The sequence below is a fragment of the Cynocephalus volans genome, chromosome 2 (assembly GCF_027409185.1).
Source record: "Cynocephalus volans isolate mCynVol1 chromosome 2, mCynVol1.pri, whole genome shotgun sequence".
In the NCBI taxonomy this organism is placed as follows: domain Eukaryota; kingdom Metazoa; phylum Chordata; class Mammalia; order Dermoptera; family Cynocephalidae; genus Cynocephalus; species Cynocephalus volans.
The window spans coordinates 191,225,203-191,369,381 of NC_084461.1; positions in this window are offsets into that span (position 1 = coordinate 191,225,203).

Consider the following 144,179-nt stretch of genomic DNA (forward strand, 5'->3'; position numbering starts at 1 on the left):
TCTATCAACCTAGGTGACTAGGCCAGCATGCACTGCAACACTGGAGGTTGCAGAGCAAAATTCTTGGCCAGATGGCCACCATGCACAATTGGAGCCTCTGATGCATACATTTGCAAATTCACAGGGCTGCTTGGGGTACAGTAGGCACCAGGAATACAGTCTTTGTCCCTGACTCTGGGCTTCATTCTGGGAATGCCACTGAGGGCCAAAGCCCTTCCGAGGATGACATAATGAGGGAAAGACCTGGCCCCTTCCTGCAGCTGGTGAAGGTCAGGCTCTGGCTTACACCCTGTCTTACTATTTGCTCTCAGTACAGAAGTGAGCCCACCTGGGTCTTGATGCTGTAGGTACAGTCCCTTGAAATGAAAAGGCAAAGATAGAAGAATGACTCCAAAACAATTTAAACCCAGCCATTCCCTCTAGATAGTTCATTTAATAAATGCATTTTGTATTTTGACTTTAGGAAGTTAAAATGATTTCAAGCTGATAGCTTGGTTTCTGAACTCTCAGGTTATTTTTTGCAGATGGCCATGGTATCATTTCTACATATATTTTTTTGAACAGTAGAAGATGGTCTCATGAACTTAACAGATTTAAATTTGGCAAAAAGTTACTGGTGGTGTTTGATTCAATAGGTCACAACTTGGCCTTCAGAGAAGTCAGTGTGTTGACTAACGGAGGACTTCTGAGAACCTAACAGTCCTACCAAAAACAGATGCTTTGATTATGCACTCTCACATGTACTCCACCATTTATGGTTTTAGAAAATTCCATGGAGGCCATGGAATCCAGAAGTGAGACAGGTTATTGTGTAAAATAGTCAATACAACCAGACCAGGACTGAAATTCTGAATGCTCTAGCCCCAAATAGACTCGCAGATATGCATTGAGGAAAACATGCCAAAAGCCCCCATAATAAAAGCAGACAGGGAGCCAACATGAATTTTGAGTAAATGGGAATTTGACCCTAGGTACTGTCTTTCGAACTCATCCTTAATGCCTAGCCCAGAGTAACTATAGATTTGATGTCACGTGGCTTCCCAGAAATCATAAAAACATTTTTTGGAGGGTTGCCACTTTGACCTAATTGGAAAATAAAGTAGGGATCATTTGAAGGTGTTTTTACTCATGTGCAATTCTAGAATCATCCTATGCACTTAAGTTAAATTGGTCTTTGTAGCCCAGATTTTGTGCAATTACAAATAAATAGACCTTGTAAGGCTGAGACCAGAACCACAAGATGATCATTTCCTCTTGCTACACCTCTGTTTTACATTAATCACAATTCTTTGATTAGGCGAGGCAGCACACCAGGTCATTTTAGGTACTTCCTGAGCCTGAAGTAGGAGGACAAATAACAGATATTGATCTCTTGTGAAGCTGGCTCTCAACTTCAGGGTACCAGGCCGGTCACAATATGGGCTGTCATGCTGAATGTTTTATAAGGGACTTATAAAACCTTAGATAACTCTTACATGAAATGTACTGTTTAGGGAGATGTTTGTCCTACAACAGTACTATATTATGTTCTGCTTAAAACCTGCTATTTGAGCTACATGCCCTATTGGATTAGGTTTACATTTGTCAACAACTAGAGTCCAGAGATCTATTCCCATGTGGTATGAGTACCTACATGTTATCTGGGCACCAAGGGATGTGAGTTGGGCTGGTTCATTACATTTTCTCCCAAGAACCCACTTGTAGAATTTGTGCTTTCCATCCCCACATACTTAAGTTCTACTAAATTAGAGGTCCTGGTTCCAGAATGAGGTAGGGAATATTTCCACCATGATATACAGTAAGGGTATTCAACTTCAGATTTAAAGTGACCAGGTAGTAACAATGAAGCTCCTTTTGCCAGCAGGCAGAAATAGGTGTTCTACCGGCAGAGGCAACAAGACCTGGTTATTGTTGGTCGTGAGTTACTGCTACATAATAGGGGCAAGAAAGAGGAAATGTGGAACTTGTGGGAGTCACTGGGGCACCCCTTGGTGCTTCCACACCTGGGGAGAACACTGGAGAATCTTAGCCCTTGATCACCTTACCTTTGTCAGGCTATGGTTGCTGCAATTACTGTCAGATGAGCATCTGGGCCACTCCCCCATGCAAATCCTGGCAGAGGGTGAGATTATGAGTAGGGAATTTTAGATGTGGATATAGATACCACACTTCCAGGATGGAAGTGATTGAAAGAAACTAGATTACTGGCATTACCATAACTCCACATAGGAAAATATTGGGGTTGTTTATTACTGACCCAGTTACTTATTCAGTAAGATCCTGCCTCCCAAAGCCAGCAAGAGGTCCAAAGTTATCAAGATGCCCAAGGCAGAGTTTCTCTCTGAAATCACACTATCCCTTGGACCACCACTTCTATATACACTTCACCTTTGAAGATACCAAAGAGATCTCTTGGAAAAGATAGTCTTGAATAGTTCAGAATATGGAGGATTCAGAGGTTGTTTGATATATTTATCCAAGACTGTGCAGCCCAACCACTTCAGAGGAATAGGATAGAAGGGGGATTGAGCAGCATGTCTGTGTCTACAACAAAAGAGGATACCTCATGCCAAGCTGCAGGTTGTGTCCAGTGACTGAGAGCACAGAGGCCATACCATCTTGGCCTGATAGAGGACACTGACAATTCTTGTGCCAGAGCGCCCTGCTGGGGTGGCCAGGGCTTTGTTAGGCCTGCATTGTGGCTTGACTTCTTACACCCAGTCCAGTCTCTTTTCCCTTCTTTTCACAGGTGTTGATTCCTAATAAACACTGTGTGATGGTTATGTCCATCAAAAATCTTGCCTTCTTCATTAAGGACCTGAACAGGAGCGAGTGGTCCAAGGGCATGGAGAAGAACCAGGTGCTGGCCTCTTTCTGAAAACAGGTGTTCCTAGACTCAAAACCTCCTTGTATACCTGAAGCTTGAGCTTGCTTTTCCCTGTAAGCTATCGGGTCCCTGCAAAGGCTGGGACTTTTCTGCACATGGAGACTCCACAGGGTTGTTGAAAATTCAGCCAAGACCCTGTTCCTCAACAGCCTCTCAAAAGCCACAACCAGGAAGAGAAAAACCTGGACCCCTTCCTGCCAGCTGGTGGAGCCTAGGCATTGTCCCACGTCCTGCTTGCTTGCCTGCTCTGGACACTGGTGAAAGCTCAAGTGGGCCTTAGGTTTTAAAGAGAGGGTCACTACTTTTCCATGAAACGTAGGAGCAAGAGTCAAGAGACTTTTTACCATCTAGACCGATATTTTTGAACGTTAATACTTGTTTCCAGGAGGAGAACTAAGATATACTGTGGACTTGAGATTACCTGAAGAATGACTTGACTTCAAGTGGAGGAAGTTACTTTAGCCCACGTTCTCTCTGCCACAGTAGTCTCAATTACTTCAATACTCATGAAGGCATTAATCGGCATAAATTCAAATCTATCCTAGGAAGCCAAAGAGACCAGAGTATATCATGCTGTGTGGCTTCAACATAAGCCCCAGAGACATTTTCATCTCCTGAACTTATTTGGTAGGATAGCACAAGGAAACAAGAATCTGCTTGAGGATTCAACTACGAAGACCTATTCATGGCTTAAAAGGTTGCAGCATCCACCGTTCTAAGTTTTGTGAAAACTCATGACTGTCTTTGGTTTGCTTCAACCCCCTGATAAAATTGCATGTGCACCTAAGCACAATCACATCTTGTTCATGTTCTCTTCAAACACTCAGAGGAAGAGAGGGGCACCTTTTCAGAAAGGAAAAGACTTTTTAACCCACCAGCTAACTATGGGCCGACTCCAATTCATGTTCTGGATAAATTCTAAAGAGTTGATGTGAGCAAGATTTCACTAACAAAGCCTGATGTCCTTGAAAGTCAAGCCAAATGAACTCAAGTTCAGCACTGTATTCTTGGTAAGATAGAACATCTTACATATACAACCAGTTACCACCAAAAAGAAGTTAATGCACAACCCAAGCAGTGTCAGGATTTGCTGTCAGAAGATGACTTGGACAAGGCTAACTGGACCTTCTGGGAGAAGAGTGACACCAAAAACTGCAGCTTGTAAAGACACAGAAGGCCCTTTAGATGGTTTGCCAACATATAACCACAATCCTGGCTGTTGTGATGGCTCTTGGTTGTTTTGCCACATATCTTTGTATGCTTCTACTTCTGTCTTATTTTGAGTTGAATTGATGGAGTCACTGTTGAAACCGAAAGGAATTGTGGAAAGCTTTGAATGAGACTCAAATTTGTGGACTCAATCACTATTTCTGCTCTCCCTCCACAAATACATGGGCTCGGTTTAGCTGAATTACTAGGACTCTCACCCATTTAGTCTTGCCCGTCATGTTCGACTCCACTAGTGCCACAAGAAGTTTTCACCAATAACTTGAACTTACAAGGACAGGTCTACCATTACTCAGAGTGTGACAAGGGTATTAACCCCTAGATTGCTGAGAGGTTACTAGAAGGGTCTTTCCAAACCATCAGTTTCAATGTTTTGGCAATATCAAACAACCCAGAATCATAAACAAGAATGTTCAAAATTCTATTCACTTTGGTGTCTGTAGATGCTGAAACAAATCTACAGCTACTAGAACACAATTTCAATACAAAGGCTTCCCTTGCTAGCTTAAAGATTTCCATTAAGCAAGGGAACCATCCTAGTCAAGAGTAAAGAGGACAGGCCTTGGAGGCCAAACTCAGGTGTAAATCTGTGTTCTTTCCACATTTATCATGTGATATTTGTACAAGTTTTAAGCCCTAAGCCTAAGCTTGCTGATAGGGAAAATGGAATTTCCATACCAGCCCTTACAACTTAGATGGTTCTCTTCTTCTGAAAACAGATCTATAGTAAATACCTGACATTGATTGAATAATGGAAGAAAAGTTCTTTCAAGATTCTACTGGATTATTTACAGTGAGAATATGAACAGATCCTAGTTCGGTGCCAGTGATGACATTAACTGAATTATATCTAGTCTTTCAGACCAGCTAACTCAGCCCAAGTTGGCATCTACCAAAATTGAGTTTTCCCCTTGGAAAGAAACAGTACCAGTGTGGATCCCAGGTTAATTTGAGCCAACTCTGGGGTATGTGGCCTTGTCAAATCACTGCCCCAGTTGGGAAAGTACATGTAGGGTCAGATCAGCTCTGCCTGTTAATATCCCACCACGAATTTTCTGGGCTCAGGTGCCAGAAAGTCAAAGGTAAAGGGATGCCCTGAAAGGACTTTCTTGCTATCTCAAAGTGTTTATTTTGGAGCCTAGTGATTTGACAAACCCTGCTCTGAAATCAGCCTGAAGTACCAATCCTTTGCCAGATCTCAGCTACTAGTGACCATTAAGGGCAAAAGTCTCTAGTATATGGTCTTTGTACAAACCTAAAAGTGTTCCCACCCTGACAGCTAAGCTGTTAGACTTGAAAATTAATGATATCTGAGGCTTCCAATACCAGACAAGTCCCTGATCCCCCAGTGGCTTCCAAAGGACCCTCAGACAACCTGGTGAGGGCTGGCTCAAAGCTTCACACAACAAACTCTCTGTTTGCTTGTAGAGAAATAAGTTCTTGGCCAAGTACTGTCATCCCTGATCCATGAACAGTTTCGAAGAGTAATTTACTTGAATGGCTAGTGGGTATATAGGTAAAATTATATTATTTGCTTTCTTTAGTATGAAATATTTATATACAAAAAAAGCATAAAAGGCAAGGATCTAAAGACAATGGCACAGAACAAGTTGAGTTGTTCTAGAATGGAGCCTACATCTCCACTGTGGTCAAGTTATTGATCACTTTGCTTTAAGAGGTCACAGTATGATCCTGACTGGTTGCCAGTGGGAAATTTCTGTTCTCATAGGAGTCCTCACAGACCCCTAATTTGGTATTGTCCATAGAACGTCCAAGAGGTTTGCAGGTTCACCAAGAAACTAGCCTCTGCTACTGTAAATTTGAGTTAACCTAAGATTTCAATAAAATTGATAATAGAGGTCTGCTCCTTAGCATGGGTTCAGGACGCTCCTCAGAGATCTCCTTTGGGGCACTGAATGCTCCATAGCCAACACTGAAGTAACAGATGCAGGGAGCCACACACATTTCCAGTGAGCAAATATTAGATTATCCTTCGGGTTTGGATTAAAACTAACTACACGAAGAATCAAATTCCTAGACTTAAGTTTAAGCAAAACCACATGTGGTCAAGTAAACTCAAAAGTAGAATGTGGGGAAGCATGGGTAGATGTGAAACTTTAAGATGAATTGACCCTCATCCTGAGCATGAAGACCCTCATTCTGGGCACCTCAAGGGATCTACAGCTGTATTTTGAGTGGAGAAATGCCATGTCTCGTTTACCCTATTCCATGGTAAAAACATTAGGGAAATTCTGATCACACTGGTCAGCAGATTCAGAGCCACCTATAAAGCATTCTGACTCATTCTCAGCCTGATCCTCCAACAACATAAATAGCTCATTTTAGGATAAACCCATGGAATTTGAGTTTGAGAAGGAAAGAGCTCTTTAGTTTGTTCCTGACCTGGGCCACAGAGGCCATGACATAAAGGGGTTTGGCCAGGAATAAACAATTGCAGTGTTTACAACTTCCAGATTTGTAGTTAGCAAATTTTGGCTTAGTGTGTTTTTCTCATCTAATTATTTTAGATGATATTTGAGGCTGGAATTAGAAGCCAAAACACTACAGATAGAGTCTTCTGTTAAGCCTTGCTTAACTTTGTGACAGTGAATTTAGGACCTGGAGAAAATGCCAGTTCTGAGATACCCTTCAGGTAACTGTGACAAGATGGGAGACTCCGGTAACATGGTCGGTTATTCCTCTTGAAGCCTCCTGCAGAGGTCCAGGGATGTGACCAGCATAGATCTCACCGAGTATGCCGACAGCCAGATCCCTTTCCATTAGCGAACAATATTTGATGTCATACTGGGAAGTAAGAATTAATTATTAAAGGCTAGAGAAATATTTCTTGATGCAAGCTTCCCTCATTCTGGCTAAGAATTAGTATTTTTTGTCTAAGTACCTATGGCTCTCTGCTATGCCCCCTTTTTAATAAGTAACACGTTATACAGAAACATGTCTATTTTAGCAAACATACTTAGAACTCAGATCCTTAATTCCAAAAGTTATTTCTCACTACCAGGAATCAGGACATCTTGGAAAAATGGAAGAAAAAGGTGAATAAAATCTTATATGAGAAAACAAATGCTTGGAGACTAAAGGGGAAATGTTTAGAGGACATAGCTTGGAAGTGTTCCTCCTGACAAAATTTGACATAATTTAAGGAAAACACACACTCACCAAAACACCAGACACAACCTGATACAGTATAGCCTTTAAATAAAGCTTTAAAAAAATAAACACTTTGGCAGAAATACAAGTTGAGCACCCATGATTTGAGGATCTGAAACATTGATCATTCACATTCTACAAGGGGAAGATTCCACACCTTACCTCACCTTGAAGGGTTGTAGTCACAACACAGGCACACAGTTTGTTCAGCATCCCCAGGAGAAAAAAGGTCCTTCCCAGCCCCCTTCAGCTGTGATATCTTTTTTGCACACTCAGATTCCCCCACACAAGCACACCCACAGAGGGTAATAAAACGGCACGTGTGTCGGTGGACACACCAACAACGGGTTCCCCACACAGGGCCAAGACCTACGAGCATTACTCCCTTTTGCTCATTCTCTGCTCTTTGGTGTAAAGATCGTTGGAAATGTCAAGAAGGGCTGCAGATAACCCCATGGGTAGCAATGATAAGAGGAAGCACTTATGTTTACCTACAGCACAGAATGCCAAGCTGTTGGAGAAACAGGACAGCGATGTAAGCACGAAACATCTCATGGAAAAGTATGGTGTTGGAATAACCATCATATATAACCTAAGGAAACAGGATAAACTGAATTCTATGCTGAAAGTGAATGGAAGTAAATTAAAAATAGACACTGCATAAAGCTAAAAATCAAGATCTTGATCATGTATTGAAAGAGTAGATCTATCAGCGCTGCAGTGAACATGTGATGCTTGATGGTATATTGATCATGAAACAAACTAAGGTCTATCACAATGAATTAAAAATTGAACAGCATATTTTGTATACAGTTACCTTTGGGCTTGTGTCTAAGGTGCATATGAAACAAATGAGTTTTGTGTTTAGACTTGGGTTCCACCACCAAGATATCTCACTTAAATGCAAATATTCCAAAATCCAAAAGAAGTCTGAAATCTGAAACAATTCTGGTCCCAAGCATTTTTGATAAGAGATATTCAACCTGAATTACACGGATGTTGTGTAAGCCCAGTCTAATGAAAAAACACAACTCCAATATGTTGTATGTTTTGATATGCAACTACTTTGGACTCCTCAAAAAAATTCGAAGCCTTGGGGAAAATCTCATAGAGTATTATCAGTCTCTTAAGATCCTACTATCCACGATACACATGTGGTCTTAAACCTTTAAAGGGACTGTGGAGGAGACAACCACCTTCAAGCAGATGCACTATTTGTCCCCAACACTCCCTCACAACACGGCAACTACCTTTGTCTACACCTCTGCTGCGTCTCCTTTAATACCATGAGAGTCCTCAATATGAGGGCTCCAAAGGGCAGCGAGGACAAGCTCAGCCAAGATTCTGTCCTCCACAGTCTCAGAACTGGTGATCATGAAGCAACAAAACCAGACCCTTCCTGCCAATTGGTAAAAAGGCAGGGCACTGCCCCAAGCTTCGCCTGAGTACTCTAGGCACAGGAGTAAGTCCAGACGGAACTCGCTTTGAGAAAGGCACTCATTGAAGATGAGGCAAAGCAGAACAAAGCTTCAGTAGGAGCAGCCCTTCAAGAGCTGGGGATGGGAGAGAAGTAGAACCCAGGAGCAGCACACCAGGCTTCGCCTAGCTCTCCTACCCAGAAACCTTTCACCATTGCCATCTCAGCACATTCCCCTTTGAAGAAAGGCATCGGGAGGTGCACATATTCCTGCCTCAGGGGGAGTGCTATGGTCTGAATGCATCCCCTCGAATTCAGGTGTTAAAATTTAATGGCCATTGTGATAGTATTAAGAGGTGGGGTGTTTAACAGCTGATTAGGCCGTGAGAACTCCTTCCTCCTGAATGAAATTAAGCCCCTGAAAGAGGCTTCACTTCATTGGGTTGGCTTGCCCTCTCTCTGCCATGTGAGGCCACAGCATCCCTCCCTTGTGGGGAGGAAGCAACAAGGCACTACCTTGAAAGCACAGAGCAGCTCTCCCCAGACAACTGAACCAGCTGGTGCCTTGTTCTTGGACTTCCCAGACTCCAGAACTACGAGATAAGTTTCTGTTTAAGTTGCTCAATCTCAGCCCATTTCATGCTGCTTTAACAAAATACCCAAGACAGTGAGACAGTCTGAGCCATACATACCTGAACTGATGACGCTGAAGAACTGTGCTGCATATTTGCTGTCATATATTAGTTCTCCATTTAAAACAAAGCATTTTTCTATGTAAAAACAAATGCATATATATACACAAGGGTACTTCAAAAAGTTCATGGAAAATGGAATTTAAAGATAATAGAAATCTTTCCATGAAATTTTTGAAGACCCCTCATATACATGCATGTGCAAATATGTGTATTTTTCTAAAGGAGAAAACCATTCTGTTCACCAGAAGCCAAACTTGAGGTGAGTAGTCAGGTAAGAAATAAGAATCTCTTTTTGAATGGGGATGGAGAGGTGGTGATTAAATTGGCTATTTGGGGCTGCTCTTTCCTCATTCCCACTTAAGGGTTTCCTGTGCCCTGGCTACCCTCTGGAAGGGGTAAACACCAGCTCACAGGTGAGTGATATAGCTAATAATGTACTTCCACCCGAGCCCCATGGCTTTGGTTAAAAGGTCACATGTACTTATATACATGCAGCAGTTAAAAATGAGTTGGCTGGTCCACTTGAGTATGTTACTGACAAGGGAGTATTGCGGCTGTTTTCTGGTGGCAGTAGCGTGTCACTAAAGCAGGCTTTTTGATATATTAACTTAATAAAGCAAAAAGTGATAGCAGCCCTTCTGCTATTGCCACACCTTAACTTCTTAAATGCTACTTGGTTTATTTAATTTAGAGAAACTACTGAATACTAGTTTACCATGGCTTTTGGTTTTGTTACAAGACTTCTAACCTCAAATCAGGGAGAGTATTCCCCATCACGTTCAACACATCAGCAGCATTCTCCTCATTGCGATTGGCAGGATAATCCCAGAGGCATCACAGTGACTAGAGATCACACAGTGTTCAGAAAACAGGAATAAAGTCAGTGCAGCTCACACGGTCTGGTTTTTGGAGGAGGGAGGTAGGGAAATGCTGGAATGTCCACTCTGCTCAGTGATAGAGGACGGCAAAGGAGAACATTGCATAGGCTAAACCCTAATCAGCCTCCAGGAATCCATATAGAAAATTTCAGGGCAATTAGGTCTGTAAGATATTCAAGCTAACAGAGCTGTACACGAAGGGAGACTGAGGACTATTCTAAGAGCATCAGAAGACAAAACTGCTCAAATGTCAAGTTTCTAATTCCATGTCACCATAGCCAACCAGCCTCCCATGGTGAGCCAATAAGGTGTTTTAAGAGCTGGTGCCAGCTCTTATGTGAGAACCATAAGATGTAGGGAGGACTCTGTAAACATTCATATTTCCCCAATGGGCAGAAACAGTTGTTCAGGGAGAGCCTTAATGGTGAGCAGTTCAGCAGTGCCTCTGGAAAAGGCTTAAGACAGCAAAGGCTCTTAGTTTAACCTTTCCCCTCCTCAGGCTCCTGGTGAGCTCTTCAGTCTGAAGGCCTTGCAGATATTTCCCTCAAGAAAAGACAAAGAAATCCTACAGTCGTGGCCCGAGTAGTGACAGGGTTTGAGCTGTTAACTCTACCTGGCTCAAGATGTATGTTAAATGATGGTGGCAGGGAGGAGGGGGTGGGGGGAATCTCTCTGGAGACACAGGTGATTGGGTCACCTTGAAAAATTGATCAGGTAGCTAGATCAATCCACCATTAAGGGAAGATTCCTCTAGAAGGAGTTACTCACACAATCCCCCTACCCCCAGACTAAGAACAGTATATTGTGCTTTCCATGTTTGGAAGCCAAATTTAGTGAGAAGACTAACACAGAGAGAAAAGAAGGAACTGGGTGCAAATAGCCAGAAAGGCACGCAGGTGAGGCTATGACCAGATTCAGTTCCCACTGCAGAGTCCCCACGAAGGTCAAATCCCTGCCTGTTCAGAGTTAGCCCCAGTGATTGATGATTACTGGGTCTTTATCCTAAGCCCAGTCATCACAGACATGGGAGCTGATGCATCACAGACATGGGAGCATCACAGACACAACCCACTTCACCTTCTCTGGATTTTGGCTTGAGATACTACCCCTCCTCCAACTCTTATTCCATGACGCAGAATAAAGAAGAAACTCTCAGGGAGGGAGAGAAGAATAGGGAGGGAAAAACCATAGATCAGAGATTTTAAGTAGAGACATATGTCAAGTGACAACATGGACAAGCAACTGGAAAAATACAGAATGTGGGACAGTCTGAAGGACAGTCACTTTCTTCCCAGAAGTATAGGGTGGGGAGAAAAAAGGGAGTCTACTGTTTGAAACACTTAAGACCTAGCAACCAACCACAACTTGATGACCTTATTTGGATCCTGACTCAAGTAGTGTTAAGACGCATATGACACTTGGAATTTGAAGTTTGAAAACTCATGGGTTATTTAATAAGAGATTGTGGTTAAAGCTTTTTTTGGGGGGGGTGTAATAAAAGTATTGTGGCAATTAAAAAGCCCTCTTTTTAGAGTTATGTATACATACTGCACTATTTACAGATTGAGCAAACTGAGGTCTGAAGTTGGCCTCAAATGACTCAAGGATGGTGACTAGGTAGGTGCATACATAATAGCTGTGAGTGGGAACTATTGGTAGCTCCAACCCTCGGATGTTTACATCCTTCCTGTCTGTTCGATATGTCTAAAGTTTTCTGTAAGTTTTTGAACAAGGACAAAACCTCCCAGGCCACCCAAGAGCCCAGAGCAGTTGTATCCCACAGCATTTTGCACAAGTCCTCCAAAATATTTTTACCTTTCCTATAGTCTCTAAATCTGTCATTTCTCAGTTCAGGGAAAGAATGATTTCTTGGGAATTATGGAATTTAAAAATTTCATTCTACCTGAAATTTCACCTTGGACAGATCTGAATGCTTTTGTTGTGTGTGCGTGTTTTTTTTTTTTTTTCCTTCTTCTTCTGGTAATAAGAAAGTGCCCATAAAGCCAATTGGAGGCTCCTGCACATGACAATGAACCTGTTTTTATATCAGGAAAGTTCAGACAAACTAAGGACAGTCACTTCAACATTTACTGTCAGGCTTGTCTGACACAAGTGACCATTAGCAATAAAGTGCCCCCTTATGCAACATGAGGGGGAACCTGCAACCCAGGATGGCACTGATGAAAGCAAGGGGTCTGCCTGACACAGCCAGGCCTCCCACCAAGTCTGCATGCACAGGTAGATTTCAGAATAAAGGTGAGAGAAATGACCACAGAACAATAGCACCCACAAGGACACCCAAGAAAACGCAGATGGGAGCCCTGTCCTCCCTTCAAGACAGACTTCCTTATTCATGCCCCTAATTGCCAAGTCACTTCTGCAGGTTCAAATTCACGATTTCTCAGAGGGAACTGGAAGAGGACCAGTCAGGTTAGTTTGTACTGGCCTTTCCTCCCTCTGCACTGTGGGGTCTGATGTCAGTTTCCAACGTTGGCATCACGGGTGGATGCTAACTCTGCCCTTCTGGCCCTCAGCCTCCCTGGGCTCAGATCCAAGTGCAGTTCCTCACCAGCCTCTACATTCAAGACAATTCTAACAAGATGGTCATGAATTAATAAGCAGGGAAGTGAATGAGGGAAACAAGGTAAATTTTTTAAAACAACTCAAATGACTTGAGTGAAAACCACAAATCATGACCCCCTTCCCCACTAATATGACAGAGCTTTGATAGGCCTGAGGAAGCTCATTGCTGGTTTTTCCCATGAGGTCTCTCAGCCTCCTCCGTATAGCCAGGAGAATGAGAGAAGGAGGGAGAAGCCAGAAAATAGTTTAAACAGCTTTTCCAAGTCAAAACTTAATAGATGCAATTCTTTTCACCTGAAATGAACCCTTTCATTGTCTAATTCTGTCTCAACGTATTATGTATCCTCCTTCTGCAGGGACAAAAATGGTACCTGAGTGTGTAGGGGTGGTGGCTGAGCTTTCCATCTTGCAGAACCAACATGTATGTGCCATAGAGGTCATTACCTGTCTTTTAGGAGCTCCAACTCCAAGCACAGAGGAAACCACAGGCTGCCTGTGACATTGGGAGTCTGACTGTGCAGACCCAGGGGAGAAGAGGGAGGCGGATTGTCTCTCAATGGAGTCACAAAACTACCTTTTGGTATGGGATGGGGGAAGACCTGGGAACATCTCTCAATTAGGAAATCTCTGTGGAAGGATAATTCTAGTGGTCCCCATGGACCACTGGTCACTTATCTAGAATTATATTCTTTTGGTTGTTTGGGTGTACTTAGCCTGTGTTGCAAAGATGAGCATCAAGGTGTCTATAATATATTCCTAGTCACAGGGATGTACACAAAGGTCTCCTTTCTGGCCCTGATGTTCATATGAGCTCACCGAGATGAATGAGGTCCTAAGGCCAGCAGGTGGGGAATGATGAAGGATGTATAAAAGTAACATGTTTTGTGACCAGTAAGTCCTGGACCTGAACCAGGCAAGGGACACCCAGCCTTACCCTACATGGCCTTGTACTCAAGGAGAGCCATGAATTCTTAGAAATCCCATGGATGTTACTGAGAGGTACAGGTGAGGTCAGTGAGGTGTGTTTTTGCCAATTCAAAGCCTGGTCCCGTGGACATGCATGCCAGGTTATAGAATCATGCAGGATTCAGACTGTGGAGAGAAGGCCATGGCCCTTTCAGATCCGTATCTGCAGAGTCAATTGCCAGAGAATTTGGCTGGAATTTGAGTCAGTTCCTCAGTGACCACACTTTGGCAGCGGTTGTCCATCCTCATTCTCTGGTGGGGTAACCACCTCACCTGATCATGTAGTGCAACAATGTATTGATTACAAAGTGGAGCAAAGAACCTTTGTGATGGAAGTATGTTCACCTGCAAGTAGCAATCTCAGCACCCCCGGGGTGGGACACCCTATCACGTGCCTCTAGAAAGGGCAACATAAGAAACACCAGTCACTTTCATGGGATTCTCACTGAGTAGTACTCAACCGCAATCTATCAGGAGGAACCAATGGCATTCTGAAGAGTCATCTGTCTTTCTTTCTTTCTTTCTTTTTTTTTTTTTTAACTTTTATTTTGTCGATATATATTGTGGTTGATTATTGTTGCCCCTTACCAAAACCTCCCTCCCTCCTCCCTCTCTTCCCTCCCCCCCAACAATGTCCTTTCTGTTTGCTTGTCGTATCAACTTCATGTCTTTCAAATTTTTATGATAGTCTAACCCAAAACGTGGGAAAATTTGTAAGACACATGGTGGGTGGGGCTGGTGTAGATCTTCTAAGGTCCTACCTTCTAGGCAGGTGGTCGTAGCATTTAGAGGTGACCAGGGTGAGGAAACTACTTGAAATCAAACACTGTTTCCTGTCCACACCACCGTTGTGTACCTGATATTATAAACATAAGGAGAAAGACAACTTCTTTAATAACAGAGGCTACACAAGGCAGTTGGGGTATGTCTACCAAATCTCTCATCTACGTACTCTCAGAGCTGGTGACCAAGAAGAGGCAAAACCAGACCTATGGCCACTTGGCTAGAACCTGGTACTGACCACAATCCTCCCCTGTCTTCTCTGGACTCTGAAGAGAAAGACCTTCCAAGGTGACACTGCATCAGGACCACAGCTGTTTTGCTGTTACCATGTTCTACCTTCTAGCCTTCTCCTTAGGTAGTTTGAGAAAAAACGAAATACTAGAGAAACCTGTCAAGTGCTTTTGATTTCACTGTGGGATTTCCAACCTCATATCAGGAAGTCAGTCCAGTTCATCCTCAACGTCAGCTACATTTTTCTCATGTTGTTTTGGCATGATAACCACAGAGGCATTAAATCATGACTGAGATCCCACACATTCCTCTCTCAGTTCCTGGAGGCAGTATCTTAAGCAGCATCTGTTCTTGGGGAGATTCTTCACCCTCTATTTCTGGCAAAAGGGGATATCTATACCTGTCTTTCCCAAAGACTAATTCCCTGATAGGTCTCCAGGAATCTAGAGTTGGTACATTAGGGCAATTAGGCTCCTAAGATTCAAGGTAACAGGACAGAAAGTCTTCAATTTCCCTCTACCATGTCTGAGAAGCCATGAATGATGGGTCCGTGGCAGACAGCAGAAAAAAGGATAGCCCTGCCTTATGTCTAGTATCCTAATCCCAAGAAATCCCTTGCTAACAGTCCTGATGAGCCACATGTGGGGGGTTTTATGAAGATGCTCCTAGATCTGTAATTTGATCACCCACAATGGAAAGATTTTTGTGACCATTATGTAAACACTCATCTTCCAAAAAACAATACCCACATCCACACAGACAGCCAAAAAGCAGTCTTTCCAGGAGAGGCTTGATGGCTAGCAGTTCAACAATACCTCTGGAAAGGCTTAAAACAGCAATGAGGTCTTATGTGCCCCCTTATGCATAGAGGGGACTTCACTCTGAAGGCCAGGCAGGCACACCTTCATGCAAAGGAGCAGAAATCAGAAACCCTACAGCAGCATCCTCAGTTGCTCTTACTATACCCTTCTGAGTTTGACTCAAATCTTTGGATCAAAATGGGCTGTGTTGTATGGTAAATGGTTCCCAGGTGTCACTGCTGGGAGAAGGGGCTCACCTGAAACTCGATCAAGTACCCCACCGGTTCATTATCAAGAAAGATTGATCCTTCCCTCCTGGTTTTCCACATGCAGTTTCCTCACCCTAAAACTAAGACCAGTACATTGGACTGTGTTGGAAAACCATATTTAATGGGAAGCCTACTGAATTTAGAGAGGAACTGAGAAAAATGAGACTAATAGCTGCATGTTCAGTAGTCACTGCAAACTTGACGTCTTCAGAGAGTGGCCTTTTGGCTAACTCAATGTCTCGTCTTGCCAAGTTGGTGCCCAGTGCCCTCCTATCCTAACCCCAGACCTCAGCACTACATACAGGTTGGAAGCCATTTATAGGTTCTAGACTTAGGATTCCCCACATTATTCCAGCTCCAAGATATAAATAGAGAAGAGAATCTCAAAATTAAAACCCACAAAGCAAGAATGCCTGTTTATTCCAGGAACTAGTGAAGAACTTTTAGAGAGACATGTGTATGGAGAAATATGGGGCCACTATAAAGATTTGGGACAGCTTTTATAGAGTGGAAAAAGGTATAGCTGGGAAAAAGATGGAAATACCTTGCAAGTTAAAGGGCACTTGTAATATGAGCAAAGCAAATGTGTAGACAATATTGGTCATGATTTAAATAGTATAAGTTATGTTTATGAGAATTTGAAGTTTGACTAAGTTATTTGATAAAGGAGTTTAGTTAACTTTAGTAAAGACTATGATTAGAATCTTAAGTTGTTTAAGAAATACATAAATATTGAGATGTGTATCTCACATATGTGAGATACGTATGTGTATTGAAGAAAGCTGAGGCTTGATGCTTCCATCAGAATGGAGTGGGGATGGGGGGAGGGTAGAGATAGATAAGAAGCAAAACTCACCCTGAATCACAGTGTTGAACACACATCATGCCTGCTTGAGTGGTAGTGCTACTGTTCTGTCCTGCTCTCCACGTTTCTGGAGTTTCCTAAAACAGTTTTTAGAAAGCTCGACCAGGGACCCTTTTTCAGGCTACCCAGAAGGTCAGTGCATGTTGTATCTCACAGTTTTGCAAGAGCCCCAGAAATATTTTTCTTTTCCCTATGGTCCTGTCTCATCCATTTTCTCAATTCAAGGAAAAGAATCTCTTTAGTGCTGCAAATTGGCATCCTACACAAATGTATTCCCTTTGAAAAGTCTGAAGGCTTTTTGCTGACAGGGAAGTGCCCCAAGGGTCAGCTGGAGATTCCCAATCAAGACAACAAGTCTGCATCTTTACTGACAAAGCAAAGGCAAACCAAAGATGGTCATTTCATGAATGTTCAGCATCAGGACTATCTGACATAAGTGACCCAGTGGCAACAAATTGTCTCCCTGTTCAGCAGGAGAGGGATCCTGGGACTCAGGACAGTGCTGACACCAGTCTTTCCTGACACAGTAAGGATCTCCCACCAAGTCTGCACAAAGGTGGATTTCAGAGTCAAGGTGAGCAAGAACTCACCAAGGAACAACAGTGCCCACAGTGATGCCCAAGTATATGTGGATGGGAGCCCTGACCTCCCTCCAAGACAGAAGTCCATATTCATGCCCCCACTTGCTAGATCACTCCTCATCTGAAGACCAAGTTTAGGATGTCTTAGAGAAGGAAGTGTATGTGGGACCAGTCAGGTGAGCTTGCACCAACTTTTCCTTCCTCTGCACTGTGGGGTCTGAGGTTAGTTTCTGATGTTGTCATCTTGGGCAGATACTAATTCTGCTCTTCAGAGCCTCAGCCTCCCTGTGCTCAGGTGCCAAGTGCAATTCCTCACTAGCTTCTACGTTCAAGACACAGCTGCAATTTTCTCTAACACAATGGTTGGGAGTTAACAAGGAAAGAGCAACGAATGCAGGGATTGAAGAGGTAAAACAAGAAATTCCATTGCTTACACTTCAAATAACTCAATTGAGAACAAATCATGACCTCTACCAATGTGAAACAGTTTTGATGGGCCTGGAAAAGCTTAGTGTTGGACCTTCCCATAACGTCTCCCAGGCTTTCCCATGAGCCCAGGAAGGCCAAGGAGGAGGAAGAAGCCAGAAAAGCACATAGTAGCAACTTAAATAGCTTTTCCAAGTCAAAACCTAGATAATGGATATAGTTCCTTCCACCTGAAATGAATTCTCATTGTATAAGAAGACTCTCTCAACCCAAATAATGTGCCTCCCAGAGCTCTGTCCTCTGAAACAAAGAAATACAGCCTGAGTGGTCAAAGGTGGTAGCTGAGCTTTGTCCGGGCTACATGAAGTCAAAAACCCATATGTGCCACTGGGTCATTACCTGTCTTTCAGGAGCTCCAACTCCAAACCTAGAAAAAACCACAAGGGTGTTTGTGACCTTGGAGGTCTGACGGCACAGACCAAGAGAAAAGGCAGATTCTCTCAGTGGGGACAGAAACTCCACTTTCGGGTACTGGAGATGTTCCCAGGCTTACTTTGCTCCCAATTAGAAAGTCTGTTTGGAAGGATAATTCCCAGAGACCTCCAGTCCAATCATGTGTCTGGAATGATCTTTTGGTCATTCAGGTGCATGCAGGACTTGATCCCACAAAGCAGCAGATACCTCCCAGGATGAACATCAAGTACTGTGAAGGGGACAATTCAAGCCCAATGAAGACCCATCTGTACCAGCTACACAGAAACAAAGCCCTAGAGGTGTTCTCGGTTCTATCCTAGGTCTCCCCTTGAAGAGCATGTTCTCCCAATTTTTTTTAAAGGGGAAAAAAGCCCAATGCACCAAGGAAACAGCAGGCCCAGAAAAAGTCATCATGCCAGACTGACTAACAAACAGGCACTTGTCTATTATGTATCTCTAGGGAGGGATTCAGATAGAGGTCCAACTTCTGGCCCTGATGTTGGTATGAGCTCACCTAGACAAATGAGATTTTAAGAGCAGAAGGTGGGGAATGATGAGGCATGTGCAAGTGATGTTAGTTGTGTCACCAATTGGTCCTGAGCCAGGCAAAGGACACCCAGCCTTACTCCACATGGCCTTACGGAGAACCATAAACTTAGGGAGAAAGTCCACAGATGTTTACTGAGAGGTAGAGGTGAGAGAGAGGTATATTTTTGCCAATTTAAAGCCTGGTACTGTGGGCACGTGTGCTAGACCATAGAATCATGCAGGTACAGACAGGGAGAAAAGGCCATGGCCCTTTCAGATCCATACCTGCAGAGTGAATAACCAGAGAGTCTTGCTGGAATTTGAAAGTCAGTCCTGCAGAGGCCAGTCTCAGGATGGACACATTTCATTCTAATGTGGTCACTCTTACCTGATTATATAGGACAACAGTAGGGCCTTGAAAGAAAGTGAGCCGAGATGCCACGTACTGTTCAAGCTTTATTAAAGGAAAAGAATCTGCTGGGCTGAGCTCAAAGTGGGGAACAGCCCTGGGGCTGCCCTGAAAATGGGGGACAGCATTAGGTGTGGGGGTGGTAGAGCTTATATAGTGCACCGAGGGCTGGCTCATACCATCAAGAAGGATCATTACGCTAATGTGGATGGGGTGGAGAACTGCATCCTTGCGGAAGCAAAAGGGGTTTCTGTTTAAGTCAGGAGGCTCCTCCGAAAGGGAAGCGGGGAGAGGAGGGGAGGAGGTGGGTGATGCCATTTTGTACTTGGGCTAGTCTAAAGTGGCGCTGGTTATGTTGCAGATCTATTAGGCTAGAATGGAGGATCAAACAATGCTGACAGAACCCAATTAAGGCTGGTACAACTTAGCCAGGGATTTGGCCAGTCTAGGTTTCCTATCCACAGAGTGGTTAGGGAGCATAACTGGTCACCTTACTAGATGTCATCTTTCTCTGATTTCCATGGACACATTTGACAGTGGCTGCCCACCGGTCAGGAACTCTGCAGTTTACAATTATGGAGGCCAGTGAGAGCCACATTCCCCCTTACCGGCCATCAGCATTGAAGCCACCTGGGTCTATAATGCTTGTCAGAAGTGGGAGAAGGAAAACTCTTGAGTTTCATTAATAAATGTAGACTGAATTACAGAATTAGGAAATTGATTAAAAGCCCTATCAACATGTGTTGAAAGATTTAAGTGAAATGAATAGAAAACCATTTAAGGATCTCAAATATTTATCCCACGTGGTAATCACAAAGCAAGGAGAGTAACCATTACAAAGGAGAGAGATTTAGCTTAACCAAGCAGCAATCTCAGCATCCCCAGGGTGCTGAGATGGGACACCCTGGCCTATGCCTCTAGACAGGACACCATAAGGATCACCCATCACCCTCTTGGGATTCTTTGTAAGGATTCAACCAGAGCCTAATCAGAAGGGAGAAATGAAGAGGCCAGGTTATTTGTCTTGCAGATTATACTGCATTCTGGATTAGCTAGTCATCAAAATTTGAAAAGACATGGTAGATGGGGCTGGTGTAGATCTTCTCTAAGATCCTACCTTCCTAGCAGGTGGCAGAAATGCTTGAAGGTGACCATGGTGAAGACTGTGCTTGAAATTAAACACCCTCTTCACACCAACTCCACATGAACTGACACTGCAAACATGTGGAGGAACACAAACCCTTTAGTGACCAGGAGTTTCAGATGTGGGGGCTGCATGGGGCAGTTGGAATAAGCCCACCCAGGCTCTCATCCACTGACTTTCAGAACAGATGACCGGGAAGTGACAAAACCAGACCTCTCTGTCCAATATGCTAACTCTGGCACTGCCACAGGCCCTCACCTGACTGCCTGCTTTGCGCTCAGAATCGTGTCTAGGTAGACCTCACTTTAAGAGAAAGGCCCTCCTTTCAGGTGAAGTTGAGATTAGAAAGTGGCCCTTTTGCTGTCACCATTTTGCCTTTCAGGCTCTTCCTTAGATCACTTTGAAAATCAACGATACTGAAAAATACGAAGTGCTATTTGACTGCAAGATTTCCAACCTTATATCAGGAGGTTAGTACAGTTCATCTTCAATATGTCAGCTACATTTTCACATTGTCTTGGCAGGATAACCACAGAGGCATTATGTAGTGACAGATCACACACTTTCCAGGAACTGGGAGTCAGTATGTGACACAGTAGCTGTTCTTTAAGACGTTCTGTCATCTTTCATGATTGGGAGGAATGGACATTCCAACATTTCTTTACCTGTCTCTTCCATGGAGTAAACCCCTAATGGGTCTCCAGGAATCTGCAGTTGGTACGTTACAGAAGTTAGGTGATGAGAGATGAAGATTTCTGTTAGCTTGAAAATTTTAGAAGCCTGAGCAGCTATGAATGAAAGGACTGTTTGAGACAAACAAAATAAAGTGGTTTCACTGTGTGTTTAGGATCCTAATCCCAAGAAAATCCATTCCTAACCAGTTGGATGAGCCTCATGGGTTTTTTAATGAAGATGCTCCCAGGTCTGTAACTTGATCACTCATAATGGAAAGATTTGGTGGCCATTATGTAAACACCCTTATCTTCTAAAAAGAAATACCCACATCCACAGAGATGAACAAGCAGTACTCATTCAGAAAGAGCCTTGATGTTTGCTTCAAAATGGAGCAGGGATGGGGGAGAGGGGAGAGGGGAGACTTGAGAGACAATACTCACCAGGAATCACAGTGGTGATCATGGGTCATGCCTGCTTGAGTGGTTGTGCTACTGTTCTGTCTAGCTCTGTATGTTTCTGAAGTTTCCTAAAACAGTTTTTAGAAAGCTAAACCAGGGACCCTTTTTCAGGTTACCCAGAAGATCAGTGCACGTTGTATCCCATGGTTTTTCAATAGCCCTAGACATATTTTTCCCTCTTCTGTGGCCCTGATCTTTTCATTATACCATTTAATTCAAGTAATGAAGAACCTTTTGGGTATCACGAGAATTTCATAGTGACATTCTATGTGAGAATATTACCTTAGATAGAACTCTGAAGGCTTTTTGCTTTGTTTTGGTTTTTGCTACTAGGGAAGTGTCCAGAGGTTAGTTGGAAACTGCTACTCACAAGGAGATCGCATTTATACTGACAAAGCAGAGGCAAATGAAGAACACTCACTTTGTGAACATTCAGCATCAGGACTGTCTTTGACATAAGTGACCCAATGGCAATGACTGGGTGTGCTATCCAACAGGAGACACCTGGAACTTGGGATGTTGCTGCCCCCAGCAGGGAAGCTGCTCAAACAGCCTGGACCTCCTACCAAGTCTGAACATACAGGTGGATTTCAGAGTCAAGGTGAAGGAGAACTCAAAGAACAAGGGTGCTCACAGGGATGCCCAAGGAAATGCAGATGAGAACCCTGCCCTCCCTCCAGGACAGAAGTCCAAATTCATGCCCCCACTCACCAAATTACTCCTTATCTGAAAACCAAGTTCAGGATTTCTCAAGTTAGGAAACGTATGAAGGACCTCTCAGGTGAGCGTGCACCAGCTTTTTCTCTGCACTGTGGAGTCTGAGGTTCAGTTTCCAACATTGGCATCTCAGTCAGATGCTAACTCTGTCCTTCCAAGCCCCAGCTGCCCCTTGCTCAGGTGTCAAGTGCAGTTCCTTACCAGCCTCTACATTCAAGACACAGCTACAACTCTGACAAGATTGTCAGGAATTAACAGGCAGGGAGCAACGAATGTACAGAATTAGAGAGGCAAAAGCAAGACCTTTCTTTGCAACTACTATTGAAGAGCCTTCAGCTAGGGCCGAGCCCATGGCGCACTCGGGAGAGTGCGGTTCTGGGAGCGCAGTGACGCTCCCGCCACGGGTTCGGATCCTATATAGGAATGGCCAGTGCACTCACTGGCTGAGTGCCGGTCATGAAAAAGACAAAAAAAAAAAAAAAAAAAAAAAAAAAGAGCCTTCAGCTAAAGTTGATGCCTTGTCTTGCAAAGTTGGTGCCCAGTGACTGATGCTGTCCCATCCTAACCCCAGTCTTCAGTGCTGTATATAGGCAGGAAGCATCTTCTGGGTTCTAGACTTCAAGTAACTAGACTGAGAATCAAGTCATGACCCCACTGAACATGGTACAGCTTAGAATGGCCTCAAAAAACTTGGTGTTGGCCCTTCCCATGGGGTCTCTGTCTTTCCCATGGATCCAAGAGGCCAAGGAAAGCGTGAGATGCCAGAACACTATACAACGGGAGCTTAATCAGCTTTTTGAGTCAAAGCCTAGAATGTAGTAGATGCAGTTCCTTCCACCTGATGAAGTTTTCATTGTCAAAGTCTGTCTCAGTCTAAATATTGTGTCTCTCAGAATCCCCTCCCAGATCAAGGAAATGCCACTTGAGTGGCTGAGGTGGTGGCTGAGCTTTGTCTTGCAATGAACTGAAACCCATGTGCCCAACTGTTAGTACCTGTTCTTGAGGAGCTCCAACTCCAAACAAAGGAGAAGCCACAAGGCTGCTTGTGTCCTTGGAGATGCTATAGAATCAGAAGAGAAAAGGGAGGCAGAGTTCTCTCTATTGAGAATTGGAGGTTCTCAAATTGCCAGGTTATCTCCCCTTTCAACTTCAAAGAATTCCATTACAAGGATAATTCTGTCCCATGGACCTCCTGTTCAATTGCTTTCTAGAATTTTTTTTTTTTTTTGGTTGTTTGCGTGCACACAAGTTTTGAGCTCACAAGAAGCTGACATCTGAGATGTAGAGGGTAGTTCAAGCCCAGTGAAAATATCACAGAAACAAAGCCCTGGAGGTTTTCTCAGTTCTCACTCCAGTCTCCCCTTGAAGAGAGTCTTTTCCCAATGTTCAGAAGAGCCAGTAATCCAACACACTTAGACAAAGTCTTCATACCTAGTAAATAGGCATTTGTCAAATCTTCTCCACAAATCTAGGGTCACATTCAAGGAAAGGTCTGTTCTAACCCTGGGGCTGATATGAGCTCAGATAGAACATGAGTCCAGAACATGAAGAATGAGGGAAGCATGACTAGACCAGCTACATGTCCACGTAGTCCTGAGCTTAAGTCAGTCAAGGGATGTTAAGATTTACATCTGGTTGCTGCAGAGTGTCAAGGCCATACTCTATCTGGCCTTGTTAGTAAAAAGAGCCATAATATGCTTTGAGAATTTAAGCACCTACCAAGGCGGAGATTAGATATCACCGCAAAATGTTCTTGCCCATTTGCAGCTTGGTCCTACCCACATGAGTGCCTGGTCCAAGAATAACACCATGGGTTCAGATGGGGGTCAGAGGAAGCAATGACTTTTAGATACAGCCATAGCTACAGAAGAAAAACTGGAATTTGAGGGTCAGTCCTGCAGGGTGCACATTTTCAGAATGAATACGCACTGCAACTCTTCAACTTGGTCAAACAACTCATGTAACCATACAGGTTAACACTAGAGCCTAGGATTGAAGGCCAGACAATGCCAAGAGACCTTGACTAAGTGTCTCAAGTTTGGGAAATCCAGCGGATCAAATCCCTGGCTTATGAAAGGAGGTGGCAGGGAGAGTAATTGATTTCATTACTTGACATCCTTCATATTGGTCTCCGTAAGACCATCTACTGGTTTCTGCTGCCATGGTAACTCAGTTCATGGCCAAGACTGGAGAAAAATAAGATTCCTCATTACTGACTAACAGTAACTAAGCCTCCCTAGGAAATAACAAGGAGTTGACTAGGGAAGTGGCAGAAAAAATTCTTCTGGGTTGAGTCCTCTCTCATTGAGTCATTTTTTAATTTAACCAGATAGGTGTTAATCATTATCACCACAGTTCCATACACTTTGTAGTTTATTCAAAGAGCACAGATCCTGGGGCAACAAACCCACATAGCACCCACAATGATTTCCAAATATTATTCCACACCAACAGGGACGAAAACCATTTAGACAAAAGGCCAATTGTGAGTTTGGAGCAGGGAAAGCCCAAGGTGAGCATGGATAATACTGTGCCATAAAGCACAGAAGTTCACAAACAATATTGGGTAATACAAGTGATACAGTAGCCAACTTGAAGTTGTTCCTGCTGGACAAAGATAACCTTAGAAACAGGTGATCTTAGAAGTGAACTGTAAAAGTGATCAAGTCTATGGTGATATTCAAAAGGGAGGGAATAATAAGTGTATGCTTTAAGTAACAAGTGTATACTGAATGACAGAATTAGAAATATTACTTTCCAATAATTGATTCAAGGAAGAGTCAATGTTAAAAGACATGGGTGAATTAGGTAAACCATTTAAGGGTATCAGATATTCATCCCACAGATTAATCACAAAGGAGAAGTACTTTCCCGATGGCTGTTCATTTCAACTAAGATCAAGCTCTGTCACACGAGTAGTGATATCCTCAACCCCTGCCAGCATGTACATCTAGACACTATGCCATAGGAAATACCCAGCTACATGGGATTCCTGTGAAGAAACCAATGACTTTGATAAATCTGGGTTAGTTGTCTTGCAGGTTAGCCTTCATTCTTGAATTAGCCTATCATGAAAATTTCAAAAAGTATGGGGACAGGGCTTGTACAGGTCTTCAAGGTTCTTCTTACCATGGCCTGGAAGGCTTGTTTGGAGGTGACTTTTGCAAGGACTCCACTAGAAATCAGACATTGCCTTCCTCCACATGTTCTAAGGGTCAGCTCCATGTGGAGGTGGTATGACAGGGACAAATTCACAGGTGGCATAAAGTTCCTTTTGCAACTTGGGCTCTATGACAGTTTGGGGTATGCAGCCTCCACAGAACAGACGGGGTATGCCTTTGCTGTTCAATTGCCTCTCAGATGAGAAAAACCAAGAAGTGGGGAACCCAGGGTTTTTCAGCCTGAGGAGACCAGGGGGCTCTCTATCCCCATCAACTCTGCTTTGCACAGAAATAGGCCCAGTTATGCCATGGATTGAGGAGAACAGAAGCATGAAATAGAATACAGGCCATTGCTGGAGGTCACATCCCTTCTCAATGCAACAACTTGATTTTCTACAAAATTTGCCTATAATATGGTATATGGACATTTTGTATGATCAATGATCTTAGCAGGAGTATTATACTTGCTCTTTTTTCAGGGCATCTTGCTATATTATTCCTATAAGTATAAGGCAATGGTCTTTTTGTGTGGAGCAGATTAAGAAACAAATGTATCTTAGCATGAGCCCCCCAGAGCATTTCCTCCAGGGTGGCCAGTTGGTAATTGCAAGGACAGAGGCAGAAGCAGTGGTGACCACAGCCAGTGTGGCTTAAGCTGTTTCTGAGACATAGCACCACATATATCATAATCCTCCAGTGCATTTCTGCAAGGACAGCTGTGACAAATGGCAGCAAGAAGCCCGTGGGAGGGGAACAGCATTGAGCAATATCTTACATCCAAGACAGGCTACAGAAACCACAAGGAGTCTGAAGACAGCTCCAAATATGCAGGAGCCACCATAGTGCTGAGAAACCCCATGGTGGAGGGGCTTTCTCACTTCTATCCAAAACAAGAACATATTATTTCAGGTGTATTTCTTGGCCACATGGTCTGGATTGAACAAAGTGATATGGATCCAAAAGAGGATAACCCTGAATGGGCATTAATCTATCCAAGAGAGTACTTCAAAGAAAATGGGTCCAACAGTAAGACACTATGAAAACATGGCCAGCTCAGACCAGACAGCATCCCAAGAAGGGAAGAAGAGCAGCTATATGGAAGAAATGGAAGAAAGGTCATTTCATCTCAGTCCTGATTCTTTTTCAAGGAATCTGGATAAAAGCTTTGGGATATCAGACCACCCTCACTGGGGATACCAGGCTTCTCAAACAACTCCATCTGCTCTAAAGAAGTGGGAGTTGTCATCAAGGAGGGCTCTTGGCCAATCTGGGCACCACAGTTGACCAGCAACCAACCTTTCAGAGTGTGGGAATGTGGATGTACAACTCTGAACACTGGGGGACGCTACAAGCACAGCTGGAAATGGACACAGAGGCATGGCTATTTCAGCACTATGACCGCAGCCATTCATGTACCTACCACGGCCTACCTCTCTCCTGCATGATGACCCAGGTAGATGCCCCATTCAGACTTTATCTCCCACGCAGAGCTGCCACAACTAGAACAATTACCATTTAAAGTGCAGACCAGATGGCCAGGGTGTGTCCCACCTGATGGCACCACTCCTGACTTTATTCTCTTCACTCTATTCCAACTCAGCAGCAAAGATGAAGGCAGCTTCTGGAGCAGTCAGTCAGCGATTCTAGGCAAGTATGAGGCTTTGTAGACCACACCTTTTCTCCTGCCATGGTCTTAGCCCCAGGAAGGGGCTGCTCTTAATGGCATTGCCCAAAACTGAGAGCAAACCTGTAACTGGCTAACTGCCCCATCTGTGTGTGGGTCCTTCTTGGCCATAATCCCTCATCTCCCAGGCTCTAACAACAACCCATGGGATGTTTAAAAAGTGACTTAAATCATTTAATGGGTAATACTCCCGATCACACTAGGAAGCAGAGTTGTCATTACAAGGACATTTTGCTATTCATAGTCTGGTTCCTGTCAGAACATGTGCCCCTGCTCAAGAAAACTTCATAAATTTAGAGCTCAAGAGACAAAGACCACTTTGGTTCCAGACCCATGCTAGAGAAATTAACCATCAAGTTAATGGAGCTGGGGATGGGTAGCATGCATACCTTTACGATTTATACTCTGCCTAATCTTACTTGGCTTTGCCCACAGCCTCACCTAATTTTAGGAAAACAAAAGCCCCAAACTAATGCAAAGCCTTTATGAGGCTGGGTCACGTTTCCAAAGCCCATCCTGGTCAAATCATTAGGCCATATGGACCACCAGGACAGATCCTATTTCTTTTCTTGGTTTAGGACCAGAAAGAGACACCCAAGATGACTTTCTTACAACTAATAGAAGGAGACGTTATCGGACATAAACCACCTGAGTGGTAAACTTCATCTTGGCAAGGTGTCCAGAAAGACATTTATTTAATGGGTGCTTTTTCCAAGAAACTGAACTGTATGAGGCAAAAATACCTCCTGAGAAGTGACCATATTAATTCTTTAAGGATGTTTAGGCAAAGACTAGCATCTACCTAAAACATGCATTGTTTTAAGATTCAGTTTAAGAATCAACCAACTATGCCACAACATGCTATAGATCCCCAGCTTTGTAGAAACTTTGCTTGCTAAAGAAAGGAGGGAAGTAGAAAAAGTGGTTTGATCCAATCACTTCGAGAGTCTGGGATAAAGCAAAGAAAACCCAACTCTGGGAAACCTGTGCTCTCCACTGTGGTGGATGCTGTGACGTGATACTCAGATCCCACTTACGTCCTTTGTTCTGATGACTTCACTGCTTGTAGTCAGCGTCTTTGGGAGACTGTTTTAGCTGGAGTGAGATGCTTCCATCTAGGTTACACCCACTTCCTGACATGGCCCCAGACAGTGACTAATCACAGGACATCGAGGTCCAATGCTCTTGCGCTCACCTTCTGTCTGCTCAATCCAGCTTCCTTCTCTTCATTTCCACAGGTATCAATCCTCAGAAAACTGGACAGCAGATAAATAGGTAGAAGGCATTAGGGCCTCCATTTGAGGGCTCTTCATGATGAGCAATGTGTGTAGAAGGCCAAGCAAGAGCCAGCATCTAGAGTACCAAAGCCAAAGTTCTTGGTACCTCTTCTGTGAGACTTTAATCTCAGGAATTGCCAGTTGAGCATCCTAGGACACCCTGGAAAGCCAGAGCTGCAATGTATCCATGAAGTGTGTCTATTTCTGTTTCATCCAAACCAGATCAGGCTGTACACACAGCTGTAGCAGAGGGGCAACCTGAGCAGCCTCAACATACAATATATCTGCATAGATTTACATGAATTCTTTTCCCACTTCAATAAGATGGACTTCTAGAAGCTTGTGTCAAAGACAGCTACCCAAGCTACTTGGCATCCTGCTGAGACTAGAGATACCAGCATTGCAAAGTTGTGCTAACATACATACATCACTGTCACCTGTTTGTCCCAGAGCACTTAAGCCACCCTCTGAAGGAACTGGGAGGGAATGGCAACAACCTTGTCAAATGGCTCCTGGGGCCTCACAAGTTCAGTTTGATGAGGTGCTGGTACACGGGGCATCTAAACCTGGGAATCTGCAAGTTAAAGGATACCCACCTCACTGTCCTCCTGCTTGGCCCTGCACTGCTGCACCCATCTCAGGCTCCTTGGTCTTTCTGAGGTCATTTCTACACTGGAAAAACATGCTGGGGCACCAGTGGGATTGAAAACACTGGACTGTATGAGCTGCCCCCATTCCTGTTCAATGTAGTGAGCATGTGGATGGATACCGTAGATTAATTTCAACTGGAATGTATCCACAGGCAAATCAAGTTGCAAGTGTTGTTGCAGGTAGATGTGCAGTTGAGCACATGTCTCTGCCCATCCTTGTGAAACAAGTGCAACAGCTTTGATGCAAAAAGGCATATTACGAACAGCAGAAGGTAGAACTTAGCCAATTAGGAAGTCTGATGCCAGAGAAAATTATTGCATTTTGATGGGGATTGCACTAAATCTATAGATTGCTTTGGGAGATATGGACATTTTCACAATGTTAATTCTTCCAACCCAAGAGCATGGAATGCCTTTTCATCTTTGTGTCTTCTTTCATTTCTTTCAGTAGGGGTTTGTAGTTTTCATTGTAGAGATCTTTCACCTCCTTGGTTAAATTCATTCCTAGGTATTCTGTTATTTTTTTTGTGACTGTTGTAAATGAGCTTACTTTCTTATTTCTTTGCATTAGCTCATTATTGGAGAGTATAAATGCAACTGATTTGGGGGTGTTTATTTTGTATCCTGCAGTTTTGCTGAAATCATAAACCAGCTTTAAGAGTTCTGATAATTTTTAGGTTTTTCTATATATTGTATGTCATCTGCAAATTGGGACAGTTTGACTTCATCTTTTGCAATCTGGATGCCCTTTATTTCTTTCTCTTGCCTGATTGCTCTGGCTAGTACCTCCAAAACTATGTTAAATAGAAGTGGTGAGAGTGGGCATCTTCATAGAAATGGAAAAAAATCTTAACATTCATATGGAACAACAAAAGACCCCGAATAGCCAAAGCAATCCTGAGCAAAAAAATAAAACCAGAGGCATAACACTACCTGACCTCAAATTATACTACAAAGCTATAGTAACCAAAACAGCATGGTACTGGCATTAAAATAGACACTCAGACCAGCAGAGAAGACTAGGGAACAGAGAAATCACCCCTCAGGCTTACAGCCATCTGATATTCGACAAAGGCAACAAAAATATACATTGGGGAAAAGACTGCCTCTTCAATAAGTGATGCTGGGAAAATTGGATATCCATCTGCAAAAGAATGAAACTAGACATGCACCTCTCACTATATACTAAAATCAACACAAAATGGATTAAAGACTTAAGTATAAGACCTGAAATTGTAAAACTACTAAGGGAAAATATAGGTGAAACACTTCAGGAACTAGGTCTGGGAACAGACTTTATGAACAAGAGCCTGAAAGCACAAGCAACAAAAGAAAAAAACAGATGGGACTATATCAAACTAAAAAGCTTCTGCACAGCAAAGGAAACAATCAGAGTGAAACAACCTGCAGAGTGGGAGAAAATTTTTGCAAACTATACATCTGACAAGGGATTAATATCCAGAGTCTACAAGGAACACAAGCAATTATACAATAAAAAACCAAGTAACCCAATTAAAAAATGGGCAAAGGAGCTGAATAGACATTTTCAAAGGAAAGCATACAAGTGGCCAACAGGTATGTGAAAAAATGCTCAGCATCATTAATCATCAGGACAGTGCAAGTTAAAACCACATTGAGATATCACCTCACCCCAGTTAAAATGGCTATAATCAAAAAGATGGAGAATAACAAATGCTGATGATGATGTGGAGAGAAGGGAACACTCCTACACTGTTGGTGGGACTGTAAATTAGTACAACCACTATGGAAAACAGTATGGAGGTTTCTCAAACAACTATAGATAGATCTGCCACATGATCCAGCAATCCTGCTTCTGGGTATATACCCAGAGGAATGGAAATCATCATGTTGAAGGGATTCCTGCAATCCCATGTTCATCACTGTTCTGTTTACAATAGCCAAGACATGGAACCAACCTAAATGTCCTTCGACGGATGAGTGGATAAGGAAAATGTGGTATGTACACACCATGGAATACCATTCTGACAAAAAAGAATGAAATTCTGCCATTCGCAACAAGATGGATGAGCTTGGAGAAACTAATGTTGACTGAAATAAGCCAGGCACAGAGGGAAAAATATGGCATAAAAATACTCATAAGTGGGAGCTAACAGAGAAAGAAGGAAGGAAAAAAGACCACAGTGGTGTGTTGGACTTGCATAGGGAGAGAACATACCTAGGGATACAAAGTGGAGTGGGGGAAGGAGGGATGAGGAAGGAGGTTCGTAGTTAATTGGGTAGGGGACACAGGGTACAATCACAATTTATGCTAATGGGCATGCTGCCAGTATTGATCTGGCCATCACATCTTGGGAACGAGTGGTGATGGTCAGCTTTGTACCCCATGAATATTCATAATCAATTAAAAAAACTTTAATAAAAAATTGATCTGAAATAATTGAAGAAAAATACACACATCAAGTCTACACTCAGTATTGCAGATATTCTGGCTTAACTCACTACTTGCAGGAATTGAAGCAAGAATTAACACACCAGAACTTAAACATTAAATAACATCCCAGTAAAGACAGAACACAGGGCCTCTCCCTTTCCATTCCCCACCCCTACTCAAGACCTCACTGGTGTTTGGACCATAATTATGGTCTTCTGATGCACAATTGGCTGACCTATGACAATTCTGTCTTGAGACAATTTGGACAAAGAGAACCAGTAGTGGGTACCGGAGGATGAGAAAAAAAAAAAAAAAAAAAAGAAAAGAAAATTATTGCAATCAAAGTACTACATAACACACTTTTTTTTAGTATCCTTCTTTCTTTCAACTCAAGATGCTAGGGCTCCATTTAGGTACTGTTAATTGAATGTATACACAGTGTGTCCATGATCTAGGTGCCAGAATCTAGAAGACGTAAGCGCTCAGCATAGCCATTTTCTGAGCTTCTGTTTACACAGTTTCCTTTTCATTTTGCATCAGTATTTCTTACTCCTGGGCAATATGAATTGGAAGAGTCACTTCATTTTTGGCTGTAGTGAAATGAAAAAGGATAGCAGATTTTGGTATCACCACGCCTGGATGGATATCCAGGGTCTTCCATTAAAAGTCTAAGAGAAAGGCATTTTGATCCATTTTCCATACAGGGAAAATGGAGATTCAAGGTCACCAATATTAACTACTTAACTGACTGGCAAGGGTACAATGAGGTACAGAGTAGCTAGGACAGGGCCTGGCTAGCTAGTAGAGAGAAGCTAATGTTTGCTGTGCACACTGGAACTTGTAGCATATTCTAGGTTGTGAGAACAGCAGCCTTACCTTTCGTTCTCTATTGGGAGTCGTAGAGATTGAGAGTGAGTTTATGGTAGCAGATATTGATTCTTAGCCCCACTGTTTAATTTAGGGGGAGGGAGACAGAGATCATCTGCATTCTGAATGTTTGTCCCTTGGCAGTTATGCTGAACGGATCAAGGCACCACTTCTTCAGTCCTTCCCATGGACCCAGCTCTTTTATGGTCCAAGAGTTTCCCTCAGAGAACCAGGCTGGATCTGTAGAGAAGCTTGGATTCCTCTTACCACCTAGTTCAGCCTCTTCCTTTGCAGCTTCCTCATTCCAGCTCTAAGCCTGTACCCAGAAGCTCCAATAGCTGGTTTCTCATGGTTCTTCAGACCTCAGCTTGAATTATTTCTTGTATTCATGGAGACCAGGAGCAAAGGCTTGAGGCAGAGCATGGAAAAGGTGGCCCTCACCAAGCAAAGGCCAGTGCTGAAGGAGAGCACGGACCACTCTTTTCAGTGTTGGAACTCAAGGTCTCAGGGCTGTTCTCAGAGGGAATAAGAAAGTCTCAGGATCTCACTTAGCCAACAATGATTTTATCCCAGGAGCGAAAGCAGAATATAAAGGCTGAGGAAGAAATATCTTTGATTACTCTCCCTTTTCTCGGCACATCCCCAAATAAGTAAGAAAATCAAGAGGGAGCTGCATGGCTATGTTTAGAAGATGAATAGAGATGCAACAACATAATCTAGCCAGAAGTGGAAAGAGTCCTAAGGTAGGCTTCTAGAGAAGCATCCAGTGACAACTTTGTGCAGAGAAAAACTGGGGTCACTGAAGGATTTCACCTAGTCACAGGTAGGGTTATTTAGCACATACATGCTATAGCCAATAGTCTTAGTCCATGTCCTTAAGCAGATATTCAACCCCTTCTGAGCCATGGGTGGTGGAGGGAGTGGTTACATCTCTATGTCCAAGCTCTGGATCTAAAAATTACACCTTTGAGTTGTGTATTCTTGCCTTTCATGTTTAGTTCACCACAACTTTCCTCAGCATGGTCTATATTCTTACCCAAATTACATAGTCAAGTCAGAAGGCATACTCCCCTAAGAGCTTCATTGCTAGTACATATTTCACGTGATATTAGCCCAGCTCCAGGCAACTCAGACTGGCTAAGTCAAGTGCATCCCATGATCATAACGCTCTATCAAATTGTCTCAGCTCATGGCATACTGGAAGGATTTAAAGTCACATCAATCTTCAACATGATTTATCAAACCATTCATTAGAAAATTGTGTTAGTTAAGAGAACAGCCATGTCTTACTGTGTTATAGCACAAAGGAGCAGTCATAATATTCTAAATAGCATCTTAAAAAAAAATAGCATCTGATCAACACATTTACATGAACTAAAGCAATGCTGGAAGTACCATCTGTTGCTGACTAGTAGGAACAAGCTGCCTGGCCGAACTGCCTTTCTAGAATAAGATAACTAATCCTGTTTCAGTGATCACTGGAGGGAAGAAACTCCTTAGCAGCGGACCTTGAAGCCATCGTGAGAAGCGTTTATAGTTTCATCTGAAGAGTCTTATCTGTACAGATGTTTCTTTAAAGACACACGAATAGATGGGTCCTATTGCTGAGGATAACCCACAAAAGCAGATGGATAACTAAGTTGCTTCAACTCTTGAGGTCCTTGTGAGTTGTTTCGTTTAGAAACAGATTTGATTGATGTGATTAAGAACCTCCCTTTTGATAGGATCATCTCCCTGAAAATAAGTTAAGGAAGCTTAGCCATCTAAAGGCCACATGGGAGAAAGGCAAGTGGTCTAACTCCCAATTGTGCTGTGGCATTACTATCAAGCTTCTGAGCCCCTTTGGGAAGGAAGTTCTCCCAGGAATTTCCATAAAAGCAAAAAACAAAAACAAAAAAAAAACACAAGACATACCCCAGAGAAGAATTAACCTGGACAGGGTACAGTTCAGTGGCAAGGAGAGCTCGAGTGGGGCTGGTGAGGCCAGCAGGTTCCTAGCTTTCATGTTCAGCTTTCCTTCAGGGAGTGAAGTGAAGAGAAGCAGAGGCAGCAGAGGGGGAGTCCCCCAGTCCAGAGGCTCCTTTTTCAATGCATTTCCTTGGACAAACTTCACACTGATCACATGCTATTTGCCGAGCATACCATGTCTTAGGTCCATAGGGCAGATACACATCCTGCTCCCTCCTCCTGGCCTCAGCGAGAATGACGTTTTCACCCACTTCTGTCAGCACCAGAATCGGTCAAGGATTCTCCATTAATACCGTACCCCCTTTACTAACGAGCAGCTCAGAGTATCGGTTGCCCAATAGGAGATTCTTCGGAGAAGGGAGTGAATTCTGACAGCAATGGCAGATGAAGTCCCGCTCATTTTGGAGGCTTTCTGCTCCAAATGGAGCCGTATGCTCCCAAATTGCTCAAGTAAACCTTCTCGGATAATAACTTATTCCTAGTTCAATGAAGTTGTTCTGCAGAACAAATGGAAGTTTCCCTAAGGATTCTCTTCGTTGCCAAACTGCCCCAAAGCCCGGGGCTCTTCTACTGATGTTTTAGTTTACTGGTGTTCTTGTTTGCAAAGACCTTAAAGTCCAATGTACAAAATTGACTCTCCACATTTGTGGCATAGATTTCTGGGTAAAGTAGGATTAAGGGAGGAAAGAAATCACTGCTGGCATCAGCCAAGATCAATACAAATAAATTGTTTGTCTAAAAAAGGAAAAAAAGTCTTTTCATAACTGTGCACAAAGACTGAAAGGCATCCATCCCATGCTAATAAATCTATTTGGGTTCTCACACCCGAGGGACTCTGTGTTCAAATCTCAAAGTGCCTGTGGGGTTAAACTTTGCTAACTTCCAAAGCAGCAAGTTTCAGCTGCCAATTGGCACTTTTAGGCCAATATGAGGAAGCAGCAGAATGTTGCCCCCATGCTCTTGCTCCTCCAGCTGAGGAAAGAACAAAGGACCTCAAGGGTCTGGGAGGCAAGAGAAAAAAGACAGGAGTGGATCCCCTGGGTGAAGAGGTCAACATGCTCACGTACAGTTCCTTGTGCTTGTTGATGGTTGGTAGGAGCCAAGAAATACATTTCTATCGTGTTAAGTCACAGGTTCGGAAGAGCTTGTGACATTTATTTATCTGGAAAAAAAATAAGTCCACAGATAGATCTGAAGTCAAGCTTCAGAAATAGAAATCTAGAGGTAAATGTGAACAGCAGGGATATAAAACTAGAAGGAAGATGGAAAAGAAGTTCCAGAAAGCGGGGAGAGAAACAGCTCTAGTCCTCCCTGCCCCCCACAGCCCCAAAGCCTATGTGAAGAGAATGGAGGAAAATAGGGAGAAGAAATGCCTGAAGACCAGCGCTGCTCATGGCTGGACACCAGGCATTCCAACAGCTCTGGGTCCCCACTCTGGGGAAGAGTTAAACATGAAGGACTGGGAGAGGATCTTATGAGCATCCACTCCTCAGGTATCCAGTCTCTAGAACAGAGAGCAAGTTTGAAATCTTTGAGACACAACCTGTCCTCTCAAATCAGCCTCAGGGGGGATGCTCTCTCGATCTTTGTACCTCCTATGTCTGATTGCTTTGGCATTTGAGTTTAATCCTTCCTTTCTAAGCTGGTGCAAAACAAACACTATGCTCCCTCTCTTCTTTAGAGATAGGGATCCCATCTGTGCCCCCCCCCACACCCCCCCAGCAGCAGGGAAACAGACTTTTGTTCTCCTGGGTCAGGGAGGAGTCACTCGAGGTGGCCTGCTCCCAAGCCCTTGCCCTCCTCTCGGTCCTGAATCCAGAGGCTGGAGCCACTGTCAGATTTCATTAGAGGAGCGGGGCATCTTTGCTTCCATTCTGAAAGTGGCAGACATTGGATAATCACCACCACAGGGAGTCAAGGTGGGGGTGGTCACCCTGGACCAAGCATTCAGGCTCATTAAAGCCAGATCCAGGGATCTTACTTATCCCCTTGCACTGAGCAGTCATGACTAGCTTTGTTCTGGTCCTTCATTGGGGCCCAGAAACTAATTGATTTTGGGCGTGAAGGGTCCATCTTGCTGAAGGCAGAGGCACCATAAGAAAAAAAAAAAGTGAAATAGGGAACAAAATAAATCAAAGTTTCCCCTCAAAGTTGTCTTTCCTAAGACTCATTGTTTTGGGCTTTACTCCTTTTCGGGTGTCAGCCTAATCACAACAAGCTTGAAGAAGTTTGAGTTTCTAGTTGGTTTGGTCATTTGGGTTATAAAGAGCCCATTCTAGGCCCAAAATATTAAGATTAGCAGACAATAAGCTCAAGTTTGGAGGGCATAGACTTCAGCTACACATGTTTGGGACATCTTGTGTTCCTAGCATTAGTAATCCAGTGTAGCACAGTGACCAGGACACGGTGACCAGAGAAGGCAGCCAAGAAACCAATACACTCATTTTCCAAGCACAGAAGATTCCAGAAAGGAGATTCACATTGAACCAAATGCACCAGTTCCACCAGCTGGGCAGCTACAGTTAAGTTTAAACAAGTTTATGACAAGCCTTAGCTTTTCTGGTGTCCAAGAAGAAAGTACCAGTGCCTCTTTCTATTCTGTCCCCAGGGCATGCTAGACATTCGTTTTTTTGGAAGGGAGTGGGAGGCACAAGTTTCGTAAGACATCCCAATAGGATTACATATGGCTCCCCTAATGAAGATTTGCAGGGATCTCTATAAATGAGTATTTTGTACTCAAATTCAGCCACAATAGAGTCTTAAGTGACCTTCAGAGAAAGGCATCATGCTGGCCAAGGTTGCAAAGCTTCCTCCAGAAAACAGAGGTAGGCAAGCTGAAGCAGTCACCACACTCCAAGTGGCCAGGATGGCTGGTATGATGACTGCAGCCCTGGAGGCAAGGTCAGCTGCAAGCAGGAAGATTTTTTGTTCCTGCCCTGAGTTCTTGACCCAGGGAGCATCTGGTTCCAGGTAGTGTGGGGCCTATGATAGCCTTTTCTCAGAAGAGGGATGGTCTGCATGCAGTGAAGATTCATCATGGACAACCTTGAATGACCAAACAATAGGAAGACAGTTGCCCTTACCTGTAGTGAGTTTTCCACCCCCACGCCTAGAGTTCACAGGGAGAGACTAGACTCATAGAGGGGCCAGAGGAAGGACTTCAGAGCCAAAGGCAGCCCCAAGTAGAATGGTGTCTCAACTCTCAAGTAACGGTTGAACTGTACCTGACCTTGTGGTACCTTTGAGTCAACTTGCCATTGGGTGGCACCAGTTCCTCCAGTACAATGACAGGTTCTGATTGCCTTAGACCAGTGAGAATAGTCACAGCCCCTCTGCCACAGGGGCTGGTTTAGGTAATCCAGGCCCACGATCATCAGCAGCAGCACTTAGCATTCTAACCAATGTGAGGTTCAGGACTGTTGCTGGAAATTCTGGGATACTGATACCCTTGCCGTCTGAATGATGCTTGAGAAGGGATGGGGGACAGAAAAGAGGTCTGATAAAACCCTAGAATCCCCCTTCCCCCATATGCACATACAGATCAGAGGTATAGATTTCTTCGTCTGGGTTCTTAGCTTCATATTTTTCCAGAAAAACCTACAGATCCTTCTCATTGTCTTTTCACTATCCCCATTATCTAAGCAACCTACAATTATTGATTCTCTGCTGTTCTAAGGTAAAAATGGATTCCACAGATTAAGTAGAAACTTCTGGAACTGAAGGTTCAAAAATCCAGAGAGGTGGAGGAATAGCCCCTCCTAAATTGTATGGCAAGCTCTAATTTTCAGGACAAAAAGAAATTACAACCAAGCAAAATACTTACGTATTCACTGTTCATATCTACACAAGTAGTTTCCAAATTACTCCTCATGACAATGGCTTATGGGGCCAGGCATGGCACCTTCCCCAGAGCACCCCCATGTTTCATACACAGACATTTCACTCTCAGCTTACTACATGCTATGCACAGTTTTAAGCCTGTTTTACTTGCTGTAAGACAGGTTCTTGCCTATTTTTTTCTGTTGAAGGTTAAATGACTTGTGCTATTTTTATCTCACATGCATCTGAAGAAACTAGGTAAGTGATTTAACATATTTGTGCCTCAAAAATCTCACACTAGGTCCGTGATCAGGCAGGATTCTCACTCAGGCTGTCTATTCCAGTCTTTAACACTAGGGTCATCCTACCTGTACCATTGACAAAGCCGTTCATAAGAGCTGATGTAAATAAAATGCAGAAGTGTTCATGTATGAAGGAAAGTGCTTTTTATTGCTGAACAATTAAATAAGCATTTTAACAATGTCTGGTTATTCCTTTTAGATTAAGATATGTCTAAACATTTCTTAAAACAAAGGTAACGCCCACTGTGACTATTCAAAGACAACCATTCACATTTTTTTGGTGATGGACCAGTATGGGGGATCCAAACCTTCAACCTTGGTATTATAGCACTGTGTGCTAACCAATTGAATAGCTGGTCTGCCCTCCTGCAATTCTTGATACACTAAGATACTTTCTCTTTTGCAGGGAGTAGTTTCTATGCTGCTTATTCAAAAGGGAAGGGAAAACTAATGCTCTATGCATAGCTCACTCGTGGGCTGGGCTGCCCATGGGGGATCCACAACAGCCCTGGGACGTAGTCTCAGTCACTCTTCTAAATTCTACGACAAGGCAACCCAGTATCTCTCTCCAGCCACCTGAGATGCAAGAAGCACTTCATTATTGGGGTCATAAATAGGGCAAGAACAGAATTAAATAAAGTGGGATCTTCTTCCACGAGATGGATAGATATTTGTCAGACTTCTAAAGTGCATCTTCCTGCCCAGACAAGGAAATAGATCAGGTGGTTTTATAGATTCTCCCTGCTCTAATGTTTTACGACAGTGATCTTTGTATCGATTCTTTGGGGTGGGGGGTTGCTTTCAAATACTCTGGGCAGCAATAATGAAGTAATAACACCACCCAATGGCAAAGTCAACTCAAAGGGACTGCAGGATCAGCTACAGTTCAGCCATCATTTGCAGGTTGGGGCACTATTCCACCTGGGGCTACCTGGGGCTCTACTTTATAAACTTAGAAGATTCTATGGAAGACAGCCCAGGTCTCACTTTACATAGCTCAAAAACCAAGTCTGAAAGCAGAACAGCCTCCCAGGGCTTCCTTGCTATCTGGAATCATCATTTGCACCTTGCAACCCTAGCGGTGCCCTTCAGTTTGTACACTGTATGAACTGAGCCATGCTGGACCCAAGTTCATTATCAGCAGTATCTACTGTATACAGTTGTTGAAAATGGATCCTGCACATGTGGGACAGCTGTTTATACTTAGCAGTTAAGTGTCCCTGCAACGCTGGCGGCCTCTGACAAAGGCATTGTTCTTTGCAAGGCATCCATCTTTTAAAGACTTTCTAAATCAGGCCCAGATGTCCATGTACAACTCACATTTCTCTGAAGATTCTTCTTTTTGGAGAAATAGGTTTCACTGAGGTATATGCAGTAGAATGTGCAAGCCAGAGTGAACACTGAAAGAATGAGTGGTAGCTGGGTGCTAGGAACTAGAGTAACACTTTCAGAGTTTAAGTCAGTCTTTCACAAGCCTACAAAGTTGGTAGCATGCCCATTTTACAGATATGAAAGTAGCCAAGATAAAAGATTCCCAAGGACATGCAACAAGCCACATACTGGTTTTGGAATTCCAAAGCCATTAACCAAAGGCTGCTTGTTAGCTCCAGATATCAGTTTTTGCCTTTTTCTAGTAATATAACTTCCCATTTTTAGTTGGATAGACATGATTGCCCAGAATAGGACCAGCTTCTCTTGCAGCTAAGTGTGGCCATGTCACTCATTCTAGCTAATGGGATGTAGGTAGAATTGATGAGTTCAGGCTTCAGACAGTATCCTTAAAGTAAGGAAGTACCTCAACTCATCTTTTTCACCTTCCCACTAGTTGGAAGCCAGACGATGGCTGGAATGCCAGCAGCCATCTTAAAACACAATGTGACCTTGAGAATGAATGCCTTGCACGGAGTAACAAGACTAAAAGGAGCCTGAGTTCCTGCATCATGGAATGTCATGCCAGCCCTAGACAGACTGCCTCCATATTTGATGAGAAAAATAAACTCTTTGGTTAAGCCACTACTCTTTAAAGTTTTGGTGATGATTACCCGGCAAACCTTATATGAAGTAACATACCACTTCATTATCAAATGCACTGGAGAAAATGAGAGTGCCTGGTTAGTAGAGGTGTTCATTCAGTGTTAGTGGAAGGTGGCTAGCAAGGGGCACAGAAGTGTCAGGCTACTGAGGATGGGATCTTAGCAGTTCTGAGTACATGGAAAGGATTGAAAGGAGAAATACGAGAGAGCTTAGCCACACTTTCAGATTTCATATGACTAATCTCACAAATCAGGTAGAAAGGGTAGACTAATGCCTGGATTTTTATATACTCATTTAGAAGCTAGATGAGGTCTTAGTCCTGGAAGAGCTAAAGAAAAAAAAGATTGTGTCAAATACTTACACATTTTCTCTAGACCCACAAGAGCCCTGGGAGGCAGATGTGCTGGCCGGATGAACCTGAGGTTCAGAGAGAACCATCACCCTGCCCAAGGCCACCTGGGTCATGGTAGAACCAGGTTTAACTGTACCCAACTTCTGAGCTAGGCTTTTAAACACACCACAGGCTTTACCAAGGATCTACCTCAGGCTCACCCACCAAGTTACTGACAAAGTCCTCTTCTCTATCACTGTTTCTGAAGACTTTAAGGGAGGCAAGTTTCTGGAAAAGAGGCTGTGGATGAGAGCGTCAGGCTTTTGGCTACAAGACATTGCTTGGGGCTGAAGTTAGGAGCTGGGGTACTAGAGGTTCTGGTTCTGAGTCTCTGTGGCCTGAACCCCTGAGGATAAACCAAAGTGTTTATAATAGCTGAGAAAGTCAAGGACATATCAGGCACCACACTGAAGGTTCTCAAGTATGTAGGCAAAAAATAAGCATTTGGGCCAGCCCTGTGGCTCATTCGGGAGAGTGTGGTGCTGGTAGTGCCAAGGCTGTGGGTTTGGATCCTATATTGGGATGGCCAGTGTGCTCACTGGCTGAGCGTGGTGCAGACAACATTGTGCCGAGGGTTGCGATCCCCTTACTGGTCAGATGAAAAAAAAAAAAACATTTCCCCAGGGTCACTGTGGGACCATCAGCCCTTCATGAGCTTAGGTGTACTTACATCTTACTCTTTAGTCCTTAACACCCAACATCACTCCCCTAAACAAGCACATGCCTGCATACCCTGCTCTATTATGTGTTAGGCATTTGAGCAACCAGCTTTCATGGACCTATTTCTCTCATCATCTCGAGGAATTCCCAGCACAAAAGGCCAGTGTGAACCCCAAGTGGTAAAGGTGAAATCATCTTTACTTTAGGTGACATGTGCCAGGCCTGGTTTGTCACCTACTTTGTGAAAATGCTTCAGTCTTTGTCTTCCATATGAATTCTCATTTCAGTCTTTGCAACAACCTTGTTTTATAGGAGACTGAAGTTTAAAGCAGTTAGTACCTTGTTCAAGGTCACAAAATCAGAACCCAGGTTTAAATTTACAGGGGAAAAAACGCTAGAATAATCGACCTTAAGAAGACATTAGTAGAAAGGCATTAATACACTTGGAAATGGAGCTATGATAGTGCTGGTGTGGGGAGTGGGATTGAACCCTGCCATTGCAAAAAGTCTCAGCTCCCAATATTCTTGCCTTGCAGCCCAAGTGCCTACTTAGATTAGCCCCCAACAGACCTCAGGGGGAAATTACAAGCAAGTGTTCAATTTCTCCTTCCGCAACAGCTTGGTGCTAGGAAATTGTTTCTCTTCTGAAGCCTTTCTACACCCACAGCTGTGACTCTCTGCACTGTCAGTGCCTTGCCAACAGGTTGGAAATGAATGTTTTCCTGCGGATGGTTGTCAGGGAGGACACACGTGTGCGCTCTCCTGTCTGCACTCCGGCACCGGCAAATCTGGGAGGATGCGGCCCCAGGGCTGACGCACTAGGTGCTGTTTGCCATCTGCCCATCTAGGGTTTCTGAGAAGATGAAAGGGGGGGATGCACAATGGAAGGGAAGTCTGGTTGAACTCTGCTGAACCCCTCATAAGCCATGGCAGGAAGTACTGGGACCCCATGTGCTTGCATTGGGGGAGGGAGAGTAAGACCACCTGACTTGTAACTCTCCTTTTGCCCCAAGGGTGTGCAGAGAGCTGGGATAATGACACACCTCTTGGCTGTGACTTCCTATGTCTGGTCTAGTTTGCTTCTGTTTGCTTTACTGCTTTACTACTTTCTACTCCTGCATTGGTTGGGCTTTACAGGGTGGGTGCGGGGGGAGGCAGTCTGTTCATCCTGCAGTTCACTCTTCTGTCCAGTAATACTTCCAAAGGCTCAAGCTGCAAAGACACAAGTCATTTGGAGCAAAGTGACCCAGTCAACCTCCAGTGGGCTCAAAGTATTTCCCTCCTCTCAAACACATTTCCATCTGCAGGTCCAAATCCTACCCTTTGCAAGTCTTGCTTAGACATCACTTATTCTAGGAAGCCTTTGCTGACAGCCCACCATCTAGTTTCAGGGACCAGGAAGCTCTTCTCAGAGCTCCTATAGCTTTCTGCTCTTGACCTCCAAAGCATTTCAGGCCACAGTACATTGATCTATCTCCCTAGCAGGGGCAGAAACATACTAGCGCTTGATCACTTAAGAGTACTGGTGCAGCAGAAACTGGGTAGAGGCCTTCATGTTATTCTTGCAGTTGAGAGGTGGCTTATTCCCATTTCACAGATGAGACAGGTTCAGAAGGTAGTATCTCACCCCAAGCATATAAATACTGAAAGGCACAATAGAATTAGATGTGGTCCTAGATCAGAAGATGAGAATCACACACTAGTGTTTGTTCACAGTGAACTTAGTCACAATTGCATGGTTTTTCATAGAGCCAACACCTAGAAGGTTGTTGCAAGGTAACTTCCTTTCAGTGTCAGGGATACTTCAAGAACTTCTTCAGGAGTGCTAACTCCAAGACTTACTTCTGCCTGCAATGGGAGTTTTTGTAGTAAAAGTTACCATACCTAAGTTCCTAAAGCAATAATCTGGATAAAGATTTCATGAGAGCATTAAGACTTAGCAAAAAGTGGCCTGTATTCCTGTTTTCAAGAATACACTTAGGGCTGAATCAAAAATACATCTATGCATCCATTTTAGTAGAGTTACCTACCCTCTAACCAGAGTTACGTTGGATGTTAAAGCACAAGGATTAGATAAAACTGGTCTGGAGCTGGCTGGTTAGCTCAGTTGATTAAAGTGGGGTGCTTTAACACCAAGGTCAAGGGATTGGATCCCTGTACTGGCCAGCTACACACACACACACCCACCCACACCCACACCCATACTCCCCCCCCAACACACACAGAACTGGTCTGGAAAACTCAATCATATTGATGGGCTTAAGACAGCTCCATATTTTTTGTTAGCAAACTTTTAGCTAGTGAGCCTTCTGCCTGAAGAAAGCAGATCTGAATCCCCAGGGCTCTACTAACACTGACCCTGGGAACTACACACTAGCATTCTATTTGGGGCTTATTTAGTTTGGGGCCAGATCACTGGATGCTAAAGTCTTTTTTTTTTTTTTTTTTTTAAAGCTGTGACCAATAAATCGGCAAGAATAAGAATTAACATGTCATCCTGTCTGGTTTACCTCCATTTTGACTCTCCAAATACAGTCTTCACCCTTCTGTGTCCTGTGCAGTGTCCAGGAGGCTCACTTGCTGGGCTGCCTCTCTGGTTTCTAGCCTCTCCTTGTTTTAGCAGTGATTGAAGGCATCATCAGGAGGGAGACAGAAGAACACGATCTGAGAACTTATTCTAATACTTTTTTCTAAGCCTCAGCTCTGGAAGGGCCCAAGGTCACTACCTGAGGTTCATCTCCGGTTGGGCAGCTTTTGCCTTAGTTACAGCAGCTGCTGTAGTCAGTTCCTGGGGGTGGCAGTGGCTCCCCACTGTTGCTAGCCTGTGAGTGCTTTGCCATTCCTTATCAGTCCCCGTAATTCTGCTCACACACCTGTACATAATCCATTTGTAAACTTGTCTTTGGTCAAACCCTTTGAATGTGCTGCTTGCTTCTCACCAGGACCCTGACAGATACATCCTCTCAGGACCAGCTATGCCACTTAGTGGCCTGGTGCAGGGTGAAAACATGAGCCCCTTGTTCAGGAATTAAGAATGTCGGGACTATCAACAGAACATTAAAGCAAGCACAAAGCCCTTCTAAGCACGAGGCCCTTTGCGACTGCACAGGTTGCACGTTCACAACACTGGCCATGCTTCCACTTATAAGAAGTCCCCCCCACCCCCAGGCCAAGGTGAATCACATGGGGCTACATGTGAGAGATGATTAAGGGCTTCACCATGGCCTTTTGGCAAGATCTAGTGGACATGCAGTTGGGATTCCTTGCCTAAGAGGAGACAACCAAAGGCTGCCAATTGCTTAGGTCAAGAGTAGATGTAGAGAAGACTAGTGGGGGCTCGCCTAACTCAAGAGGGTTTGGAAATGGGGACCCAGCTATGTACTTTTTCTACAGAAAGAAGACTTCTCAGATTCACTGTTAGCAGAGACATTGGTAATAATAGCTGACAATAATCCAAGATGTAAGTTCTTGCTCTATACTATGCCGAGCATTTTACATGCATTTCAAGTTGTCTTAAATGGGTACTACATTTTTTTCTGGTGAAAAAACTGGTACAGGGAGGGAGTGATGTGTCTAAGTTCATACAGGCAGTACAAATAAAATGCAACCTTTAGATAGCCTCCCTGGAATAAAAGCATTTAGGTAACAACTATGTGCCAATTTCTGAGCTAAGCATTTTGTGTGCTACTTATCCAGTCCTCACCCTTCAGATAATTGTATTGCAGCAACCTTGAGGTCATGACTCTCAAGTCTGCTGGGAAGAATTGAGTGACAGACCCAGCTGCTGTGGTCTGAAGTCATCACTGCATTTGCACTGAGGCCCTTCTACTGGCATTTCACTTAACAGATCCCCTGCATGTCTAACCCTGCATTAGCATCTTCTTAGAATGCCTAGATTAATGCAAGACTCTGTCCATTTTAGAGATGGAGAAAAAGGCTCAGAGGTTAGGCATTTTCCCAAAGCCACACAGCAATAGTTGAACTCAGGTTCAGAATCTAGAACTTGTGGTTTTAATTGCTTTAGTCAGAGCAATTCTGATTTGGCCCCAAACCATGTCTAGGCAAGATTTCTTACTGTAATTGACAAGATTTGATTTCCAATGCCCAGAAGATTGAGCAGAGTCAATCTCTAGAACTCATAGCTCTACATAAACAAAGAATGGGAGCCCCAACCCAGAAGAATCTCCTTCAAAGGTTAAGTTTCTCTACTTCTGGGTTCCCAGGTGTTTTGATAAAACTAAAGCAATTTATCCCTCATCGGGCAGGCCTACTAGTCTCTTTAGTGGCCTTTGTCAGCATACACTCACCCACCCTCACTGGATGAGATTATGAAGTTAGTTCATGAAGAAAATAACACCTAGCCCAGCCTTCTACGTAAGAGATTTTTTCATGGCCGCTGATGCAGCTTGGATAGTAACTGCATAGTAAGGTCCAAGGTCTTTCTAATTTAAACCTTTAGATCTCATTATCCAACCCCAACCCCTGCTGTGTTCAAGAATAAGATATGCAACAAATACAACATTTTGTCCATTAAGAAATCACAGCCCAGATGACCATTGCTCATGCAGTTCCCTAGTGAAAGGGAGCCCAATCAAGATTTGGCTTGGAAGGAAGGAAAGTACATTTACATGCACTGATGTGGGATGATCACCAAGGGATACTTAAATGAACAAACCAAGATGCAGCAGGAATTTGTGGCTTGCTACTATTTATATGTAAAAAAGTATATTTCTGATTACGATTTCAGGATATTTCTATCTCAGCAATCCAGGTTAGAAGTTTTGTAACATGCTTTTGAAATTTTATATTCATGTATACACATCACGACAGTTTGAGTCATACTTAATATTTCTACTCCTCTAGCAAATACTAGGAAAAATTTAGGCAGTTCAACCTCCAAATGTTTCCTGGTACACCATTACTGAGCATCTAATACCAGCCAGAGTCTACCAGAAACTATCTAGTTGTCCCCCTGAGCCCTGAGAGACCTTCATTCTTATGCTTTTTGGAAGCCCGTGTTTACCTGGGCCTAATGGGGATTTCCAATTGGCTGTTTGCTCCACTCTGGGTCTGAGAGTTCCGGGTTCATTTGCCATTTCACGATTACAGGCATTTCCAGGGGATTAGAACTCTCACCTTTGGACCTCCTCACACCCTGGTAGGTGTGCCCTAATCACCGTGGCAGGCCCCAGCTGTCATGCTTCATTACTTAAATATATTGTCATGGCCTGGACTCGGCCAGTGTGGTGGGATTAAAGCAATAAAACTATATGGACAAGTGGCCAGTGTTAGGACTGCTCTTAGCCAGGACTGGTGGGTAATGGTACACAGCTGCAGCAGCCCATAACCCCCACTTCCTCTCTGCACAAGCCCCTCCCCAGCTGCCAGGCAGGCAGCTGCTCTGCGCTTCAGCAGCAAGCCTGCCTTAGTTGACTGAGGGCTCAGCTGGACCAACCCAAGCCTGAGGGAGACCTATTGCCTAGCAGACAAACTTACTCTTTCTCAAACTCCCAGAGATCCTAACGAGAGGGTTCATATACTTAGTTACAGTAGCTATCACTTGCACAGGCAGCATGCTAGCTTCTCTGCATACTTGTATCTTCTTAACAGCTCTGGTAGGGATATATTAATCTTTTTTAAAGGGGGAGGGGTCATGGCAATGCTAACAAAAAGACAACTATTTTACAGAGAGTATAAAGCAAATGGAGCAAAAACATACACAGTTGGCGATTCAAGGTAGAGGGTACATGAGTGAGATATTCTAACTTTTCTGTAAGACAAATGTATTGAAATAGTTATTAAAAATAAACTATATGTAAATTATGTACTAGGATTTTATTGTATACTAATAGGAACATAGTAAAAAGCCATTATACATCTTTAAATGTTTTTTTTTTTTTTTTTTTAAAGATGACCGGTAAGGGGATCTTAGCCCTTGACTTGGTGTTGTCAGCACCACGCTCTCCCAAGTGAGCCATGGGCCAGCCCTTTAAAGTTTTTAATGATTGTCTCAAGAATGATTTTCTGAGCCTAACTTTCCATGTTACGAATTTCTGAACTGGCTCGAATTAATATGAATTTTGTAAAAGGAGAAAGAACTTTTGAAAAAGGAAATATATACCTAAGCCTGCTCTTAAAGAAACCAGCCACAAACTCAGGGCTCAGGCCTGGGATGACAGCCTCATTGGCCATGCCAAGGGCCTGTGCATGAGAAACTCTTCAAAGGCTGCCTGAATGAGGAGGATTCATCCATTTTCCTAGGTGTGTTGAACTTTGCTGCTTGCTCAGTCTAGACCAGTGGGATACATTCTCAAGCTATTGTTTCAGTTCCTGGGAAGAGTCCTTTCTAGAAGTTCTCTATCTTGGCTTGTACTGAGCAAATTGTTTTAACTATCATTTATAGGAATTCAACTCAGAACACAAAGGAGGCAGCATTGACTAAGGAGATGGGCTTTTGGAATCCAGCAGACCTGGAACTGAGTGGATTCTTCTACTTCCTTTCTGCAAGCTCTCAGGAGTACTTAAGCTTGAGCTGGTTTTCTCTACTGTACAACGGAAGTACGAACACCTGCTGCATGTCTTATGGATGAAGTAAAATAAGACAACACCAGCTTAATGCCCATTGCACAGTAATGGCAGTCATTACCAATGTTGGTGTGTTGTTAAGTGTCTCAGGTCTTAGCATCAAGTTGATCGTGCTGCTTCTGAGCAGGCTTGAATTTACAAGGAGTATTAGTCATTATAGACTATACTTTTAGGCTGATAGAAAGCCAAGAGCCAAGTTAGTAGCCCTTGAAGATCTCTATGGGTTCATCTGTGTGTGCTAAGCTTATCTAGGCTTTGTTTTACCTTTACTCCAGACACTATTTTGAATCCTCCCCTCCCAGAGTGGTAAGCACTTGTAATGAATCAATACAAAAGTTTGGAGCTGGCCATTTCTATTTCTCCATTTCCAAACTCCTGCAGGTTTGGCCAGTAGAATCAGAATTATGGAAGGATGTATACCAGGTAATGTAAGGCATAGAAAACATGTCCTCGGAGTTTATTTGGCAATATAAGGGAACGCACTGAATTTGATATTTGGAGATCCAATGCTAAAAGGGTTTCTAGGACAGTTAATGGTTACTAGAAAAACAACTCCAGCCCGTATGCCAAGTTGACACTACCAAATTGGTTAAGTTTAAGGATGTGTGCAGATGTAGAATCCAATTGAAATTGTAGAGATTTGAGATGCAGACCTGTCATATCTGACCCCGGATGAGTAGTTTAGCTTCTGAGCATATTTCCCATTTATAGAATCAGTAACGCACCTCACCCCAGCCTAAGATTATCATGAGCCTTGAAGGCGATGAGAACATTTAAAAAGCCAGAACAGAGTTTAATATGTACTAAGAGCTAAATCAGCAGATTCTTGGGTATGTCCTGGCAAATTCCCAGATGAGAACAAACAGAAAAAGGATGGGAAACACTGGTCTAACTCAACTAGACAGAAGTTCATCATGGGAAAATTTGAGCTAAAAACATTTCAGATACAGATGAGACTGCAGAAAGTAGTCCCTTTAGAGAGAAATAGAAACCATATTGTTTTAAAATGAGCAGCCTAGGGAACACTGGAGGTTTACACTGGACTCTGGGAGACAGGCCCCAAGTAACCCAATCAGCCTCTCCCAAGTCTTATTGGTTTCAACAAATCCATCTTAAATCAAAGCTCTGCCATGAGTTTTGTGTTGAAACCATTGATCTGATTGGCTGAGAAGTGAGGTCGCATTGGAGATGTCCCCACCTGTTATTGGGGTTCATAGCCATTTACCAGGAAAATAAAGTTTGTTCAAAGTTGGATCAAACCCTCAAGTGAGATTTGAGTTAGAGCTTGGGAGGTGAAGGTGAAAAGATCAAGGCTTTGGTATCCAGCCTCAAGTCTGCACATCACTGGAGATTTCCCCGTATGACTCCTATTTGAGGACCTGTCAATTTCAGAGAACTTCATTGACCCTCAGTTCTGGTGACTCACCCCCAGATGTCTACTGCCTATACCTCATCACCACCACCCACATCTTTTCCTGGTCTTGTGATGTTGGGCCTCTCTCTCTCCAGGTTAGTCAACACTGATCCTACTCAGGGCCTCTTTCCAGTCCTGCTTTGTCTAGAATGCTCCCTCTGCTCCAATAGCCAGTTTAGCCTTGCCTCATTTCCAGCTAAGTATTCATCCCCAGACTTGTTCTCTGAATTCCCAAATCAGTCAGGTCCTCTGCTCACCAGCCCCTCAGAACTGCATTTCCATCCTTCATAGGACTTTTCACAATTTGGAATTTATCTGAGGATGTTTCTCTTTAGTACCTTCATGTCATGACAATAGGTGTCTATGAGCCATTGAGCATGACACAGTGATGCTCAAGTTGACTCAAGTCCTGATTGTCATGGAAGAGGCAGAAGACTAGCTTTCTAATTCCAACTCTGTTGCTAAGTTTTTTTTTTTTTTTTTTAAACCTAGGAAAGTTACAATCGCAGTGTCTTCTGTATGGAGGTCATCCATATGGTATACAAGTCTTAATGTACCCAAATGAGAAGACAAATTCAGCAGATTATGATGTAGAAAGTTATATACTCTACTGGAGCTTTTACAGATGTACTGAGAAAAGCTTGGAGACAAAGTTGCAGGAAAACATGAAATCATTCACAAATACTTGTTTGGTTGTTTTATTAAAGACAACAAACACAGCCTGTGATGTACATAGGTCCAGAGTTGTTGACCATATTTATAGTCTCTATAAGCTTAACAGCTTGTAAACAAGATGAATACTGGAAGAATCCTATAAGCATTCCCTTTATTTTAGAAACACCTGTAAAGGACCTGAGCAGCTTCAAGATGTAAGCTAGATTGGGTTTTAAGAAATAACATGGGGAAAAAAGTCAGGAATCCCTTGCAAGTTATTCAAATGGTGATAGATAGGCTTGGCATTCCTGATTAGTAAATGTAAACATTTTAAGTGTGTACAGCATATAAAATTAAAGCTAATCATGAGTATGTGGTGCTTAGCTTTGTGTACAATTTTAAGTCTATAAAATTAAGAAAAAAATATAAAACATGATAAAGTCAAATCTTTGTACTGCTGTGGGGTTCCAGGCAGGTCAATGCTATCTAGACCTCGATATCCTAACTCTTAAGAATCTAGAATGAGAAACCAGCATTCAGTTACAAGGAATTAGATCAAGGACTTTGGAATAACCAAGTATTGCTCTCTGCCCTACCCTCTCTTCCCACAAGGGCCCTAAGGAAGTCAGGTGCCTGGAACAGGTGCTGTAAGGCAAAGCGATGCAAGATAAATCATTAGGCAAAGGCTTTAATACAGAAAACCAATACCGATTTGGGCACTGAATTGTATTTCTCTCAAACTAGCCTCAAACCATAGCAACTATTGATCGTATTCACAGCCAGCAATCTTGTCTCTGTTTTGAGAACAAATGATCTAACATCAATTGCTTGTGCTGGGAAAGACTGAGTCCAAGATCTTCTATCCAGGGAGGCTTAATACCCCCACTAAGCTCCATCTACCAGGGAGGGAGGCCTGAGGTCCTACGAATGGGTGAAGATCTGTGGAAAAGACTGAGTCAAGGATTGAGAATAAACCCACCCTTAAGATTAAAGCTCTACAACCTTCTTTCAAAATGTTGAGCAGCGGAATGATGAGGACCAAGGGATAGAAGAAAAGGAGTCATGCCCTTGGAAGAAGTCCTCAGGAGGGGGTTCATCTGAACTGGGCTAGTCGCTGGATCCTGGTTTTTCCAGTTGTAGGATTCGGGGTGTTAAAGTTACCCAGGGCCATCCTGGCTTGGGCTCTGAATTGCTTACTGTCGCAGTGGAAACTCACATTCGTTCCTTTGTTAAGGGAAAGCCCTTCACATTCTGCCATAGGCACATTTCATTTCTCCTCAGAGCCAACTAGCTGACTCACAAGCCTGACTCTTGGTGTTGAAGACACAGCTTCCTCCTCACACTTGAACCTGCAAAATGAGTCCAGCGGTGGCAGTGCTATTGTCACAGTCTTCTTCCACGGGTCCATATGCAAGGAAGACAGGGGCCTGATGCCTTCCTTCTTCACAACAGATAAGAGAAAGAACTAGATGCTGCCTTGTTGGACCTTGCAGTGGCTACTTTGAAGACATGTTTGTGTTCAGCATACAGCTAACTAGGAAAACAAGAACACACACAGGCATCAGTGTGGCCATAACCAGACCACTACCCTGGCCCAGTTGTGGTTGACCTGACCTTTGGCTTGGCCTCTGCTCTCGCTCATGGTGCCCTCCCACTTCTCCTGCTGGTGTCTCCTGCCTTCAGAGTCTCACACTTCTTCTTTAGAGTCTGTTGTGTTCTGTCCTTAGGCACAAGGACTTGCCCCCTGATGGCACGGCAGTCACTTTTGCTGCTTCAGTTACTACTTTACTTTTTCCTTCATGTCTTACTTGCTCAAAGAAAGAAAAGGACAATATCAACTCAGTTCTCAGCTAATACAAATATCAGTATTTAGGTCAATGTAAGAATAGCAGCATCAGCTGAAGAGGACACTTTTCTCACACCAAGAAATTCTTTGAGGCTAAGGCAGCTTTGTACTTTGGGTTTCCTGATGTAAGGAGTCTTCCAAATGATACTAATCCAAACAGACCATTCTCCTTACATTTCCTTGGACAGGATCAGTTGCCAGTGGCCCAGGCTCTGTGCTAGGTTGTCTTTCTTGACTGCCATGTTTGCGTTGAGTAGCATGTAAGGCTCAAACCAGTGGAAGAAATCTTCACTCTCAACCTTTGAGAGAGGATAACACCCAGGAACTGATTGACCACAGCTTCTCTGCAGGCTCCTCACAGGTGTTACTTGTGGTCTTAGGTAATGGAACCTTGAAGTCCTTCTCCAGAGGCCTCTGCACTCGAGACGTACTCATGGGCTTCTGTCCATAGCCAGCCCCGCTGTGGGCCTGGATGGGTGATGGGAGGTGATGGTTATATTCACCGCCACACTTCTCTCTTCTACCCCTTAGGTCCAAGGAGGCCCGCACTGACACCAAGATGGTCGGGCCACCAAGACACTTTTCATTCACAAGCATTCACTGGATCTCTAGCCAGAAACAAGGAACAGACTGGTCAAGCTGGACATCTTGCTTTGATAGAATCCTACGACGTAGAGGGGACACAGGCCAGCCTTCTGGGAAAGGCAGCACTTGCCAAACAGACAAACCCAAGTTAGGAAAATTGTTTCTCAGTCTTTAACACACTCCCTCTTATTAAAGACCTCTTGAGATAATTAACAGTAACAGAATCAGAAGAATGGCACTGAGTTTCACACAGCTTAAGATCTAACAGCTGTAGAGTTAAAGAATCAAGAAGTTAACCTTGGTACAGTATTAACTAAGCTATAGAAATTGACTTCAGACTTTATTTTTTTGGTTCCAGAATCCAATCCAGGATACTATGTTGCTTTTAGTCATGTCTCAATCTGTCTTTTGTGACCTTGACCTTTTTAAAGGGCTCTGGTTCGTTGTTTCACAAGATGTTCAATTTAGCCTGGTCAGATGTTCTCATAACTTAGTTTATACATTTTGGGGAGAGAAACTACAGACATGATGTTGCACCCTTCTCAGTGTCATATCAGGAGGTACATACTGACAGGTATTGTTGCTAGCCATGAGCATGTGGTTAGAGTGGTTTCTGACTGGGTTCTCTACTGTAACTAACATTTTAACTGTTAGATACTTGAGAGGGAGATACTTTGAGACTATGCAAATATCTTGTTTCTGCTTAAATTGTTGATCACTTAGTTACTACATTTGATTTGCATATTGAGCACTGGTTAACTACCAAGCAGACCAAGATAAGGTTGTAAGAAATTTCTGCTTTAGTGATTTAAGCCTCTAGGTATCAGCTGCCAACAGAACCCCACAGTGTAATCTTCAGGTATCTTTTCTAGGATTCCTTCAAGGCTAGAAATGGAAAAAAACAAGACAGAAGTTATCAGTAAGCTTCATAATAGCCTAATAAAGTTCTCTGCAACAAGGTTCAGTTCTAGAACCTTAAGTAACCATGTTAACTCCTGGGAACACGTGGACTAAGAGGAATATCTTTGCAGATGAGTATATTTAGAGTGTAGATGAACGACGTAGGTATCAGAGCATAGATTAATGGAGTCATATTCACAGGGAGAGGATTTTAGTGGAGCATGTCAGAACTGACTCATTCTGTTCAATATTTAGTCAGTGATTTGGATAAAAAAACAGGTCTGATCAATAATGGTGTAGTTACTAAAGCTAAGATTATTCGTGTTGACAGTTGTCGTCTCATTCCAGTCTATCGATCTTCAAATTCATTTCACCAAGATTAATTTAGGGAGAAATCAACTTAGATCTACCAATAAAAGCTTTCCTAGCATTATTGAGGTGGAAGAGATTTGATACTTTTAACTTAAAGTTCAACAGAAGTCAATGATGTTATTGCCAAAGTTTGAATTAGCTTTTCTATCTAAACACTACTGTCCTAAAAATTATAGTAATGTTACTTTCTCTGTACCAACTATAGTTCTCAGGTAAAATATAGCATCCTATGCAATATTTGGGACATAAAACAGCAAGATATTTATCTGAAACTCAAAAGTGTGGAACTTTCAGTTAGAATGAAAGGCCAGAAACTCCAGTTCTGTTGAGAGCACATCTGCAGAGTGGATGTTCAGTTGTGGGTGTTTAAGACTCCAGTGGATCAGAGCAGAGGTGGGTTATGAAGTAGAGACTGTTAGACATGGTGGTTCTTCTCCAGACTAGAAGGAGGGTGTGGCTGTTACAGAGATGCATGGAAGTGGTACAAGAGCCAGCTTCATGCGGGGCTCCCTTAGAGGGCAATCTTGACTCCAGAGCCCCTCATTGGGCTATCAGACTTGGAAGGAAAAGGAGAAAAGCAGGATTGGATAGGGGAGAGCCATGGGACCATGATGCCTACCCTCTACCCTCCACCAAGGTAACACCCAAGCCTTTTGCACTCTCACTTCCATCTCAGCATCTGTTTACTGCCAGTGCTGATTGGATTTTCCAAGAAACTGATTTTAGAGGTTAAAACCAGAACCAGCCAACAGAAATCACAGGCAGAGTACATGACAGAAGCCACGGTCTTGGGAGATGCTGAGCACATAGGAAGTGAACAGACAGGCTGGTTAGCCTGTTCTCTGGGACATTAGAAGTGGCATCTACACTAGCAAAACTCAGTAACATGAGTCTAAGAACGTCTGTTTACATACACAGGTTTACTCACTGAAATAGCATTTCACAATAGGGATTTAAACTCAGCGATGAGAAACTATGTATAAACACTTCATATGTGATAGCTTATCACTTAAATATGTTGACTTAAATCAGCAAATTTAACATTTTTGTAGTTATATGTTGCAATGAAATCTCACTACACTTGATTCTCTAAAGCCTTAACACGTTATAGACTAGGTGAATCAAACTAGTTTCAATGAAACATCAATGTCACCTAGAACACAGTTGTTAATTTATCCTCAGTCTAAATCCTCAGTGAGGCATGCACAGGTAGAAGCCAGTAACTGACTGTGGAGGTTCAATGGGGCTTTGCCCATGAGCTCATATCAGTTTCCCCTACGGTTATGTAGCCAATCCAAGCAGATGGCTCCGCAGGCATTTCAGAACCACGGGTTTTTTGTTTGTCTTTTTTTTTTTTTTTTTTTTTAAGCAGTCTATTGGCAGAAAGATCACTGGGGTGCCCTTCGCTAAGACTTGTTAAAATTGACATCATAAATGCCACTGAACCATACATGACCTAAGACTGGCAAACCTCCCCCCCCTCCCCAGTATTTAATTGGACTTGATTCATCCAGGACAGACTTCAAACTAACCCAGGAATACTGGGTGATAACTTATTTATCTTCAACATAACAGCTCACCAGATGAGTAAAAACTTGGTTATATCCCCTCAGCCTCACACTCATCCAACCTGAGTCTCAGTTGATCTTGATGATTTGTCTTCCTTTATTCTTTGATCACCCAAGTTGTGAAAGCTACAGAAACTTTACTGGGTGGTTTAAGGATCTTTATAAGGTCCTCATGAACAGTATCATTTAATATATCTTTTAAAATAATAGCATTTAAGTCTATAGTGGTTTAGTTGTAGAGAGCATTCAACACTTAAAATTCAAATCCCAGATGAGGTACCATTGGAGTTTCCAGGTAAACATGGCAGACTGGTTACTCCTCTCTTCTTCCCCAAATTCTACTCAAAGAAATTAAGTTACTAACTTATAAGGACAACAAGTGAATGGAGGAGAGTGTGAAATTTCCAGGAAAGTAGAAGAAATAGCATATCTGCCTGAAAGTGAAGAGCACCAAAACTGATGACCGCAGACAGGATACACGTACAAGATGGACTGATCTGCCCTTTCCGGCTTGCAGCCCAAGCTCCTGGGAAGGTAGGAGTGGAGGGAGCGTCCGGGTATGTGAGCAGAGCAGTTTCTCAGTCCACCAGAACTCCCTGCCTTCCAACCCCCGCAGACCCATAGCCCACTAAAGATTCTAAATCTATTCTCTGGAAAGGAATTCGACCAGACACTGGAACTCAAACAGATGAGGAGCTGGATGCAGAAGTTAAACTAAGCATGCTAAGCCATGAGACCCTCAGCCACCTCCTTGCCTCCAGATCGTGTTGTAATCCGTCTAATTAGGTTTTCCCTGATCCATGCACTGACCAACTCTTCATTTCACTTGGACTGCACAGATGCTGCCTGTGGAAGTTAGAAGTAGATCACATATAGAAGCAGCAGGAGCACAGCTTTTAAACCTGAGTTTGAATCCCTCTTCCCCTTACTTGCCAGGTGACCTCGTGAACTTTGTAAAACCAAGATCCTACCTCCTTGGGGTGGAGGTGAAGGCAAGGCATGTTAGCCAATTGTGTAAGTACCTAGAGGTCCTCCAGCAAGAGGGGCAATGAAATACCATAGTTTCAGGAAAGTGCTTAATTGTATGAGGTGAAGGCTGCCAACGTTTGAGCAGCTAAGATGTTTATTTCACTTTCCTGTGTGGTTATCTGGTCTGTAGTCAGTGATCAGGGGTCTGTAGTGACATACAGATACAAAACTTCAGAACACTTGCTGAGTTTCAGTGCTTATGCAGTTCTTGAGCCAAAGGCAACCATGCTCCATTCACAGAAAACACCAAGGTTGTCTTTATCACTGGAGTGCCCACCACTGTTGCATTGAAAGTCTGGATGTGAGGCCAGCAAGTCTGTCTGGGACTAAAAATTGTGGCTAATCCATAGTCAGATAATTGCATGTTACCTATATCACCACAAAGTGTCCCCAATATTGAGTATCAGACTGGTGATTGAGAATGTTGCTGTTAAAGGGACATGAATGGTAGGTTTTCTAGCAAAAGTAGTAAGTTTAAACTTCCAAAGGAAATAGGAGTGGAAGACTCACTGAAGCCCTCAAGGCATCTCTGCTTCTAGGTTTTTTTGCCTTAATACTTTATCCCATATTTCCCAAAGGAATCTGGTAAAGCTCAGAGATATTCTAAGTCTGAGTCAGGAATTGTAGTTTACTGTGGTAGTGTCAAAACTGACTTTCAGCCTTTCATACCACATTGAATCTTATATACACATGATATTAAGAGAATATTCCCATTTTACAGAAGGGTTAAGAATGGCCAAAAAAGTTGTTCAAGGTCACACAAGCAGGAATATTACCCAGATGATTTAGTCCAACAGGTTCACAAAGAGAGAAAGAACAGCATCTTATCACCATAGCAACGACACAGTGTTGTGCATGGTAGGTGTTCCAGTGTCAAAGGACCAATAGCAATGGATGTCAAACATCTGTCTGGCACTAGCTATGTGTCATCCCCAGAAAGATTCCCAGATCGAGCTGCTACCCCACAGCAGGGGCCCTATGGGAGGTCTTCCAGATTAGATTGACATCTTGTTTTCTGGTCTTCAACGCTGAGGCTGTCCATCCCCTGACCCCCCTCCTGTTCTGTTATCAGTCTTGGGTTGGAGGCTGATATTAAAAGGGCTTTGATAAAGCTCCCTAAGTGGCAGCAAGCTGTAAACATTCCCACTGATGCCATTTGATTAGCTGGCTGGGAAAATGCCTGAAGAAGGTCCTGGCTTGTCATTGAGAGACAGGCAAGGGTGCCACATGGAGCTGTTGAAAAGTGGGTTGGGGCCACCACCGTGGAGTTATATAAAGCACTTGGCTGTAAGACGGGCCTCTGCAGCACTGCATGTGTGATCTGCCAGGAAGGCTGCGGGTTTATGGTTTGATAGACGCATGCAATGGGGACGCATTCATAGCCCAGATAAGTTAATGACCTATTAGTGGCAAGTATGGATAGAGATAAATCTGTTGTGCAGAATCCTGCCTCACATTCCAGAGACAAACAGTTTTGTTTAACACCCTGGTTATTTCCCATCCAAATAGCTTCCCTGTTAGTAGGCTACAGTTTCTAAATTCACCATCTATTGGGAGGGAGGGGAAGAGGGCTCGGGGAGAAAGAACAAGGATTAACCATTTGTTGTGTATTATCCTAGGATGTTAAACTCTGGAGCTGAAAGTTCAAAATAAAGATCCAAGGAGATAAGACTCTGAAGCTTTGGTGGACATCACCTGAACTATAGGAGTTCAAACTTATGCAGGGTAAAAAATAGAATGTGAAGATTAAGATTCAGGTTTTTCTGCCTTCCTATACAAAATAATGCTCATCCAAACATATCTTACAAGGAATGTTGGTTGGAAAGAGACTTGTTATATACTTTGTGTATATACTTGAGATTTAGGAATTTAATAATTGGTTCAGGATGCATCAAGAGGCGGGAAAAAAGGAGTTGTGTTGGGACAACTAAAATTTGAAATACCTGCCAACAAGAACATAGGATTGAGATTTTGATGTTCCAAATACATGATCAAGATCCCAATTCCCTGGATAGTTGCCCAGTTACATTCTGTCTTTGCCTTCAATAAAAAAGGCAGTATTTGCAGTGGGGAATACGTTGTCCTATTTTGGAAGCCAATTTGGTGACACCTAGTAAGACTCATTTAACACCCTTAAAAGAAATAATCCTACTCCTGGAATCTATTACATGCAGTAACAAGAGCACTGGTTCACGAGAACGTACATGCAACGAAGTTTGTTTAGCATTGTTTAGATGCCCAAAACCAAAAAGCAGAATGTATTCCCTAGTTTGGGGGATGGTTAAGTTAGGCCATTATGCATCACTGAAATGACTGAGCTATGACCCATTGACTTAAGTCTTTCAAACATTTATTGAATTAGAAAAGCCAAACTGTTGTCTACAATACACTCACTTTAAACGCAAAGTCACAAATTAGAAGTAGAAAGATGTGACATGCTGATGCTAATCAAAAGAAATCTGGAGTAGCTATATTAATGTCAAGCAAAGCTGATCACAGAGCAGGAAAAATCAGGGATAATGACTGGTATTACATAGTGATAGAGGTTGGTTCTCTATGAAGAATTAGTCCTTAATGTATGTGTACTCCATAAGAGCATCAAAACATGTGAGGCAAAACTGATAGAACTGCAAGGAGAAACAGACAAGATCTCCATCAGTAATGGACAGATCTAGCCGGAAGGAAAGGGAGGATATAGCTCCACTGGACAGCACTAGTCAATCGAGTTTAATAAGCACTTATAAAATGCTTAATTTAATGGAGTGCAGATTCTCCAAGCTTACATGTAACATTCACCAAAACAGACCACATTTGGGGCCATAGGAAAGCCAAACCCACAGAAAGTGTCAGATTCCCTATTGATTTTTCCGTGTTTATCATATACAACCAAGTACACATGTTCACAAATGGGAGACTTGCCTTCTAAGCATGTGTTCAAGAGGCTAATCTAAGATTTTTAGGTTCATGTAAGACATCTGTTAAGTGTTCCAGTTTTGGGTTCAACATAGGTGAAGACCTAAGCTAGAAAAGTCTGTGAGAAGAGGACAGGGGATTCACCCAGCCATTGCCACCGGAACTGAACAAGGACAGGTAGATATTCCCAGTTACAAGCCTGGAGCTTTGTTCTCCAGAAGTGTACTCTTTAGAGACTACACAAGGGCTGTTATAAAGGGACCATGTTACAGAAAAAGCTGTATATCACCTTGCCTACCCACAGTCCCCAGAAACCGAAACTGCCCAGGCCCCAGCCTATCATGTGACTTTGTTATCCAGGGCTCAGCTGATTGGACTGAAGCGGCTACTGATTCCTGAAATCCTGGTATAAAAGAGCTGGGGCAAGTTGGAGGTGAATTTGAATTAAGACAAAACAAGCTAAACAGCAGGAAGGACAGAAGTCAGAAGCTTGTTGATACAGAACAAAGGTCAGAAGAGACATGAACAAAGCCTGGAAAGGCTCCAGGAAGCCAGACTCTCAAGCTGTTTGAGGCTGCAGTTTAATCCCAACAGTACCCTTTCAACACACAATTCCCTGTACCCAGTATCTGAGGGAGGCTCATAGGCAGGAAGTGCACACCAGCGCACTTCTACAATCATATGCCCACCAGGCTCTCACTTCCCTCAGCAGCTACACAAAGAGAGCTCCCAAAACCACCAAGGCAGGTGCATAGTGGAACACATAGCTGCCTTCCAGCCTGTGGACCAGGGTGCAGAGTCAAAACACGATGCACATTGTAGAGGGAAAAACCAGAAAGATTGAGACAGAATGAAGCTCATGCAATTGATTGGCAAGAAAATAGGACTGCTGCAGCCACTCAATTCCATGCTGGGAAGCACCTTCCCAAACTAGGAGGGTCTCTTTCACCTTAGCATTTCCATTAGATGCCTTTGTAGGGATACGTAACTTGAAAGTTATAACTCTCAGCTGTGATTTGTCACCTCTAAAATGGGCATATGTTATAGACCCTAGGGTTATTGTAAGATTGAGAATTTACATGAACTGTCTAATATAGTGCTAAATTCATTTGAGTGCTAATGATTTGAACTCCCATAAGACCATGGGCCATTTGGAAGATGTCACTGTTTTATACTCAGTTCCCTTCCAGCCTATTGTTTACGCATAAGGAGCATATGTTCTTAGTATATCCCACCTACTACTGCCATAGTGAAACAGGAGATGTTCAATTTCCCAGAGTCTGGGTCTCAGGCCACTCTGAGTCTCAAACTGCTCCCCTGGAGCTCAGGCCCCTCCCCTGGGCCCTGAGCAAGAAGAGTTGCTGTAATGCACCTATTTTCTAGCACAACATGGGAAGATTGAGACTGGGTGCAAGTTTGATCAATTTCAGTAGTTGAGCATGCTCAGTAGAAAGGAGTTTGGTCTGCAAATGACCTTCTGCTGGAGGCAGTAGAGAGCACAGAGTATATTTTAAGTGTACTCAGTATATGTGCTGGAATTTGAGCATGCTCCAAGAGGAACAAACAGAACATGTGCAAGGCTAGAGTTATATAACAGTTTCATAACTGGGAACCATCTCCTTAAATATTTACAGATAGCCTGAATGTGTATGTATAGCCAGCTATAAAAGATGGAATCCAGGACACAATGAGGATGCTCACCCGAGTCAGCCTGCACTTTGTCTGTGGAGTCTGTATTCCTTATTCCTTACATTAAACCTGTTTTTGCTTTCTACTCCAATTCTGCTCTTGGATTCTTTCCTGTGTCAGAGTCAAGAACCTGGTATGAGGACAGGGTTGAGGTCAGCTACCAGACCTCCCGAGACCCTCTCCTCTGGTAATGATAGTGCCCTAGTACAAGTACTCAAGTATACACTAACAAGTATCTGCCCCCATACGACATGAATATCTTCAACCCACTTAAATCTGAAGATAATCTATCTAAGGACATCAGCAGATAGTCACAGAACCCATGACACTCTAAGTTCAGTGGATGGGGCAGCACAGAGTTCAGACTAACTTTGATCCTCTTGATATTGTCTCTTAAAGCTGGACTCTAAGAAAGTGTCACATACCTGGTTAATAATTTCCCTCCCCTGTGAGTCTACCCTATAGTTCAGGCATGTTCACTCTTATAATTGTGTTTAGGTCTCAATTCTTCCCATTTCACAGGTGTGGAAATAAGCCTAGAGTCACAGGGTCATGACAGAAGCACAAGTCTGACAAGAGATGAGACCCACCCCTGATGGGACCAAAAGCCCCAACGCTTTAGTGTTCCCAACTGAGCAAGCCCTCAAAACAGAAGTGTCTTTAGTGTCAGCCTTTCTGTGGCAGGATTCCAGTGTTCCCTCCTGAAAGGAAAACCCAAAACATGAGCAGGAAAAGGATTACCTCATGTGTTAGTTCATGTCCCAAACCCCCAATTATGGGGGAGGTGTGTCTGAGGGCCACACCTTTCAGCATCTGAGAAGATCAGATCGGAGAAAGGCATTTAATATGTTATGTACAGAGATTTGGCAGTTGTCAGAAAATACCTACTGAAAACCAAAGACAGACATCCAAGAAGCTGAGACACAAGAGTCCTTGTTTTCTAGATCCATCAGTGTCCTGTACCAAGGTTTGTGATTGAAGCTGTGAACCTAAACTGTATTGGATACCACACCTCAACCCACTTACAAAATATTTTGTACTAGTTGACAGTTTTTCTAGAAGGCATCTCCTCTGAGCAAGGAGAAAAGCTGAATAAAGGGACGTAAGGGCATAAGGCAAGATCCCTACTTATCCAAGAATATGAAGCTATCAATCCAAATCTCCCAATTAGAGTCACTCCTTGCAATTTCCTGGTAAGCAACAGCAAGAAGAGAACATGGTGGGAAGATGGCAGGACTCACTCCAAAGTAGGCAGAAGACGGTGGACAAGTTCTTTTCTGTGACTTTGAGTAGAGATTACTCTTGGTACACAAGGATCAAAAGGTCAAACATTTGCTACCAGATCCATCACCTTCCACCCATGCCAGCCAACAGCAGGTTGCCTCTGAAGGCCCTTAGAGAAAATTCTAGAAGAGAACAAGCAGCTTGAATCCCAGAGGCAGCTTGGCTGCCACTTTGCAGTCCTAGCCACACTGGGCAATTCTCGCTTGAATGCACAATAGAAGTAGTGCACTTGAAGAACTAGTGACAGCAGTTATGAGGTCTGCCTATAGAGAAAATACTTAAGCCTAGCTTAGAAGCTTAATTCATTTTCCACATCAATATTTCTTCGACTTATGTCTGGAAGAGAGTGAACCACTGAGTATATAAGCATGTACACAGGGGTGTATATATTCTTTGGCACAAGCTCCAACATCCTGGACAGGGCTCTGATTCTGTGGCCAGTGCTAGGGAGGGTGTCACCAGGTGCCCACCTGGGGCACACATCCAGACTGTAGGAAAGTACTTGGTTTGGTATTTATAATGTTTTCCCCCAGAAACCTGAATTGCCAGTTAAAAAAAGGGAATCCATAGAATCCAGGTTTATAGGTTCTGTTGAAAAAATAAAAAGGGACAGTGGAAACACAGGGTCTGTGTTTATATGTGGCCTTAGAGAGCCAGTGTAGGCCAGGATTGTGTTCCTGAACAAGGCATGTTGCTACCAGCCAAGCCCCACCTGACCCACATTGTATCCCTTACCTGTCTTTGATTTGGTCCCTAGGAGTGAGTGGGTTTGAGATACTGAAAATGAAGTTTAGTTTTTATAGCATGCTGTAGGTCCCAGGAAGTTGGGGGTTATCAATGTAATATAACTAGGTAAATAATGCAGCCAGATTTACTTTAAGAGGCTGAAAGAATGACCTTTTTATAGGCAGCAGGATGGTCTGAGCCAATCAGTATCATTTGATATTTGACACTTCAAAATATAACCAGATGACTGAACCCTTTCTTGCCAATAAGATGAAAGTGCCTTGTCAAGACTTGAGGTATGCAGAAGAAATTCGATGTCTACCTATAGTATTAAATATATTAAAGCATTAAATATAGTCTGTTTAAGGGAAGAGATTGAAGTTTCATTCGACTCTTCTATACACCTCTTCAGAGGTATTTTTGTAACTAAAACCACTGGATTAATTGGTTTTCCAGGGAACATGTTTACTCCCATGTAAATACCTAGTTTTAGTTGGGTATTGTTAAACTGAATTTGGCCTGGGGATGCCTCTATATTTAAGTCATTATGTAAAGAACTGCAACCTAACTCAGTAGGTAAAGTAACTGAAAGCCTGATGTAGGAGTATGCTTTTCTAAAAAAGTGGCTGAAAAACCAGTCAGAGCAGCTGAGCTTCAGTCCATCACAGGTGGCCAACTGTTTAAGTTATGTTCAAACGTTCAAATGAGGCAGAAACCAAGCTGTCACTTCAGCTGTGTCTGTACCTCACTTCTGCTTTCTGTCCGTAAGTGCTGCTTGACCACGATGCAGGCCAGAGTTCTGAAACTACTCTGGTTCTGAGGGTTAATTTACAAATTCTTTGTTCAATAAAACTTGAAATTTAGCAGAGTTTAAACAGTATATGATGCTATAGCTAGGAATTGATTTCCAAGTCATAAATGTGTTTGACAATGACCTCCAGCACTCGCAGATGTGAGACCACAGGCCGGGAAGAGATATGAGGTCAGAGTTAGCTGTGCTTCCTCTATGAGGATCAGTTGAGGTTACTTTAGGGGAGGATCCCCCAGAATAGCTTTCCAAATAGAAGTTGAGGGAAGATCTCATGCTACTTGAAGACTCTAAGGTTAAGGAGATTCCCCCTTGGGGGACAACTTGGGAAGGACTGCTGGTTAGGTTCAGTTCACACAATGTAACATCTGCTGTTTGAGAGGCTGGCTCACTTGGGCTGTTCAGTTCACCACTAAATCCAAAGTCCCCACCACTTGTGTAACAGTCTAGGTGGAGGCAATTCTGTATACAGGACAACTGTTAGAATTCCGGGATAAGTGACACTATTCCAATCTGAACCTTTAGATAAAGGGAGGTGGGAAGATTAGATAACCAACCCAGAGTCACCCAAAGGCGTGAACTTCATGGTAGCTCAATTATCCTTTCTGGCTACAGACACCTTCCTTTGTTTCAAAAGATCTGAGAAGGAGAGTTTTAGCAGCCCATCATGTCTGCAGTGCCCTTGCACTGCTGGAAGGGAAGGTTCCAAATTGGGGCTCAGTATCAGAAGTGGACCTTGATTACTCTCAATGCCCCTCCCCAGTCTCCCTGAAAGTAGCACTCATTTGCTCTCTACACATCATTCCTATGAAATAGCTTTTGAAAACAAAAGATCCTATTGAGGCTCAAGTCTCTTCCCAGGTAAAGTCCACATACCACCGAACCAGAAGTCAGCTTCATTCCATCTTAAAAGTGAATGTTCCACTGCATAAAGCTCCCAGTCCTGCATGGACAACACCCCACCCAACTCCAGCTAGGAGTCCTTCGAGTCCCATCTCAAAGGTGATTGTGCCTCAGGAACATGGGAACAAAGGTCATGGTGGACCTATTTTTTGGCCTGTTTCCCCACAGGAAGGAAGGGGAGGTTGAAAAGAGATTCCATGCCAAGCATCAAGGTCCTAGCTAGAAGGAAGAAACCATCCTTGTTCCAGGGATGCATAGAAACTTCTGGAAAAAACGCCTGCTATACGATGCCATGTGGGAGAAAAAGAGGCCAAGGGTTAGAGGACCTTCTAGGTACAAGGATTGCATTGTACATGTAAGATTACTTATTGTTCTTTATTCAGGTAAATAACCTATACACATCTGTGCTGGGGCATATATTGTCCTTTCTGGAAGGCAATTTGGCAATACCTAGTAAGATTTAATTATATATAAACAATTTTGAAACCAGCAATTCCACTCCTGGGATTCTATCCCATAGTAATGCAAGCAACCCTTCACAAGAACATACATGGAACGATGTCTACTCAGTATTGTTTAGGGGCCTAAATCAAGCAGTCAGCATGCCGTCCCTATTTTGGGGGATGGATGAATTACTTAAAGACCATCACACACCACTGAAGTGACTGAGCTACAGTCCATTGACTTCAGGTTTTCAAAAACATTTGTTGAATTAGAAAAGCCACCCACTATGTTGTCTGCAAGAAATCCCCTTTAAATTTGCAGTCACAGACTAGAAGTAAAGTGACAAAAAGATGTAACATGCTGATACTAATCAAAAGAAAGCTCAAGTAGCTAGAAATGTTGGGCCAAGTTGACTGCAGAGCACGGAAAGTTATCAGGGACAATGATGGGCATTGTGTGATAAAGGGGACAGTTTAAGACTTAATGTATATGTACCCTAAAATAGCAAACACGTGAGGCAAAAACAGAACTGCAAAGAAAGACAAATACACTTACAGATGAAGACTTCACCATCCTTCCATCAGTAATGGACAGACCCAGAGGGCAAAAAGAGTCAGTGAGGATATAGCTGATTAGCACCGATCAACTGAATTCTATAAATGTTCATTAAACCCATTCAACGGCAGAATACAAATTCTTTAAGCTCACATGAACATTCACTAAGATCACATTTTGGGCCATAGAAAAGCCAGGTCCAGAGAAGGTGGCGGGTCCCTTACTGGTTGTGCATGTGTGTTTTCTGCTGTGTATGTGATCATGAAAAGGCTCGTGCCAACTTGATTCTAGTATATGCTGTTAAAGCAGAGGCTGACCTAGAATCTCATGTTCATTTAAAGCATCAAGTATCCCAGTTTAGGGCTAACATTACATAAAGATCTAAGTCAGAGGGGTCTGAGAGATAAGATGAGGACAAGTGGGTTCATCTAGGCCCAGCCGCTGCCATCTGAGTGAGGAGTAGGGTTAGGCAGATTTCCTCAGTTACAAGACTGGAGCCTTGCTCACAAATCATACACTCACCCTTTAGAGACTAGACAAAAATAGCCTTAAGTAGCTTTTATCAGATCCCCCCATCCCTCACTGTCCTTTTGCAAGATACTTGTCACCCTGTCTACCCAGAGTCCATAGCAAATGAAACTGTGTGGACCTCAGCTCCTGCCAACCAAGTGGCAGCCTTAATTTGTCACCTCTACAATGGTATGGTACAGATCCTTGGGTTAATGTGAGATTCACAGAATTCATGAATTATCGAATGTAATGCTAGAGACATTTGCATCCTTATGATTTGAACTCCCATGGAAACTTGGAACATTTGGAAGGTGTCACTTTGTTTTAGATTCTGTTTCCTTTTATGGTATAGTTCCTTATGTATAAGGCACGTCTTTCTCAGTCTGCCCCACCAGCTACCACCACGGTGCTCTGATATAAGAGCTTGAGTATATACTAACAAGTGTCTGCCTCTAAAGGGAGTTGAAGACATTCTTATCATGAAGTATAAAGATGAGCAGTCAGAGAACCAATGCAGCCAGAATTTCAGTGTAAAGGACACCACACAGTGAGTTCAGATGAAATGAGACAGTCCCAATTATATCAACCTAGATCATAAAAAGTGTCATGTACCTGGTTACATAACTGCCCTTCCCTCCGAGTCCATCCTACAGGTCAGGCATGTTTACTTGTATAATTGTGTATGGATTTCACAACTCTTCCCATTTCACAGGTGGGAAAATGAAAGACTGAAGTCTCAGAGCCATGTTGTTAGCACAAGTTTGACCACAGAGCGTGGACCCACCTCTGACTGGAACAAGAACTCCAACACTTCAGTAGGGTTCCCACCAATGTGCCCATTAATCAGAAAAGTTTTCAACCTCAGCCTTTCTGTGGCAGAGTTCTATTGTTCTCTCCTGAGAGGAAAACCTAAAGCACGGGCAGGAAGATGGTCATCTCACGTCTGACTTCAGGTCCCAGGCACTTTCTCTCAGGGCCACACCTTTCAACCTCTGAGAGGATCACACCAAATAAAAGCATTTTAGGAATATATTATAAACATATCTGGCATCTAATGTCAAAATTTCTACTTAAAGCCAGAGAAATTCAGTACGATAGACATCTAGGAAGTTGTGATAAACCAACCCTTGCTTTCTAGATCCAATGTCTTTTAAGTGGGACAGTCTGGCATCTCAGATTAAGTTCACAGCTTCACGCACAGGATCAGCTTTGTCATAGGTGTGCTGTGTACTGGTTGACAGTTTTCTGGAAGGAATCTCCTCAGAGCAAGGAGGGAGGCTAAATAAAGAGGAAGAGAATTAAGGGGATGAGACAAGATTCCTACTTTCTTTGGGACAGTAGTACCTTCATTGTCTCAGTCTCCAAATTAGAGCTACTCTATGCAACTTCTTGATGAGGAGAGAACATGGTGGAAAGACAGCAGGACTCAGCGAATTCTGTAACTTTGAAGAATAATCTTGGTACAAGGACATAATGGTCAATAACATTTGCTGCCAAATTTATTGCCCTCCTCCCATGCCAGCTATGAGATCAAAGCCCCAGGTAGCCACAGCAGGTTGCTTCTGAAGGTCATTAGAGGAATCTGTAGAAAAGAGCTCAAGGCGATTGAATGTGAGGCAGCTTGACTGCTACTTTACAGCCGTAGTCACGTTGGGCAATTCTCACCTGAATGAGAGATAGTAGTACATGTTGAACTAGTGTCAGAGTTCTGGTTGGGCTATATCGAATATTTAATCCTAGTTTTTGTATACCTATTTCCACATTTAATACTTCAACTTTTTAGGTACTGGACAAGAGTTAATCACTAAATATGCAAGTGTGTGTACCAGAGTGCACCTGTTTCTTGGTAAAGGCTCTAACACACTGAGCAGAGAGCTCTGCCTGGTATCTCTGGTGAGTGCTAGGAACCATGGAATGTCACCAGGTTGCCCACCTGCAGCACACATCCAGCCTGAAGAAGTACCTGGTTTGGTCTGCATAAAATTTTTCAAAAACCTGAATTAAGTTGCCAACATTAACAGAAGGAATCCATAAAGCCAGGTTTTTAGATTCTGTTACAAAAGGGCAGTCAGGCAACACAAGGCCTGCATTCCTATGTGGCCCCAGAGAGCTAGAGTAGACCAGGGCTGTACTCCTGACTAAAACACGTTGCTCCCTGCCAACCTGACTTGCTTTGTATCCCTCACCTTTCCTGGATTTGGTCCCCAGGAGTGCATGGGTTTGAAATTCCAAGATGAAAGCTTGGTGTCTACAGCATGCTTTAGGACCCAAGGAATTAGGTGGGGTATCAAAGTAATATATCCTGGAAAAAAAATGCAGCCCCAAACTTTAAAGGTAGACATGTATTTGAAATGCCAAATCTCAAATGATGTGTCTGTTGAATCAGTATACCCTGCCGCCCATAAAAAGGTCATTCTTAACCTCTCGAAGATATTTGAGCAAGAAAGGGTTCAGACAAGACAGAAAATCTTAAGACTTGAGTTATGAAGAAATTCTATGCCTACCTTTAGACTATAGTCTTAATATTTAGAAATTCTTTGAACATGAAGTCTGATTCTGCTTTTGTACACACCTCCTCAAAAGTAATCTGCATAATTATGTAGTTGGTGACTTTTCAGTTAAAGTTTGTTTTCTGTTGAAGTTCCTTGTTCTTTCAGTAAATTTCTATAACTAACCTCACTGTTTCTTAAGTGCCTTTTATAAACACTTCTGGTGTGGAAGTCACGAGTTGTTTGCCTAAGGTGTTTTGCAAGACCCTTGGAGGTAACTAGGCCCGACACACAGTAGGCTGAACTGCTTGAGCCCAAAGAACTTCCTATGGAGACTGCACAGATATCAATAGGTAAAGCTTTCAGCTTTCTGACATTACAAGGTCACCTGCAGATCATGGTAACACTGCCATTTTTTGAAGATGCAACCCATACAGAGGCATGCAGATGGCCTGCACAGATCACTGAAGAATGTCCTCAAACCCTTTAACCAATCACTATCCCCCACACCACTACTTCCTCATAAACATCCCTTCCTTCCCTCTGTCAAGAAGGTGTATGTGAGATTTCTCCCATTTTTCACCTGTCTGCCCTGTGAATAAGCCTCTCTGCTGTAAGGGCTGATTCAGTTAGATTGGCATCCCAGGTGGATGGAAGTACTTTCTGGACTCTTGCCCATGGTTTCTTGTCCCCTTGCTAGCATTGGAAGTCCATGGATGTGTCTGAGCAGCTGCCTGGATGACTTGCTCCAGGAATAGTACTGGGATTCCTCCAGTGAGGCAACGCCGAACTTAGTGCATAGTCTTATATCTGCAGTGGAGAAACTTTTGCTTTGGGGAACATCTCTGAATAACCTTGATGTAAGTGAATGGACTCTTTCCCTTGGTCACCCCTCCCCCCCCCAGCTACCCCCAAAAGGAGCCTCGAGGGCCAGTTTGGAATTCTGTGTATGTGTTGGTATTTGTCTCGTGAGGTCTGCTTGTCTGCTACCTTCCCAACAAACCCTGAAGGGGTTGCCGAGGGCAGCCAGGCAAGCCTAACTCAGGGCAGCTGTATGTTACACTTCAGCCAGACTGAGTTACCACATCTGACTGACCACAAGTCAATACTCCCCACCTTGAGTGTATAAAAGTGTCTGGTGCAGGCAAGGCCAAGTCTGAGACTTTTTGGCCCACCTGTTGAGGGGATCAATTTGCAACATGGTTGTGAGTTCTGTCACCTGTATGTATGTTTAAGTTTTGAAATCTTGACTTTGTACAGCAACAGTTCAATACCATGTCTAACATCTTTTAAATAGACTGGTTGTACGTTTAAGACCATTAGGGTGAAATGGAAAACAAATTCAACTTTCCCACATAGCCCCTTGTGATACATACTCCAGAACTGGACAACTTTTAGCTATGAGCCTACGAAGGAAGAGAATGTTTCTTTTCTTTTTTTTTTTTAACGCTGCCTGGCCCCAATACTCCCTAGGCTCAGAGGAGAAATGGCCAGAAAAATGGGTCTTTAAATTATAATAATGTTCTGCAATTAGGTTTCTTTTAGCAGGGAAGAAAAATGGGATAGAATTCCATATGCACAAGCATTTATGTTGTATCAAAATAAGCCTGTGCAAAAGAAATGTAAAATAATGGTTCAATGGGAAGGGCAGCCTAGGCAACCAGTCCTGCCTGAATCACGAAGAGATGTCTTATTACTAGCCCAATTGAATAGACCCCTCTCCACCTGATGGAGGGGCCACTGTGCCTCTGGCTGCTCCAGAACCCCAGGTCTCAGAGTTAGATAGGGCAGGAATGGTTTCCCTCCCACACTTGACAGGGTACTCAGTTTGACCAGGAAGTCACCCAAATCCATGCAGAGCAGTTACCCTTGAGGCAAGTGCCCATAAGAGGAATAGACATGGAAGGACAAGTTGACAGGATTGATTTGGGTCCATTCTCCCTTTAACTTCAGATTTAACTGGAAATACCATGTCCACCTATAGAAATGATCCTAAAAGAGATGGAGAATTGTTGCCTCCTTTCTAGTTCTCTAAAACATTCTCTGTTCCTCAGAGGAGGGTATACTTAAATTTTGAACATCTACTCCAGTGGGATTATTGGTGCAAAAATTAAGATAGGCTGCATGCAGAAACCCATGGCAACTTAGTGAGGGCAGAAGCTACCACATCCCTACTGCTGACCCTGGCTAGGATATTAATTCATGGAGATAAGACCAAGCTTGGTCACTATGATTGCATCCTTGCTGGGTTTCACAGAGGGATCCCAAAGAAAAGAAGTCTTAGAGAAAGACCTAAAGAGGATCCCTAAGTTTTTAGGAATGAGACTTTCTGCCAATACAGACATTGATGTAGAAGCCTCAGAAAGTTTAAGTGGTGTGACCTTTGACCAAAGTGCTCCTGATATTCAGAAAAAGCTTCAGAGAATTGATTGTTCTGTAGGAATACCTGTACCTCAACTTGATATTGTTTAAGGTCTTCAGTGGGAGAGATGGAAAATAAATGAAACAATCTGCCCTGACTCAAGGTGAATCTGGATATTCCCCAGGGTTTCAAGGAGCCCAGCCCAAGGTAAGAACCCTTGGGACCCAAGTCCCCATCTAGAAGATGGACATAGTTGGGCCCCATCAGTGTGCATACTGCAAACGAGAGGGCCATTGGAAAGAGGAGTGCTCCTGTCTAAACAAGGTCCTTGAGAAAAGAAAACAGCAGGTGAAACAGGTGACTCAGCTCACCAAGTGGTCAAGAGTGGTTGCCCCCAGGGGTGTCCTTAAATCCCTCCAGCTCCTTTAGAACTTCCCACATGGAGCCCTGGGTAGCTGTGACAGTGAGAAATTGACTTGATTTTCTGGTACTGGAGCCACATATTCAGTCATAAACACCCAGCTGTCCAAACCCTCCTGAAATTGTGACTGGTTTCTGGGGAAGGTATGAAAAAATCCTTTCTCCATCTGTTGGACTCAAGTGGCAAAAATGCATTTGAAATAGCTTTTTATGTATGCTTGAGTGAGCAGTTTCTTTGGGATGAGATTTTTTAAACAAGTTAAATGCCAGAGTTACTCGCTCCTAGGAGAATTATTAAAGTGCCACCCAAACAGGCATGTGCACTGCAAGCATTGTTGCTACTCCAGGAAAGGGCCCTCACCATCCACTCTAGGAGAAATCTTGGTAAAGGTAAGCCCAGAGGCATGGGCAGATAGGAAGCCAGGAAAGGCAAACACTGCGACACTTGTTCAGATGAGGCTATGTGCCCTAGATCCAAGATTTACAACTGGAGGCAGTACCCCTTAAAGGAACATGCTAGAAAGGGGATCCAACCCATAATAGTGTTTCTTGAATATCAGTTTACTCATCCTTGCTCCTCACCTTATAACACCCCCATCTTGCCAGTTCAAAAGCCAGGTACTAAAGAGTATCAATTTATCCAAGACTTAAGAGCAATTAGCCAGATAGTGGAGGACATTCACTGGGTGATTTCAAACCCATGCACCTTACTTGCTACCTTATCTGGTAATTTGGTCATTCAGCTTTGGACTTAAGGGGATGCAAAAGAATATATCCTTTGAGTCTCAACAGCTGTTTGTGAGTGGAAGGATCCAGATCCAAAGAGTAAACAGTATTTTTGTACTGTTCTCCCTCAGGGATTTCAGAACTCCACTTTCTTTGGGATGGTTCTGGCCAAATATCTGAGGGAGCTCCAGTTGGCCTAAGGGGCCTTGCTCTGATGCATAGATGAACTTTGGATCAAAAGCAGGACTAAGGAAACTTCAGTTCAGACCATCATTGTGACCTTAAATATTCTGACTGAGCCGGGCTACAATGTTTTCCAGAAAAAGGCACAGATTTCTCAACCTTCAGTTATACTTTGGCTTTGAACTCTCGACAAATTTGCTCCCTAATGGAGAAGGCTGGGCTACAGTAGCAGTGCCCACCACTAAGAACAATTACAGGGATTCCTAGGCATGGCAGGTTGTGTCATATCTGGACCCCCAACTTTGGGCTTATAACCAAGCCCTTTTATGAAGCTCTCAAAGGAAGAGATAACAAGCCCCTTGATTGGACTGGTGAGTGCCAGAATGCATTCCAGGTTGTTAAAGAAAAAGCACTGACTACCCCTACTCTAGGGTTCCCATATCAAAACCTTTTCATCCTTTTGTTCATGAAAGACAGGGGATTAATCAGTATTAATTCAGACTGGGCAGTACTAGGAGGCCTGTTGCTTATTTCTCAGCTGGACACCATAACTGAAGGATGGCTTGTTTTAGAGTGGTGACTGCCACTTGTGACCTTTCATGAAAAATAGAAAAGTTTACCTTGGGATAGCCCACTATGGTCCACACCCCTCATTATGTGCACCTCATCCTAGACCAGAAAGGGGGTTGCTGGTGTACATCCAGGAGATTAGGCAAGTACCCGGCTATATTGTTGACAATCCTAATGTAACTCAAAGCAGTTTCCACCTTAAACCTTGCCACTTTGCTTTCCACTATGAAGGATCCCATACTTGATTACATACAAGTAGTTGACATACATGAATTTATTTCAGTCACCCTTACTTGACAGATGTCCCACTAAAGGATCCAGATTTAGAAGTGATTACTGATGGAAGCAGCTTCATGAACTAAAGACAATGAAGGGCTGGATATGCAGTGGTAACATGTCAATACACCTTGGAGGCCGAAGACTTTCCCCAGGTACCTCTGCCCAAAGTGCAGAACTAGTCCTCACACAAGTGCTTCTATTAGATAAAAACCAAAGGGAAACCATTCACACAAACCCTAAATATGCCTCTTCAATTGTACAAGTCCATGGGGCCACATGGAAGTAAAGAGGACTTGACCACAGGAGAGAGTTGAACATGCTAAGAATTTTGGACTTGCAAAGGGACTATTATGGAGACTAAGAAGGTGGCCATAGTTCTGTGCCACAGACATCAGAAGTCAGCCTGGTTGCACAGGGAAACAATTGGGCAGGTCAGGCTGCAAAGCTAGTGGCCTGAACAAGATCCTTTTCACCCTAGTTTATGGCCTTGGTTCCATGTATTAACTTGACTAAAAGCACTCCAAAGTACTCAGGATCTGTAAAAGGACAACGAATGGGATTTTGATTGGGTACCTGACTATTTCCAGGATGCAGAATATATTAACGATGGGTTTATGACAAGGAATTTTACTTATCCCAGAACATTGTGGGGGAAGTGATTAATCATATTCATAGTATGCACTATGGAAGGAATGCAACTCTCCAGTGTATTCAGGGTATTGCAGGACCCAATATGCAGAGAACCATCTAAAACATAATATAGAAGTTAATGATTTGTGCAAAGAACAACCTTAAGATAGGGCTGCCTCTGATCATTGAGGGAATCTAAACTAGAAGAGCTGGCACCCGAGAAGACTGGCATACAGACTGGCATCGCAGTAGTGCTGTGAGCCACCGGGAATTTCAGTTATTTGTTGGTATTTGTGAACACCTTCATTGGATGGGTAGAGGCTTTTCCATGTTGGTCAGAAATGGCCTCTGAAGTAGTCAAGGCATTACTAGGAGAAATACTTAAATTTGGACTACTTGTATCAAAGTGATAATAGAGCATTTATAGCAGAAGTTATTCAGGAGGTATCTGGCAAATTGGGCATTTGCTGGAAACTTCATGTCCCCTGAAAGCCATAGTCATCTAAAAGAACTGAGAAAATGAATCACTTTAAGACTCTAGCTAAGTAAGATTCCCCAAGAAACTAATCTGACATGGGATAAAGCCCTGCCAGTTGCAGTGCTTAGGATAAGGGTGGCCTTTAGAAGCAAGCTCCAATTGAGCCCATACAAAATGTTCTGTGGGAGACTCTCAGTATGACCTGGGAGACCAGAGCAGATAACTAAGGAGTTGCACAATATGACTTGTATAACTATTAGGATAATGACTAATGACTGGTCCTAAATTTGCTACCAGCAGGTTGATGTTTCTCAGATGTACCACTCCAGCTGTGCCCAAGAAACTGGGGGTTGCTGAAATCTTGGAAACAGCACCCAGGAGACTGGTTGCATCCTCAGTGGGTAGGTTCATACGTAGTCTAGTAACCCATTCTTCTGTGGAAGGGTCAGACCACGGATCCACCACTCTCAGGTGAAGATGTTGCCCAGGATGCCTACCAACCACCTGCCCTGCCCCATGTCAGGATGCAACTGGAAACAGGAGTTGTGCCACTGAAGAACCCCAAATCACAAGACAACCCACAGCACACCTGATCATGGACTTCTCCCAACACCATGAATATTCTTGTGAACCACTGACAGCCCTTGAGTTGCTTTTCTGAAAGCAACACACAGAAGGTAAGTAATGCCCAATTCCTGGCCCCTCATACTTTCTTTGCTCTTGGTGTTTTATTTACTTCAAAGCTTATTAGCCCAGGAATGCCAATGAAACATCATTAGCCATTGCCACACAAAATGAAATCAACTCCTTGGTGTTGGAGGGTGAACAAAACCAATGCCATTTTGTGCTCTTGCCATGTTGACTCCTGCTTATTCTTTTGCTTCTCCGACCAGCTACAGCTCGCCCTAAGATTCAGGTATGAGAGAAACAGGTTTCAGGTAGTGTCTGGTCTGAGCACTAAAATCACAAGAATCCCCCCAACCTTGTGAGTCAGATACCTGGTGAATGGTGTCAGCTTTAAGATGCTTCCTTGAAGTTATTTCTAGTAACAGGAGCCTTGCTATATAAATGTTGTCTAACCTCAGTCAGAGCTCTCATCTGCTGACATCTGATTCTTCACTGCATCCAGGTTTTGTAAGTGACCCCAGTTAATAAGCATCTGATTACCAGATGGACCCACCCACTTCCTTCTTTAGTCTCAATTTGGAGGGCATTATACTTTAACCCCCTCCTCACACTGGGCCAGAGTGGTGCTTGATAATTGTATTGCCTTGAGTTACAGGCAAATCATATTGCCTTAGATTATAGGGAGTCATCTGTGCTATTGCCAGTACTTCTTGTGTTTATATCAATACTTCAGCTAAAGTTGAAACTCATTTAGGTAAGATCAGGGAACAGGCCATTTGGTTATAAAGTCTCAAGTTCCCAGAAGGGGGAGATTGGTTTTCAGTGTTATTGCATTCTCCAAGGTATTAGATCCACCTTATAAGGAATGCTAAAATTTGGGTTGTCATTATTCATGCTATTGGTAGAATATCTGATAGCACATTTAACTACCAAGTGTTGCACCAACAGTTGAAGAACTAACATAGTAGTTATCCCCTGGGACCTGGCACAGCAGGTATTTTGCATATTTTCAGTTGGGTGCTAAACCATTTTATTCCTCAAACCCTAGTCTATGCCCTATGTCAAAAGGAAGAAACTGGAGCAATTGTTGCACAGGATCTCTTGTGACTAAGGAATGATCAGAATAGGGGGGACCATGACTGGTGTAACTTCAGTTAAAGCTGAGAACTTCACCTACGAGATGTCAATGCTACCATTTTCGGAAGACATGACCCATGGGGAGACATGCAGATGGCCTGAGCAGATCACTGAAGAACTTCCTCAAAGCCTTTAACCCATCACTATCCCCTATACCTCAACCCACCTCTAACCACATCCCCACAAATATCCCTTCTTTCCTGCTGTTGAAGGCAGATTTGAGATGTCTTTTTTATTTTTTTTAAGCTTGGCCACCTTGTGAATAAACGTCTCTGCTGGGAAGACTAGCATCAGTACTTGGGTTGCTGTGCATCAGGCCCTGTTCAGTTATATACAAATAGAACCACTAGTTACGTGGTCTTCCAGGTAATGTCCTTTCTCTGAAGAGCTACCTGACTGTTGTTAAACTGAATATGGCCTCAGGATGCCTCTGTACTTGAATCCTTCTATAAGGAACTGGAACCTACCTTAGGCTTTCAGTTAGCTCACCTACTAGTTTAGGAACATTTATAACAAATGATTGAGTCTCAGCCAATTACGGCATCTGAGCTTCAGTCAGCTGCAGGCAACCAACTGTTCAAACCATTAAGACAAGGCAAGTGCCAAGCTGTAACCAGTTCAGCCGTCTCTGTGCCTCACTTTGTTTTCTGTCCATAAATGCTGCCCAACTACCTTGAAGGCCAGAGTTCTGTGAAATTTGTTTGAGAGTTGCCCAATTCATAAGTCTTTTGTCCAGCAAAACTTTGTTAAATTTATCTGAGTTTAAGTAGTACACAATGCTGTAGCTAGGAATTGATTCACAAGCCACAAATATGCTTTTTGACAATGCATGAGAAAATGTGAGATCACACTCCAGGAAGAGATGAGGCCAGAGTTAGGTTTGCTTTGTGAGAGTCAGTTGATGTTACTTCAGGAGAGGATCCCGCAGAATATCACTTTCCAAATAAAATAGTTGAGAAGATCTCATGCTACTTTAAGGCTCAAAGGTAATGAGATTTTCCTTTGGAGGAAAACTTGGGAAACTGCTCATGTCCATACATCATAACACCTGCTCTGTGTTAGATGCTGGCCCACGTCAGATTTAGTAGTGAACCAAAGAGCCAAAGTCCCCACTTCCTCCAGAATTCAATCTGGTTAGAGGCAGTCATGTATACAAGAATGATTAGGATGCTGGGATAAGTGACATTCTTCCTATCTCAATCCTCAGATAAAAGGAGGTGGAGTTTAGATAAACAGCCCAGAGTCACTGAAATAGTGTGATCTTAATGCTGCTCATTCTTCCTTTCTAGCTACAGAGCCTGCCTTCATTTAAGATTCAGGATGTTTTAGCAGCACATCTACCAGTGTCTTTGCTCTACTGGAAGGGTAGGTTCCAAATGGGTTCAGTATCAAAATGGACCTTGATTACCATCATCAATGCTCCTTCCCAGTCTGACAAGCAGTTGCATTTATTTGTCCTCTACATGTCATTCCTATGAAGTAGTTTAAAACAAAAGATTCTATTGAGGCACAAGTCTCTCCCCAGGTAAAGACCACATACTACCAAACCAGAAGTCAACTTCATTCCAACTTGAGGTGCTCCACCACATGAAGATCCCAGCCCTACATGGATAGCACTCTACCCAAAACTAGCTCAGGAACACTGGCAAAGGGCATGTATTTGCTGCCTTCTGTTTCCTCACAGGAAGGAAAGAAAGATTGAGAAGTAATTCCACATAGAACTCCAAGGACCTAAAAGGAGGGAGCTATTCTTATTCCAGGGATGAGTGGAGAAAAGCCTGAAATAAACGCCTGCTCTGATGCCATATTGGAGAGCAAGAGGTGAAGGGCTCTTTGCTCTTTCCTTCCAACAATACACTTGTAAGACTGCTTATTGTTCCTAGTTCTGGTGACGAACCTACACAACACCTACACTGGGGCCTATATTGTCTCTATTGGAAGGTGATTTGGCAACAGCTAACGTAACTCAGAATGATCTAGAAATGAGCATACACACTCCTTGGATTCTATCCCACAGTAATATACAAGCACCAGTTCACAAAAGCCTATGTGGAACAATGTTTATTCAGTATTGCTTAGGGGCCAAAACCCAAAGAAGCAGAACAAACTGTAGTTTGGGGTATTGGTGAGTTACTTAAGGACCATTACATGCCATTGAAGTGACTAAGCTACAGTTCATTGACTTCATTTTTCCACAAACGTTTGTTGAGTTAGAAAAGCCACCTAACTATATTGTCCACAAGAAACCACTTTAGATATATAATCACAGATTAAAAGTAAAAGAAAGCTGGAGTAGCTATGTCTGTAGTCTGCATTGCCTGATACAGAGAGAAAGTGATCAGGCATAATGACGGGCATTACATGATGATAAAAAGAACAGTTCTCCACAAAGAATTCTTAGTGTGTATGTACCCAGCATCAAAACATGAGGCAGAGACAGATCAAAGAGACAGACAGATTCACACAGTTGACAGCTTTGACACCCTTCCACCAGTAATTGACCGACCCAGTAGGTAGAAAAAAAGAATCAGCATATAGCTAAACCGAACAGCACCACTAAACTGAGACTGACGAACACTTATAGAATACTTCAATAGCAGGATAGGTTCTTCAAGCTCACATGGAGCATTCACTAGGAGACCACATTCTGGGCCATAGAAAATGTGGCAGATACCCTATTGGTTGTGCATGTGTGCATTTGGTCGTGTTGTCAACATGGAAAGAGGTTTTGCCTACCTTGTTTTAGTATATACTCTCAAGAAGAGTTTGATCTAAGACTGTTCATTTAAAGTGTAAAGTGTCCCAGTTTTAGGTTCACCATAGAGATCTAGGTAAGAGATGTCTGAGTCAGATAAGTGGCAGTGGCTGGACCTAGATGAATCCACTTGAGTGGGGAACGGGCGTAGGCAGAAATTCTCAGTTACAAGACTGGAGACTTGTTTACAGTCATGCACTCATGCTCTTGACAAAGTAGCCTTAAGTTGCTTTCTCTAGACCCCACACACTGCCCTTTTACAAGATATTAGTAATCACTCTGACTACCCATAGTCCCTGGGAACTAGAAACTGCCCAGACCCCAGCTCTTACTGACCAGGTGGCCATATTTTTGTACTATGTGACCTCACGAGCCACAGCCCAGCTGACTGAACTGAAGTGGCCACCTGACCCTGGGGCAGCTTGCCTATCAGCTGGCTGCTGAATCCCATGAACCTGGTAAAAAGAACTGGGCCAAGTTGAAGGTGCATTTGAATTAAGACAAGACAAGCCAGATAGCAAGACAGACAAAAGTCAGAAGCTTGTTTTGATATGGAACAAAGCTGAGAATGCTCCAGGAAGCCAGGTCCTCAAGGTGGCTCAGGTTGTAGTTCACCCCCAACAGTATCCTTTCAACACATAATCCCCTCTGCCTGGGATTCCTTGACGGATTCCATAGGCAGGAAGTGCACACCAGCACACTTCTATAGTCACATACCCACCAAACTCTCACTTCCCTCAACAGCTACACAAAGCTCCCAGGAAGCCACCATGGTGGGAGCATAGAGCACGTAGTGGCTTTCCAGCCTGAGGACCAGGTGCAGAGTCAATCATGACGTGCATTGTGGAGGAGGAAAAATGTCAAGTTAAAATGAAACTCACACAACTGATGGGCAAGCTAATGGATTGTCGCAGTGACAGATTACACTGGGGAGAAGTTTTAGCACCTCCCCAAGTGAGAGTCTCCCTCACTCTGGCATGGCCATTAGATGCTTTTGTGAGCATATGGGGATACACAACTGAGCCTTGACTCATCACCTTCACTGATCCTACGGTTATGAGATTGAAACAGTTACTATGAATTGTCTAACGAGGCACTGAGGACAATTGAGTGCTTATGAGTTGAACTCTCACAGAACTTTGGGCCATTTGGAAGATGTGATTTCGTATTAGATTTAGTTCCCTTTCAGGTCATATCTTTTTATGAATAAGGAGCCTCCTATGTTTCTTAGTCTGTCCCACCAACTACCACCATAGCACCTAATATAAATATCTGCCCCTATACGGCATGAATGTTTCCGACCCACTGAAGTCTGAAGACGCCCTATTCAAGGACATCAGCAGATAGTCACAGAACCAATGCAGCTGGAAATTCACTGGATGGGGTAGCACACATTGAATTCAGACAGGATCTCAAGGATCTCAGAGCCTGAACCATAGAAGTCACATACTTGGTTATAATTGCCCTCCTCCAAGTCCATCCTGCAGGGCCAGGCATATTCATATATGCGGTTGTATATAGAACTCTTTACTTCACAGCTGGAGAAACAAATGCCTAGATTCAGAGTCATACTGGAACAGAGACCGGCCAGAGACTCGACCTACCACCGACAGAAGCAAGAACCCCAACACATCAGTAGGGTTCCCACAGAGGAAGCCTTCTAAGCAGAAGGGTTTCCAAGTTTAGCCTTTCTGTGGCAGGATTCTAGCCTTCCCCCTGAGAGGAAGACCCAAAGCATGGGTGGGAAAGAGGTCATGCCCCAAGCCCTCAGGTATGGGGGGCCTGTATCTCAAAGCCACCTTTCAACATCTGAGAAAATCACACTGGAGAAAGGCATTTAAGAATACATTATATACAGAGATCTGACATTTAACATCAGAAGATTCCTACTGATGATCAAAGAAAGATAGGTATCCAAGAAGTCAAGACACAAAAGTCTGTTTAGATTCAATGCCTCATAGATATGACAAAATCTGAAGTCTGATTTCAGATTAAGTTTGCAGCTTCCCCACAAGATCAGCTTTGGCACAAGGTGCCCTGGGTGTTGGTTGACAGCTTGCCTAGAAGGCATCTGCTTAGATAAAGGAGAGAAGCTGAATAAGATCCCTGCTCATTCTTGAGAAGGAGGATATTAGAGTCCACGTCTCCAGATTACAAGCCCTCTTTGCAGTGTCCCGGAGAGAAGAGAACATGGTGGAAAGACAGGACTCTGAATACAAATTCGTATGTAACTGGGTAAAATTTGAGCTTATTACTCATGAATGTATAGGTCAAAGAACTCATTGGCTACCAGATCCATTGCCTTGCTCTCATGCCAGTCATGAGACCAAAACCCGAGGTAGCCACAGCAAGTTGCCTCTGATGACACTTTGAGAGTTTTAGAAGTTACTGAGATTAAATTCCGGAGGCAGCTTGGCTGTGACTTTGCTACCCTAGCCATACTGGTCAATTCTCAATGAATGAGATATTACAAATTTGGTGGTGGTGGTGGTGGTGTGTGTGGGTGGTGGTGGGGGGACTTATAGCTTTTGAAAAAAAAGCTTTAGCTTGCTACCACTAAAGACAGTAAGTTCTGACTGGGATATAGATGGAATATCTGAACCTAGCATTGTGTTTTAGTATACCTACTTTTCAGATGTTCTATGTCCCAGCAGAGAGAACAATAAAATACACAAGCATGTGCATAGGGGTGCCTTTATTCCTTGACACTGGCTGTAATATGTCTGGGCAGGGCTGCCTGTTACTGAGGCCAGTACTAGGAGCTAAGGAATGTCACCAGGTACCCACCTGTGGCACATCCAGCCTGCAGAAGTTGTACCTGATTTTATCTGCATAAAGTTTTTCTGAGGCCATAAGTTGCCAACATTTTAAGAGAAAATCCAGATTCCTTGGTTCTGTTGAAGTGGAACAGTCAGGCAACACAGGGTCTGCCACTCCTATGTAGCCCCAGAGATCCAGAGTAGATAAGGGCTGTGCTCCTGAACAAGACACATTGCTACTAGCCAAGCCCTGCCTGGACTTTGTTTCCCTCACCTGCCTTGAATTTGGTCCCTAGGAGTGTGTGGGTTTGAGATCCCCAAAGTACGTCATATTATGAATGCTGAGCTTTAAGTCTCAAGAAGTCAGGGGGTGTCAATGCCATGTAACTTGGCAAACAACGCCAACTCTACCTTTAAATCTAGGCTTGCTTTGAGCAAGAGGTTGGAAAAATGGGCAGCAGGGCATTCTGCTTGATCAACATCACTGGAGTTGATACTTCAAAAAATCTGATGACCACACCTTTGCTCCAATAAGATGGAAAAAGCCTTAAAGACTTTGTGTAGAAAAAATTCTATGCCTACCTGAACCATTAAGCTATGAGAATATCTAAATATACTAACTTTCAAAGAAACTTTTGCACCCCATCTCAAAAGGTAGTTCTGGTGATTAGAGCCACTCAATTACTGTTTCCAGGGAACATCCCTTACTTCCTCCTAAAGAGTTTAAGAATTTAAGCATCATTAAGTTAAACTAAATTTGGCCCAAGGATGCCTCTGTACTTGAGTCCTTTGTAAGGAACAGAAACCTAACTTGGGCTTTCAGTTAGCTTATCTACCAGTTCAGAGGTATACTTTTGCAGGAAGTAGGAAAGTAGTGAGCTTCAGTCAACCACAGGACACCAATTGTTTAAACCATGATCAAAATAAGGCAAACTGAGGTATTACCAGTCCAGCTGTCTCTACCTTACTTCCATTTTCTGTTCATAAATACTGCCTGATCACATTGCAGAACAGAGTTCTCTGAATCTGCTCTCATTCTAGGGGCTGCCTGACCTGTAAGACATTCTCTGCTCAAGCATTAAGTTCCTCTAAAGTTTTTGTAGTATATATTGCTGTAGCTAAGAATTGCATCCCAAGCCACAACTATGCTTTGGCAGTCATGTCTACCACTTGCTAGTGTGAGGCAGGTGGTGTGAGTGAGGTTTGCTTCTTGTGAGCATCAGTTGATGTTAGTTCAGGGGAGAGTCCCCCAGAATAGCACTTTCAAAACAGATGCAAGATCTCACGTCACTTTAAGGCTGAAACATTCCTTCGAAGGAAAATTGGGGAGGACCGACCCTTACATTCAGTCCATACAACATCTAATACCTGCTCTGTCTAGGCACTGGTCCTGGTAGGATTTCGTGTCACAGGATTTTCTGTGTACCTACTGCCTTCATTTAACATTCAGGGAGAGGAGAGTTTTAGCATCGCATGTCAGTACCTCTGCACTACTGGACGGGTAGGTTCCAAATGGGCTTCAGATGATCAAAAATGGACCTTGGTTACTCCCAATGACCCTCCCTAGTCTCCCTTTAAGTGGCAGCATTCATTTGTTCTTTACATGTCATTCCCACGTAGTTTAAAAAGCTAAGGATACTAGTTGAAGCACAAGTCCCCTCAGGACAGAGCCAACACACCATTGAGCTAGAAATCAACCTCATCCCACCTTGAGAGTGAATGTTCTACTACATGAAGTTCTCAGCCCTGCCTAGACAGCACCCCACCCAACCCCAGCTTATGAGTCCTTTAGTCTCATTCTCAAAGGGTGATTGAGATTCAGGAACACTGGTAGGTAGGGCACATGATGGGCCTGTTAGCTGGCCTCTGCTTCCCCAAGGGAAGAAAAGGGATGTTGAGAAGCTGTTCCATAGGGAACACCAAGGCCCTGGCTAGAAGGTACATACACAAATGTGGCAACTGAGAACTGCAAGGATGAGTAGGCAAATCCATTACTACTGTTAAAGACTTCAACACCCCTCCATCAGCAGTCAGACCTAGCAGGCAGTGGGCGGGGGGTGGGGGAGTCAGTGACAATATAGCTGAACTGAACAGCAATCAAATGAGTTTAATGACTTCAAAATCCTTCAACAGAATACAGATTCTTCAAGCTGTCATGAAACATTCACCAGAATAGACACTTTGGGCCATAGAAAAGCCAGGCTGGAGATGGCTGATCCTGCATTGATGGTGCATGTGTGTATTTGGTCATATATATTGTCAATGTGGGAAGAGGTTTGGGCCCATCTTCCCTTCATATATACTCTCAAAGAGGCTGACAAAAGATTTTACATTTACATAAAGCATCTGTTAAGTCTTTGCTTGTAATGAACTCAGAACTGGGACACCTAAGTTGGAGGGGTCTAAGAGACAAGGAACAAGTGGATTCGTCTAGGCCCCACCATTGCCACCTGAGTGAGGAACAGGGGCAGGGAGATACCCAAAGACTAGAGCTTGCTCCCAAGTCACACACTCACTCTTTAGAACTCAGAGTAGCTTTAAGTAGCTTTCTTCAGACCCCCATACACTGTTGTTTTACAAGATGTTAGATACTAGTCACCCTGCCTACCCAGAGCCATGTAAATAAACTACCCAGACCCCAACTCTTGCTGACCAGGAGGCCATGTTTTGTACCATGTGACCCCTATTGCAGGACCCAGCTGACTGGACTGAGGCCACCTAACCCTGGGGCAGCTTGCCCATTGACTGGCTGCTGAATCCTGAGAACGTGGTATGAAAGGAGGAGCTGGGCCAAGTTGGAGGTACAGTTGAAACAAGCCAGACAGCAGGAAGGACAGATGACAGAAACTTGTTTCAATATAGAACAAAAGGTCAGAAGAGATCTGAACAAAGCCTGTAAGGCTCCAGGAATCCAGGCTCTTCAAGCTGCCTCAGGTTGTAATTCAATACCAACAGTACCCTTTCAACATGATTCATTCTACCTGGGGTTCCTTGAAGGATTCCATAGGCAGGAAGTGCATGCCAGCACACTTCTATAGTCACATGCCCACTAAGCTCTTACTTCCCTCAGCAGTTACACAAGAGAGCTCCCAAAAGCCACTATGGTGAGAGCATAGCAGAGTACATAGCTGTTTTCCAGCCTGAGGACCAGGGTGCAGAGTCAAACACGATGCACGTTGTAGAGAAGAAAAAAGATTAAGCTTAGCCAACTGATGAGGCAAGTAGCATTGCTGCAGTGACTTGGAAGTTCACACTGAAGAAAATTAAGCACCTCCCCAAACTAAATGTCTCCCTCCCCCTGGCCTTGCTGTTAGATGCCTTTGATGAGCATATGGGGATACATAACTATTGAGTTATGTAACAGTCTTGATTTGTCACTTCTGATATGAGCGTATGGTACAGATCCCCAGGACTGTGAGATCACAGATGATTCACGAGTTGTCTAATGTAGTGCTGAAGACATTAGCATGCTTACGACTTGAACTCCCTTAGGTCCTTGGGCCATTTGGAAGATGTCACTTCATTTCACTTTTAGTTCCTTTCAGGCTATAGCTTCTTACACATAAGGAGCATTTCATCTTTCTCAGTCTGCCCACTACCACCATGGTGCCCTGATATAGAGGCAGATACTTGTTAGTATACACTGGAACTCTAAGACACAAATGTCTTCAATCCACTTAAATCCAAAGACAATCTGTAAGAACATAAGATAGTCAAAGAACCAATGCAGTCAAAATTCAGCAGTTGAGCGGGGGGTGCACAGTAAGACAATCTCGGGGATATCAGAGCCCGAACCATGAAAGTGTCATGTCATATATCTGCTTATATGTAATTGTCCTATCCAATGGGCCAAGCATGTTAGTACAATTGCATATAGACTTCACAATTCTTCCCACTTCAGATGGAGAAATAAAAGCCTAGAGTCAGTCATGATGGTAGCACAAGTCTGACCACTGGACCTGGACTCATCCCTGATGAAACCAAGGGTCCCGACTCTTCAGTAGAATATCCATTGAGAAAGCCCTCTAAGCATAGGTGTCTCTAATATCAGCCTTCCCATGGCAGGATTGGAGGGTTTCCTCATGAAGGAGAGGCCTCAAAACATGGGTGGGAAAGTGACCACCTCCATCTGAATTAATGGCAGGCACTTTGAGGCCTTAGATCAGGGCCACTCCTACACACAAGGAAGGGTCTCCATACAGGAGAAAGGCATTTGGAATGTGTGCAGAGACCCATCATTCAACATGAGAAAATCCCTACTGAAGACCAAAAGAGTAAGACAGGCATCTATGAAGCTGAGATGCTACCGTTCTTGTTTTCTAGATCCATCAGAGCCTCAGGAATGTGACAGATTCTGGTGTTTAATTCAGATTAGGTTCACAGCTTTAGCCACAAGACAAGCTTGGCCACAGTGTGCCCTGTGTACTAGTTGGTAGTAATCCTAGAAGGCAGCTCTTCGGGGCAAGAAGGGAAGCTGAATAGAGGGAGTATTAGAGTATAAGGAAGGATCCCTATAAATCCTTTGATGACACGAAGGTATGAATCCAAATCTCCCAATTGGAGTCGTTCTTTGTAGTGTCCTGGTGAAAAGAACATAGCGGGAAGATGGCAGGACTCACTCCGAAGCAGGCAGAAGACAGTGGATGTAAGTCCTCTACTGCAACTTTGAGTAAGAATTTCTGTTTGTACACAAGGATGTGTAAGTCAAACTACTTACCAGACCCATTGTTTTCTGCCCAGGCCAGCCACGAGACCACAGCCAGGCAGCCACAGCAGGTTGCCTGTGAGGGCCTTTACCTTCAAGAATAGAGTTCAGAAGAGCATTGAGTCCCAGATACAGCTTGGCTGCCACTCTGCAGCCCTAACCATGTGGGAAATTCTCACTTGAAGTTAGAAGTACATTTTGAAAAACGTATGAGCTTGCTGCCATTGAAAACCACAGTTAAGTTCTGGCTGGTTTATGGAGTATCTAAACCAAGGGTTGTATAATATACCTACTTTTCAAAATCAGTGTTTCCTCAACTTCTTATCCTGGAAGAACTAGCCAAAATGTAAGCAGGTGCACATATTCCATGGTTCAGGCCCCAGTATGCTGGGCAGAGCTCTGTCTGATGCTCCAGTGAGTGCTAGGAACTAAGGAATATTACCAGTCGCCCACCTGTGGCACATGTCCAGCCTACAGTAGTAATACCTGGTTTGTTCTGCATAGTCTCAGGGATCTGAGGAGCAACACCAACACTTAAGGTGGATCCATAGTCATCTGGATCCTAGTTACTGTTGTGGAAGAGGGACAGTCTGGAAACACAGGGTCTGCATTCCATTGTGGCCTCAGAGCTGAAGTACAGGATGGCTGTGCTCCTGAACAAGACACAATCAAGGCCCCACTTGCCTGTTTCACATCACTTAACTCTAGAATTGCTTGGTTTTAAGAACTCTGAAACAAAGCTAAGTGGTTATACACCATGCTTTAGTGCTCAGAAAGCTGGGAAGGGTATTAGTATAATGACACAGCCCCCACCTTTAAAGCTAGGCTCATTTTGAGCAAGAGCTTGGAAGAATGACTTTACAGGTAGCAGGATGTTCTTCTGGATCCATACTACGTTACTTGAAATTGGACACTTCAAGAACAAGGTAACTGAACCCTTTTATGCCCCAGTAAGATGGAAAACTTAAGACTTGGTGCAGAAATTCTACGCTTATCATTAGGCTATTTTGAAGTCTTAGTATATTTAGACAGTCCCTTCTCTTAAGGTCTTATTCAACTTTTGTACACACCTCTTCAAAGGTAACTTTAGAGTTATTATTCCTTGGGAAACCAAGTAACATCTTTACTTCCATCTATTTTAAGAATTATTTTTAAATGGGTATTATTCAATTAAGTTTGACCTGAGGATGCCTCCATATTTGAGTCTTTACGTGAGGAATATGCGAACTAACCGAAAGCCTAACTTAAGAGTATACTCTAACAGTCAGCCAGGCATAGCCGAGCTTGTCACAGACCGCTGTTCAAACCATGTTCACAGTAAGGCAAGTACCAAAGTTGTAAACAGTTCAGCTCTCCCCTCACCTCACTTGCATTTTTTTGTCCATGAATGCTGCCTGTTTGCAGGCCAAGTTCTCTGAACCTGCTCTGGTTCTGAGGGCTGCCCGATTCACAAGTTCTTTGCTTAATTTAACTGGGTTTGTCTGAAGTTCCTTTTTAACAGTTTACTGCACTGTGGCTAGAATTATACACCAAACCACAATTGCTTTTTAACAGTGACCTTCAGCACTTGCAAGATGAGGCTATACCCCAGGAATAGATGAGTTCCGAAGTGTTTGCTTCTGTGTGAGCAGTTGATTTTACCCCAGGAGAAAACTCCCCCAAAAACAGCAGTGTCAAAATAAAGTGGCATGAGATCTTAGCTCAAGCATAAGGAGATTCCCTCTTGGGGGGAGGGGGGTTCTTGGAGAGGACTCTTTCTTATGTTCAGTTTATACAGAGTATAATACCTGCTGTGTTAGGTACTGGCCCAGGAAGGATTTAGTAGCATTTAGTAGCGAACAACTGAAGTTTCCACCCCTCCTTGCAGAACTCTCTAGTTAGAGGCAGTCATGCATACACAGATTACTGTGATAAGTGACTCTTATTACAATAGGAATCTTTAGATAAGACAGGTGGGGAGTTTACTTAACTAGCTCAGTCACCAAAGTGTGAGCTTAGTCTTTCATTCTGGCTCCAGACTGCCTTCCTTGCTTTCACAAGAAGATTGACAAGGGAAAGTAGAGTTTCAGTAGTGCATCATGTCTGCACTTTTGCACTGCTGGTAGGGTAGGTTCTAAATGAGGTTCAGAGTATCAAATGGACCTTGATTACTCCTAATGCTCCTCCCCAGTCTCCCTATCAAGTGGCAGCATTCATTCACTCCTTATGTTTTTATTCCCATAATATTTTTTTTTTTTAAAGGATTGATTCAACTGGATGGAAGTCAACCTCATCCTGACGTGAAAGTGAGTGTTCTACTAGATGAAGGTCCCAGCCCCTGCCTGGACAATGCTCCACCCAATTCCAACTCAGGAGTCCTTTGAACCCCATCTTAAAGGGAATTGAACCTCAGAAACACCAGCACAAAAAGGTATGGTAGTCCTGTTTTCCCATTGGAAGGAAGGGGAAGTAGAGAAGCTATTTCACATGGAGTACAAAGGCCCTGGCTAGGAGAGACCACCCTTGTTCCAGGGATGGGTTAAGAGGAACCTCTTTGAGAAACACCTGCTCTCTGATACCACGTTGGCAAGCCAGAGGTAAAGGGTTACAGTTTCTCCAGGTACTAGGACTGTTATGAATACAAGATTTCCTGTTCCCTTTCCAGGAGAACCTATGTGTACCCTACTCAGGTGCTTCAGGGAAGTCCCCATTGAGGCTGCAGTGTGGCAATTTCCCTTTCTGTTTCTCCAAAAGCAACCAGTTGATGGTAAGTTCTAGGGCATTCACTTCATATCCTGTAATCTAAAGTGAACCCCAAACCAAAATCTGGCCCAAAAAGTGAAATTTCAGGAGTTCCCTGTTTTGATCCATTAAGCAGTACATTGGGTTTTAGGAGCAAGACAAACTTCTGACTTTTAAGATTTTATTTATTAGCACATTCAGTCTTACAAATTGTGATATTTCTTTATGACCCTTGCCCGACCTGTCACTTTCTACCCCCCCCAACCATCTAGCATCCTTAGGTTTGTTCTCTCCTGAAAGAACGTATTGTTGTGGTCTTTTCTTTCCTTCATTCCTTCCTTCTTCCCTCCTTCTCTCCTTCCCTTCCCCCGTCCCTTCCTAGCAGTCAGTTATGAGTGAGAACATGTGGTATTTGTTTCTTTGTCTTATTTCACTTACAATTTTCTCCAGACTCATCCATGTTGCTGCAAATGGCAGAATTTCATTCTTTTTTATTGTTGAGTAGTATTCCGTTGTGTATATATACCACATTTTCTTTATCCAGTCATCCATTGATGGACACTTAGGTTGGTTCCATATCTTGGCTATTGTAAATAGAGCTGCAATGAACATGAGAGTGCAGGTATCCCTTCAACCTGATCATTTCCATTCCTTTGGGTATATACCCAGAAGTGGGATTGCTGGATCATATGGTAGTTCTATCTGTAGTTGTTGGAGAAACCTCCATACTGTTTTCCATAATGGCTGTACAGCTATACAGTAAAAAAAGACTAACTGCGAAAGTCAAGAGCTTTTTACCCAAATTGCTCCCATGCCAACTTATTCCTACCCTCTGGGGCTGGGACCAGAGTGAACTTCCTTTTGCATTTGGGAGCGGTTCCATTTCCTTTCCAGCTGGTCTCAGACAAGGGGAGGGGGTAGGGAGTGCTGCCAAAGAGGCTCAGGTTAGTCTGGAGTCCAAGATGAATCTGACGGGTCAGGGAAGGTCCTGATTTATTCTCCTGTCCATTGTGCCGACCATCTGTCCTCATTAACTTGTGCAGGTTTGTGGTTTTAATCTTTTCCACATACATGCACTATATGAACATTCTACTTTAACAGTCTGTGTGCTTTCATGTTCTGATTGTTTGCCTCTGAGTTATGACCCAGGACATATACTGTAGTACTTGCTCTCACTCCCACTAATGAGCAAACATGAGTTACTCCCTGACACTGAGTGGCACCAGGGGCTAAACCAAACGTTAACTCAAGCACTGCTGGGGCCAGATGAAGTCTTTGCCCCCAAATTTGTGGACCTGTAAGAAAGTTCAGAAAACTCAAATCAAACTGCATATTTCAGACTAGAAGCCCAGCAGGACAGGACCCCTTCAACCCAAAGCTAAAAATCCCCTTTAATAGAAAAAGGTAGTCTTTACTTTTTCTTCCCATTGTGATTGGCAGCTCCCCAAAGGAGGGAACACGGGTACTAGAGACCCCCACTTTCCAAGTCCAGTTACTCTCACAATTTGTTTCCTGTTTTTAAGCTTAAGCTTTCTGCCTATGCTCTTAAGGGAGTCTAGTAAACCTGTAAGGGTGGAAACATACCCTCTGAAAAGACAACGGATCATCTTACAGATCAAGAAGTGGGGATGGGCTTGGTTAAGACATTTACCCAAGATCACAGGTGTCTGACCTGGGTCTGAAGTTGCAAGTCCAAGACTTCCTTATATTTATCCTTTATACCCATTTCGTTTTTCATGAAGTGGGACACAACATGAGGAAGTGATACATCTAAGACATTCCATGCAAGTAGGGACATTCCCATTGACCGTACCCTCAGCACCTAGAAGAGTCTCTGGAGCAAAGCAGGTGTGGGACTACGAGCATAACTGACACCATCTTAGGCCCTTACCACTTATGTCTTTATGGGCAAATCTCACAAAGTTACACAGCAACTAGGGGAACAGTAGAGAACAGATAGTAACTTTAGAGTCAGCAGGTTGTGCCTAAGTACTGGCATGGGGTTAAGAAGACCTGGCTACCTGCATCAACACTTGGAGCTGGTTATGTCAGGTTTGTGTAGGCAGTTCATAGCAAGCTTAAGTTCAACCTTGAAATAGCTCTGAGAGAAGCTTGGCCCGTGCCTTTGGGCCACTGTCTGACCTGATCCATTACTTGGTAAGTTAGCCTGTAATAAAGTTCTTTGCTGTATTGCATGGAATGGACTATTCTGTTTGGCCTCAAGATACCTTTCCAGGCAGGCAGACAACCTTCCCTTGGTCCACCTTCAGACATCAGGCATGCAGTTACATTAAATGGGTTACTAACTTTTCCAGGCTTCAAGAGATTTGGGATCATATTGCTTTTGTATTCTGTTCTATACCTTGTTTTCTGAAGTAGGAGCCTTTCACATCTTGAAGTCTTATAGATTTGAGCTTCAATAGACCTGATGACAATCCCAATTTGGCCGTTTTCTACCTCAGATTTTGTAGTCTCAGATCGAGATACAAGTTTGGGTCATAAATAGCTTACAAAGCATCACAACCAGCTCCTGTGGAAATGAAACCAGTGAACTCTTGGTTAGAGATTGTCTATGGCTTATTCTGCTTGCTCTATCAGTAAAGTTCCATTATAATTTCCATGTGCTGTTCCTTAAGATAACTCCTTCCAAGGTGAAAGTCACAGTTGTTTGTCTAAGCTCTTTTGCAGGACCCCTACGAGCCAGCCCAGTGAACACCAGTTTCAACTGGTTGAGACTGCAGACCCTTCTGAGCCTGCAAGAAGATCTAGTGAGTGACCTTTTGTCAGAGGGCTGAAAACTCCACCTTCAGATCATGCTATTGCACCATTTTCTGAACATGCAAGCCATGAAGAGGCATGCAGACAGGTTGCACTTGCAGAGTGCCAGAGAACTTCTTTAGACCCTTTGTCTAATTACTTCCCAATATGACCTGCACCACCCCTAACCTTTTAAATATCCTTTCTCCCACTATCAAAGGGGTAAATGAGACCTATTGTTCTGTCTTTTTGCTTCGCTACATCACAAACCTTTTTCTCTGCTGGAAAGACCAGTGTTTCAGTGTTTGGTTTGCTGTGCATCAGGCAACAGGCCCCGTTTGGTTACAGAAGCAGACATCTGAGCAGGCAGTACCCCAGAAGGGCCAGGCTTGGTCATCATTAAACTTGGCAAAAGCTTTAGTCTCCAGATTGCTGAAGACCTGGAACAAGCCTGGGGTGTGCTTTGGTAGGCAGCTGTAGAGATGTTCATGAAACTAAATGTTGAAGTTCCCACTCAATGGGATGTGGTGGCCAGAGAAAGGCAGTATCCCCATGGAGTCAAAAGATGGCCCATATAAGAAGAAGATGTAACAAGGGTGAAGATTGAGACCCCATAGAAGAAATTAAGGCTATTCAGTCTCAAGGGGAGAAAGTTAGGTTAGCCCGACTTAGACTTTACCTAGCAACCAAGAGTTGCCACATACCATGCCTAATCCCCTAAGGCCAAAGGTAGGCAGTCATTCATTCCTTGTATTAGATGTGGGTCCTGAGCAGTTAAGTGACTCAGGCTGAGACACAGCTGTCAGTAACAAGCCAGACTAGAACATATCAGGAGGTCACACCTGGTCTCCTGAAGGCTCAGTTGCACTCAAGGACTAGTAAGACGACCTCATGTCAGAAGTTATATGGCTTAAGATTAATCCATGAAGCCAAGACAACCTTGCCTTTGTCTGAAGCTTTCCCCTAACCCCCATTGACCTTAGCCATGTAAGAGGTTAGGAAGTGCTATTCTTATCCTAGCCTCTTTACTTCCACTGAAGGTGATATTCAGGGAGGGACACAGCAGACACAGCTGAGCCACTGTTCCAGCAAATGCCAGCTAGGTAGAAAATTGAGGACCGAGGTTTGTAACGAGCCATCCTCTTGCCTTCTCAGGCAATACTAGACATTAATTAGCTGCCAGGAATACTGTGTTGAGGATTCCCTATCTACGTAGAAGCTCACTATGAACCAAGTGCTGTGATGGATTAGCAATGTCTGCCATGGTTGCAGAAAGGAATGATGGCAGGTTTGCTGTGTATAGTCAGCAATTCTCACTCCATTTTACACATGAAAGTAGGGCTTGGGACCAAAATCGGGGTTGATTTCCCTGCATTTAATATAAAACTGTCCCCCATACCTCAAGTTAATCCCCTAAGAATAAAGGGGACAAGTGGGAGTCCCAGCAAATACTTAAGGACAACAACAACCTAGGAGTGGTTTCCTTCCTAAGAAGGGTAGAGGGAAATGAAGTCTGGATGGCTCACATTACCCGACACTTGAGTTTTCAGGTGATGAATACAAAGCCAGCACAAGGCCTAATCCGGCCCAGAGGGGGCAGCACTCACCCAGAATAGGAAGTTTTCACAGAAGTTAGAAAAGGTATCTTAAAAGTAATCATTATGCTCACTTTTAAGTGGCATTTGAGGTGTTATATCAGCAAGTGGATGGTGTCAGAAGGCCAGGTCCATTATTGCCGATAGTATATGTTGTGGGTTATAATGGCAGTAATAGCAAAACCAGTTTATCTGAAGTGAGTGAGGCTTACGTATGTGTTGAACGTCATAGGGAATTGGAGGGGAGGCAGCCCTCTTGGTAAGTTGGGATATGTGGTTAACATTAGCTTGCTGTCTCAAAGGCTTTGAAGGCTGCATTTACAGAATGGCGTGATCCATTCATTAGAAAACACAGGCTTACCTTGTTTTATTGCACTTAGATTTATTTGAAAAAGGCAATATCTGCAAAGCACAAAGGGAAGGTTTGTAGTGACCCCACATAAAACAAGTATCAGCCATTTTTCCGACAGCATGTGCTCACTTTCACATTGATAATTCCAGAAATATTTCAAACTTCATTATTGTGTCTGTCATGGCAGTCTGTGATCTTTGTTACCATTGTGATTGTTTTGTGGGTGCCATGAACTGTGCTCATGTAAGTCAAGGAACTCAAGTGTGTTCTGACTGCTTCACCCGCCATTCCTTTTTTCCCCTCTCCTTGGGCCTCCGCACTCCAAGACGATGTTGAAATTAGGCCAGTTAATAACCCTACAATGGCCTGTGTTCAAGTGAAAGAGTCCCATGTCTCTAAATAAAGAGCTAGAAATGATCCAGCTTAGTGAGGAATTTGTGTCAAAAGCTAAGATAGGCTCCTGTACCAGACAGCCAAGTTGTAAGTACAGAGGAAGAGTTCTTGAAGTTAATGTGCTACTCCAGTGAACACATGAAAGATGAAGAGACAGGCTTATTGCTGAGAGGGTGAAAGTTTCAGTGATCTGAATAGAAGATCAAACCAGCCACAACATTCCCTTAAGCCTAATCCAGAGCGGGGCTCTAACAATTCTATGAAGCCTAGGCCATGAGGAAGCTGAGGTTTGAAGCTAGCTGATATGTTGGTTTGTGAGGTGGGGAAAGAAGCCATGTCCATAACATAAGTGCAAAGTAGAGCAGCAAGTGCCAATATAGAAGCTTCAGCAAGTTATCCAGAAGTAGTGGCCAAGACAGTTGAAAGTGGCTACACTAAACATGTTCAGTGTAGATGAAACAGTCTTACATTGAAGATACTATTTCAGATTCATAGAGAAGTCAATGCCTGGCTTCAGAGGACAGGCTGACTTGTTAGGAGCTAACATACTTGGCAACTTCAAGTCAGTGCTCTTTTACTATTCCAAAAATCCTAGGGCCCTTGAGAATGCTAGACCTACTCTGCCTGTGATCTACAAATACAATGACAAAGCCTTATGACAACACATCTGTTTACAGCATGGTTTACTGAATATTAAGCCCACTGAGATTTACTGCTCAAAGAGATTCAAGGTATTACTGCTCATTAAAAATGCAGCTAGTCATCCAAGAGCTCTGATGGAGATGTACCAGGAGATTCATGTTTTCATGCCTGCTTACACTCCTGTGTCCCATGGATCAAGGAGTAATTGATCTTCAAGTCTTAAACCATATACCCTTTATAAGGCTGTACCTGTCCGTGATTCCTCTGATGGATCTGGGCAAGGCAAATTGAAGACCCTCTGGAAGAGATTCACCATTTTAGGTGTCATTAAGAACATTTGTTATTCATAAGAGGGCAAAAATATTGATGGGAGTTGGAAAAGATTCCAACCCTATGGACGACTGAGGGGTGAGAGTTCAGTGGAACTAATTGAAGATGTGGAGGAAATAGTAAGAACTAGAGTTAGAAGTGGAGACGGAAGATGTGACCAAATTGCTGTGATCTTGTGACAAAGCCTTAATAGATGAAGAGTTGTTTCTTACGCATGGGCAAAGAAAGTGGCTGTGACATAGAATCTGTTTCTGGTGAAGATTCTGTGAGCATTGAAGTGACAATGGATTTAGACTATTACATCAACTTAGTTGATAAAGGAGTGGGGTTTGAGAGGACTGATTCTTTAAGGTGTTCCACTGTGGGTAGAATACTATCAGATAGCATTGCACACTACATGGAGGTCTTTTGTGAAAGCATCAATGTGGCAAAATTCATGCTTATCTTAATTGCCATAGCCACCCCAACCTTCAACAACCACCCTGATCAGTCAGCAGCCATCAAGACAAGACCCTCCACTGCCAGAAAGATTGCAACTTGAAGACTTAGACAATCATTAGCATTTTAAGCAATAAAGTATTAAGGTATGCAGTTTAGACAATGCTATTGCATACTTAATAGATCATAGTGTAAGCATAACACTGGGAAACAAGAAATTCATTGATTTGCTTTATTGCAGTGGTCTGGAACTGAATCCACTACATGAGGTATGCCTTCTACTTAGTTTGAGTATTTGAGACTCTTACATTCCAGAGCTCCAGCACTTCCCAGGCTCCAGTTCTGTTAGAAGTGCTGGGTACAGTGAGGGGGATAAGATCCCAAGTGGAGGAGTCTAGCAAGGGATCATAAACCACAGGTGTGAAAGATAGCATCCTGAGATGGCCCAAGATTTTCACCTTGTGCTTTTATGTCCATGTCCTCTGTCCCATAAACCATTAAATGAGAGCAGAACATGCACATCTGAGATCACACTGTGAATGCTCCATTACATGGTGAGAGGAAGTTATTCTGGGTGAGCCTGACCTAGTCAGTCACATGAGCCAAGTTTGGGTCTAGATGTCATAGATACAAGAGTGTCAGATTCAGAGTACAAGGAAGATTCAACATGACATCGCTGGCTTGAAGATGGATGGAGGGGGCTACATAGCAAGGGAAGCAGGAGATTGAGAAGCCAAATGGTCCCCAGCTGAATGCCACTAAGGAAGAGAAACTTCCATTCTACACTGCAAGAATGGAGTTATGACAACAAGAATAAACTTCAAGGCTAGCAGCCACACGCAGAGCCTTCAGATGAGAAGGCAGCCCAGGTGACACCTTGATTTCAGCCTTGGGATACCTGAACAGGGAAGATCCCAGACACTCCATGCCTGGAGTACTGGCCTAGGAAACAGCCAGTGAGTGTTTGAAGCTGCTAATGTGTTGTGCAGCTATAGGACACAGGCTACTCGTGCACCCTGTTGTACGTTTGTGCTTTGTCGTCACAGCACTTGCTAGGAGCACTATGGGGGAGACCCAAGCTTTAAGGGGATTTTGGGCAGCCCACCTTTAAGTAATACCCTTGGGATAGTACAGTCTCTACCATTCTGTTACAGATAGAGTGAAGCCACTGGAGGCTTAGCAATGGTTAATGAGGCTCACTAGACCAAGAATGAATTGGGTCGATTCATCCAGCTGAGGTTGGAAATTGTCAGCATAGATTTAGGAGGCCTTCAATTAACCAATATTCACAGCCAGGATATATTTTGTCTGTTCAAAGACAGTCACTTGGACTGGTAGAGCTTGTTGAAGTGTTTACAACTGGCATCTCCCCAGTCTGAGCCGAGCTCACATCGATGTCAGTTCCTACCATTAAGCATGAATCTGAACCTCAGTCTATTTAAAACCAGTCCCCTTAGAAGTGGTTTCTTATAGACAGACTAGGGGGAAAAATCCTAGTGTTTGGTTATTTACCATTAGGAGCTTTAAAGCTAGTTCACCATTAAGAAGGGGTATCCTCTTTCTGAGAACAGGGTAAGACTCAGGAAAGAGCTTGTCTGGTAGGGTTCAGCCTCACTTTACATCTTGTCTTTGGCACTCCTTGAATTCAGCAGGAACGAGGGCCCTCTTGTGAGGGTGGAACAAGACAAGTAGACCTCAAAAGCCCTACAGTGGGCTAAAAACTGCCTTTGAGAAAGGCAGCAACTAACACTTTGTTCATGGAACAGACCTTACAAGCCAAAATCCCTTGATTGTGATTACTTAAAATTCAAGTGCTATCTTCAGCTCCATCTCTAATCCCAGCTAAACCTGCTAGAGACTGTTTGGATTAAGCCAAAGATTTGACTAATACTTCAGATGTGTGAACTGGAAGGTTTACAGTGCTCTAAGAGCATCCTTCCATTCTACAGTGGAGTGGCTGAGGCATACGCTTGCCTCATCTGGAGGCCCAGCCCTCCCCTGCACCAAGATTCTCCCCTCCATTCTAGAGGACCTCCAGCATCTTCTGATTGACCACCTTGTTTCAATCAATGTGTTGCTGCTCCATGCTGAGTGTTGGGAAGACAAACCAAAGGGCCTACCTGGAGAAAAAACCCAACACATGAACTTGAGGTCAATTCCAGGGTGGTTTGGGAAGGGGAATTGCCCTCACCCACGTATGGTCTAATGTCTCGAGCACAGTAGAAAGACTGATCGGGCCCCAGCCCTCCTCTCCAGCTCACTTGAACTCTGAGATAGCATCATCTGTCTCTCCTTACATCAAACTCTGATCTGTCTGGCCCTGGGTCTGTGCACAGGCCCTGCCCTCTGCTTAGAAGGCTTCCAAATCCACCTGTCTTCCTGGGACTTGAGACAGTACAGTGAGACTTTGGCTAAGGGAGGTCAGAAGATTGTGGGAGTCTGTAAGAGACTGCATAAGAAGGTTTCCTAGAAGGGGTCCACTGTCATTTGAAAATTAGGTCTATTTACCCCCACCCAATTAGATTAGGCTACTGAGGCTGGGACTCTTCCCCAGTAGCTGGCACATAGTATATGCTTAGTAAGTTCTGAAAGGTATAAATACAGGTGCTACTTCCTAGAAACTTACAGTGAGATGCTGGAGCAAGGCTCAGATGAAGAACCAGAAGTTGAGGCTCCAAAATAAATCTGTATTGACTTTGGTCTTGCAAGTTGCCTCTGCCAAAGCCTAAGTGTACACACTTTTATCTTTGTCTAGAGAATCATTCCAATTCCTAGACTACGCTTCATTACACAGACAGCTGCCCCATCCTCCCCCTGGTTCTCAATCAATGCCAAGCCAAAACTCAGCATTGAGGGCATGCATTATTCATCTTTAATGGAAGTAGAGTTACTCAAGGCATCAATGAATCAATTGATGCAGATATTTCATCAGGGCCCTCCACTCAGGCAAAGATAGGTAGGATTATTAACCAAGCAGGAGGGAAAAGGGAAGACCTGAAGATTTAGGGCAATTAGAGCGGTCATGAGTCAGGATCTGGGCTGCAGTCCTAGCTCAGAGTGTAAACAAGTCTCTTTTCCAGATAGGTCTCAGTTTCCCATATTTGCATGGGGGGAGGTGTTGAGGTCAGTCTAAATAGCTTGAAGACCCTTCTAGTACTCAACCATTTAAAAAAGGAATTGAAGAGGAAGTTTCCAGGAACTGTTCCCAGAAACAGCTAGAAGTGGCCACAGCAGTTGAAACTAGTTAGTTTAACTAGCTCGGGCACCTTTAGAAGTTTTGGAAAAGCTATTGTTTCTACAATATAAGTAACTTACATACCCAGAGGCAGCTGAGTCCATATGCCATGATCAGCAAAGCTTCTTGGACTCTTCAGCCTAGGGTAAGTGTTGATCTCACTTTTAGTATGAATAAACCCTGCTCATAAAAGATGGCTTGGAAAGTAGACAACAGTAGGAGAAACGCAAAGCCTACAAGACTTCTTGCAATTTGCTTGGTTTTATAGCTTAGAACCATTTGGTTGAGTCTGTGACTTGCTTCTGTGAGAAGCACTATGGTTTGACTATATACCCAATGGTTATCTGGTTTTTAGTTTTGCATTGAAAGTCTACTCATGAAGCTCTTCAGTACTTGGTAAGGTTTATGATCATTGGCTTTGCTTTTTCCATTCTGTTAATGCATTTGTTCATACCCACAGACCACTGTGCCATTGAAACCTTGTGTTCGGGTTCTTTGTGTTCAGTTCCTCTTTACTCCTAGAAGGGACAAGTATCACTTGAGATCTGACTTGTATCAGAAGTAGTTATGATTATAGTAGGAGGCTCAGCCTCATATCAAGTGCCTAATAGCATATCAAGTGTTCCATAGCTTGGACTCAGTATTGCTTATGAGTTCTAGTCTAGGCATCCTGATGTTAATGCTGCTGCCATCGACTCATTCCACAGATCTTGGGAGTTAGATTTGTTCTTTGCTCCCCTTCATACCCAACATCCAGTTCTTTAACAAGTTCTATCAGTGTTTGAAGTTTAATCCATATCCTTATTGCCACCATACTAATTAGAGACTCACTGGACTCACTGGATGACCAGTGAGTGCTAGTGATTGAGACACATCACCTTCAGGATAAAGCTCAAGTCCTGTTTTATCATTAACAAGGTCCTAGAAAATCTAGTCCACTTCTGCCCTTGTTGTCCAATCACATCATTCTCCATATGCTCATGCTCCAGTCACATTGTGCTTTTTAACCGTACCAAACTCACTCCTGCCTCAGGATCTTTGCACTGGCCATTTCTACTTCAGAGGCTTTTCCAAGATCATCGCAGAACATTAGTTCAGGCATCTGCTCAGTTGTTGCTTGTCAGAGGTCTTCTCCATTTTAAAGTTAAAATGAACCACATTACTGAATTCAGGCATAGCATCATGATATACATGAACACTACTACACCAGGATGTGTTTCACCAAGTTTTAGTGTTTTAGAGTCTTACTGCAGAAGGATCAGGAGTCCTAACACATGCAATAGCCTTGCAGTAGGGAGGAATCCTTTTGGGAATCTTTTGAGAAGTTCGCCTAGACAGATTTCAGAATAACTGGTAAGCCTTTTTTTTGTAACACTTAGTATTGCTTACTACTAAGTTAGAGGTGGAGACTGTCTTCTTAAGATACCCTCAGTCAAATGCAAATGGCAAGGGTCAGAGTATATCTCAAACTTGAGTCTAGACTTATGGAAGAGTCAGTATTTCTTCCCCTTATTCCTGGCATAGTGTCTGGTATGTAGCAGTGCTTAGTTTGAATGACTTTTTAGCCACTTAAACCCTTGATGCCAATTGGGTTTTTTTAACCCCTTGATGCCAATTGGTTTTTATTGGATTGAATTTGAGACAAGCTTTGAAGAAAAACAGATTTTAAACTTGAGTTTAGAAATCAGCCATGAGAGAAGAGAAGGAAATAAAGGGCATCCAGATTGGAAAAGATGAAGTCAAACTGTCCCTGTTTGCAGATGACATGATCCTATATATCGAACAGCCTAAAACCTCTACAAAAAAACTGTTGGAATTGATAAATGATTTCAGCACAGTAGCAGGATACAAAATCAACACACAAAAATCAGTAGCATTTCTTTTCTCCAATAGTGAACATGAAGAAAGAGAAATCAAGAAAGCCTGCCCATTTACAATAGCCACCAAAAAAATAAAATACTTAGGAATTGAGTTAACCAAGGAGGTGAAAAATCTCTATAATGAGAACTACAAACCACTGCTGAGAGAAATTAGAGAGGATACAAGAAGATGGAAAGATATCCCATGCTCTTGGATTGGAAGAATCAACATAGTGAAAATGTCCATACTACCCAAAGTGATATACAAATTCAATGCAATCCCCATCAAAATTCCAAAGACATTTTTCTCAGAAATGGAAAAAACTATCCAGACATTTATATGGAACAATAAAAGACCACGCATAGCCAAAGCAATGCTGAGCAAAAAAAAATAAAGCTGGAGGCATAACACTACCTGACTTTAAGCTATACTACAAAGCGATAATAACCAAAACAGTATGTTACTGGCATAAAAACAGACACACTGACCAATGGAATAGAATAGAGAATCCAGAAATCAACCCACACACTTACTGCCAGCTGATCTTTGACAAAGGCACCAAGCCTATTCACTGGCAAAGGGACTGCCTGTTCAGCAAATGGTGCTGGGATAACTGGATATCCATATGCAGGAGAATGAAACTAGATCCATACCTCTCGCCGTATACTAAAATCAACTCAAAATGGATTAAGGATTTAAATATACACCCTGAAACAATAAAACTTCTTAAAGAAAACATAGGAGAAACACTTCAGGAAATAGGACTGGGCACAGACTTCATGAATACGACCCCAAAAGCAAGGGCAACCAAAGGAAAAATAAACAAATGGGATTATATCAAACTAAAAAGCTTCTGCACAGCAAAAGAAACAATTAAAAGAGTTAAAAGACAACCAACAGAGTGGGAGAAAATATTTGCAAAATATATATCTGACAAAGGATTAATATCCAGAATATATAAGGAACTCAAACAACTTTACAAGAAAACAAGCAACCCAATTAAAAAATGGGCAAAAGAGCTAAATAGGCATTTCTCTAAGGAAGATATCCAAATGGCCAACAGACATATGAAAAAATGCTCAACATCACTCAGCATCCGTGAAATGCAAATCAAAACCGCACTGAGATACCATCTAACCCCAGTTAGGATGGCTAAAATCCAAAAGACTATGAACAATAAATGCTGGCGAGGCTGTGGAGAAAAAGGAACTCTCATACATTGTTGGTGGGACTGCAAAATGGTGCAGCCTCTATGGAAAATGGTATGGAGGTTCCTCAAACAATTGCAGATAGATCTACCATATGACCCAGCTATCCCACTGTTGGGAATATACCCAGAGGAATGGAAATCATCAAGTCGAAGGTATACCTGTTTCCCAATGTTTATCGTGGCACTCTTTACAATAGCCAAGAGTTGGAACCAGCCCAAATGCCCATCATCAGATGAGTGGATACAGAAAATGTGGTACATCCACACAATGGAATACTACTCAGCTATAAAAACGAATGAAATACTGCCATTTGCAACAACATGGATGGACCTTGAGAGAATTATATTAAGTGAAACAAGTCAGGCACAGAAAGCGAAATACCACATGTTCTCACTTATTGGTGGGAGCTAAAAATTAATATATAAATTCACACACACACACACACACACACACACACACACTCACAAAAACCGGGGCGGGGGAAGAAGCTATAACAACCACAATTATTTGAAGTTGATACGACAAGCAAACAGAAAGGACATTGTTGGGGGGGAGAGGGGGAGGGAGAAGGGAGGGAGGTTTTGGTGATGGGGAGCAATAATCAGCCACAATGTATATCGACAAAATAAAATTAAAAAAAAAAAAAAAAAAAGAAATCAGCCATGGAACAGACCCACCATCCCCAGGCCAGTGTTGAGGATACTGGAGGCTAAGAGATGCAGAAGTCCCTTCTAGACGACTACCATGATGCTGTCATTGGAAGTCTTGGGCTCCCCTGAACTCCTATACCTTCCCTTGTCCATGACTTGACTTTTTCTCCAGAGCCCCCAACTGCCACAAGGAAGTAATGAGTAAAAGCCTTCAGAGGCTGTGACTGCAAAGCTGATCAGCCTTTCTGATTTACTTCTTGTTTATACAAGGCCGTGGAGGGTGATCAGAGCCATTGGCTCTGATTGGGAATCCCACCTAGAAGTTGTGTACAACACTCTGTGATTAGTACAAGGTCACAGCCATGGTAATTGGGTAAACAAAGATGTTAGACTGGTCCGAGGTTATCTGGAGGAGGATGAGGGGGTACTGAGGTTGGGGGGAGAAGATGGTAACTATTAGGCTGTGTAGGAGAGGCAGCCAAGTTCCGACATCAGAGTCATTAGAAGCACAGTGAATGGCTGAAAGAGAAACCATGATTTGTTCCATGTATAAAGATAAAGGCAAGAATACGAAGACAAAAGCCCTGGCAGCTGCAATCACCACACTTCCCAGGAATCAATAGACATACAGAATTTGGAAGTGAAATCACAACTGGTTTCAATTGGTCTCACTTTGTACTAGCATGTTTTGCAGAAATCCCACTGAGTATGTACAGAGAGAGATCATGATCTTGAGAAGTACAGGGTCAAAGTTCCCTGCTGGTGGAACCAAAAGGCTGGCTACTTGACTGCCAGAGCCAGTTCTGAAGTGAGTTCCTACAGTAAGATCCAGTGCATTAACTAATCTAGTTCTGCCAACTCAAAACTTCCTTGCTTCCTGAACCCTTAAAACACGCCGAGAGCCTAGACTGCTGGGAGACTGAGCCTTCCCTCTTATTTCCTTGCCAGTTGGCCTCACAATAAAACCTTTTTCGCCCTCAAAGGCTGGTGGAACTGGTGACCTTTTGGGTAAGAGTTACCTCCTGGTTGTTCCACCCGCTCTATCAGTAAAGTTCCATTACAAGCTCCCTGTGCTATTCTTTAAGACAACACTTCAAACACAAAAGTCACATGTTTGCCTAGGCTGCTTTTCAGGATCCTTAGAGCCAGCATTGCCCAGAGAAAACCAGTTCAGGCTGGCTGAAACCTCAGACCCTCTTGCTGAGACTGTGCAAGTGTCCAATAAGCAGCCTTTCGACAGAGCTGAAAAAACCTCCGGATCATGCTAACAGCCATTTTCTGAGAATGTGACAGATGAAGAGGCAGACAGTTTGCATGGAATGTCAGAACTTCCTTGAGCATTTTGTCTAGTCACTGCACAATATTAACTGCACTGCCCCTGACTTTACATACCCCTTCTTTCCCACTAATGGATAGGTGAGTTTGAGATCTATTCTTTTTGCTTGGGTGCCTCACAAACCTTTTTCTCCACTGCAAAACTGGTGTCTGTCTGGTTTGCTATGCATCGGGCAACAGGCCCTGTTCAGTTAAACCGGTGCCCTAGTATTGTCTTCTACGTGCGCTGGGCAGTGAGCTTTTGCTCAGTAACAAGATGGTGATATGGAGGTGGTTCAGCATGTTTGAACCAAACATGTATTCACTTTGCCAGTTGTGGGTCAGGGGACCCAGGTCAAGTGGCTCCATTCCCAAGCTATTTTTCCTTATTTGAGAGACATAGTGCTTAATTGAATTAACATAGGGATTTGTCAAGAATTCAAGCCCAACAAGGGCAGATCTAGGTTTTGTGGAGCCTGAGCTAATAGATTTGTGAAATATAACTATGAATTCAAAGTACAGAGCTAAGCTCAAACTTCAACATGTTAAGTCTAATCTGATGCAGAGGCAGATCAGTGTCTGGTATTGGCTAAACAATCGTGTGAAATCTGTTGTCAGCAACTGGTTGGGAAATGAGACATCAAGCCATGACGCTACTTGCTGTAGTACTTGTTACTACTGATGAGCACAAGTATTAGGGCTGACAGCTAATGCAATCCTATGAACTGACTATCCCCAGTTCACCTCCCTCCACATGGATCAGGTCAGAGATACAGGTGACAGTTGAAGGGGGACCAGGCCATCTGCTTTATGCCCATCCTAAGCCTAGCATCTGAGTTCTGACTTCCAAGATTACTAAGAATCCCTGTAGTGAGGGCAATAGGATCATTTCTATGCATGGTCAAGAATAGAAGTTCTAGGGGCCACTTACTCCTGGGGTGCCATCTGACCATGTGCATGTTTCCTCTGTGTAGGAAGTCAGCCCATAACAACAGCACAGTCACCCACCACAGCTACACTGTCTTACCCATGTGGTCTTTCCACTTCAGCTCTAAATGCTCTCAAACTCATTCTAAATAGTTCCCTCTTCAGAATTGAGGGAGAATCATTTAACCAGTTATTCTGTGTGCACCAAGCCATGCCATCTGTTAGCACAGCCTTAGTTGTGAGTCATGTGTCCATTGCACTCCAGTCAGCTGAGGCCGGGGCTGCATGTCATGCCAGTCCAGCCTATTCCTTAAGGTAGGGCTGGGTGATAATCCTAGTGCCACCCCCCAAGACTAGCAGAGTTTAACTAAATGAAAGTTGGAGGTTTGAAATCATCAAGTATCATTTAGGGATCAGATTATGATCATAGAAGATCCCAAGATGAGTGCAGAGAGGACAAAGGTTTAGATCTGCTTGGTAGCCCATTCCAGTTGTGGCAAGGACTGAGGTGACTGGGCACCAGAATCCCAGGTCTCATGCCCACTGCCCCAGCCCCCCACCATTCTTGTGCCTAAAGCTTAACACTCAGGGATATGATTTGGAAAGCCTGGTACCAGCCAAGTGCCAGCCATTGTGTACAATTTTCCCCAACAGATGAGGCAGTCTCTGCTCTTAAGGGACTCACATTTCAGGTGAGAGGGGTTAGAGAAAAGCTGAGTCAGCATATGTAGTGTACCCAGGTGATGCCAGAGGCTTGCCGTCAGCACTTCCTATTTTGGTTATAGCTAGGACTGGCAGTTCTTGGCAGGGACAGCATCTTGATTTGAGCAGCCTTGCTTTCTGCCCACAGGTGCATCTTATGCCATTGGTGCACATGTGCATTTTATGAGTGTAGGTGAGTTTAACCCCAAGTTTAACCCTCAACCACTCAAGAGGGAAACCAATGAATGGCTCCACTTCCCATTCCCTCAGTGGGTAGTTCCACAAGGCATTTACACTTCCCAGGTGGTCCCAGTGAACAAGAGTTCCAATGGTTTATAGAAGCCACCTCAGTAGTACACTTTTGTTCTAGCCACTTTTTCCCATGCCTCCAAGATCACCTCCTTGACAAGCTATCTGCTTGCCCCAAGACCTTGTCTCAGACTCCCTCCAGGGAGCCAAAATTAGAGCCCAAATCAATGGGGTCATGCAATGCAAAGATGACAGGTGTTACCAGGAGGCAGAACCCCAGTCAAGTGGAAGCACAGTTTTGTATTGTATGAACACATCTCATAGCTTGTGAGGTTACAGGTGGCCTTGTTGAGACCTGTTAAACAATATTCGAAGGCATTTCCTGTTATGGTGAGAGAAAACAGCACATTCAAGAATAGACCACAGTTTTTCATAAGAGAAAGCTTGAGCTTATAGGGCACTGGGATTGGGGAGAGAAGTCAAGATTAAATCAATCAAGTCACATCCCGGCTTTGTCAAACACAGTTCTAGGGGTATATTTGCAAGAACAGAACTTGTCCAGTATTCACATTTTTCTAATAGTCATGGAGTTACAAGATATCCCTTTAGGTGATCATAAGGAAAATGAAAAATGGTCAGGCTCCCTCAGCTGTTTGGAATCTTGCCAAGCATGACAGCCTGTCTGTAAGTACGTTAACGACGCATGTGCACCCACGTGTTCCTTGATTACCTGATTCTAATGTAAAGGACAAGCGGCTGCTAGTGAGGTGGGGGTGCTGCTGCTTGTTACCTGAGCTCGCATCTGAATAAAGCATGTCAACTTTATCCATGGCTCCCAGGATCTTTTTTCAAGTACCTACCTCATGATCTACATATGAGGGGTCTGTGACTCAGTCTGCACAAGGGGTTTCAAGGGTGTATGACCCAGCCCAACAGTGATCCCAGAGTCTTATTCTTGAAGTCTCAATGAGCGAAACACATGAGAACAGGAGTTTCAAGTGTAGTCACTGCCTCGGCTTCTGTAAGGGACAGGCTACAGCTTCTTCTGGAAGACTCGTTAATTTTTGCAGTGGAAGACCTTCCCCTTCTTGCTGTGAAGCCCTCCACAGAAGCCGGTGCCCCATACCTACCACCTGCATGCACATCCCAGCCACTTGACCTCCTGCAGGCCGACTGGGGGAGGGGTGTCTTTCTCGTCAACCTATACCCTTCCAGGGCCAACTCGACTCCATATGCCCCACCAAAGCTTGTATTAAGAGCTTGTCCACACTGACCACTTCTTCCATCTCGTTTTAATACTGCAACATAAGTAGTCTTAAGCCCCCTTTAAGAGTGTAAGCTGCATGAGATTTGGTGCCTGTTTCTGGAAATGAACAGGTAAGATGTGGTAGGTACTCAGTAGAACTACTCCACAGCATCCAAAAGCAACAAGCTGAACAGATGCCAGCAACATGGTAAGTCCTACACGCAATACTGACTAGAGGACAATACCACATCCATATGTTTGTGGCACGCACCAAGTCACCCCTGCTTGTTTTTGCAGAGACCCAGTTTGAGGAAAGGGCTATTTCCAAGTGATTGGCCATAGGGGTGGGTAGAAAAAGGCAGGAAGACAGGAGAGAATAAACTAGAGGAACCCGGTGATGTTTGGGTAGATTAACTCCACGTGAAGTCTTTAACCACATCAGTACCTCCTTATTTGTGAGTCTCCTTCCAGCTCAAGTGAGACTCCTCCCAACAGCAGCTAGTACTTTTTGAACGCTGTCAAGTCTAACACTTGATGTTAATCAACAAGAAAACCTAGAAGCAAGACTACTCCCAGGTGACTGGACTTAGCTTTTTGTAGGAGGCCTTAAGACAAGGCTACTCAGAGGGCCACCACACAGGATGGCTACCCTGGTCCCTCCTGGGGGGTCTTCCAAAACTAGCCATTCTCATTTGGCAAAAAAAGTGAGGCTCCCATTGAGCACAAGGTGACAAATTCTCCATGTGTCTCGGAGGGTCTAATGGAGACCATTTTAGCTCTATAAGGTCTGAGCCACCAGGCACATCTCCCATCCCTTCAACTCCTTTCCCATCACAAAGAGCTTAACTCAGGAGAAAAGACAGTTGTATTCAGGAGCAGAGAAGAGCGATGGGGATGCTCAGGACACAGGTCCCCTGTCAGTAACTGATACTGTCACTGTTACTGAGGAGCTTACTCTGCTTGTATAGGTCTAGAAGGGGGTGGAATAACCACCTTCCATTTTGAGGCTCAGCCCCTTGAAAGGTACTTTTCCCCTGAGTTAACCCTCTAGGAGCCTTTTCTAATGTAAAGATTTGAAAAGTTGAGCAGTGAAGTCGTGTATCAACAGGACTCTATAACTAGGAATGATACCCCCACTTGAGCAGCGGGGAAGTGGATGCAAGAGAAGTAACTTGCCCAACATCCACAGGAAACAGGGTGCTGAGATGCCAGTTTAGGCAGCCTGGCTTCAGGGCCTGGGCACTTAAGCCCTGCCTTCTGACTCTGTGAGGACTCAGCTTCAGCCATACCTAGCAACCCCCCTGAGCCTTCCTGGTCAGCACCCATTTGCTCTAGTTGTAAAATTAACTTGGGAACAGCAGAGGAATGCCTAACAAAACTGGAGCATGGTGGGGCTGCAGCAGCCACTGAAGCCTCTCAGTAAGAGACCCACATAGCTGTTAACCCATTCCAGGACATGCACAGCTGTCAAGACTTGAGGTGCAGTTGGCAGTCTCACTCACCTCCTCCCACCCCTCAGTAGGTGAGCTTTCAGAGCCCAGGCATCCTTGCAAGGTTACATGGCAGCTGGCAGCAAGCTTTGCACAACTGAGAGGAAGTCAGCCCACTGCATTGGGGAAGGTGGGTTAAAAGGGGGGTTCTGGAGGATTACAGTAGGTTACATGCCAAACAGCCCAGCTGACAGACCCAATGTCATCCCAGCTGCCTACCTGCTAGAATTCCTGTGCCCCACGTGGAGCCTGCAGGGAGCTCAGAGCAGGGGGCCCACCTGTGGGTTGGGACCTTTGCAGGAGAGCTCTGAGAGGAAGGGAGTACCTTACTTCCTGAGAGCCTCAAGGAAGAGTATGACTAAGCTGTCACCAGCTGAGTGGGCTCCTGGACAGAGAGCTCAACTCCCTTTTCCCCTCCCTTCCTCCTCTTTTGTCCTGAGCTTGTAGGGTGCCAGAGCCCAGCTGAACTTTCATATAAGACAGAAGTTCTTGTCACAGACCTAAGCCTTCTGAACCTGGATTTCCAACATCCTTCCCATCTCTAACAAGGCAGATTCAGTATTGTTCTTTATTCCTTCCCTGGACCTGAAAATGTTGAGACCACTCATAGATTTACTTAAGCGCAAGAACATCTCAAGAGATAAAATCTCACAAGCTTCCCCCAACATAAGGTAAGCTTGATTTACAAAGAAGAAATCCCCCTCGAGGAGGGTCTGAAGCAAAGACTGCAGAGGTGGCTGGAGAGGGTCCTTTTAACCCTGCCCTGGTGCTGTTGTCACTGCCCATTGGCTGGCTGCCTCCCTCCCAATGCCTTCCACCTGGGCCCAGGAGCGGGTCCTGGGAGCATTTAGTTCCAGGTGCTGTTTTTAAGTAGAGTAACATAAGCTCCCAGTTTGTGCCTGCTGTCCTGCTATAATTACTAACGATGCCACCTTCCACTCTCAAATGTATCCCATTTTGACAATAGTTGACCGTATTTAGGAAGCAAGGTATATGTTCTTCTACATCCATCCTGAGCCTTGCAGAAAGTCTCTCTCACCAGGAGGTCAGCATCAAGAACAAAACCATGTGCAGGCAGGAGAAGGACATGTTAGGAGAGCATGGTTGAGATCTCTCTGCCCCTGTAAATAAGCCACGGCTGTGGACTTGGCTTCCCAAAGCCTGGCCATACCCTGCCTAACATGAATAGCTCCCATCTTACCCTCCAGCCTCTTCTCTTCTACTCTCCACCCCCACTACCACCCTTCAATTCCTTTAACTTGAGATGCTCGTTTGATCGCTGGGTGTGGAATTTTCACCTGTGGTTTTACTTCACTCCTTATTAAACCATTTGTACTTTAATCCTTACTACCCTGAGTCCAAACTCCAGCTCTGCCACTGACTAGCTGTGAACCCTGGATCAGTTCATTTGCCTTTTCTTGCATCCCTTTCCCCATTTGGAAACAGGGTACTCCTCATAACCAAGGGATGCTTTGAGGATTAGGTGAGTTAATACTTGTAAGTCTTTAGAACAGTACATGGAATATCGTAAGTGCTATTAAAACGTCTGCTAATTACAAGTAAGAGAATGGAGAACAGAAATAGAACTGACATTTCTTTTTCTGTGAGCTGGCATTGTGTGCTTTAATTTACTTCAGGCATACACCATAGAGAGATTGCTGTCATCCACACCCCCACTTTACAGAAAATCAACATTTAGAGGTTAAGGCACATGTACAAGATCACCTAAGAAGAGAGTGGCAGGTTTGGCTTTGAACTCTGGGTCTAGGTTGTTTCAAATCTCATACTCCTTCTACTACACTGCTGAGCACATGTTATGTTTATGCTAAACTTAAGACTCTGGAATTGCAAGGGCACCTCCTAGTTCCAGCACACAGGAATTTGATGAAGTCCAAGTTCCCCTATTTATAACCCTCCCAGTTGCGTACACTTAGATCACAATGCATCTGTGGACATCCTATTTCTAGACTGAAGAGGTGATGTGGTATAGTCTATGAGCCTTCTGTGGACACATTTCTTGAGGGTTGCTCTGGATCCTTTTCAGAAGTATGTGGGGGCAGAAAACCCTAAAGAATGATCATTCAAGTGCTGTTACCAGTCTTAGGAAAATACAGAGTCTAGCTGGATACACAGCTAACAAAAAACTGCTACAGTGTTAACTCCCTGGGGTCAGGGTTTTTTGGATTTTTGTCTGGGTCCTTCACTGCCATGTCTCTAGTGCCCAGAGCAGTTCCTGATTACATTGTCAATACATTGTCTCAGTAAATGAAAATAAATGCATGACTGTAGGAATGAGCATACAATAAAGAAAACAGTGTAACAGAATGGGTAGGAAGATAAACTTCAACGCCAGTCAGATGTGGGTTCAAATTCGACTTCTGTGCTGGTTTGCCCAGGATCACCCCAAGGTTAGCCCTGAAAGTCCTGCATCCTGGGAAAACCCTCAATCAGGGTAAAAGACACTTGATCACCCTATCTGTTAATCACTAGATGAAAGACTTTATGCAAGTTTCTCGACTTCTCCGAGCCTCAGTCCCCTCCGCTGTAAATGGGGGTAACAATGTAACCTCACAGGGTTACTGTGAAGATAAAATTAGATAATATGGGTTGAATACTTACCATGGCAAGTACTAATTGGGGGTAGCTATTACTCTTACCTCTTACTGTTACTTCTATTGACTTCTGGGTCCTGAAAGTGCATCCTGCTTCTTAGTATATGCTGCTGACCCTGCTTAAATTAAGATCCTTGGTTTTATGGCATATGGGGAGGGAGAGCCAAAAACATCAGGAATGGTGTCTCTTGGACATTTTCCCCCGCAGAGAAATGGTCTCACCCCGCCTCCCTCCAGGCTGCTTTTTTAGCAATCATATCTGGCTGCTCCGTGCTGATTTCCAACAGATGTTCCTCTAATGAACCACACTGTAATCTCAGGGCCTTAATATAGTGCCGGGGTGTGATAAGTTCGAAATGGCTGTCATCGTTGCCTGCGAGGATGGTCTGGTCATTGTTCAGGACTGTCTTCCTCTGATTGTTACGTGAAGGGGAATTTATTTTCTTCTATCACCTCTTTGCCCCATTCATCCACACCCACCACCCTGGGCCCCAGCTCCTGCCCAAATTTAAAAGTCTGCATCAGAACCTTCTAGAAAGTGCTCAGCGCACTATGATGAGGGGGAGGACAGAGGGAGGAGATTGGGAGAGTATGGTGGTTCAACTAGGCCTGAAACCAATGTTTTCAGGCTCTAAACATGCAGATTTGTTGACTCTCAAGTGAGAAGCAGGCTCCTGGGGGGCCGAGGCCGACTTTCCCTGAGCAGGGGAATCAGCGTCCAGGACAGGAGGAAACTGGAGTGATGCTCAGCAGGGAGCATCCACTGAATGCTCTGGGGGCCTGGAGGAGGAGCCAGGGACCTTCTGGACTATCAGGGAGAAGCCCAGGACGGGGAGATGTTTCTAGCTCCTGTCTGGTCATGCCTTGTTCATCTGAATGATCTCAGAGCTCTCGTTGGGGCTCAGGATGAGTGGAAGATCTCACCAGTTTGGTCAGGTCAGCACGCCTTACTGAAGCTTTTCTACATGCCTGGCATTGAGCACTTCAGTGAAATACAGAGCCTGCCGTGAGGGCATAACTACTCACAGCTTGTTGAGAGAGGGCCAGAGCCTCCACCCTCTGTCTGGGCCTGTTTGATATTTGGGATTATATTAACCAAGAGCAAGAGCCTGGATGCTATTTCACAGAATACATGATTTTTGTCTTGAGTAATAAATAATAAATAATAGTGATAATAATAAAATGCCAATAAATAGCAGCAAACATTTTTGAACTCAGGCACTGGGCTAAGTGTTTCATGTACATTGTTCCATTTAAATCTCCCAGCAACTTCATGAGGTAGATGCTTTCATCTCCACTTGTTAGGTAGCTAAGTCTCAGGCAAGTGAAATCACCTGACCAAGGTCATACAGCCAGTGAATGGCCAAAGTGGGATTTGAACTTGGAGCCATCTAACTCCCAAAACTAATTTTAACCACCCTACTAAAGTATGCATTTAAATTCTGGCTCTTCAAAATTTTCAGTTGTTAGGATACTAGAAAAAGAGAAATTTATTTCCTTGTAAAACACTTAAAATCTATTTAGCTCCATGCTTAATAAAAGAACAGGGCTGGGTTTTTCATCATGTAATCAGAGCAACAGAGAATTCAAAGAATCTGTTGCACGGAGATTTCTCATTTTATAGGAATTAACCTGTGATCCGTGGTATTTCTTTCTACCATAAGCTCTTCAATCCTCTCATATTCACTTGGGAGAAATTTAATCTATATAGAATTCACACTGCACAGCAACCACCCCTATAGAAAAGGACTTAAAATTATTACTGTATGGAAATATCATTGCAGTCCACAATATTTGAGGACAGGAGGAAAGTTAAAAACCAAATGTAGCAATAAGGAGAGAGAGCATAAATAAACCTCTCTCTGCATCTTCAATGAATTAGAACAGGGGTCAGCAATCTTTTTCTGCAAAGAGCCGGGTAGTAAATATTTTAGTCTTGGGGAACCATAGTCTCTATCGCCATTACTCAGCTCTGCTGTGGTAGTGTGAAAGCGCCAGTAGATGCTATGTAAACAAATCTATGTGGCTATGTTCCAATAAAACTTTATTTACAAAAGCAGGCAGTGAGCCCAGAATTAGTAAAATACAGCTGAGAGATTTTGAACCCAGTAACCTTACCCTGCAATATATTGGTAAGTTTGTTCCAAACTGATGCATAATAGCAAAATAAACCATCCTAATAAACAGCATTGATTGAAAGCTTTTAAAATGTCAGTTTCCTTCTGTGTGTTCTGTCATTGAACACTCTCCCAAACTTTGTGATGTAACTACTATGGTTGTCTTCTGCAGCGTTAGAATGATGCCTGCCACATAGAAGGGGCTCACTCACTCCTGGTTGAGTAAATTAATTCTCCTTTTAGCCTTGAGGGAATAGAGGTTTGAATGTTTAGTCATTTGCCCTAAGTTACTGAGCACATAATAAGTGCTCAATAAATGTTGCCCATAAGACTGAGCCAGAATTTGAAGTCACACGGTTTGACTCCAGAATCTACCCACCACTTTAATGTGGAGAGCTGAGACCTGCTGAGATCTGCTCCTCCCAAGCAAAGCTGGAATTACTACCTCCTAGCCTTTGGCTTGCCAATGCTACTTCTGGTAGGTCCCCTCTTCTTTCTCCTTGCAAAACCACAGCACTTGGCTTTCCCAGTCTTACTTGGTTCCTGCTTCCTCCATGAATCTCAGCACTATCTAAATGCTTGGTCACCCCTGGCACTTCAAAAACCCACCTGTAGGGAAAATATAGGAAAATGGTCAGGACCCCTCAGATGTTCAGAATCTTGCTGAGCATTTGATGTAAATATGCACGTGCGCTCAGGTGTTCCTTGGCTATTGATGAATGTAATTGTGTATGTGTGCCCAGGTGTGCTGGGTTATGGACTTAGTTATAAAGGAGGAGTGGCTCTAATCCATGGGGCCCCCTGCCCCTGGATGCCCCAACGGGGGTTACAGGAAGCCACTATGGCTGCTGCAGGCTGCTGTTGCTAGTGCCCCTGAGATGCCCCGAGAGGCCACTGACACTTCCACTGCTACTGTTGCTGTAAGCTACTGCTGCTACTGCTGAGGAATGAGCTCGTGTTGTCTGCCAGTGGCTCCTGGGACCTTTCCCAATTACCTAGCTTGTGGACCTGCATAGGACGGGTCTGGTGACCCAGTCTGTACAATGAGTTTGAAGGGTTTGAGCCGTAGTCCTGACAATACAAATGGAAACTTAGTATAACCAAAATAATGAAATGTCTTGGCCTCAGTTATGAATTGCTTTAGCAATACAATTGCCTCTTTAGTTATGAAATGCCCAGCCAGACAATTGGCGTAGTCATGCAGCTTTACACCACCCTTGTGGTCTAGGAAACAGGGATGGGGGAAGGTGAGAAATGAAGAGAAACTTGAGGAATTGAATGGGCTGGGAGGACAGGACACGGTGGTAGAGAGGGCAGTGTCCAGTAGGAGTCAAGCTCTCCATCCCTGGAACCTGTCCAAACTGGGGTCAAATACCATCTTTATTAACTCCTAGCTATAGGAATGTGGATGGACTGTTTAGTCACTCCAGGCCTTGGTTTTCTTATCTGTATAATGGGTACAATAATGGTACCTCCCACCCACGTAGAATGTAATGAGAAAATCCAAATACAGAGATTAGAGTAGTGACTGGCACATAGCAGGGATCAATTAATTGGGGTGGGGGTTAATGAGAAATTATTGCTTAATGGGTACAGAGTTTGTTTATCATGACAAAAAAGTTTTGGAAATGGAGGTAGTGGTTACATAGCATTGCGAATGTAATTAATTCCACCCAATTATATGTTTTAAAATGCTTAAAATGGAAATCCTTATGTTATATATGTTTTACCACAATAAAAAAGGTGAAAATAAAATAAATATTTCATGTTACTTGGTTGTAAAGCCACACAGTGTGGAAAGCAAGTAGACCTTTGTAGTTCAGATGCAGGGTTTGCATTGGGGAACATTGAAGCAATAGGTTTAGAAAGGTTAAAGTGGACCTAAACTGTAGACGGCTTTTAGGCAGTGGTGCTTAGAGATTCAGATCTATCAGGATCCCCCCAGGTACTTGTTAAAATGAAGATTCCTAGGCCCTCCCTCATGTTATATTTGGTAGATCTGGGTTGGGGCCCAATAATCTGCATTTTCAGCAGTGTCCTAGTGATTCTGATGCACGGGTAAGTCTAATATGTCCATAGGATGCGCTATGAAGTTAAGCTAGGACATCTGGATTTTCCCATGTAAAGAGGGTGGGGGTACTGAAAGGCTGTCATCATGGAATGACAGGATACACACCATTTTAGGATGATGAGTCTGGCAGAGGTGTGAGGTTGGATTAGAGAGGAGAGAGGATAATTAAGAGGCTCTTATAATAGTCCAGGCATGAATCACCAGCTTTAATATCTCCCTGGTAGGTGTCTCAACTATTGCAAGACAGTCTCTGGGCAGCCATCTGGGGACTCAATGCCACAAGGACAGACAAGGGACTATGAGACTCTCCTTTCACAATGCCTTCTTTCTCCCATGGCTTCCCATTGCAATTAGAATAATCCAAGTCATTACCATGGCCTAAGCTCTGTGCAACCTGGCCCCTGGTCACCACACTCCCTCTTTTAGAGCTCCAGCCACATTGCCTTTCATCCTGTTGCAACATCAGGGCCTTTGAACTTGCTGATTCCTCTGCTACGAATGCTTCACTGCCCTTGGACCCTTGCATGACTGGCTCATTCTTATTGTTTAGGTTTCAACTTAAACGTTGCCTTCTCAGTGACACCTTTACTGACTACATAATATAAGGTAGGTCCCTCCTCCCCTATTTCTACCTGTCATATTTCCTTATTTTATTTTCTATATAACAATTATCACTCTTGAAATTATCTTGCTGATTGATTTGTTTATTATCTATCTTATCCACCAAAATGGAAGCTCCCTGAAAACAGGTACCTCTCTATCTAATTTTCTGCGGTGGTTCTACCCCCGGGCACATAGTAGACACTCAATATTTATTTAATAATTCATAATGAAACAGATTCAGAGTGGTTAAGCCACTTTCCCAAGGTCACACAGCTACATGGTAAGGACAAAATTTGAATCTTTGTTTCAAAGCCCATGTTCTTTTTCTCATTCCAAGTTGTCTACCTGGTATAGAAATGACAGTTTTACAGGTAGATGCAACATTGTGACCCTGACTCTGCTGTCAGGCAGGGAGGTGGCATCTCCTGGATCATCCCAAACACAAGTTGGGATGACTCGCATACTCAGAGGCCACGTGGCTTTTCCTTGTTATAGACACCTGCCTCTTGCCAGGCATAAATGAGGGTCAAGAATCCTCAGCTTTTAAATGACTTTGGCTTCTGGCCCACAGCAGCAAGGAAGAAAGCAGAGGGCTCATGCTTTGAAATTGGAGTGGACGGAGTTTGGAGAAATGGGAGTTTGGAGTTTTCCGGGGACCTTGGGATCGGGGAGGGAAGCGGGGGTGGGGGCAGGGAGGAGGGAGAGCTAAGGGGTTGTAAATTGTAAATTGCAGAAAGTTCTGGAAAGCTCTAAAGAGTGATATTTGCTTTGCTGGTCCTGAGTTCCAAATAGCCAAATCAGTGGTGCTGTCAAGTGCCCAGAGGCACTGGAGAATAAGTTGCCCTGAGGGGACAGGAGGTTCTGATGGAGTTCATTCTTGTGCAAAGGGTTCTGGGGAGCCCTGGGCATCTTGGGTGTGTGGAATATTCTATTTGCCCCTTCAAGACATTCTCTACCCATATCTGCACTGTTCTGTGCCCAGGTGACTTACCTGTATAAATTGTGTCGTCTGCTTCACTGACTCCCTTGCTTTCTGGATTCCTTCAATTGGGAGAAACTTCTCAGGTGGTTTTTTTTTTTTTTTTTTTTTTTTACAATAGTGAGGCTTTTATCTATTTTGCCCATGTTGTCTGGGGCTCAAGACTGTTAGCAAAAGGCAAAACACACCACAGTTAGCTGCCCACAGAGTGTTCTGCCTGCAGACAGATATAACACTCCCTGCTGAGAGCACATACTTCCTGCCTTGTCTGCCTGGCACTGCAGCAAGGTCTGGCCCTGCCCAGCACTCCAGCACGATGCTGGAGCCCTCTATACCCTTTCTCTACCTCTACCCCTTCTCTCCAGGATACAGCTCCAGACTGGGTCAGTTCTCCCTAAAATGTGCTTTCTTAGCACCCTATTCTCCTCCTTTGTGGCACTCACCAAAATTGTAAAGAAATAATTTATTGTGAGACCAATCTTTTGCTATGTCTTCCCTGCTACATCATAAATTCCATGAAAGCAGATGCTATATGTCTGGGTCTGTTTTGTTCATCGCTGTAGCCTAGTATTTAGTACAGTGTTTGACATAGCTGAGAGAGTAGATGGGCAAAGAATATTTGTTGGAAGAAAGGAAGGAGGAAGGGAGCGAAGGGAGGGAGGAAGGAGGGAAAGAAGAAAAGAAAAGGAGGAAAGAAGGGAGGACAGGAGCAAGGGAGGGAGGAAGGGATGGAAGGTAGGAAGGGAGGTGTACTAGTCTGTAGATCTGGTTTCTTTCTCAGTAAATCTTCTACTCCCATACTTTCACCTCTCTCTGGAATAACTCCAGTGAGGGTATCTGGAGCATCACAACATTTTTCCCTTCTTTACTTCATTCCAGATTTTAAGGAGGTCTCTTGAAGTGGTGGAATAAGCCCTGGACTAGGAGTCTGAAGTCTTCTAATGGAGGAAGGTGTTGAATCCCAGGCCACCAGCAACAGGTTGAAGAACTAGGCATGGCAGGCCTGGAAAGGTATGCACCATGGCTAAGGTTTTGGAGTCAGACATTTCTGTATCCTCTATGGCTAGTCACTTAATCTCTTTGAGCCAAATGTAAAATCGTATCAATTCCCAAAGGATTTTTGGAAGATTAGCCTCTATAATTGCCTAAGATCATTCCTGTGTATGCAGGTTTTCTGTGTATTCCTGGGATGCAGTGTGTGTCACTTGCAAATGGTGGTTTTCATCCATATGGGTAGAGAAGAGGATAATGAGAGTGTCACAAATGAAAAGTACTGCCTCATTACAGAGAGCACGGGTCAGATGGGAATGCTCTGAGCAACAAACAATAAAACCCCCAGATCATAGTATTCTAAACAGATGGCAATTTATTCTTCCCATATAGCAAGAAGTCTGGAAGTAGGAAGCTATGGCATGACTCAGAAGCTCAACAGTGTCCAGGGATGAGGTCCCTACCATTCTCTTCATCTTTCCTTCCTGGTCATGAAATAGCTGCTATGGCTCCAGATGTTGTGTCTGCATTCTTGACAGGAAGAAAGGACAGAAGGGTAACAAGGAACAAGGGGTGGTGCCTGTAGTAGGAGAGCAACGTTTTTTCTTTTTATCAGAAATTCCAGAATATTTTTGCTTGCATCCCATTGACTAGAATTGGGCACGTGGTCACCACTAGGTGCAAGAGAGTCTGAGAAAGTGAGCATGTTTAACATAACATGTTGCCTGCACTGCCGCCTTTAACACAATCAGGATTCTACTGATAAGGAAGAAGGAGGAAATGAGTGTCAGAAACTAGAGATGTCTGCTGCAGCGAGTGCCCAGGCCACAAGTATCCAAATAAGGAACGATAATTCAGGTACCCAAGGAAGAGTTCACGACATGATGTTCTAAATTCCCTTCTGATTCTGCAATCCTGTAATTGCTTGGGCCCTTTTCCCTCCAACAACTCTTTATTGAGTACCTACTGGGTGCCAGAGACACAGAGTGAACGGAGCAGACAAGGTTCTGCTGTCACAGGGCAGGAGAAGTGAGTATTGTGACCCATGCTATAAAGGGCTTTTCCAGGGTTACGACAGGATCCGTTACAGCTGTGTGATTGTAGATAATTCCCTTCCATTTTCAGAACCTCAGTTGACCCATCTCTAAAATGGGGCAGGGGGACATTGTTACTAAATTCTTCCCAGATCTGATTACTGTAATCCTAACTCAGTTTTCCTCAAGTTGACACAAGCATTGGAAGAACCAAGTATTTTTTTCTCACCTACACAGCACCACACTTTTTATTCAGCCATGTATTTAAACACTATATATATATATATTCACTGAATTGGCCACTTTTTATGATAAAATTGAATTTTGGGGTTTAAACATTCAGACCTCTTGCCAGAACCATTTAGTTACAGAACATATCATTTTAACCAAATAAATCATTGCTTTCCACCCATTTTACTAAGTATTAAGTGTCCACTGCCTTGGATTACTCAGGACCCTTTGAGAGATATGAGATCCATCCCCAAAGAGCCTGAAGTGTCCACAGAGGGACAAGACTCACATGTGCGATAATTAGAAAATCATGTAGTGCAATGGATACAAGAGTGTACTAGCGAGTGTGAGTGAGCGAGACCACTGGGAGGAGGTTGTATGAAGGGGATGGACTGAACCCAGGAGTTACCTCGACAATGTGTAGATATATCCAAGTGGACAAGGCTTCGTGATCACCACTTACTACTACACCCCCACCCCCATGGCCCCCACCCCCTGCAGCTGATTTTGTCCTTATGTGGGGTCTCCTGCCCAGATGTTTTGAGGGAACACTTAAACCAACAGTGTCAGCCTAGCTTCTGTTGTTGTGTACTAAGACTCACAGCATGGGTTTCTGGTGAAATCTCAACCCTCATAAATGAAGGCTTCTCAGGTCAGGGAAGGGGAGATGGACCAAGGGGGTCCACTGGCCATTTTCAGGCAAAGAGGGGACATGTATTGAGCATCAGTAAGGTGCCAGGCTAGCTAGTTGGCTCTAGCCCTGATGGCTAGCTAGGTGGCTCAGTTGGTTAGAGCACAGTGTTATAACACTAAGATCAAAGGGTTCAGATCCCTGTACCAGCCAGTCACCACAAATAAAAAGCAAAACAAAACAAATCAAACAAAGAAACAAAACAAAAGAAACAAGATGCAATACTCTGTCCAGGCACTTGACCACACCCTTGCAAGCCATCTCACCATCCTACAAGGAGATGCTATTGAACCCATTCTAGGGAAGTGGAAACTGAGAGTATCAATGAGGTCTTGCAAGAGACAAATGGTTTATTCATGGTGGGTAATAAGAGGTGAGTTTAATAAAGAGATACTACACAAAGGCATGGGCAGGGGAAATAACAGTCAGGACAGAACCTCTACCACTCGGCAATAGACAGAATAAAGCTGTGTTCCCCCACCGCACCCCCCAGAGCCTGTGAATATGTTACTTTCCATGGTGAAAAAGGAATTTGCAGATGTGATTAAGCTCAGGATCTTCAGATAGGGGATTATCCAGTGGGACCAGTATAATCATAAGAGTCCTTACAGGAGAGAGGCAGGAGGGTCAAAGTCAGAGACGAGATGTGCTTAGAAGCAGAGGTGATGCACTTTGAAGATGCAGGAAGGGACCATGAGCCAAGGAATAAGGGCAGCACTGGAAGCTGGAGAAGGCAAGGAAATGCCTTCTCCCCTAGAGCCTCCAGAAGGAGCACAGCCCTGCTGACACACTGACTTTAGCCCAGTGAAACCGGTTTTGGACTTCTGCCCTCCAGAACTGTAAGAGAATAAATGTGTGTCATTTTGAGGCACTCCGTTTTGGGTCATTTGTTACAGCAGCAGGAGGAGACTAACACACACCCCTCAGCTTGAAGGGGAAAGGGAAGGAGAGGTTGTGGGAGAATCCAGAGCAGGAGGGAACAGGGGACACACACCCTGAGTTCCCCCTTCTTCCATTCTCCTGCCGGGCTCTCCATTGGCCATCTCTAATTGTAGGGCAGGGGAGGGTGGAGCAGGGCTGGGGGTGGGGGCTGCCAGATGTGCAGCCCAGAGGCAGGCAAGACCTTTAGCATTTGGCTCAGAGAATAAACTACTTGTGTAATATAACACAGTACATGTCAGATTCTGAAATGACATTGTCACCACTGTTTTTCAAGTTCTTTTTGCCAGTTGCTGGGCAAAGCATCTCCTGTCCAAATCTGGGGGTCACACTTCCTAGGGTTTAAATCTCAGCTTCACTACTTACCAGCTGTGTGATTCCAGGCATATTACCTGACTTCTCTGAGCCTCAGTTTTTCCATGTGGGAAATGGGGACAATAATGGCAGCTTCCTCAGAAGGTCACCAGTTTTAAATGAGATAATCTAGGGAAAGCATTTGGCATGTTGTTCAGCATCCAGAAAGGACCACATGAGTGCTAACTGTTTTATAATTAGTATCTACTCGGAATCGGGATTTGGACTCAGGTCTGTCTGGCCAAAAGGCTAGGAAAATGTTCCGCTTGGTGACAGCTGAAAATCTTTCCATGCCAGGCACCCTGATATGATGTGATGACAAGAGCATTTTGCTTCTGTGGTGTTCCTTTCCAAAACCCATCACCCCAGTCTCATCACAAGAAAACCATCAGGCAAACCCCAGCGCAAGGAGATTCTATAAAACTCCTAACCAGCACCCTTCAAAACTCTTGAGCTCATGGAACAACAAGGAAATACTGAGAAACTGTCATAGATGGAAAGAGACAAGGAGACATGGTGGCCAAATACAAAGTGGGAACCTGGATTGGATCCTGGAACAGAAAAAGAAACATTAGTGGGAAAATGAGTGAGAGCTGAATTGAGCCTGGAGTTTAGTTAACAGTAATGTTCCAACATGGGGTCTTAGATTTGAACAATGTAAGGTATAAGAGTCTCATCTTAGTTATCCATTAGAAGATGATAAAGTCAGGGGAAACTAAAACTGGGTGAGGAGACTATGGAAACCCTCTGTACTATCTTGGCAACTTTTCCATAAGTCTAACATTATCTCGAGATAAAGAATTGATTTTTGAAGAGATGTTGCTGGTATCCCCAGATGTATCGAGTGTCTATTACAGTCGTAAATCTATGTGAGCAGCAGTGAAGAGAGGGGACAGGGGGACAGAGTTGTGCCCTTCATAAATGCAAAAACTATAACTAATTTAATATGTTCTTTGTTCTCACGTTCAATTAAAAGGTGCTGGGAAAACATCAGCCTCCACCGCAGGCAGATTCATTTATTTTCTCACAATTCAGGGATCAGAGAAGCAACTGTCCACCCACATTTGGGGACTCGTATTTCTTCCTGATTTGAGTAAAGCCAGTCACCTGTTGGCTGCCAGCTAGGGCCATCCTGAGGCTTCTTCCTTTAATGGCAGAAGGACATGCATACCTGGGGCCTGTGGCCCCATGTGTTTGTGGCTCAAGATAGAAGGGAATGTGTTGCCAGCTTCGTTCTATTACAGCTGAGATTCAGTGCAGCCAGAGGGCATCCTTTCTGTGGGAGAAATTTTGTTCTGGCTTGGAGAGTTGGGAGAACTAGGCTTCTCTTGGATAGCAAACATCATATTCTGACTCTAATTGTGTCTCTGTGGTGGGCTGCAAGAAAGACGCTTAGTGGTGAGTGTGTGGATTGCAAAGGTGTGTCGTTTGTACCAACATTATTCTGTCTTTCCTATTCTTATTTCCAATTCACCCCCCTCTCTTCATTTATTGTTGTATACTGTCTCACTGTATCATGAGTGGAACCCTAGAATCCATAGACTTGTAGATCCTTTCATAATGCTTGAACCAATTTACACCCCTACTGGGTTCTTGGAAATATTTATGAAAATCACAAATGCATATACCCTTGCACCCGGAAATTGCCTTATCAGAAAATTATTCTGTAGATTTATTTGCACACACATGAGATGTGTCAGAGATTAGCAGTAACCTACATGTTCATCAACGGGTGACTGGTACATCCATAAATGGAATACTATGCTGCTGTTAAAAAGGAACTAGGAAATCCTTTATGCACTGACATGGGAAGATATCTAAGATAATTTAAGTAGAAAAACTAGTGTGCAGAAAAATGTGTAATGAGATACTTTTGTATCTCATGGAAGATGAGAGTGGAATAGTAGTTACTAGAGGCTGGGAAGGGTAGGAGGTAGGGGGATGGAGGGAGAGGTTGATCAATGGGTACAAAAATAAAACTGCAAAGGAGGAATAAGTTTGAGTGTTCTATAGCACTGTAGGGTGACTATAATTAACAACAATTTATTGTACAATTTCAAATAGTTAGAAGAGAGAAAGTTGAATGTACCCCAACACAAAGAAATGACAAATGTTTAAGGTGATGAATATGCTAATTACCTGATTTGACCATTGCAAAGTGTATACATGTACCCAAATACTGCATTGTACCCCATATATATGTCCAACTACTATGTGTCAATTAAAAATTTTAAAAAATGTACTAATGATGGGGAAAGGGGAGGATGAAGGGAGGACATTGAGAGGTTGGTTAATGGACACAAAATTACAGCTAGATAGGAAAAATAAATTCTATTGGTGTACAGTTAAGCTAGACATCTGTACTGCTCATTATCAAATGGCTAGAAGAGAGGAGATCAAATGTCCACATCACAAAGAAATTATCGTTTTGCAATGGTGAATATACTAATTACTCTGGTTGGATCATCACACATTGCATACATGTATTGAAATATAACTCTGTACCCCATAAATATAATAGTGCATTTCAATAAATAAAAATTTTAAAAATGTACTGCTTTTTTGTAAAAGGAGGGGAATGAGAATTTATATGCATATTTATTTGTACATGCATAAGGAAACTTTGGAGCAATATATAAAAATATAAGGAAAAGGTGACTTTCAGGAGGTGGAGTTGGAAATTGGGCAGACGAGGGACATGAATGGTCGGGAAATTTTTACTCTGTATTTTCTGGGCTATAAACAGTATGACTTATCAAAAGACTAAATAAAAATGAAAAAGAGAGGAAGGGAAAGAAAAGCAGAGAAGGAGAGGGAGAGAGAGAGAACACAAACCTTGATTCTCACTAGCCAGGTAATTTTGTGTAAGTTGCTTATTTTCTTTGCAAGGACTACAAGAAAATAGAATTGCAAGAAAATGTAAGTCTCCTAAAATATTTTTGGAACAGAGTGAAGATGGGAAGAGAGAAGGGGAGAGATGGGGAGCAAGAGAAGAAGACGGAGAATCTTTTGGAATGTTTTAAAATGAAATTAGAATCATAAGGCCACAGAAATCATTTTGGGAAAAAAAATTCTGATTGATATACCAAATCAGTAGTTGCCGTTTTAAGGATAGGGACTGAACTTTCGAATTCTACCTCTCTTTTAGGTTTGTTGTGTGATTTGGGGAAAATAGTTTATACCCCTAGTTGACAACATTTCTCCCGCTCATGAGATGGAAAAAAAAAATTTCAAAAAACGTTCTATTCTAAGCAAAGATTTTTGCAGTGCTCTGATGATAATTCCAGTCATTGACACTAAAACATAGGCAGTTAGATGGCTTATTCTTTTGAAACACAGTAGACTCTTTAGAAGTACAGAAAAACATAAAGGCATAAAAAACCAAAATCAAATGTAATCAACTCTTTAATGCAGACCACTTTTAATATTGTGGTATATAGAATTCCTTAATCTTTCCATGTGATTATACTTAAAATTATAATCCAATTCTATTATAAAACTTGCCTTTGTAATTTAACAATATGTCATTAAAATGAAAATGTGTTGGTCATTATTCTTCTATAATACATTTTTTAATGACGGCTTCATCTTTATCTTCTGAAGTTTCCGTGACTTCTTAGCTGAACCCTTATAAAAGACATTAATTATTTTTGGTTTCCACTCTTATAAATAATGCTGTTGTGAACATTTCACATGCAAATACTGAGAATTTCTTAGTCAAGTATATGACAACTTTGCTGCTGTAAACGGTACATCACAACATGCAGAAAGGTTAAACCAATTTCATTAATTCACTGCGGCCTTTTCAAGGGAATCATTAGGGACCCTTGTTCTGTCTGTTTTGGTTCAGCAATGAGTCGTTTTCTCTAATTGGAAAAGATTTGGCTAGGAGCATAAACTAACTGATGGTCACTAATAACCTCTTTGATCTGCCCCAGGGAATGTCAAAACAAGTTTGCCCCCTTCCCTCTGAAGGCACTTGGAATTCAGTTGTCCAATGAGCTACTCCCTCTGTCCAGCCATTGCTGACAATGATGGACATTAGGGACTGTCCTGGAATGTCTTTGGAGCCAGGGAAACTAAAATCCTGAGTCCGGCAGTGGTATATAAACTGCATCTACCCACAGAGCGCACAGGTGCCAGTGGTCCAAGGCACCCGAAATGACGATACATTCAAAGGAAGCCTTGCGGAGTGAGGATGCCATGCCTTTGGCCATATCGACATTAAAAAAAATTACACATGAATATGTCTTTGGTTGGGTTCTCAAGAGGCAGAGCCTGAGATGGAGATGCTTATTCAAGGCAGCTGATAAGGGAAAGAGCTCTAGAGAGAATCCAGTGAGGACGAGAAGAAACAAGTCAAGTTGTAAAGCTGAGGGGAGCTGTGGTTCAGCTGAAGCCCGATCCCCCAGGGAGTTCAGGAACAGGAGTGACATCACAGCCCTGCAAGGACACCGGTCTTTTGTACCCTGTCAGTCATTCCAAGCTGCCTGCCCCCAGGGTGGGGGGTGTGTCGTTGTCAGGAAGGCCATTTTCTAGGGAATGGTACAGTTGTGAGCTTTTAGCAGCCAACCACTCAGCCCAGTAAAGGGTTCTACACTAGGCACCAAGAACATCTGCTATCTCAGACACAAATAAATTATCCTCATAAAACATGTCGACATTTCAGGTAAGCCGAAATGTCCCCACTGACCTTGGATGTCCTTGCCTCAGAAGTCACACAACATGACTTCTGCAGTCATCACAAGCCCACCCAGACTCAAGTAGGGAGGACTCAGACCCCACTTCTTGCTGTTGTGAACATTTCACATGCAAATACTGAGAATTTCTTAGTCAAGTATATGCGAAAATTTCTTAGTCAAGTCACATTGTGAAAAGGCCACCTGGAGTAGGATATATTAGTGAGGTCGTATTTGGAAAGTACAATCTGCCACAATATTTAATCTGACAACCCTTGTTTTTTAACTGGAGAGTTTAATTTGATATGTTAATTTGTATGATATTTTAATGTTTACATTTGATATAGTTACTGTTTGGATTTATTGCTATCATTTCTATTTTGGGCTTTTTTAAAAACAATGAATTTGTTTCCTTTTTTTTTTTTCTGCCTGCTATTAAGTCAAGTAAAATTAATTTATTCCTCTACCCATTCCACCACCATTTGGAAGTTATACATTATTTTACTCACTTAGTAGTTAATGCTTAAAATTTTAACAACCACATTTGACTGAGTCTAAAGGTATCTTCTTCCAAACTATACAAAAACCTTTAAATACTCTAATCTCGTTTTTCTTCCCATTTCAATCCTTTATGTTATTGTTGTCTAGTATTCTAGTTGCATTTATTTTAAACCCTACCAGGTTATTTCTGTTTTTGTAATCAGCAATTATTTTGATTTGTGCATATATTCATCAAAATCTTGCTCACTTTTGCTTCTTGCAAAACCGCTGCTTCCTTTCGTTGAAGGCTATGCTTTAGTAACACCCAAGAGGGCTGGCCTGTTTGCTCAGTTGGCTAGAGCACAGTGTTGTAACACTAAGGTCAAGGGCTCGAATCCCCACACTGGTCAGCCACACACACAAAAATAATAATAATGACTGAAGGGGATGTTTTTAAGTGATAAAGATCATCTGTTTTTGCTTGAAAATATATTTATCTTACCTTCAAAACGGATATTCTCACCTGGATTTATAACTTTAAAATGGCAGTTATTTTTTCCTCAAAAGTTTGAAGAAATTTTTCTATTATCTTTTGGTTTTTATTGTTGTTATTGAGAAGCCTGTTACCAATAGAATTTTTGTTCTTTAATTCGCAATTCAATTTGTATTAACTCCTCAAGACTTAACAAAAAGAGGGACTACACCGTGTAGATAATCTATCTTTTCTCACTGATTACTTTAAAGGTATCCTTTTTGTCTGTGCAGTTTTCATTATGTGCTTAAGCATATTACTGTTATAATAAGGTTAAGTTTGTGAAGATTCATATCTTCCTCAGTTCTGGAAAATTTTAACACTTTTGTATTTGATTATTTTCTCTTTCAAATTCTATTTAATTTTTCTTTCTGGAAATTCTTTCTGCCATCTGTTAAGCTTTCCCATTTCATTCTTTATAACTCAGCCTCTCTGTTATATTTTCCATATGTTTGCCTCTATATGTTGTATATGGGGTTAATCCCTTAGTTCTATTTTCCAGTTTACTAATTTTCTCTTTAGCTGTGTCTACTCTGCATTGCTTATTCACTGAATTTTTATTACTAATGAGTATATTTTACATGATGTTATTTTTATCCAATCTATTTGTTCTTTTTTATTGCATTATTTTATTGTGGTTTGTATTCCCTCTTTCATTCTTTGATAATTTGAACATATGAGGGTACTTCAAAAGATCATGGAAAAATTTGCATTATCTTTTAATTCTACTTTTTCACAAGTTTTTTAAAGTACTCTCATAGTTATCTTTTTAATGTTTTCATGTCACTTATAATATCAAGTTATTGATATGTTGGTCTTTCTATTTATTTTGTCTGCTGACTCGATTTTACAGTGGTTCATTTCTTGTATGCATTTATATTGTGTGTGTATTTGTGTAAACTCATCTTCAATTGACATTTTCTTTTCTGTGCCCATTCACTTAGGCTTACAGATATACTCCTACAGCGTGGATTTGCATGTACCACATGAGTACATGAATTTCAACTCTGTTCTTACATGTGACACAAGCTAAAGTTTTCAATTCTCACAAGATTTATTATTACTATTGTTACGTACAGAGTCCTAGGCAGATAACATTTCTTACTGCTTTTCTGGTAGGCTTCATTGCTCATGGAGAAGACAGCTTCCTTGAAGTCCTCAGCTTCCAGATCTTCATCTTACTTGGTCTCATGGCTATATCTTCTGTCCCCACGTAGACATTAAAACCCCAAATTCAGGCCATTCTGGCCTATGTCACAGTTCAACATTTTTCTTGGGCCACTGTGGAATCTGTTGCCATGACAAATGCTATGGCTTTGAGCTCTGTCATCATTTCTGATGCCTGAGAAGGGCTAGCTTCATGTAAATACCCACATGTTTGGTTTAATGCTCTTCCATCACTCTCTTGATATTCTGAATAATTTTATCTTTGAATTTGTGTTTTTTAAGTGAAGTCTGGTAGAACACTGGAGCATGCATGTGAGCAGAGGAGATACATGCAATGTTGTGTCTGCCATTTCTTGATGCCCCTTTGCATATAGCATGGGCCATGCATGTGAACACAGATTCCTGGTGGACTCATGATGCATGGGAATACAAAATCAATGTATTATGTCTACATCTGGATAAGGTGAGGCACTGACAGCCCCAAGAGCTCATGCTTTCCCTGGAATAAGAGCTTGCATCAAATGCAGAAGGAAGGGAGTGGCATTGTAAGAAACACAGATAACCAAAGAACTTTATTATATCCTTTGCTAGTCATGTCATTTCCCTGGATTAGCCGATGAGTTATGCTAAAAATGATACAGAAGAAAAGGGAAAGATAGGGCAGCCCCTAGCTCCTTTCTCTTTCTGTTCTTCCTTACTTATCAGTAAACTGAAGGTAGAGAGGGTTGGTAGAATGTACAATAAGAAGTGAAATACAAACAGTGGAGTTAGTTTTGCACAGCTCTACTCTTCTGATTTCTGACAACATACGTATACATGCATGAGCTATGAAACACAAATTGTGCAATTTTGGCAATTTTACATATGAGCTAAATGCTTTTATACTTGCATTTAAAATTTATATTACACAACATAAAGAAGAATGGTAAAATTCATGCACAGGTTAAAATTTTCTTTTTTTCTTTTTTACTTAGAACAATATGAAATTGCAAATAAAAAGCACAAGGACAAGTCGAGAAAGAAATCGAGGAAGAAAGAAAAATCTTTTCATTTAGCACCTTTGATGACACTTTTGCTGCTTTTCGAAAAAGGGTCCTGGCTTTTCATTTTTCATTTGGTCCGGCCAATTATGTTACTGGCCCTAAACCTGGGATTTCTCTGACTTTCAAATTTAGCTACATATTTAATTAAAATGCCATTGTTTTTTCTAAGAATTCTTTGTGTTCTGCACCCTGTCAGTGTTTGACTTGCTCTTCGACTTTATTTCTGTCTCCTACCCTCCCACCCCACAAATCCCCCTTGCTTGTCCAAGCTGTTAGGTTGAGGTCTGAAAATAGACCCCAGATGGAAAGTGGACAGTAGCTCGATCGAACTCATGCCCCCCAGGAAATACTAGGGTGGGTCCTGGCTGAGGGCTCTATAATTCACTTTCAGAAAGTATGGCCACCCATTTCTGGGGCCTATGTGACCCCCTCCCTCTTTTTGCCTCCCTCGTAAGACCAGGTCCTTTATAATGCTAGCACTGCACCCACAAATCCAAGAGGTAATTGTGGCAGATGTAGGAGAGGAATCAGGAGTTAGGGAATCCCAGGACAGAGACTGTGGTAAAAGTTTGCTTGAAACTCAGTAGTAATTGGATGTCCCCAGTGGTGAGGCAATGAGCCTTCCAAATAAGGGCATGGAACACTTTGGAAGGATGAAAAGGGAAAAGAACTAGGCAAAGGTCACCCAGAAAAAATGAGGGGCAGAGTTAGACATTTGTCCAGCCTCTGCTCCTCAGCCCAGGGCTCCTTTAACAAGACCCCAGATGGTCTCCAGACACGTGAGAACAGTTCCTGACAACTGGGTTGTGCCCTAGCTCCAGGGGACCAATAACTTCTGCACCTGGAAAACTCATACACAGATCCAAATTAATATATTTAATAAAGGAGGCAGAGAGAACTGTTACCCACTTTCCTCTCTCCCCTGCTCTTCTCTTGGTTCCACACAGTTCCTCTCTACCCACGCTTAATACCCAGATCCTGTCACTGGAGTCCTGATTCTGTAACATTCTAGGACTTAGCCAGGTATTGTCCCTTGGACATGGAGGATGGTGCATTATGAAGCCTTCTGAGAACCAGAGGACCCACCATGAGGAAAAGCCCCTGGCCACCCACACTTGAGTTCTCAGATTTCATTCCTTATGACCTTAATTAAAACTATATGCCATGCCTGTCAGAGGCCCTATGTCAGCACTCAATACCTCCCAGACCCCCCAGACTCCTACCCCACCCTATAATCTATTACTAGGCTAGGCTGAGTCTCGGGGTGGGGGGTTATGGAGTTGGGCAAAGAATGAATATGAGTTTTGGAATCAGACCAGCCAGAGTCAAATCCCACATCTGCCTTCTTGCTAGTTAAGTGTTTAAGGTCAGGTGATTTCATCCCTCTGAGCCTTAGTTTCCTCATCTGTAAAGTGGGGTAATGACAAGGCCTACCTCAAAGGGTTGTTGGCAAGACTGGATAAGAAACCTCACAGCATCGACAAGCTTTCTGCCAATGCCTGGCATGGGTATTTAACAAGCATGGGTTGAATGAACAGATGAACTGATAAATGTTGTATAAAAGTCATCCCCAAAGCATTTCCTCCACTTTTCATCTTCTTGTCACCCTCCTAATCAAAGCTAGAGAGACATGGCATTATAGAGCTTGGGGTTAAGGATCTGAGGCTAGGTTTGTCTTGTCCCTGCCACTTTCTAGGAAACTTTGAGACTCTATTTTCCTTTTCTTGAAATAGGTAGAAATAAGAGCTCCTACCTCCTACTTTGTTTGTGAGGATGACATGAATTACGCTGGGTAAAGCTCTTAGGACAGTGCCTAGGTTCTTAATAGCCTCTGGTGTGTTTTCTTATCTGTCATCTGGGATATGGTAGTAGCCTGTGCAGGTCTCCCTGCTTCTACTCATGCCACCCATCCCATCTGCTGTTTACAATATCCAAAGAATTAATCTTAAAGTGCAGATTTGAACATGTTCCTTCTCTCCTAAATCCTCAATAGCTCCCCGTGGCTCTTGACTGCTAATGTAGCCTACAAGGTTTGGCCACTGTGGACCTCTCCAGCCACATGTACACCCGGACCACTCTTATTCTTGCTCTCCAGTCCCTGTCCTCCTCCCTTCCCAACTGGCTTCTATTCAGTTCCTCTAATATGCTGTACTCCTTACTGCCACAGGGACTTTGCACATACTGTCCCTTTGCCTCCTCCCCTTGGCTTGTTAATTCCAACTCAGACATTACGTCCCTAGGGCAATGTTCTGTGGCAACACAGACCCACTGAGGTTCTCCTGTTACTTACACACAGAGCGCCATACACCTGTTCTTCACGGCACTCACCATCTGAGTGCCTTTATATTTAATGGAGTGATTGATGTTTGTCTCCCCCTCTGGATGCTGAGCTTCATGAGGACTGTGTCCACACCTCATCCTCTGTTGATGTGGGGTTTACTTTGTGCTACGGTTTGAATGTCCACTCCAAAACTCATGTTGAAATTTAATTGCCATGCTTTTCCTGTGTGCCTTGAGCTGGAGCATTTAGGGAGGATCTTGAAAGAGAAGACAGCAGGAAGGGCCTGATCCAGGGCTGGGAGCTAGGCCAGTACTTCTCAAACTTGAGGGAGCAGCAGCATCACTGAAAGTCCTGTCAGGAGTGCTGGACACCTCTCCCGGCACTCTTTCTGATGCATTCAATTTGGGAGGGAGCTCAATATTTGCATTTCTAACAAGTTCGCAGGGGATGCTCTGCTGCAAGTCAGAGGTCACAGTTTGAAAGTCATGCAAAAAAAATTGTTCATAAGGATGTACCCTATCGTGATAACCATACTTGGAAGAGGGATCAGTGTGTGTGCTGGGGGATTTCTGCTTTATCTGTAATGTTTAAGTTTTTGTTTACAATGAGAATATATTCATTTATTACTTGTTCAATTAAAAAAAAGGAATTTAATTGCCATTTTGATGGTTTGTTAAGAGGTGAGATCATTAAGAGGAGATCAAGCCATGAGGACACTGCCCTCCTGAATGGATTAGTGTCCTTATCACGGGAGTGGGTTCATTATCATGAGAGTGGGCTGTTAAACAGCAGGATTGACCCTCTCTGTCTCTCGTTCTGGCCTCACGTGCCCTTCTGCCATGAAATGAAGGCCCTCCCCAGGTGCCAGGAACTTAATGTTGGATTTCCCAGCCCACAGAACCATAAACAAAATAATTTTTTTCTTTATAAACTACCCAGTTTGTGATATTGTGTTATAGCAACACAAACCAGACTAAGACAAAAGTCTGTGTGTTTGCCCACATGGAAGGCTGGAAGTGTCAGGAAATTAACTAGGTGTTGTTTCACCCAGTGGATGATGGGAGTTGGTGTCTGAAAACCCAGTTTCCTCTCCTCTTGGGCAGGATAACTCTGAGGTATGTGTCTTACGCTTGTTCCCAGAATTTCCCCAGTAGAATTTTCCCATGATGGTAGCTGGCCCGATTGTCTTCATTTCCTTCCGGGTCTCACTTCCCCATTTCCTTGCACATATTTCTGTCACTTCCCATATAAATGTCTTGTACTCAAACCCCATGTCAGGGTCTATTTCTGGGGAAACCCAAACTAAGCCATCATCATTTCCCCAGTACCAAGCATGGTGTCTAACACATAGCACTCTAAAAATACTTCTTGAGTGAATGACTGAATGAATAAATAAATGTATGCATGTAAAGAAAACTTCCAGTGATAACAGCTCCTTGGTATGTTGTTGGGTTCACAAAAGTCATTAGGGCACCTCACCATCCCTGTCTAGGCCTCAGTTTCTCCATTATGAAACCACCAATGGAGAAGATGGGAGTTTGGGGAGAGTTGACCTAGGAGGCCTTCAAGCAAGTGGTTTGCACCAGGGGGAAATTTTCCTCCCCAGGGGACATCATCAATTTTGCAGACATTTTTGGTGTTACAAATGGGGGAGGAGGCTGTGCTATTGGTGTCTAGGGCATAGAGGCCAAGCATGCTGCTAAGCATGCTGCAGTGTACAGTACAGCCCCTTACAACCAAAATTCATCTAGTGTAAAATTTCAATAGACCTGACGTTGACAGATACTGTTTAAAAGTTTTCAGCTCTAAAAATCTCCAATTCTACCATGGAATCAAAATCCTCAGATCCAAATGGATATAGTTTCCTGATTTGTCTTCTAAGGGGCCCGATTACTGCAGTTTATTCACAGATGCACATTTTCACATATTTTCATTTCTAAAATCAGGATGTGTCTTACAATCAATGTAAGGGTGTATGTTACAATCAATGCTGCATCATGGTTTAGTTGGCAGAGTTCTTATTTCTTTTTTCTTAGGCATTTTTTCTTGTTTTTCCTCCTGAATTTGCAGTTGATTGGAAACTAGAGAGCACTCTGCTGCTCCAGGGATGCTTGAGATATCTAAGCCTCGTAAATAAGAATCTACACTTCACCAGCCCGCTTACCCACTGAAAGTGTTCTAATTCATATGTAAAATTAGTAGCCTCTTTAAAAAAACAAAACAGAAAAAAACTTGCTTTGATCTGAATTCTTATTTGTGTCTCTCCATGTCCACAAGCAAAGCTATTCTTCATGTATACCTTCAACATGCTCACCCTTGAGATACTATCCTGCAGGTGCCTCCCAAACCTTCAGCCCTCTGAGAAATCATGGTCTGTCCCAACTTACCTGAGATTCAGGTCCTCCCAGCAAAGCCCAAGACTCCAAATGGTCCACACACCATGAAGACACTGCTCCTCTGAGTTGGATTTGTCTATGGATCTCCAATAGAGAAAACCCTGTGAAACACCCACATGATGACTCAGCCTGGGGTAAACCAGATGTTCATGCATATTGCCCCCACCAATCACCATAATGCTAGTTCTCTTTAAGTTGGTAGTCACCTGGGAGACCATTAAATCATCCTCCTGGTTCCGAGAGAGTTTTCATTACTTCATGATTCAGCTCATGTCCCAACTCTTCCATGAAACCTTGCAGCTGAGTTAACTGCTCCTTTCTGTGTTCCCATGGCCCCCTGGATTTACCGGGACCACAGCACTTATTGCAATGAATCATAATTGTTTTTTCATTTGCCTCTCTCCCACTAGGTCAGTGTTCTCAAACTTAAGCCTGAGTCAGAATCCCCTGGAGAGCTTGTTAAACACAGAGTGCTGGGTCCCACTTCACAGATTTCTGATTTAGTAGCTCTGTGATGGGGACAAGACTTTGCATTTCTAACAAGATCCCAGGTGATGTTGAGGTGTTTGTTCAGAGACCACACTTTGAGAACCCCTGACTTAGACCACGAGTTTCTTAAGGTCAGAGATTTTGCTTCCTTAAGATTTCTAGATTCCTAGCACATAGCAGGTAAATTGCTCAATAAATTCAATCACATATTAATTAAATAAGCCCTCTGTGCTAAGCATAGAATTAAGCTTTGTACAAAGGGGCATAAAAAGAGTGGTAATGGGTACTTTGTCTTGCAGGAGGTCCAACCCAATCACATACCTAACAATAAGGACAGCTGCCATTTTTTTTGCTCCCCAAAGTCTATACTTGCTGCTTATACATATTATCTCTTTTAATCTGTTCCCACCAAACCCAGTGGCATATGTTTTATTATCCCTGTTTTGCAGAGAAGACTCAGACAGTCTCTGATATTCAATATGACTTTTCTTACCCCTGGAGTCCTTGGGTTATGACAGGAGGCATTTAATTAAAAGCATGTGTTAACTAGAACAAATTTTCCTAGAGGTTCAATTTTATTGAAGGATTTGGGTAAGGGAGATGTTTTGACACATGCATATAAGTAAATTGGCAGGATCCTATTTTTCCATATTGACTGTATCAAAGTAATTTTTATCACAAAACACACACTTCAAGGGCATTTTGCCATTATGTCCTCAGAACTTCCTAGTAGTAAAACTCACTCTCCTCCAACTTTGGCTGTACTTTAGTGAAGCAAATTCCCCCAAATGGGATCCAAAGGTAGGCTGTTCTGAATTACAAGTATGTGCCTTTAGCCTGCTCCTTTTTGAGTAAAAAGGGACAAGCCTGGTATAGGGCAGGTCAGCCAGTTAAATGTATCAACTTTTTTTTTTCCTTACAAAAGCCCTAGGAGTTTGGTGTAGAGAAGATGAAGTTGGAGCTTTTCAAGAACACTCTTGGAAATGCATCTGTAGCAAGTATTGTTTTGCCTACCCAACATCCGTTGCCTCATCATCCTTGTTAACAGGATAACAATTTTGTTTGGAGCAACAATAATCCCAGTCTCAGTGGATGAACCATCCTCATTCTAGGCAAATCATTACAGGGGCCTTCTGGTGTGTCAGATACTATTTTTTGGGTCTTCCTTGCAATTGGAGATTGCTATGTAATCCCATTTTAGGAAGGACAGAAGTTTTCAATAAAACATTTTGCTCCTGCCTCATTCTTCACTTTTGGAATGCTGGTGTGATATCTGGAGCTGTGGCAGCCACCTTGAGACTGTGAGAAGAAAGACATGAGAAATGAAAGCCAATATGATAAGAACAGCTGAGTTTAGAACTTTAATGCTATGTTAAGCTTCTGTACCAGCCTTTGACTGCTTATCTCTGGCCTTATTTTAGTTAACAATAAGTAAATATCCTTCTGGATTAAGCCACTACTTGGAGCCACAGCATTCCTAGCTGAGAGATAATTTCAAGGTTTATCCCTCCAGCACATACAGGGCTTTGCTCTCCTGGATGGAGAATGGGAAGGGATTAAATTAATCTAACCCATCATCCTTTTTATTTTTCTGCATAGCCCAAACTTTGATTATCTATAAGAAATCTAAATTTCAAACAATAAAATTCCTATGTTCCTTCATTCAATAAATATCTATTGAGTACTTTTTACATGCCAGACACTCCTTTAGGCATTGGGATATGGCAAGGAATAAAAAAGACAAATCTCGTTCTCATAGAGCTACATTACATTCTAGTGGTGAGATACAAAAAACAAAACACAGAAATATGTCTGGTGGTGATTGGTGCTACAAAGGGGAGAAGAGAGAAAAGCAGGTTTGAGAAGGATGGGGATGAGATTGTATTGCTATTTTACATATGGTGGTCAGAGAAGTTCCTTTTGATAAAGTTACATTTGAGAAGAAACCCAGAGGGAGGGGAAGAAAGAGACTATCTGAGAGAAGGGAATTTCAGCAGACAGAAGAAACTGCAAATGCGAAAACCTTGAGGAAGGAACTTGCTTATGTTCTAGGTACAGCAAAAAGGCAGCTGTGGCTACAAGTGACAGGGAGAATGATGGAAGATGATTTCACAGATGCAGTGAGGGGCTTGCAAGCTATTGTAGGAACTTCCCTGCAGGCTTGGAAGCTACATTTTCAGTCACCTCTGGTTCCCAGTCCCCTTCTATGGGACCCCTGCTCTTGTATGCATCTCATCCCTGCCCTGTGTCTGTTTCCCCAGCCACACTCTATGCCAACTGTAGCACAGTATCCGACATAATTGGCACTCAAAAAATACTTGTTGAATGTGTGAATGAACACCTGGGATTATATAAGACCAACCAACAAATGAAAATCCATTTTCTATGGTATGGAGGTTCCTCAAACAACTGCAGATAGATCTACCATACGACCCAGCTATCCCACTGTTGGGAATATACCCAGAGGAATGGAAATCATCAAGTCGAAGGTATACCTGTTCCCCAATGTTTATCGCAGCACTCTTTACAATAGCCAAGAGTTGGAACCAGCCCAAATGTCCATCATCGGATGAGTGGATACGGAAAATGTGGTACATCTACACAATGGAATACTACTCAGCTATAAAAACGAATGAAATACTGCCATTTGCAACAACATGGATGGACCTCGAGAGAATTATATTGAGTGAAACAAGTCAGGCACAGAAAGAGAAATACCACATGTTCTCACTTATTGGTGGGAGCTAAAAATTAATATATAAATTCACACACACACACACACACACACACACACACACACACACACACACACACACACACCGGGGGCGGGGAAGAAGATATAACAACCACAACTACTTTAAGTTGATATGACAAGCAAACAGAAGGGACATTGTTGGGGGGGAGGGGGGAGGGGGGAGGGAGAAGGGAGGGAGGTTTTGGTGATGGGGAGCAATAATCAGCCACAATGTATATCGACAAAATAAAACTTAACAAAAAAAAAAAAGAAAAAAAAAAAAAAAGAAAATCCATTTTCTGCCCTGTGATTTTGAGAACATGACTGAACCTCTCTATGCCTCAGTTTCCTTACTTGTGAAATGGGGATCATTGTCTTATTATCTTTTGGTAGCTTGTTAAGAATATAAGAAACAATAATCAAAAAATAGGTAACATTCTAAATACTCACAATCCTATGAAGTGAGTCATCTTCTCATCCCCATTTTACAGACAATGAAACTGAGGCAGAGAGTGCTTTATTCATTTGCCCCAAGTCCCACAGCTACTAAGTGGTGGAGTCAGAATTTGACCTGTCAAGCTCTGGGATGGCTTTAACAACTATTACGACACAGATGTTGCATATAAATGAAGCAAGACTGTAGCAAACACTCAACAAATGGTAGCAGTGACTACGTTTGTGGTGGTTGTTATTTGTTAATGTTATTACTGTTCCTATTAGTATTGTGCCCAGCTGCCCCAGGTAACCAGTGCCTCCCTAATGGGATGGGTGAAATAGATACCATATTGGAGCACAGAACAAGAAAGCAGAGAAAATTCTGCCTGCCTTGTGAGATGTCTGTATACACCTCCCAAGGGCCCAGCTTAGCTTGGGAGAGGGAAGATGGGGTGGAGAGATGTGGAGGAGAAAAATACCCTCGCTCTCCACCCCCAGTCTTGTAAGCCAGGCAAACCACAGGCCCCCAGCTGAGGAATCGTATAACCATGGCAGCTGTCCAGAGCAGAAGAGACCCGCACCTGTTTGCAATGTAATTTAGCTATTATCAGCCTTTGCGTCCAGCTTAAATTCAAAGACTGAGGGATAGGGTACAATGGCGGGGCTGTGTGAGGGGGGCTAGGAAGTTGGAGAGGTAGGACGATCAAATGTCCTAAATTGCCTCCACTTTAATGACTTATATAAAAATTTCCTGTAATGCATGTTACCATAAATAAGGGGTTGCTGAACAAGCCCTGAGCAAGATGGTGTTTTAGCTGAACTCTCCCAGAGGGAACGTTTGGAGCCAGCCTAGTTATGTCTTACCTCTCAAATTATCTTGTTGTAAAAAGTCTGGCTCCCAAGGCCTAGATTTAGAGGGCTGAGCACAGCTACATTGTGTTGTCCACAGCACAGCGTTTAGGATTCACCACTCAGAGGAGGACCAGTGCCCTTCCAGGCCCCATCTCTGCTTACAGAGATGTTGAAGGGGGGATCTCCTGACCCCTGGAATTACCTCTCTCTAGCCCACCTCCATCCAGATCCAAATCAACTTGTCAGGGCTGGCAGAGACCGACAGCATAATCCCCAATCCTGGCCCCAAGAAACCCAGCCCGATATTGGGGTCACTGGGACACACTTTGACAGTTCCTAAGGAAAGTGTGCAGGATGCACCTGGAAAATTGGCCCCAGTTTCTCCTGAGGGAGGGATGGAAGAGGTAGTTTCTTTGTTGATAAGATTCAGATTCTACTGGTGGTTTATCATGTGATGCTGAATACCCAAGAATTGCCTTGGGCTCTAAGAGTGGTGATGATGATGATGATTACAGAAGGAAAGAGGGAGGAGGAAGAGCTAGTGCTCACAGAACATTCACTACATGATCTTTACCTGTGTCACATGATTTGATTCTCACAACACCCCTAAGAGACAGATACTGTTATCACATCTTATCACAGATAAGCATAACAGAAAATTTAAGCAGCTTGTCCAAGATCAAACTTCTCATGACTTTGATTACATTTTCATGCCAGCCCTGGGAGGTTGACATCAATCACTATTTTTTGGCAAAGAAGCAGAGGTGAAGAGACATTAAATGAGTTCATCAGTCTCACAATTACTGATTGAGTGCCTCCTGCATGCCAAGCACCATTCTGGGCCCTGTGGCTATGCCAGCAAATACAATACACAGATTTCTTGCCTTGTAGAGCATGGATTTTAACTAAAGTTCCTCACAGAAAGGATTTAAACACAGAACTCTTCTCCAGAAGCATGTGAAGACTAAATTGGGAATAGGACAATCATTAGGGCTTGAAAAAAGCCTTAACAGGTGTCTTTGTTGGGATTGTCCCCCAAATCAGAGCCTAAGACAAGGGCTTGTGAACAGATAGTTTAGTTAGGACGTGATCTGTGAGAGAAGGAGTGAGGAATCAGGGCGAGTGAACTGGGCAAAAGGAGAGTCAATACAGAAATGCATTATGCAGGTGGCCACTGCTACGGGTGACTGGTGCTCAATCCACAGGGACTTTCTAAGGGTCCATATGGAATGCTTATCAGAATTGTCTTTCCAAGCGATGAAAGGGAGAAGCATTTATCTATCCATCGGTTCCTATCAGTCATTGGTTGAAGGTTGCCCCATGGGGCTTACTTCCTCACACTTCCAGATTGTGCCTGTGCAAGTTGCATGCAGTTTCTTTAGCCATCCTTTGTCATGCATTAGAAAAGCTCCAGTGTAGGAAGTGAGTGACTTACTATAGCCTGGAGGTTTGCTGTAGCTAGGACAAGAATTAGAGGTGAGGCCAAGAGGACACGAGTCAGCACCCAAGTAGTGTCTCATCATCTTTGCATCAGTCAGGATAGGCTTGGTTTTGCTGCAATAAGAGTCAATCCCAATTCTCAATGGAATAAGCCAACATCTGGTAAGCTACATGACACACAACACTTCGAATACATCATATAATTTAATCTTCAAAAATATCTTGCAAGGGAGATATCATTATCTACTTAACTGATGAGAGGACTCAGGCTTAGAGAGGTAAAATAACTTTCCCAAAGTCACTCACCTAATTGGTGATAGGACAAAGATTCAAACACAGGAATGAATGATAAATGACTTTATAACCTGTGATTTTCACATCGTGTTTGTCAGAACCTAGGGCACTGAAGAGGGGCTTCAGAGGTCACATAAATATTGATTTATATTTTATTTTAAGACAAATTTTAACTATTTATCTAAAATTATCAGTTTAAAAAATACACATTAAGTATGTTATGTGTCAAATTTTATCAAATAGAAGACATCCAAATTATGTCAGTCTGGCTCATTTTGTTTGGATCTGGGTATAAAATATCTCCAGCCATGGAGCTGAAACGAAGAGAGTGGTAGCCGTTAGCATCATTTGTCAAATACTTCCACATTTCCACCTTCCAGGGCTGGTAGGATTATGCGTGGTCCCCTCTCGTTGGGTGGGGCTCTGGTCAATGTGTTATGATCTCCAGACAAGAACACTTAATTGCCAGTGAGATCTATGCAGCACTCTTTACCTCTGCTAGGATAATATTACAGATAGTGGCTTCTTTGTCTGCCTGGGTCTGGGATTAAGGACAATGAGAAATAAAGTCGCCAGTTGACCTGCCATATACATGTACTGTGAATAAGAAATAAATGTAGTTCTGAGCCACTGAGATTTAGGGGTTATTCATTACTGTAGCACAGCTTAGCCTGTCCTGATTAATTGGGGCTTATCCCAAGACTGCAAGGCATCACAGACTGTGTTCTCCAGAATAGGATGGATGCCGAGATAAAGTTCAGAGTACAAGGTAGGGTTGATTAGGGATCAATCCCTGCAAAAGAAAGAGGAAGCAGGATGGGACAGAGGAAGAAGGTGAACTGTGTTCCTGGCTCTGGCTGGTTCTTCGGCCAACCCAGGAAAATCTCTGAAGTGAGTACTGCCTATCACAATGTCTTATGTTGGAGCAAAACGGTTGGACCTTTATACCTCCTCCTTGCTCAGTTACGAGATACAGGCTGTCCCAGGAAAGCATGGCCTTGACCAAAGCAGCCCTTCACAGCCAAGGCTGACCCTGAAAGAGCCGGCAGATGGGGGCCATCTGCTGACCACACTCCACGTGGCTGGGCAGAACACCCTTCCTTGAGCGGGAAGTGGGCAATATCTCTGTGCCTGCCACACAGAAAAACTTTAAAGGTTTTTATTATTTGCAACCTTTATGTGAATCAGGATCCTAACTCTATCAAGCAGAGTTCTTGGTCACAAGCCAAGAAGCCAATCCTGGATGATTTAGGCAGAACAGGAGGTTTATTCAATGAATGCTAGAATGACTGAAATGGCTAGAGAGACAGGTTGGTAAGTAAGTAGGCAATGGAAAGGCCCAAGCCACAGAGCTGGTCTGCTGAGGACGGTGCTGTGGCCATCACTCAGCACTGGGCTAGTTACATGGCTGCCGTGATTGCCTTAGGCACTTGACCTTGCAGCACCTGCTACAGCAAAGATAGAGAAAGGGAGAAGAATCAGAACTCCCCGGTCCCTTCAACTTACATCTCTCATTCCCATTAAAAGTTTAGCTTGGGTGCATCTTATTGGAAGTACCTGGTCAACTGCCAGCACCCTGCTTGCAAAAGATACTGTAAAAGAATCTGCCATTCAGTTTCTGTAGATCGAGGTGGTCTCTGCCTCCCCGAAGAGTCATAGAGTAAGGCGCTCCCTAAACACTGGAAGAAGATTTGGAGCCTGAGCAATTAAAAAAAAAGTGTGTGCACTTTTCGTGTAGGCAAACAAAAGGAAGTTGAGAAATAAATTAGGCTCAGGGACTACAAAGAGGTGGTCGTGGTCATTCCTGCCCCAGTGTGACACTCCACCTAAGCACTGAGGTTCTCTTCTGCAGTCAGCATTCCTCTTGGCTGTAGCAAGGATAAAGTCCAGGTTTAATGATAGCAGACATTGGCTCACTGCACACAGCTGGATGGATGCACAGAATATCTTCTCCTGCAGCCCAAGTTATGAGCAGGGCAGCCCAGCAGCGCCAGTGGAGGAGGGCTCACTCCAGTGCACAGCTGGGAATTCCTGGGGGCAGATTTAGTGCTGTCTCCATTCATTCTTCAAATACTGACCTCTGCCATGTGGCAGGCTCAGCTAAAACACAGGAAGTCAACCAGCTTGGCTCTCATGATGCCCCTGTCCCAGGGGTTTTAAGTGGCTGCTCTTTGTCACACCCCTTTTCTGGCAGCGTGGAATAATGGTTATGTGTCTGCTCTTTGCCTTTAAAGTGCCCAAGTTCAAAACCCCATCTCTGCTCATGCCTAGATAAGGAACCACAGCCAAATAACTTCACCTCTCTTAGCTTCTGTCTCCTCATAGGTGAAATGAAATGAATGATTCTATCCACCTCCTATGGTTATCAGGATTCAGTGACATATAAAACAAAGCACAGGACCTGGCACCAATTTTGTTCAATCAGCATTAGTTATTGTTATCATCATCAACTGGAAGAGGGATGATTAGGGTGGGTGTCGCCCATTCTTGCCTTCCTGATTCTCACCTTATAGTTCTTATTTCCCACACCCTGCCAGGGACATGCCTCATTAGGGGCAATGATGCTGAGAAATGTGTGTTATAAAATCAATAGCAATAACAATGACAACAATGATAATAGTGGCATCTATAATTATTGAGCACCTGTGCTAAGATATCAAGCCCCATGCTAAGCTTTGCTTAAAGTCTTGCTACTCCATATGGTTCCCAGACCAGCAGCATCAGCATCCCCTCAGAGCTGGTTAGAAATGCAGAATCTCAGGCCCACCCCACAGCTATCTCTCTTCCACCTCCCTGAGGAATGGAAGTTTCCAGGAGCTTGTGTTTTCTGGTGATTCGGGCATAGTAATTCAAGACAAGGGTAACCACTAACAAAGAGACCCAGGCACTTGCTATGGGCGGAGAAGCACAGAAGGAGAGAGTGATACAACAGTCACACATCGGTCCAGGTGGTAAGGGCACAGAAACAACATGACGAGAGGGCCAGATCTTTCCCCATGGAAGGCGGATGGAGGATGAGATCGGACCTCACAGAGTCTACTGAACTATGACAAGGGAATTTAGTCCTTTCTGCTGCAGTTAGCTATTCGTGTTTTCAAGCCACCATCCTTTTCAAAAATAGTATGAGGGTACTTCATCAAGTTCATGGACAGATTGTTATTATCTTTGAATTCTATTTCTTCAACAAACTTTTCAAAGTACCCTTGTATCATAAAAATTAATGGTCAGTGACTCCAGAGTTGCAGACTCACAGTCATGTAATTGCTGTTCCCACTGGACCTTCTATAATAAAGACATTTTCCACAGCTCTAAGTGTGTTTTGGCACTGCAAACCAAAAATAAAAAATGACACTCAACTCTCAGCCACACGAGAGCAGGCGTTCCAGGCTTGCTGGTTCACAGCTGTGTGCCCAGTGCATAGAATGGTTTCTGGTGCATAATAGGTGCTCAGTCAATATTTGTTTGAGAGAATGAATAAGTGATTGATCCAAAGTGGCAAAAACCAAGCTAAGCATCACTGAGAAGTACTGTTTAGCATGGAAGCCAGACTCAAATCAGCAAGTTGCTGGACAATCAGAATAATTTACAGCAGCTGTTTGCAACTGCTGGTCATGAACAAAAAAGGGAAAAAGGGCTGGCTTCCTCCATTCATACACGCGCGCGCACACACACACACACACACACACACACACACACAGCTGTGTGTTTCTATGCTGTACACACAATAGATTTTTTTCTCCATAAGTGCAGTGCTAGTTACTATCACTGCATTATAATAATAGCAAACCAAGTATTGAAAATTGTTCTCTCTACTTTATGGATTATTTCATATTATAAATATTCACACACTGGGAGAGATGCGTGCAGTGGAAGTTGTTAGAGATGAGCCCTGAGCCACTTCTTTCTCCCACGTGGAATAGTCTGCCTGCCGTGGGACAAATCTTGCCAGTCTCCAACTGGCTTCATTAGTCTCCAAAGATCAGAGAAACCCATCATTTGAGAAAAGCCAGGCTGGGCCAAATGAGGGGGACCTCATCGTGAAGCTCCATCCCGAGAGGGCAGGTTACCCTTTTAGCCAGCACTTCATCTTGGTGTCCGAAGCACAGACCATTGACATCCTTTGCACCATCTGTCTCTTTGGTGGCTCAAAGAGGGGACATTCTCTCAGACCTAGACTGTAAACGCCATGAACCCCCTGATTTACCATTGCGTTTATCAGTATTCTCCTATTTACCATTGTGGATGGCACCAAAGAAAGAAGGAAGAAGAAGGGGAGGGAGGGAGGAAAAAAAAGGAAGGAAGAATGAAG